The 121,896-nt window shown below is 43.2% G+C and overlaps 1 protein-coding gene across 2 annotated transcripts; it reads left to right on the top strand.

The window, feature by feature from the left end:
* The first annotated feature begins 301 nt into the window (after positions 1 to 301).
* cacng7b (calcium channel, voltage-dependent, gamma subunit 7b) lies at positions 302 to 65,195 on the top strand. 2 transcript variants are annotated; one of them, XM_060920506.1, is made up of 6 exons: positions 302 to 497; positions 8,957 to 9,043; positions 9,127 to 9,267; positions 45,311 to 45,456; positions 64,752 to 64,963; positions 65,114 to 65,195. In XM_060920506.1, the coding sequence occupies exons 1-6, from the start codon at positions 302 to 304 to the stop codon at positions 65,193 to 65,195; spliced, it is 864 nt and encodes a 287-aa protein (XP_060776489.1). The 2 variants fall into 2 exon arrangements, with proteins under 2 accessions (XP_060776489.1, XP_060776488.1); XM_060920505.1 differs by having other exon boundaries at positions 64,752 to 65,195.
* The last annotated feature ends 56,701 nt before the right edge of the window (positions 65,196 to 121,896 follow it).

Genomic DNA, 121,896 nt, shown 5'->3' with positions numbered 1-121,896 from the left:
GTACTGCGACAAAACAGGACAAACACCAAGGGGGGATGAATACTTTTTCAAGACACTGTAGATAGATTGGTTGATTGATCAGTTGATTGATTATTTGACTTTATTGATCCCAAGTTGGGAAATTGTGAATGTGCATTAATAGTACTAAAAACAAGAATTGTTTAAAGTTTAAAGCTTAAATAAAAAGCTTAAAGCTTACATTTAATATTTAAAGCTTAAATAAAATTTTGTGCTCATTTTGCTTAAAATTGATACCTCTTTCCCCTTTTCTTCATTCCTCTTCATATATGTGCATGTGTAGATGAGCTCATGCAGCAGCAGGGCTCTCACTCTGCTCTCCACCGTGTTTGGGGCGTGCGGACTGCTGTTGGTTGGGGTTGCCGTGGCAACCGATTATTGGCTGTTAATGGAGGAGGGCATCGTGCTGCAGCAGAACCAAACTATCGACGTCAAGATGGCACTGCATTCCGGCCTCTGGAGGGTGTGCTTCATAGCAGGTACACCAACATACACCCTGATTTATTCAAATCCTAAATTATGCATGCTGATTTCTATGTGCAGTGGAATACACAAAAGTGTGCATGTTTCTGGTAATGTAAAACAAATCAGATATTTTTTGTCTGTGTCCGAGTGAGAGGGATGACATTACTCTTTCTTGTCTCAAAAAATGTGACACGACCCAACTGTGGTCAATCGTGAGTGTTATATATGTGGAAAAGGGCAGTTGGTGCTTTCCTCCACATGTGTTCAGCTGCTCTGAGACATACAACCCCGATTCCAAAAAAAGTTGGGACAAAGTACAAATTGTAAATAAAAACGGAATGCAATTATGTGGAAGTTTCAAAATTCCATATTTTATTCAGAATAGAACATAGATGACATAGCAAATGTTTAAACTGAGAAAATGTATCATTTAAAGAGAAAAATTAGGTGATTTTAAATTTCATGACAACAACACATCTCAAAAAAGTTGGGACAAGGCCATATTTACCACTGTGAGACATCCCCTTTTCTCTTTACAACAGTCTGTAAACGTCTGGGGACTGAGGAGACAAGTTGCTCAAGTTTAGGGATAGGAATGTTAACCCATTCTTGTCTAATGTAGGATTCTAATTGCTCAACTGTCTTAGGTCTTTTTTGTCGTATCTTCCATTTTATGATCCGCCAAATGTTTTCTATGGGTGAAAGATCTGGACTGCAGGCTGGCCAGTTCAGTACCCGGACCCTTCTTCTGCACAGCCATGATGCTGTAATTGATGCAGTATGTGGTTTGGCATTGTCATGTTGGAAAATGCAAGGTCTTTCCTGAAAGAGACGTCGTCTGGATGGGAGCATATGTTGCTCTAGAACCTGGATATACCTTTCAGCATTGATGGTGTCTTTCCAGATGTGTAAGCTGCCCATGCCACATGCTCTATTGCAACCCCATACCATCAGAGATGCAGGCTTCTGAACTGAGCGCCGATAACAACTTGGGTCGTCCTTCTCCTCTTTAGTCCGAATGACACGGCGTCCCTGATTTCCATAAAGAACTTCAAATTTTGATGCGTCTGACCACAGAACAGTTTTCCACTTTGCCACAGTCCATTTTAAATGAGCCTTGGCCCAGAGAAGATGTCTGCGCTTCTGGATCATGTTTAGATACGGCTTCTTCTTTGAACTATGGAGTTTTAGCTGGCAACGGCGGATGACACGGTGAATTGTGTTCACAGATAATGTTCTCTGGAAATATTCCTGAGCCCATTTTGTGAGTTCCAATACAGAAGCATGCCTGTATGTGATGCAGTGCCGTCTAAGGGCCCGAAGATCACGGGCACCCAGTATGGTTTTCCGGCCTTGACCCTTACGCACAGAGATTCTTCCAGATTCTCTGAATCTTTTGATGATATTATGCACTGTAGATGATGATATGTTCAAACTCTTTGCAATTTTACAGTGTCGAACTCCTTTCTGATATTGCTCCACTATTTCTCGGCGCAGAATTAGGGGGATTGGTGATCCTCTTCCCATCTTTACTTCTGAGAGCCACTGCCACTCCAAGATGGTCTTTTTATACCCAGTCATGTTAATGACCTATTGCCAATTGACCTAATGAGTTGCAATTTGGTCCTCCAGCTGTTCCTTTTTTGTACCTTTAACTTTTCCAGCCTCTTATTGCCCCTGTCCCAACTTTTTTGAGATGTGTTGCTGTCATGAAATTTCAAATGAGGCAATATTTGACATGAAATTTCAAAATGTCTCACTTTCGACATTTGATATGTTGTCTATGTTCTATTGTGAATACAATATCAGTTTTTGAGATTTGTAAATTATTGCATTCCGTTTTTATTTACAATTTGTACTTTGTCCCAACTTTTTTGGAATCGGGGTTGTAGCATGAGCAGCAGTTTGAAAAGAAATGGAGGGTGTTTTGTCACACATGCATCATTTATGCCAACATAATGGCAATTAAGAGTAGAAAACTGTATGAATGTAAATTAAAAGTGTATTTTTGTTCATAAGGTGCTGTATGTATGAATCAAAAACTTTTCACAGTCTATAATTAAAGTTTGTTGCCAAAGGTGAAAGTGTTTGTGAATATAAAACCATCTTTGCCATTATAATATTAAGTCAACCTTTGAAGAAACTTAATTTTGATCATTTTTGACATAAAGTATACAATTGAGAAATCTCATTATTAAAACCTAAAAATGCAATTACCAACCTGACATACTCAAGTACACCATCTCCTTGACACAGTGGAGACACACCAATTAATAATGTTAATGCAGTTCCAGCAAAGAATACTTCCTTGATCTTTTTGGTTTAAGGTGGTAAACATAAATCAAATCTAGTTTTCTGGCTTAAGATGGTAATCTAAGAGTGTTTGATTGTATGTAGATAAGGATCATACTCTGTAACAGTGGCCAGTCCAACAGGTTTACCGGCATATCTGAGAGAAATAAAATAGCACCAGAGCAAAATACATACCACAAGCTGGCCTAGTGGTTAGCATGTCCACCTTTCAACTGGGAGATCGCCAGTTCTACTTGCGGTTAGGTCATACCACAGACCATCATAAAAATGGTATCTACTGCCATCTGGCAAGGCACGCTGCAAAACAGATGTGAGTGGGGAGTCAAACTCTTGCAGTTACCAGAGGACCAGCCCCCCACTATAACCCAAGCTGTATAATAGGCGAGAGACCGATGGCTTTTGCTGGGTTTCACGTAATGTCACATCCGCCTCATTAGTTATTCAAAACTTTAGCTGGTGGTCTACCAAAGTTCAGTTGACAAAGCGTTTGTATGGAGAAGGTGCATTGCTCGCATGAGAAATACCTTACGCTTGTTTTGTTTAAGGTTGTTCGAATCAATCAAACCGGGAAACTGAAAAGTTTCTTCAGGGTTCTCCATGAACTAATAAAAAAGGGTGAACAAACACAGGATTTCACAAAAAGACATAGAGAAACCTCTCATTTTAAACCTCTCATTGAAATCGAAGGGAGCCGAGTCGAAGCATGCTCGAGTTTGCAATGATCACTTCGTGAAAGGTTTGTATATCCCTATCAACTACAGTGGATATAAAAAGTGTACACACCCCGTTAAAATGATAGGTTTTTCTGATGTAAAAAAAGGAGACCACAATAAATAATTTCAGAACTTTTCCCACCTTTAATGTGGCCTATAACCTGTACAATTCAATTGGAAAACAAACAAATCTGTTAGGGGAGGAAAACATAAAAAAGTACAATAAGCTGGTTGCATAAGTGTGCATAGCCTTAAACTAATACTTTGCTGAAGCACCTTTTGATTTAATTACGGCATTCAGTCTTTTTGGGTTCACACCTACCATCAATTAAAATGGCTCTGATTAACCCCAAATAAAGTTCAGACATTTACTCAGTTGCATCCTCCAGCAAAAGCCAGGGTTCACAGAGAGCTTACAAAGCATCAGAGGGATCTCATTGTTGAAAGGTATCAGTCAGGAGAAGGATACAAAAACATTTCCACGGCATTAGATGCCAGCCAGAGCCCAGACCTAAATCCACATGGAGCACAGTGAAGACAATCATCAAGAAGAGGAGAAAATGTGGGATAACAGTGACATTACCGAGAACTGGACGTCCCTCCAAAATTAATGAAAAGACAAGATGAAAACTGGTCAGGGAGGCTGCCGAGAGGCCTACAGCAACACTGAAGGAGCTGCAGGAATTTCTGGCAAATTCTGGTTGTGTACTACGTGTACTACATGTGACAACAATCTCCCGTATTCTTCATATGTCTGGACTATGAGGTAGGGTCAAAGAAAAATATCCCGGCCCAGCTAAATTTTGGGAAAAAAAAAATGCATCAACTCTCCCAAAAGCATGTGGGAAAATGTGTTATGGTCTGATGAAACCAAGGTTGAACTTTTTGGCCACAATTCCAAAAGGCATGTTTGGCACAAAAACAACACTGCGCATCACCAAAAGAACATCATACCCACGGTGAAGCATGGTGGTGGCAGCATCATGTTTTGGGGTTGTTTTTCTTCAGCTGGAACAGGGGCTTTAGTCAAGGTGGAGGGAATTATGAACAGTTCTAAATACCAGTCAATTTTGGCCCAAAACCTTCAGATGTCTGTTAGAAAGCTGAAGATGAAGAGGAATTTCATCTTTCAGCATGACAATGACCCCAAAAAAGTTTTGGAATGGCCCAGCCAGAGCCCAGACCTAAATCCAATTGAAAATCTGTGGGGTGACCTGAAGAGGGCTGTGCACAAGAGATGCCCTCGCAATCTGTCAGATTTGGAGCGCTTTTGCAAGGAAGAGTGGGCAAATATTGCCAAGTCTAGATGTGGCAGGCTGATAGACTCCGACCCAGAAAGACTGAATGCTGTAATTAAATCAAAAGGTGCTTCAACAAAGTATTAGTTTAAGGCTGTGCACACTTATACAACCAGCTTATTGTACATTTTTTATTTTTTATGCTTTTTCCCCGAACACATTTGTTTGTTTTTCAATTGAATTGTACAGGTTATAGGTCACATTAAAGGTGGGAAAAGTTTTTAAATTATTTATCGTGGTCTCCCTTTTTTACATCAGAAAAAGTTATCATTTTAACGGTGTGTGTACACTTTTTATATCCACTGTATGTTGTTAGTGTTTCCCAAGTACTTTTCTTGCTGTGTTGTTATTTTATGGTACTTTTTTTTTTAGTCACGAAGCGCTAAAGCAGTGGGCGGCACGGTGGTGTAGTGGTTAGCACGGTCGCCTCACAGCAAGAAGGTTCCGGGTTCGAACCCAGCGGCTGGCAAGGGCCTTTCTGTGTGGAGTTTGCATATTCTCCCCGTGTCTGCATGGGTTTCCTCCAGGTGTTCTGGTTTCCCCCACAATCCAAAGACATGAAGTTAGGTTGATGTGGGGCAGCCTTGGACTGAGGTGCCCTTGAGCAAGGTACCTGCTCCCTGGGCGCTCTAGTGTGGCTGCCCACTGCTCTGAGTGTGTGCGTGTGTTCACTGCTTCAGATGGGTTAAATGCAGAGGATGAATTTCATTGTGCTTGAAGTGTGCATGTGACGAATAAAGGTTTCTTCTTCTTCTAAAGTCCCCAGCTATTTCTTTGTTTACTCCTCACTTGATGGCTGTCAGACTGAAAACAATGCATATTTCGCTTACTTAATCTTTCAGCAAGTGCACGCGATCAAAACAACCACGAATAATAAAGTCTATATGCATGAAGATCGCGACAAAATTCTTACCCAGCCATACAGTTACAATGCACGGTGATCACTTCTTCATCTTGTTTAACTAAGATCCAGGTCTTCAAAGGGGTTTCTGATGATCTTTGTGAATGATTTACCTGAGAGATAAGAGCCAACACTAGTGAGAATCAAGCGAACTGTTGTTTGTTTACACTTCAACTTGCAGCGCTTCGTTGTAAAGATGCGAATGAAAAGCTTTAAAAAAACATACACGGGTAAAAACAATACAGGATTCATTCGGCAGCACCTTTACCCTTTTCCCAGCCACATACAAAAAAGTTATAAGCCTCCATACTCTTCCACGCTTTCATCCAGGGGCGCAGATAGGATTTTTGAACTGGGGGGGACTGAGCTGTCAGCAAATGATTCCATTTTGTGTGTAATATATGTGTGTGTGTGTGTGTGTGTGTATATATATATATATATATATATATATATATATATATATATATATATATATACACACACTACCGTTCAAAAGTTTGGGGTCACTTTGAAATGTCCTTGTTTTTGAAAGAAAAGCACTGTTCTTTTCAATGAAGATCACTTTAAACTAATCAGAAGTCCACTCTATACATTGCTAATGTGGTAAATGACTATTCTAGCTGCAAATGTCTGGTTTTTGGTGCAATATTTCCATAGGTGTATAGAGGCCCATTTCCAGAACTCTCACTCCAGTGTTCTAATGGTACAATGTGTTTGCTCATTGCCTCAGAAGGCTAATGGAGGATTAGAAAACCCTTGTACAATCATGTTAGCACAGCTGAAAACAGTTGAGCTCTTTAGAGAAGCTATAAAACTGACCTTCCTTTGAGCAGATTGAGTTTCTGGAGCATCACATTTGTGGGGTCGATTAAATGCTCAAAATGGCCAGAAAAATGTCTTGACTATATTTTCTATTCACTTTACAACTTATGGTGGTAAATAAAAGTGTGACTTTTCATGGAAAACACAGAATTGTCTGGGTGACCCCAAACTTTTGAACGGTAGTGTGTATACATGTTATTTCACCTCCCTCACTGCCATCACCAGGAACTACCTGCAGGCCAGGACAATGATAACATTTTAACATAGCCGATGGAAATCCAAAGTTTACACATTATCATCACGCACAGAAACTGCAAAACTAGTTTTAAAACCGCTAAGTTCCAACTGTTAACCATAGCGAGAGGCTGGGCTACGTGTATGTGTGTAAAGTGTAAACCAGTGCATCCTGGCTTTCTAACTATGCCTGTGTGTTGCATGAGCGGCAGTCAGTCAACAACTCTTCGCAAAGTTTCCTTATGAAACAATATGCTCGCTGAAATTATGGCAGGGAACGCCAGATTAAACATTAAAACTGCCTTCTGAGCACTGTATCTACAGGCTACCACCGAAAGAAGGAGGCTACCAGAAAGGCATCTCTACTCCGTACGATTTTACTTTCACTACGACATTACTTTGAACAGACTATCAAAAAATTGCAAGGTGATATGATAAAGTAAGGCACAGTTTACTTACAGTCGTTGTTTTTTGAAAAAACGATGCAATCGTTTTTTGCCTTTTGGCACCCTTCATCATGCCGTGTTGGGGTCCTGAACTAGGAGGAGCTGTCCCCGATATACCTGTCAAATTTGTTGTGGGTAACCAAAGCAACCAAGCTCGAGCTCGCAACCTGTGCAGTCTGCGCAGTTGCAACTATGTATGTATTTCGAGGACCACAATGGAAATAAGTATTTTTACTTTTTGTGCTATCCTCCTCAATATTTATATTTGTTCACATGTTATGTATATGTTTCTATTGCGAAATAAATCAATAAAAAAAAAATGTACTGCTGTGCACCTCTGGTAATTAGTCTTTTGATTTTTCTGTGAGGTTTGCCTTATGCAAAGAAAGACAGCATAGACGTTTTTTCCTCCCTATAAGTGGGGGGGGACCGAACGAGGTGAATTTAAATCTGGGTGGGACGAATCCCCCCCGTCCCCCCCTCTATCTGCGCCCGTGCTTTCATCTGTTTTGCGGTGTAGAAAGACGTCTGTAACACCAGATAGTTCGAGATGTCAGGGAACTCGACTGAAGGGTAGTTTTTGAGATCAGATCACAAATCCTTCTTTCCCAGACTCTATTCCATTGCACATATAATCAGAGGATTGCTATCTAAAGTGAGCAGTGGCTTCTAGACGAGCATACTCTGATAAGTTATCGCTAGTTGTTTGCACTACGGCAGCCGTTTAGACCACCAACTATTTCACTTCCGGTAAAACCACTAAGAAAAGTCACGTGACTGAAACCCATCAATAGACGCGGAGATTGGCGCTGCCCAATGTGCCTTAAGGGCCTGATTAGTACTGGGACGGGAGATTGTCTGGGAAGACCATGGCATGGTGCAGGAAGGACTTTAGACATTTTAGAGCAAAATACTTCACAATAACCACAATTCTACCATTTCTTTTAACCCAAAGTCAATCCACCTGATCTAAAAATTACAAAGCATGACAGGATGGCAGTTGGGCTGAAGAGTCAGACCTGGCCTGATAAGCACACCATCCCACTAACAAGGCTTTACATAAGATAGAAGAAGGTGGGGAAAGAACAGAAAGAAAAAATAAACAACAATTGATTGCACAAAACCACATAGGCTAGGTTTAAACCCCTAAAACAGTGAGTGGCATGACTTTGTAAACAGTGTGAAACAGGGTGATTTGAACACATCAGTCACAGACTCAAGAAGAATGTGCCATAGCTCACACCATTAAGCCGAAGTCTATGAAAAAAACATTCACTAATGAGCACTTCCATTTACTTTAGATGGCTGTTCACATCCGCATATCTTCCCTCATCTCACCTGTTTCTAATGAGCTGCTAACAAATCTAGGGAGACTTACACCACCCAATTATCTACTCTTCATCCACCCCCTACTGGGGAAATCCATTCCTTTCACTAATGAGTGGTATGGTGGAATAACTGGTAGAATCAGTCCTCCGTAAATGTATTACTTTATGTCCATTAGATTGCTTTTCAGTGACTTTCAAACAGAAACGCACTGAGTTCATTACGGCAAACAAGCAAAACACATTCACACTAAATCTTGTTTGTTAATCAGGATTATACATATATATAATTATGCTTGGCAGGTTTGCTGTGTTCTATATGTGAAATGCTCCAATACTTTCCATGTTTCACGTCCTCTGACCTTCTCTTTGTCTCTGTCTCTTCATCCACTTATCCCATGGTGCTCTGTCTCCCTCTCAGGTTCAGAGAAAGGAAAATGCGTGGCCTCTGAGTATTTCACTGAGCCAGAGATAGAGATCACAACAGAAAACACGGCAAATATTCTCAGTGAGTACTTCGAGTTATTTGCAGATTGGGAGATTTCCTGTTCAAACTCAGACACACACTCACGTGTTTCGTCTCTTTCTCAGAAATGGTGCGGACAGCTACACCTTTCCCCATGGTGTCTTTGCTCTTTGTGTTCACTGCCTTCATCCTGAGCAACGTGGGCCATATTCGCCCGCAGCGCACCATCTTGGCATTTGTTTCCGGAATCTTCTTCATCCTGTCAGGTATTAATCACAGTTTCATTCATCTTTAACATTTCCTGTAATCTTAGCTAATTATATGACACTTGACACATAATCTGACTCCAGCTTTATTAATAAAATTCTTAAGGTTAAGGTATAAAACTACAAACTGTTATAGCCCCTGAAGTCAACTTATTTTTAGAAATAAGGTCTTACGATTAGCTGTAGGATCTGGCTAACAAAGAACATTTTTTAAGAGATTTCTGTCATTTTCTTCTGATTTGAGATGGGTGGGATGCTATTTGATATATGTGACATCAGTTCTACCAAAGTACCAGTAGCAGTAGGTATTTTAGATACATTTATTAGGCAGAATATTTGACAGTTATTCCATGAAATCGAGTCGTACACAAGCTGATAGCCGATGAGGCACGGAGTTTGTAGTATGATGAGATTGAGTGGAATAACTGTTTTATTCGATCCACATTCACTGGATTTTGAGAAACAGAGCATTGTTTTGTTTTTTTTTTGCAAATTCGATAAATACAAACTTTATACAAAACATCTGACAAAATAATGTCCACTTAGAATGTAAACAAACCGGTAAAATGACAGTAGCAATTTGTGAAAAATGCTATAATAATTTTTGCAAAATAGATACATTCTTACCATCAAATACAGTTATTCCATATTTTGCTGTTGTTGTCATTGTTTTGTATTTTGGGGGGGGTTGTTTGGGGGGGTTACCATTTTCCTCTTCTTTAGGGTTTTTTGGCATTTGGCAAACCAACTTAAAGTTGCATTACCGCCACCAACTGGGCTAGAGTATGGAACAGGAATTTTTGTTTGTTTGTTTGTTTGTTTGTTTGTTTTGGGGTTTTTTTGGGGGGAAGGAATATATTCTTTTAGCTATTTGTTATTTTAAATACTAGATAACAACGTGATATCTCTGACTTGATGTGCCCCGCCATTTTGTTTTTCTCTATTCACGGTATAGGAGCTGATATCCTAGTATTAGAGTAGCCATTCAGAGCATGCAATTGCTCATATTCAGTGACTGTGGATAGAATAATTTGTATTACAGTGGTGCTTGAAAGTTTGTGAACCCTTTAGAATTTTCTATATTTCTGCATAAATATGACCTAAAACATCATCAGATTTTCACGCAAGTCCTAAAAGTGGACAAAGAGAATCCAGTTAAACAAATGAGACAAAAATATTATACTTGGTCATTTATTTATTGAGGAAAATGATCCAATATTACATATCTGTGAGTGGCAAAAGTATGTGAACATTTTGCTTTCAGTATCTGGTGTGACCCCCTTGTGCAGCAATGACTGTAACTAAACATTTCTGGTAACTGTTGATCAGTCCTGCACACCGGCTTGGAGGAATTTTAGCCCATTCGTCGGTACAGAAAAGCTTCAACTCTGGGGTGTTGGCGGGTTTCCTCACATGAACTGCTCGCTTTAGGTCCTTCCACAAAATTTCCATTGTCTTAAGGTCAGGACTTTGACTTGGCCATTCCAAAACATTAACTATATTCTTCTTTAACCATTCTTTGGTAGAACGACTTGGGTGCTTAGGGTCATTGTCTTGCTGCATGACCCACCTTCTCTTGAGATTCAGTTCATGGACAGATGTCCTGATGTTTTCCTTTAGAATTTGCTGGTATAATTCAGAATTCATTGTCTAACAATGATGGCAAGCTGTCCTGGCCCAGATGCAGCAAAACAGGCCCAAACCATGATACTACCACCACCATGTTTCACAGATGGGATAAGGTTCTTATGCTGGAATGCAGTGCTTTCCTTTCTCCAAACATAATGCTTCTCATTTAAACCAAAAAGTTCTATTTTGGCCTCATTCATCCACAAAACATTTTTCCAATAGCCTTCTGGCTTGTCCACATGATCTTTAGCAAACTGCAGATGAGTAGCAATGTTCTTTTTGGAGAGCAGTGGCTTTCTCCTTGCAACCCTGCCATGCACACCATTGTTGTTCAGTGTTCTCCTGATGGTGGATTCATGAACATTAACATGAGCCAATGTGAGAGATGCCTTCAGTTGCTTAGAAGTTACCCTGGGGTCCTTTGTGACCTCACCAACTATTACATGCCTTACTCTTGGATGGATCTTTGTTGGTCAACCGCTCCTGGGGAGGGTAACAGTGGTCTTGAATTTCCTCCATTTGTACACAATCTGTCTGACTGTGGATTGGTGTCCCATTGATTGAAAATGATTGAAAACACCTGACTCTAATTTCCCCTTCAAATGAATTGCTAATCCTAGAGGTTCACATACTTTTGCCACTCACAGATATGTAATATTAGATCATTTTCCTCAATAAATAAATAACCAAGTATAATATTTTTGTCTCATTTGTTTAACTGGTTTCTCTTTATCTACTTTTAGGACTTGTGTGAAAATCTGATGATGTTTTAGGTCATATTTATGCAGAAATATAGAAAATTCTAAAGGGTTCACAAACTTTCAAGCACCACTGTATACTAGTTTTACATCACGTTTTAAAAACATTAATCTTTGTACAATAATCATGATCTGTAGAAAGGTAGGCAAACTGAATTTTTAGTCTAATTAACCTTTTAAAATATATATATATATATATATATATATATATATATATATATATATATATATATACACTCATTACTTACATGTGGGCGCACTGAAAAGCAACATTATAAAATGTAAAATGCAACAAATTTTATATGATCTTTCTAAGCTTCACTGGTAAAACTCACAACCCTAACATGTTAAGAAGCTAGTAGTAGGCAGTTAAAAGAGAGGGCACTAAAGCTCATTTTAATTTTATTAAATCAGGCATGCCCTGCGATGATCTGGCGACTTGTCCAGGGTGTACCCCGCCTCTTGCCCATAATCAGCTGGGATAGGCTCCAGCTTGCCCGCGACCCTGCAGACGATAAGCAGTTACGGATAATGGATGGATGGATGAATAAATTAGGCACAATATGTGCTATACTAAATGAGATGGAAGGGTGGGGGGTGGAAGGATTTGCACATAAACCACAATCATACCTGGTTATGCCACCTTCTGTGAGCAACATTTCCCTAGAAATATGTGCAAAATACAACATTACACAATGTTCATGACTCTTGTAAAACCAGAAGAATTGTGGAAGCTCCTCTCTGTCACTTTTGCTTGCTTTTCTCACACTAGCACTGTTCATTACTTGTTTATGTTGCTGAGACGACATCACTGTCAATCGGTTTGTGATCAACACACCCAATTAGTTCTGATAAGGCAGAAAATAGGAATTCTGTAGATTTTAGTTATAATTAAATTGTAGTTAGTGCAGTTCTTGTTACTTAGTATAATTGTTAGTATTCAGTGTTTTGGGAAAAGGCTCCGGATCCACCTTGACCAGAAAAAGGCAGTTACTTAATAAGATGAATGAATGAATAATTAAAGCAGCCTTGCAAAAACAGTCATCAACAGAAACAATTTTTTGATATGAAGTAAATGTGAAAGAAAAACTTAAGTAACTTAAGTAATTTTGTTACTTCCCACTCCTATTGGATCGGAGGATCCTATTATTAGTGGAGTTCCATGCACACAAAGCCTGCAGAGCAAAGCTCCATACTTCAGAGAATATGGTTACACAGCGACCTGATTTTTGATGGCTTTTGTGACCGTACAATATCTGTATGTACGTACACACAATGAACATGTACCACCACAGTGAACTCAATTGTAAGCTCAAGACAATGTACAGTATCTCATAAACACTTGACCACCAGACAACAAAATTTGTCTTTATTTGCATAAGATAGATGGGTTTTTATCCAACATTTATTTTTAATTTGCTTTTGAAAAATAACATGGGATTATTTACGAACATATTTTACAGAAAATATGGATGAAAAAATATTGCCGGTTTTTCATAGCAGGTGTACCTTGGCATTCTATTTTTTTTTTTTTACCTGAACGATTTCTTCTTCTGCACACTCGTGTAAACATAATTACTGTATAGTTCAATTGCAATTATGAGCATCTTTCCTTAGTTTTAGAAAATCTAAAACTACAGTGGATTGATACTGATTAGTTCTTCTGTCTGATAATATTGGATGGTAACTATATAGTAATGATGTGAAGTGAAAGTGCTGGTTCACTGCTGTCCACCAGCCACCCAGCAGAGTCACAATATTATAAATGTCGATGTTGTTTCTGGCGCATAGCATGTGGTGTCAAAGAAAGGAACAAATATGTATTTGTGACTGTGATGCATATCTTATTATTGGTCTCACTGTTACAAGACAATGCAGAGATTTAGTGATATAAAATACACAACACTACACAATTCAGTGGTTTGTATGCTATAATATTATTTTATTCAGGTTGATTTTTCCCCCTTGCAAATATTTTGCTCCTACACTCATCAGGAGCTCTGCTTTTAGGCACTGCCTCTCTCTCTCTCTCTCATATATATATATATATATATATATATATATATATATATATATATATATATATATATATATATATGTGTGTGTGTGTGTGTGTGTATGTATATATATATTTTATCCACATTCACTGGATATGAGCAATCACGTGCTCTGATTGGCTACTCTACTACTAGGATATCAGCTCATATACTGTGAGTAGAGAAAAACAAAATTGCGGAGCACATCAAATCAGATATATCACTTTGTTATCAAGTATTTAAAAGAAACAGAAATAGCTAAAGGAATATAATCCCCCCCCCCATCTCCTGTACCATACTCCAGCCCAGCCAGTGGCAGTAATGCACCTTTAAGTTGGTTTGCCACATGCCAAAAAAAACCCTGAAGAAGAAGAAAATGGTGGTGTGTGTTGCTGAGCCAACCGAGAAAAAATAAAAACTCTACTTGAAAACAAAACCCCCAAAAATACCAAAAAAAAAAAACAAAATATAGAATGAAAGTATTTGATGGGAAGAACTTATCTTTTTTATTTTTCAAGAATTATTATTATTATAGCATTTTTTACAAATTGCTACTGTCATTTCGCTAGTTTGTTTACATTCTAAGCGGAAATGATTTTGTCAGACATTTTGTATGATGTTTGTATTTATCAAATTTGCAAAAAATAAAATTTAAAATGCTCTGTTTCTCAAAATCCAGTGAATGTGGGTAAAATAAAACAATTATTCCACTCAATCTCATCATACAGTACATGGCTTAAAGCCAACTCGGTGTTATGCGCCTCATCAGCTATCAGCTCATGTACGACTTGATTTCGTGGAATAACGGTGTTTATATATATATATATATATATATATATATATATATATATATATATATATATGAGAGAGAGAGATGTAATATGGTTATCACAAAAAAGTATCGTTTTTATAAAGTTGTGTAAAATTAAGGATGCTTGTGCAACTATCTTGGATATTGCCATGCATCTTATTAGATTAAACCAACACTGAGGTACCTAGCAAACTAGGTATCATTTTGAAATGGGTCACATCAGTCTTGGGCAATCAGATTACAACTGGGCTGTGATGCATGTAATATATCTACTAGACTAGAAGCTACAGTGGATATAGAAGAAGAACATCAACAACTTTATTCATCATACGCTTGTGAAATTCCTCTCTGCATTTAACCAATCTGAAGCAGTGAACACACACATGCACACACACATGAGGAATGAGAACACACATATACCTAGAGCAGTGGGCAGCCATGCTAACAGCACCCGGGGAGCAGTTGGGAGTTAGGTGCCTCGCTCAAGGGCACCTCAGCCCAAGGCCGTCCCATATTAACCTAACCGCATTTCTTGCGGTTAGGTTAATTATAGGTTAATAAAAAGTGTACACACTCCGTTAAAATGATAGGTTTTTCTGATGTAAAAAAAATGAGACCGGATAAATAATTTCAAAATTTTTCCCACCTTTAATATGACCCATAACCTGTACAATTCAATTGAAAAACAAACAAATCTGTTCGGGGGGAAACATAAAAAATAAAAAACGTACAATAAGCTGGTTGCATAAGTGTACACACCCTTAAACTAATACTTTGTTGAAGCACCTTTTGATTTAATTACAACATTCAGTCTTTTTGGGTCGGCGTCTATCAGCTTGCCACAGCTAGACTTGGCAATATTTGCCCACTCTTCCTTGCAAAAGCACTCCAAATCTGTCAGATTGCGAGGGCATCTCTTGTGCACAGCCCTCTTCAGGTCACCCCACAGATTTTCAATTGGGTTTAGGTCTGGGCTCTGGCTGGGCCATTCCAAAACTTTAATTTTTTTTTTCTGGCGAAGCCATTCTTTTATTGATTTCGATGTATACTTGGGGTCATTGTCATGCTAAAAGATTAAATTCCTCTTCATCTTCAGCTTTCTAGCAGACACCTGAAGGTTTTGGGCCAAAATTGACTGGTATTCAGAACTGTTCAATAATTCCCTCCACCTTGACTAAAGCCCCTGTTCCAGCTGAAGAAAAACAACCCCAAAACATGATGCTGCCACCACCATGCTTCACCGTGGGTATGGGGTTCTTTTGTTGATGTGCAGTGCTGTTTTTGCACCAAACATACCTTTTAGAATTGTGGCCAAAAAATTCTACCTTGGTTTTATCAGACCATAACACATTTTCCCGCATGCTTTTGGGATAGTTGATGTAATTTATTTATTTATTTATTTAATTTTTGCAAAATTTAGCCGGGCCTGGATATTTTTCTTTATAAGAAAAGGCTTCCTTTCAAGCGACCCTAGCCCATAGTCCATATATGGAGAATATAGGAGATTGTTGTCACATGTAGTACACAACCAGCTTGCAAGAAATTCCTGCAGCTCCTTCAGTGTTGCTGTAGGCCTCTCGGCAGCCTCCCTGACCAGTTTTCATCTTGTCTTTTAATCAATTTTGGAGGGACGTCCAGTTCTCAGTAATGTCACTGTTGTCCCACATTTTCTCCACTTCTTGATGACTGTCTTCACTGTGCTCCATGGTATATCTAATGCTGTGGAAATGTTTTTGTACCCTTCTCCTGACTAATACCTTTCAACAATGAGATCCCCTTGATGCTTTGTAAGCTCTCTGTGAACCCTGACTTTTGCTGGAGGATGCAACTGAGTAAATGTCTGAACTTTATTTGGGGTTAATCAGAGTCATTTTAATTGATGGCAGGTGTGAACCCAAAAAGACTGAATGCTGTAATTAAATCAAAAGGTGCTTCAACAAAGTATTAGTTTAAGGGTGTGCACACTTATGCAACCAGCTTATTGTACATTTTTTTAAAAAATTTTATGTTTTTCCCCCTACCAGATTTGTTTGTTTTTCAATTGAATTGTACAGGTTATAGGTGACATTAAAGTTGGGAAAAGTTTTGAAATTATTTATTGTGGTCTCATTTTTTTACATCAGAAAAACCAATCATTTTAACAGGGTATGTACACTTTTTTTTTATATCCACTGTAGTTGAGAGGGATATACAAACCTTTCATGAAGTGATCACTGCAAACTTGAGCATGCTTCAACTCAGCCGTATGACCCTAGCCCATAACTACGTCATCGCTTGTTTACCACAATGCATTATGGGCGATACCTGGGGTCAGCTCCACCGTATTGTTTACTTTTGCCTTTGTTAAACACTGCGTTGTTCTGTGTAATTGGTTTTAACCATGCCTAAGGTGAATTGCTGTGTGCCTTACTGTGTCTCCACAACAAAGAGAGCACCTAATTTGAGCTTTTATCAGTTGCCAGTCAAGAAGAAGAGAAAAAAAGAAATGGATAAGTTTAATCCACAATGAAAACCTTTGAACTGAATCGAAATGGATAAGTGTTTGTAGCTTACATTTCTCTGGTGAGAAAAAGACGTACTGAAACTGTGACCCAGCAATATTTCCACGGTCTGTGGAACAGCCTTCGGTTATAGAAGATTATAACAATCGACACTGTTCATTGTCTGAACCTAGCGATATTCCAGAGCCTGTAAAACAAAGAAGCATTCTTCAGGCTTTGCCTCTCAATGTACCGAAACACTCAGCAGTTGAACAAGCCTGTCGGACCGATAAAACTCCCAAACCATGAAGGGTTCTCTATCGGGTATATATAATGTTCAGTGTACCTCATTAGTGGCATTTATTGAAGTAAATGCATTTATACTGAACATGGCATGGCAGATCAGCAGGTTTCCAATGTTTTTTTTTTTTTGTCATGTTTCCTGATATCAAGTTTTATTTAACTAATCACTCATTTATTACTTGGACCGTTATTCACCCACGAATCCCCCGCGAGAGCACTGCTCTGCGCCAATTCCCAATATTCAGATAGATTTGTTTTCTCGATAAAGTTTAGCTGGTGCAACATATCTCATCTCATCTCATCTCATTACCTCTAGCCGCTTTATCCTGTTCTACAGGGTCTCAGGCAAGCTGGAGCCTATCCCAGCTGACTACAGGTGAAAGGCGGGGTACACCCTGGACAAGTCACCAGGTCATCACAGGGCTGACACATAGACACAGACAACCATTCACACTCACATTCACATCTACGGTCAATTTAGAGTCACCAGTTAACCTAACCTGCATGTCTTTGGACTGTGGGGGAAACCGGAGCACCCGGAGGAAACCCACGCGGACACGGGGAGAACATGCAAACTCCACACAGAAAGGCCCTCGCCGGCCATGGGGCTCGAACCCGGACCTTCTTGCTGTGAGGCGACAGCACTAACCACTACACCACCATGCCGCCGGTGCAACATATGTCCTCAAAAATAAGACATTCTGAGATTTGATGTTGTTGTACAGTGTGGTAGACTCGGTCTAGACTCTTACCTTCTCACCAAGCTTGATTTGGATTGCGATTTTCCTGCTGTAAACCCTCGACATGTTATCCACCTCTTTAAATCATCAATTTCATTGTCTTCCACAACAGAGCACAGCAAAATCACTCCTCTCACATCGCTCTCATATAAAATTAATCTGACAGCTGTCATATCGCTGAAGTACTGACCCCAGCTATCCCCCACAATGCATTGCAGTAAACAAGTGATGGCGTAGTTATGCTTGGGGGCTATTGAGCAGGATTATGATGATTTTCAGAGCATCAAGTCTAAATTAACTATTCACTTGATTTTAGCAACAGGCCATGCGCTGGTACTAGCTGATTTTTCACACAAAAAAAAGCAAGCTTCAAAGTCAGAAGCAGACAAAATTCATACAACAATAAGTAGAGTAAATATACAATAAAAACATATAATAAGACATGCACTGGCACCCACAGATGCAACTGAGTGGGTGATGCATTTCTTTAATATTTCCTCATGCTCTCTCAAACTGTACAAAGAATTCTGTAAGAATGTGAACTGAAATACAATAAGAAGTAAATTAACAAAGCCTAATTTTAATATAGCTTTTACCTACAGTGGTGCTTGAAAGTTTGTGAACCCTTTAGAATTTTCTATATTTCTGCATAAATATGACCTAAAACATCATCAGATTTTCACACAAGTCCTAAAAGTAGATAAAGAGAACCCAGTTAAACAAATGAGACAAAAATATTATATTTGCTCATTTATTTATTGAGGAAAATAATCCAATATTACATATCTGTGAGTGGCAAAAGTATGTGAACCTCTAGGATTAGCAGTTAATTTGAAGGTGAAATTAGAGTCAGGTGTTTTCAATCAATTGGATGACAATCACATGTGAGTGGGCACCCTGTTTTATTTAAAGAACAGGGATCTATCAAAGTCTGATCTTCACAACACATGTTTGTAGAAGTGTATCATATGAACAAGGGAGATTTCTGAGGACTTCAGAAAAAGCGTTGTTGATGCTCATCAGTCTGGAAAAGGTTACGAAACCATCGCTAAAGAGTTTGGACTCCACCAATCCACAGTCAGACAGATTGTTACCCTCCCCAGGAGTGGTCGACCAACAAAGATCACTCCAAGAGCAAGGTGTGTAATAGTCGGCGAGGTCACAAAGGATCCCAGGGTAACTTCTAAGCAACTGAAGGCCCCTCTCACATTGGCTAATGTTAATGTTCGTGAGTCAACCATCAGGAGAATGCTGAACAACAATGGTGTGCATGGCAGGGTTGCAAGGAGAAAGCCACTGGTCTCCAAAAAGAACATTGCTGCTTGTCTGCAGTTTGCTAAAGATCACGTGGACAAGCCAGAAGGCTATTGGAAAAATGTTTTGTGGACGGATGAGACCAAAATAGAACTTTTTGGTTTAAATGAGAAGCGTTATGTTTGGAGAAAGGAAAACACTGCATTCCAACACAAGAACCTTATCCCATCTGGGAAACATGATGGTGGTAGCATCATGGTTTGGGCCTGTTTTGCTGCATCTGGGCCAGGATGGCTTGCCATCATTGATGGAACAATGAATTCTGAATTACACCAGTAAATTTTAAAGGAAAATGTCAGGACATCTGTCCATGAACTGAATCTCAAGAGAAGGTGGGTCATGCAGCAAGACAATGCCCCTAAGCACACAAGTCATTCTGCCAAAGAATGGTTAAAGGAGAATAATGTTTTGGAATGGCCAAGTCAAAGTCCTGACCTTAATCCAATCGAAATGTTGTGGAAGGACCTGAAGCGAGCAGTTCATGTGAGGAAACCCACCAACATCCCAGAGTTGAAGCTGTTCTGTACAGAGGAATGGGCTAAAATTCCTCCAAGCCGGTGTGCAGGACTGATCAACAGTTACCGGAAACGTTTAGTTGCAGTTATTGCTGCACAAGGGGGTCACACCAGATACTGAATGCAAAGGTTCACATACTTTTGCCACTCACAGATATGTAATATTGGATCATTTTCCTCAATAAATAAATGACCAAGTATAATATTTTTGTCTCATTTGTTTAACTGGATTCTCTTTGTCTACTTTTAGGACTTTTGTGAAAATCTGATGATGTTTTAGGTCATATTTATGCAGAAATATAGAAAATTCTAAAGGGTCACAAACTTTCAAGCACCACTGTAAGAAGCGATTCATAAGCCCTTTTTAAAACTTTGAATAATTTCCAAATATTTTACTAATTAATAAATGGAAGCTGAAACAAGCCTGAAAAAAATTTCAGTAGCAAAATGACATACACTATATGGCCAAAATATGTGGCCACCTGACCACCACACCTTATTGAACATCCCATTCCAGATACAGACTGATTCCCCACTTTGCTGTTATAATAATCTCTACTCTTCTGGGAAGACTTTCCACTAGATTTTGGAGCATGGCTTTGGGAATTTGTTCATTCAGACACTAGAGCAGGGGTGTCAAACCTGATCCATAAAGGGCCTTGTGGCTGCAGGTTTTCATTCCAGCCATGCAGCAGCACACCTGACTTGGCTCATTCAATCAACTGAACTGTCTTCACACAGTCAAATACTTGCAGCCACACCCACCCTTGATTAAAGGGTGGGTGTGTCAGTTGATTGAATAAGCCAAATCAGGGTGCTGCTGCATGGCTGGAATGAAAACCTGCAGCCACACGGCCCTTTATGGATCAGGTTTGACACCCCTGCACTAGAGCATTAGTGAGGTCAGGCACTGATGTTGGGTGAGGGGGTCTGGGGTGCAGTCAGTGTTCCAGTTCATCCCAACGGTGGTCAGCAGGGTTGAGATCAGTGCTCTGTGCAGAGTTCTTCCACTCTGACCTTGAAAAACCATGTCTTCATGGAGCTCCATTTGTGCACAGTGGCATTGTCATGCTGGAACAGGATTGGGCCTCTTAGTTCCAGTGAAGTAATGGAAATTGTAATGCTACAGCACACACAGACATCCTATATACGTAATTGTGTGATTCAACTTTGTGACAACAGTTTGAGGAAGACCCACATATTGGTGCAATGGTCAGGTGTCCACAAACTGCTTGGCCATATAGTGTAGGTATCTGGCCAATTAGCGCAAAAGGCTTTTCACACAATTCTTGTAAAAAAAAAAACTGAAGATGCCCGAGTGTCAAGCATTTGGGCGTAAAAATAAGCCCAATCATTGAAGCAGTGAACACACACACAATCACACACACACACACACACAAGCAAACAGTGAGGACACTCACTCCATCACTGGTCACTCTGTGGGTTGTTGTGTTTTGTTTTGTTTTTTCCCCTGAACAATTACAATTTTCCTTGTATTTTTATGTGACATGCTTTTGTTTGTTTATATTCACTGAGAAAAATTATCTTTTTAGATGGTAGGAATTGTGTTGCTGTGGCAACATGATTGTTTACTAGTATCTGTGTCAGTACTGCATATGCGTTATCCAGCCAAGTGAGATTTAAACTTAATAAAAGAGAAGTCTGTTGATTCACAGATTTTGTTGCCAGTAAAAATCACATGGTGACAGAAAATTTCTTATTGTTAGGGTTTTGCTGGGATTCGAACCTGGTTCGTTGGTGTGATAATCCAGCAAACCCCCACTAGGCCACCAGGGGGATGACTCAAATGCAGAGGCGTGAGGCGGAAGTAGAAAAAGAATCAAAAGGTTTATTTAAACTATATACACTATATACAGGGCAAAACAAAAGACAAAAAAAAACCAAAGAGTATAATCCAAAAGAAAAGCAAAGTGCAAAAATTCAAAAGCTAAGAAGATCAAAAAACACAGTACAAAGGAAACTGGAGATAAACATAACAGCACAAAGACTCCGTGACAAGAGGACTGAACTCAGGGGTATAAATACACAAACTAATTAAGGACACAGGTGAAGATAATTAGGACTAACACAAACACAAAACACAGGAACAGTGGCGGCCTCTAGAGGCCAAAATAAACACGACATGAAAAGGAAATAACAGCGGCCTCTAGAGGCCAAAACAGTCCTAGTCCTAACAGGACCCCCCCCTCTAGGAGCGTCTCCTGACGTTCCCAGGGCGATCCGGATGGGCCGAATGGAAGTCCCGACATAGTTCTTTATCAAGGACATCCCGAGCAGGAACCCAGCAGCGCTCCTCAGGACCATAGCCCTCCCAGTCCACCAGATATTGCAACCCGCCGCGGACCCGGCGGGAGTCAAGCAGGCGATTCACAGTGAACACAGTCTGCCCCTGGAAGATGCGGGGGGGTGGGGGGTTCCTAGGGGCAGGGGCATACGTAGACGTCAGTACGGGCCGTAACAGGGAAACATGGAAAGTGGGGTTGATCCTCAGAGTCCGGGGCAACTGGAGCCGGTAGGAGACAGGGTTCACCCTGCGCACCACCTTGAAGGGGCCAATGTAGCGAGGAGCAAGCTTGCGGTTCTCCACCCGCAGTGGAAGGTCCTTAGTGGACAGCCAAACACGCTGCCCAGGGCGGAAAGCGTGTGCAGGTCTTCTATGGCGGTTGGCCTGAGTCTGGTTGGTTCTGGAGGTCTGTATGAGGGTCTTCCTGACCTTGCTCCAGGTCTTGCGACACCGTCTCACATATTGGTTGACCGAGGGCACCCCCGCGTCCTCCTCCTGGTCCGGGAACAGAGGTGGCTGGAACCCGAATTGGCACTGGAATGGCGACAGCTTGGTGGCCGATGACTGCAGGGTGTTGTGGGCGTACTCCGCCCATGGCAGCCAGGTGCTCCACGATGTCGGGTTATCCATAGCCAGGCCTCGCAGGGTGGTTTCCAGGTCCTGGTTGAGCCTCTCCGTCTGACCATTGGACTGTGGGTGAAACCCAGAGGAGAGGCTGGCAGTGGCTCCGATGACCTTGCAGAACCCGTGCCACACTCGGGAGGAGAACTGGGGCCCTCGGTCTGAGACGATGTCCTGTGGAAGACCAAAGACTCGGAAGACATGATTAAACAAAAGTTTCGCAGTTTCAAGAGCAGAGGGGAGTTTGCACAGTGGTATGAAGCGGCAGGCCTTGGAGAATCTGTCAACTAAGACCAAAATGACCGTGTTACCTTGTGACTCAGGGAGACCCGTGATAAAGTCGACTGCCACGTGGGACCAGGGACGCCGGGGAATGGTCAGAGGATGCAGGAGACCCTGGGGACGCTGTCGTGGGTTCTTGGTTCTGGTGCAAACCTCACAGGACAGGACAAATGACCTTACTTCCTTCTCCATGTTAGGCCACCAGAAGCGTCTTTTCAGGAAGTCCAGGGTCCTCCGAGCTCCCGGGTGGGCGGTGAGAGGGGAAGAGTGACCCCACTGGAGAACCTTGGCCCGGGCTTGATGTGGGACGTACAAGAGGCCTGGTGGCCCCGTCCCAGGACCGGGGTCCTGGCGTTGGGCTCGTCGGACAGCCTCCTCAATACCCCAGCGGACAGGGGCCACAATCCGGGACACAGGGATAATAGGCCCGACTTCATTCTCCCTGTTAGTGGCAGAGAACAGTCTGGACAGTGCGTCAGGTTTGGTGTTCTTGGAGCCGGGGCGGTATGAGAGGGTGAAGTCAAACCGACTGAAAAACAGGGCCCACCTAGCCTGTCGAGGGTTCAGTCTCTTGGCTTGCTGGAGGTACTCCAGGTTCTTGTGGTCAGTCCAAACCAGGAATGGATGTTGTGCTCCCTCCAGCCAGTGCCTCCACTCCTCAAGGGCCAGTTTGACCGCTAGCAGTTCTCGATCCCCCACATCGTACCGGGACTCAGCAGGACTCAGGCGGTGGGAGAAGTAAGCGCAGGGGTGCAGCTTTCCTTCCGAACGTTGAGAGAGCACCGCGCCGACACCACTGTCCGAGGCGTCCACCTCCACGATGAATGGTTGGGAGGTGTCCGGGAGAACCAGAATGGGTGCCGTGCAGAAGCGGTCCTTGAGGTCTTTGAACGCCTTTTCTGCCTGAGGAGACCAGCCATAAGATCCACCTGTCCCTTTGGTGAGGTCTGACATGGGTGCTGCCACAGAACTGAAGTTCCTGATGAACTTGCGGTAGAAGTTAGCGAATCCTAAGAACCGCTGAACCTCCTTAACGGACTTGGGAGTAGGCCAATCCCGGACGGCCAGGGTCTTGGCAGGGTCCATTTGGAGTTGGCCTGTCCGTACAATAAATCCCAGAAAGGAGACCTCGGGAACATGAAATTCGCATTTCTGGGCCTTGGCGAACAGATTGTTCTGTAGCAGCCTCTGGAGAACCTGGCGGACATGGTGGCGGTGCTCCTGCACGGTCTTGGAAAAGATAAGGATGTCGTCGAGGTAGACAAAAACGTATAGGTTAATCATGTCCCTTAAGACGTCGTTGATTAGGGCCTGAAAAACAGCTGGTGCGTTGGTGAGTCCGAAGGGCATCACCTGGTATTCGTAGTGCCCAGACGGGGTGTTAAAGGCAGTCTTCCACTCGTCTCCCTGTCGGATACGGATGAGGTGGTATGCGTTCCGTAGGTCCAACTTGGTGAAGACGGTGGCGCCTTGGAGCAGGTCGAAAGCTGTGGACATCAGCGGAAGGGGATATCGGTTGCGCACAGTGATCTTATTCAGGCCCCTGTAATCAATACATGGTCGGAGCCCCCCATCCTTCTTGCCGACAAAGAAGAAGCCGGCTCCAGCAGGTGAAGTGGAGGGTCGAATAAACCCAGAGACCAGGGCATCTTTGAGGTATTCCTCCATGGCCTTGCGTTCTGGCTGAGAGAGTGAAAACAGTCTGCCACGAGGAGGGGTAGTCCCAGGGAGCAAGTCGATGGCACAGTCGTAGGCCCGGTGCGGAGGAAGAACGGCGGCCCTGCTCTTGCTGAATACCTCCTTGAGATCCCAGTACTCTGTGGGAACTTGAGATAACTCGGTGAGATCAGGGGGCTCGGCAGGAGACACAGGAGAGCTAGAGAGCAGACAAGAGGCATGGCATGCAGGGCCCCATTCCACAACCTGGCTTGTTACCCAGTCTATGCGAGGGTTGTGGCGAGTAAGCCAAGGAAGGCCTAGAATAACTGGGAACTCAGGTGAAGGAATCAGGTGCAGGGATATTTCTTCCTTGTGACCTTGAGACTGGAGGAAAACTGGAGAAGTAACTTGGGTGACTCTTCCATCACCTAACGCTTGGCCATCGAGGGCAGACACAGACAGTGGGACTTCAAGAGGTGCAGTCGGAATATTGATGCTTTGGGCGAAGTGAATATCCATAAAGTTCCCAGCCGCCCCTGAGTCTATCAAAGCTTGACAAGAGTGGACAGACTCACCCCAGGAGATGGAGACCGGGATGTAGATTCCTTGGCCAGGGAGTCCGGGAGAGAGGGTAGGCCCCGTCACAACCCTCCCTCGGCTGGACGGGGCGGTCCTTTTCCCAAGAGTTCGGGACATGATGCTCGGAAGTGACCAGGCTTGCCACAGTAGATGCAGCACTTGTCCCTCCTTCTGCGCTCCCTCTCAGATGCGGAGAGGCGAGTACGACCCACTTGCATGGGTTCTGGACAGTCACTGAAGGAGGTAGACGGTCTCCAGGTAGAGGTAGGGAGGCTGGGGGGGCTCAAGGCTTGGTGGCGTTCTCTCATCCTGTTGTCCAGACGAATAGCATGTGAGATGAGGGTTTCGAGGTCACTTGGGCATCCAATAGAGGCCAGACCGTCCTTGATGGGGTCAGACAGACCATGGTGGAAGGCTGACACCAGGGCAGTCTCGTTCCATCCACTTACTGCTGCGAGTGTTCGGAACGAGATGGCGTAATCTGCGACGCTTCCTCCTTGCCGGATGGACATGAGCTTTCGGGCTGCGTCGGTACTGATGTCTGCCTGATCGAAGACCCGAAGCATCTCTTCAGAAAACAGCTGGAAATCAAAGCACTCAGGTCCCTGTCTTTGCCAGATAGCAGTAGCCCAGGCTCGCGCCTTACCAGCTAATAAGGTGATCACAAAGGCAATCTTGCGGCGATCCGTAGTGTAGGTGGTAGGCTGAAGCTCAAAGGTGAGTTGACACTGGGTAAGGAACTCTCGGCACTCACTGTGCTTGCCGTCATACCTCTGTGGTGCAGGAAGGCTGGGTTCGCGAGGTGAAGAAGGCAGCATTGCAGGAGGCACTGGAGCAGGAGTGGGAGCTGGATCAGGAGCAGGAACTGGATCAGGAGCAGGAGATGCAGGCAGAGATGTCAGCTGTGCCAGGGTTTTCCCAATTTGCTGAAGCAGTTCCTCGTGGCGAGCGAGGGCCTCACGTTGGCTGGTGAGCGTACGTCCATGAGCGTCCATGGTCGCTCCGAAGCGTGTCAAAGCTGCCATAATTCCCTGAAGGTTGGCCGGGTAGACAGTTGAAGCAGCCTCTGCTGAGTCGGTCATGACGGAGTCTTTCTGTTAGGGTTTTGCTGGGATTCGAACCTGGTTCGTTGGTGTGATAATCCAGCAAACCCCCACTAGGCCACCAGGGGGATGACTCAAATGCAGAGGCGTGAGGCGGAAGTAGAAAAAGAATCAAAAGGTTTATTTAAACTATATACACTATATACAGGGCAAAACAAAAGACAAAAAAAAACCAAAGAGTATAATCCAAAAGAAAAGCAAAGTGCAAAAATTCAAAAGCTAAGAAGATCAAAAAACACAGTACAAAGGAAACTGGAGATAAACATAACAGCACAAAGACTCCGTGACAAGAGGACTGAACTCAGGGGTATAAATACACAAACTAATTAAGGACACAGGTGAAGATAATTAGGACTAACACAAACACAAAACACAGGAACAGTGGCGGCCTCTAGAGGCCAAAATAAACACGACATGAAAAGGAAATAACAGCGGCCTCTAGAGGCCAAAACAGTCCTAGTCCTAACACTTATTAGATTTTTTAGAATTAGAAGCCTTTATTTGTCCCATATGCATTACAAACCTGGAAGTAGACTGTAGCTGAACTGGTGTACTGTGTTCACTTGTTTGGACGGAGGATTGCTGATGAACATATGGGCAGAGTGGTGAAATACAATCGCTCGTATTCAATCGGAATCTTGGCAACTTCCATAAATTCATCAAACATCTTTAAAGGTAGACTGCTTTTCAGATTTTTCAAGTGTAGGTCATAAAAAGAATTTTCCCTGACACCCAATTATTCTTTGTAGCGGGTATTGAGTGTGGGTGGAGCACAGAGGACGGCAGGACAGCGTTTGGAGGCAGACAAGGTGATTTATTCTTACAACTTTTCAGTCTAAAAATCTTAGTTATTCGTTTGTTTATTCACACACACACTCGTCTGGTCCCGGGTTGCGCTCCCTCTCCTCTCTCTCTGCCTCCTTAAATAGGGAGCGGTTACTGGGAAAACACACACACAAACACAGGTTAATTATCCTCAGGTGTCGCGATTCTGCCACTCACCTTCCCCGGCTCCACCCTCCTGTCACAGACCGGCGCTTGACCACGCCCCCGCTGCCACATACCCCCACCGCCCGACTCAGGCCGGGCGCTCGTCCGGCCGGCAGCCGACTCCCCCCCCCCTCGACGGGAGAGGAAGTCCGCCACGACCATCTGCGCCCCCGGCCTGTGGACCACCTTGAAGTTGAAGGGTTGGAGTGCCAGATACCAACGGGTGATCCGCGCGTTGGCATCCTTCATGCGGTGGAGCCACTGGAGGGGCGCGTGGTCCGAACAGAGAGTGAAAGAGCGCCCCAGCAGGTAGTAACGGAGGGCGAGGACCGCCCACTTAATCGCCAGGCACTCTTTTTCAATGGTGCTGTAGCGCCCCTCACGCACCGACAGCTTCCGGCTGATATACAGGACCGGGCGGTCCTCCCCCTCCACCTGCTGGGACAAAACGGCCCCCAGCCCTCTGTCCGACGCATCGGTCTGCAACACAAAAGGGAGAGAGAAGTCAGGGGAGTGTAAAAGTGGCCCCCCACACAGTGCAGCCTTTACCTCAGAGAAAGCCCGCTGGCACTGCTCCGTCCACTGGACCGGATCTGGCGCCCCCTTTTTAGTGAGGTCAGTCAGCGGGCTGGTGACGTCCGAATAATTAGGTATAAACCTACGATAGTAGCCAGCCAGCCCCAGGAACTGCCTCACCCCCTTTTTGGTCTTGGGCCTCGGGCAGGCCGCAATCGCTGCCGTCTTATTAATTTGGGGACGCACCTGCCCGTTGCCCAAGTGGAAGCCCAGATACCGTACTTCCACCCGCCCAATCGCACACTTCTTCGGGTTGGCAGTGAGTCCCGCCCGCCTCAGCGACCTAAGGACGGCCCTCAGGTGTTGTAGGTGCCGCTGCCAATCATTACTATAAATGATGATATCATCTAGGTAAGCGGCGGCATAGGTGGCGTGGGGCCGGAGGACCCTGTCCATCAGCCGCTGAAATGTAGCGGGCGCCCCAAACAGCCCAAAAGGAAGTGTGACGAACTGGTGTAAGCCGAACGGTGTGGAAAAGGCCGTTTTTTCCCGGGATAATGGAGTCAAGGGGATCTGCCAATATCCCTTCGTCAAATCCAGTGTCGAGTAAAAGCGAGCCGTGCCTAGTCGATCGAGCAGCTCATCAAGACGAGGCATTGGGTACGCATCAAATTTAGACACCGCGTTGACTTTTCTATAGTCCACACAGAACCGGACCGAGCCGTCGGCCTTGGGAACCAAGACCACCGGGCTGCTCCAGTCACTGTGGGACTCCTCGACGATGCCCATTTCGAGCATGGCCTGAAGTTCTTCCCGAACCACCTTTTTTTTGTGTTCGGGTAATCTATAAGGACGGCTCCGCACTACCACCCCCGGGGGCGTCTCTATGTGGTGTTCTATGAGGTTAGTGCGACCGGGCAGGGGCGAGAACACATCCGAAAACTCGGCCTGCAACTGGGCGACCTCCGTGAGTTGGGTCGGGGAGAGGTGGTCTCCACAGGGGACCGGAGAGGTACGCGATGCCAATGACCCTTTTTGGACCTCCGGCCCCAGCTCCGCCTTCTCCGGAACTACCGACACCAACGCCACGGGGACCTCCTCGTTCCAAAGTTTCAGCAGATTGAGGTGGTAGATCTGTAGCGCCCCCTCCCTGTCCGTTCGTCTAACCTCATAGTCGACGTCCCCGACTCGCCGTGTGACCTCAAAGGGTCCTTGCCACTTGGCGATTAATTTGGAGCTCGACGTGGGCAACAGGACGAGTACCTTATCTCCCGGAGTGAACTCTCTAAGGCGCGTGCCCTTGTTGTACAGGCGGGTTTGCCGTTCCTGGGCCTGCCGCAAATTCTCCTGAGTTAGGTGGGTGAGCGTGTGGAGTTTTGCACGCAGATCCATAACGTACTGAATTTCGTTTTTGCTCTGTGAAGGTCCCTCCTCCCAATTTTCCCGCAGTACATCTAAGATGCCGCGCGGCTTACGCCCATATAATAATTCAAACGGGGAGAACCCCGTGGAGGCTTGGGGGACCTCTCGCACTGCAAACAACAAGGGTTCGAGCCACTTATCCCAGTTACGTGCGTCCTCACTTACGAATTTTTTGATAATATTCTTGAGGGTGCGGTTGAACCGTTCAACTAAACCGTCCGTCTGTGGGTGATAAACGCTGGTGCGGATCGGCTTAATACCCAGTAGCCCATACAGTTCGCTCAGTGTTCGTGACATAAACGAGGTGCCTTGGTCAGTCAGAATCTCTTTCGGGATTCCAACCCGGGAGATGACGTGGAAGAGGGCCTCCGCAATACTGCGTGCTGAGATATTGCGAAGAGGCACCGCTTCCGGGTATCGCGTTGCATAGTCCACCAGAACCAATATAAAGCGGTACCCTCGTGTTGACCGATCTAATGGCCCGACGAGATCCATCCCAATCCTTTCGAATGGGGTCTCGATTAATGGTAGGGGGCGCAAGGGCGCTTTTGGAATGGCCGCTGGATTTACTAACTGGCATTCGCGGCACGCCGTACACCACTTACGGACGTCGCCGCGAATCCCCGGCCAATAGAACCGGGCCATTATCCGGGCGAGTGTCTTATCCTGCCCGAGGTGTCCAGCCATGGGATTAAAGTGAGCCGCCTGAAATACCAATTCCCGGCGGCTCTTTGGAATTAGCAATTGGGTGACTCGCTCTTTCGTCTGAGTGTCCTGCGTCACTCGGTATAACCTATCCTTCAAAATGGCAAAATAGGGGAAGGACGGGGTGGCGCCCGGCGGGAGCGTCTGACCATCGATTACTCTCACTTGGTCAAACGCGTGTCGCAGAGTCTCGTCTCGCGATTGTTCCAGTGGGAAATCCGCGAGGGATTCCCCAATAGAAAGAGGAGGGGCCGGTGGCTCCTCACTCTGTCGCGGAGATGACGTAGACGGCTCTGCGACCGCAGCTCCAGCCAAAGCGACACCGGGACCCTCCCCTGTTAACCGGCAGGACCCACTCTTTATTAGGCGTGCCATTAAACCCCGAAATCCCGGCCAATCTGTTAGGACTAGGACTGTTTTGGCCTCTAGAGGCCGCTGTTATTTCCTTTTCATGTCGTGTTTATTTTGGCCTCTAGAGGCCGCCTCTGTTCCTGTGTCTTGTGTTTGTGTTAATTGCCTAATTATCTTCACCTGTGTCCTTAATTAGTTTGTCTATTTATACCCCTGAGTTCAGTCCTCTTGTCACGGAGTCTTTGTGCTGTTATGTTTATCTCCAGTTTCCTTTGTACTGTGTTTTTTGATCTTCTTAGCTTTTGAATTTTTGCACTTTGCTTTTCTTTTGGATTATACTCTTTGGTTTTTTTTTTGTCTTTTGTTTTGCCCTGTATATAGTGTATATAGTTTAAATAAACCTTTTGATTCTTTTTCTACTTCCGCCTCACGCCTCTGCATTTGAGTCATCCCCCTGGTGGCCTAGTGGGGGTTTGCTGGATTATCACACCAACGAACCAGGTTCGAATCCCAGCAAAACCCTAACAGAAAGACTCCGTCATGACCGACTCAGCAGAGGCTGCTTCAACTGTCTACCCGGCCAACCTTCAGGGAATTATGGCAGCTTTGACACGCTTCGGAGCGACCATGGACGCTCATGGACGTACGCTCACCAGCCAACGTGAGGCCCTCGCTCGCCACGAGGAACTGCTTCAGCAAATTGGGAAAACCCTGGCACAGCTGACATCTCTGCCTGCATCTCCTGCTCCTGATCCAGTTCCTGCTCCTGATCCAGCTCCCACTCCTGCTCCAGTGCCTCCTGCCATGCTGCCTTCCTCACCTCGCGAACCCAGCCTTCCTGCACCACAGAGGTATGACGGCAAGCACAGTGAGTGCCGAGAGTTCCTTACCCAGTGTCAACTCACCTTTGAGCTTCAGCCTACCACCTACACTACGGATCGCCGCAAGATTGCCTTTGTGATCACCTTATTAGCTGGTAAGGCGCGAGCCTGGGCTACTGCTATCTGGCAAAGACAGGGACCTGAGTGCTTTGATTTCCAGCTGTTTTCTGAAGAGATGCTTCGGGTCTTCGATCAGGCAGACATCAGTACCGACGCAGCCCGAAAGCTCATGTCCATCCGGCAAGGAGGAAGCGTCGCAGATTACGCCATCTCGTTCCGAACACTCGCAGCAGTAAGTGGATGGAACGAGACTGCCCTGGTGTCAGCCTTCCACCATGGTCTGTCTGACCCCATCAAGGACGGTCTGGCCTCTATTGGATGCCCAAGTGACCTCGAAACCCTCATCTCACATGCTATTCGTCTGGACAACAGGATGAGAGAACGCCACCAAGCCTTGAGCCCCCCCAGCCTCCCTACCTCTACCTGGAGACCGTCTACCTCCTTCAGTGACTGTCCAGAACCCATGCAAGTGGGTCGTACTCGCCTCTCCGCATCTGAGAGGGAGCGCAGAAGGAGGGACAAGTGCTGCATCTACTGTGGCAAGCCTGGTCACTTCCGAGCATCATGTCCCGAACTCTTGGGAAAAGGACCGCCCCGTCCAGCCGAGGGAGGGTTGTGACGGGGCCTACCCTCTCTCCCGGACTCCCTGGCCAAGGAATCTACATCCCGGTCTCCATCTCCTGGGGTGAGTCTGTCCACTCTTGTCAAGCTTTGATAGACTCAGGGGCGGCTGGGAACTTTATGGATATTCACTTCGCCCAAAGCATCAATATTCCGACTGCACCTCTTGAAGTCCCACTGTCTGTGTCTGCCCTCGATGGCCAAGCGTTAGGTGATGGAAGAGTCACCCAAGTTACTTCTCCAGTTTTCCTCCAGTCTCAAGGTCACAAGGAAGAAATATCCCTGCACCTGATTCCTTCACCTGAGTTCCCAGTTATTCTAGGCCTTCCTTGGCTTACTCGCCACAACCCTCGCATAGACTGGGTAACAAGCCAGGTTGTGGAATGGGGCCCTGCATGCCATGCCTCTTGTCTGCTCTCTAGCTCTCCTGTGTCTCCTGCCGAGCCCCCTGATCTCACCGAGTTATCTCAAGTTCCCACAGAGTACTGGGATCTCAAGGAGGTATTCAGCAAGAGCAGGGCCGCCGTTCTTCCTCCGCACCGGGCCTACGACTGTGCCATCGACTTGCTCCCTGGGACTACCCCTCCTCGTGGCAGACTGTTTTCACTCTCTCAGCCAGAACGCAAGGCCATGGAGGAATACCTCAAAGATGCCCTGGTCTCTGGGTTTATTCGACCCTCCACTTCACCTGCTGGAGCCGGCTTCTTCTTTGTCGGCAAGAAGGATGGGGGGCTCCGACCATGTATTGATTACAGGGGCCTGAATAAGATCACTGTGCGCAACCGATATCCCCTTCCGCTGATGTCCACAGCTTTCGACCTGCTCCAAGGCGCCACCGTCTTCACCAAGTTGGACCTACGGAACGCATACCACCTCATCCGTATCCGACAGGGAGACGAGTGGAAGACTGCCTTTAACACCCCGTCTGGGCACTACGAATACCAGGTGATGCCCTTCGGACTCACCAACGCACCAGCTGTTTTTCAGGCCCTAATCAACGACGTCTTAAGGGACATGATTAACCTATACGTTTTTGTCTACCTCGACGACATCCTTATCTTTTCCAAGACCGTGCAGGAGCACCGCCACCATGTCCGCCAGGTTCTCCAGAGGCTGCTACAGAACAATCTGTTCGCCAAGGCCCAGAAATGCGAATTTCATGTTCCCGAGGTCTCCTTTCTGGGATTTATTGTACGGACAGGCCAACTCCAAATGGACCCTGCCAAGACCCTGGCCGTCCGGGATTGGCCTACTCCCAAGTCCGTTAAGGAGGTTCAGCGGTTCTTAGGATTCGCTAACTTCTACCGCAAGTTCATCAGGAACTTCAGTTCTGTGGCAGCACCCATGTCAGACCTCACCAAAGGGACAGGTGGATCTTATGGCTGGTCTCCTCAGGCAGAAAAGGCGTTCAAAGACCTCAAGGACCGCTTCTGCACGGCACCCATTCTGGTTCTCCCGGACACCTCCCAACCATTCATCGTGGAGGTGGACGCCTCGGACAGTGGTGTCGGCGCGGTGCTCTCTCAACGTTCGGAAGGAAAGCTGCACCCCTGCGCTTACTTCTCCCACCGCCTGAGTCCTGCTGAGTCCCGGTACGATGTGGGGGATCGAGAACTGCTAGCGGTCAAACTGGCCCTTGAGGAGTGGAGGCACTGGCTGGAGGGAGCACAACATCCATTCCTGGTTTGGACTGACCACAAGAACCTGGAGTACCTCCAGCAAGCCAAGAGACTGAACCCTCGACAGGCTAGGTGGGCCCTGTTTTTCAGTCGGTTTGACTTCACCCTCTCATACCGCCCCGGCTCCAAGAACACCAAACCTGACGCACTGTCCAGACTGTTCTCTGCCACTAACAGGGAGAATGAAGTCGGGCCTATTATCCCTGTGTCCCGGATTGTGGCCCCTGTCCGCTGGGGTATTGAGGAGGCTGTCCGACGAGCCCAACGCCAGGACCCCGGTCCTGGGACGGGGCCACCAGGCCTCTTGTACGTCCCACATCAAGCCCGGGCCAAGGTTCTCCAGTGGGGTCACTCTTCCCCTCTCACCGCCCACCCGGGAGCTCGGAGGACCCTGGACTTCCTGAAAAGACGCTTCTGGTGGCCTAACATGGAGAAGGAAGTAAGGTCATTTGTCCTGTCCTGTGAGGTTTGCACCAGAACCAAGAACCCACGACAGCGTCCCCAGGGTCTCCTGCATCCTCTGACCATTCCCCGGCGTCCCTGGTCCCACGTGGCAGTCGACTTTATCACGGGTCTCCCTGAGTCACAAGGTAACACGGTCATTTTGGTCTTAGTTGACAGATTCTCCAAGGCCTGCCGCTTCATACCACTGTGCAAACTCCCCTCTGCTCTTGAAACTGCGAAACTTTTGTTTAATCATGTCTTCCGAGTCTTTGGTCTTCCACAGGACATCGTCTCAGACCGAGGGCCCCAGTTCTCCTCCCGAGTGTGGCACGGGTTCTGCAAGGTCATCGGAGCCACTGCCAGCCTCTCCTCTGGGTTTCACCCACAGTCCAATGGTCAGACGGAGAGGCTCAACCAGGACCTGGAAACCACCCTGCGAGGCCTGGCTATGGATAACCCGACATCGTGGAGCACCTGGCTGCCATGGGCGGAGTACGCCCACAACACCCTGCAGTCATCGGCCACCAAGCTGTCGCCATTCCAGTGCCAATTCGGGTTCCAGCCACCTCTGTTCCCGGACCAGGAGGAGGACGCGGGGGTGCCCTCGGTCAACCAATATGTGAGACGGTGTCGCAAGACCTGGAGCAAGGTCAGGAAGACCCTCATACAGACCTCCAGAACCAACCAGACTCAGGCCAACCGCCATAGAAGACCTGCACACGCTTTCCGCCCTGGGCAGCGTGTTTGGCTGTCCACTAAGGACCTTCCACTGCGGGTGGAGAACCGCAAGCTTGCTCCTCGCTACATTGGCCCCTTCAAGGTGGTGCGCAGGGTGAACCCTGTCTCCTACCGGCTCCAGTTGCCCCGGACTCTGAGGATCAACCCCACTTTCCATGTTTCCCTGTTACGGCCTGTACTGACGTCTACGTATGCCCCTGCCCCTAGGAACCCCCCACCCCCCCGCATCTTCCAGGGGCAGACTGTGTTCACTGTGAATCGCCTGCTTGACTCCCGCCGGGTCCGCGGCGGGTTGCAATATCTGGTGGACTGGGAGGGCTATGGTCCTGAGGAGCGCTGCTGGGTTCCTGCTCGGGATGTCCTTGATAAAGAACTATGTCGGGACTTCCATTCGGCCCATCCGGATCGCCCTGGGAACGTCAGGAGACGCTCCTAGAGGGGGGGGTCCTGTTAGGACTAGGACTGTTTTGGCCTCTAGAGGCCGCTGTTATTTCCTTTTCATGTCGTGTTTATTTTGGCCTCTAGAGGCCGCCTCTGTTCCTGTGTCTTGTGTTTGTGTTAATTGCCTAATTATCTTCACCTGTGTCCTTAATTAGTTTGTCTATTTATACCCCTGAGTTCAGTCCTCTTGTCACGGAGTCTTTGTGCTGTTATGTTTATCTCCAGTTTCCTTTGTACTGTGTTTTTTGATCTTCTTAGCTTTTGAATTTTTGCACTTTGCTTTTCTTTTGGATTATACTCTTTGGGTTTTTTTTTTGTCTTTTGTTTTGCCCTGTATATAGTGTATATAGTTTAAATAAACCTTTTGATTCTTTTTCTACTTCCGCCTCACGCCTCTGCATTTGAGTCATCCCCCTGGTGGCCTAGTGGGGGTTTGCTGGATTATCACACCAACGAACCAGGTTCGAATCCCAGCAAAACCCTAACACAATCAGTCCCCAAGATCAAAGAGTGGGTAAGGCGAGGATTAACCGCCGCCTTCACTATCGATTTCTCCCCTCTGAAATGTATGTGGACCGACACCAACGGGTAGCTGTGAATATCCCCGTGCACACACAACACCTTCACCCCTTGTGCTCCCCCCAATGCCTCGCCTTGCACCAGGCTTTGGCGGATTGAGGTCTGATTGCAACCTGAATCCACCAACGCCTGGTATGTAGCCCCTTGTACACTTACCGGTATGCGATACGCTCCGGCCCGATCGAGGGCAGCCTCTGGCGCGTCGGGGATCCGCACCACCGCCCCCACTTCCATCGCTGCACACTGTTGCTGCAGGTGGCCCGGATCCCCGCAGCGCCAGCAAACCGGCCCGGGCCTTCCCTCTGCAGCTGTGTTCTGGGGCTCACTCACCTGAGGGGGGGGAGAGACAGACACAGAAGGGAGAAACGGGAGGGCACCACGGGGGCGGCGGGCCGGCTGGGGTGGAGCCGGCCCCCGCCTCCGCGGTGGGGGAATGGGGCAAGGACGGGACACGGGAGGAGGGGGGGGAGAAAGAGAGAGAGAAGAGGAGAAAGAAGATGCTGTCGTCCGCTGTCCTGCTGCAGGAACAGCCGCCAGATGATCCTCCGCCAGTCCCACGGCCTGATCCAGCGACGCCGGGCGGTGGCACTGGACCCACTCCGCGGTTCCAGCTGGTAAGCGGGCGATGAACTGCTCCAGCGCCACCTGGTCGATGATTCCCTCGGCGTCGCGATCTTCGGCCCTCAGCCACCGCCAGCAGGCGTCCCGGAGCTGCTGGCCGAACGCGAACGGGCTGCCGACTTCCTCCATCCGCAGCGCGCGGAAGCGCTGGCGCTGCTGCTCCGGCGTGCGCCCCACGCGCTGGAGGACAGCCCGGCGAAGGTCGGCGTAGGCCAGCCTGCGATCGGCGGGGAGCTGTAGCGCGGCCAGCTGCGCCTCTCCCGTCAGGAGGGGAAGGAGGCGCGCCGCGCGCTGCTCCATCGGCCACCCCGAGGCTTCGGCGACCTGTTCGAACAATGTGATAAAAGCCTCGGGGTCGTCCTGCGGGCCCATCTTGGTCACGGTGAGGGGAGACGGGCCCGCAGCCGGGGCGCTGGTGGACCCCGCCGACGCGAGGAGACGCCGGAACGCCTCTCGATCTTCCTGCTGGGCCAGCACCAGGGCTTCGAAGCGGCGCTCCTGCTCCTTTCGGAGCGTGACAAGTGCCTGGTGCTGGCTCTGCTGAGCCGTGGCGAGGGCGTGGACCAAGTCCGTGAACGGGGAGGATTCCATGGGGCTGCTGTGTTGGTGCTCCACCTGTTCCCGGGTTTCGGCACCACTGTAGCGGGTATTGAGTGTGGGTGGAGCACAGAGGACGGCAGGACAGCGTTTGGAGGCAGACAAGGTGATTTATTCTTACAACTTTTCAGTCTAAAAATCTTAGTTATTCGTTTGTTTATTCACACACACACTCGTCTGGTCCCGGGTTGCGCTCCCTCTCCTCTCTCTCTGCCTCCTTAAATAGGGAGCGGTTACTGGGAAAACACACACACAAACACAGGTTAATTATCCTCAGGTGTCGCGATTCTGCCACTCACCTTCCCCGGCTCCACCCTCCTGTCACAGACCGGCGCTTGACCACGCCCCCGCTGCCACATTCTTGTTTAGTAGACCGAAAGCTACTGAATTCGAATCACAGACTTCCAATTTTACTAGTTTTTTTTTTTTTAATAGAAAAAAAAACTGTTTTTGGCTGCTTCATCATGACCCAATTCAAGATGCTACGTCATGCATCACGTGGTGGGCTTTCCCCGTTCACACAAGGCATTATGGGATAAAAATTTGAAACAGAAGAGAAAAATGTTGGACGCGAATGAAACGTGAAAGACCGACTACAGTAATGGAAAGTGAGAAGAAAAGACGTTGTGTTGCAAAGGAAAGGGAACACAGGACCAAACTAATAAATATCGGCGGTCAGTGAGCACCTCGGTGTGATCAGCTGTTCGTTTAGCGACAGAATGATGTACGGTAACTGTCAGTGCACGGTCAAGATAAACCTGTAGATGGCAGTAATGCAACACTGGATGCCAGCTGCTGTAAAACCCAAAAGAAGAAGAAGAAGGTTAACCTGCACATGCGCACTCAGACTTCCTCTGTCTGCCCGAAGTGAATGATTTCATGCACCTTATTTGCTCAAGAATCCCCTAAAATTGAATAACTTCCCAGCCACAGAATGGCCTGATATGTTGTGAGATATTGGAGAAATAAACATATATCACAATGACCAAATTTCAGAGGGAACTAAATTTCACTGATTTTATGAAATCGAAAGGCCGTCTAGCTTTAAACATGATCAGTAGGTATTTATAATAAAGATTAAATGTTCTTAGAACTGGGTGGCACAGTGGTGTAGTGGTTAGCACTGTTGCCTCACAGCAAGAAGGTCCTGGGTTCGAGCCCAGCGGCCGACAAGAGCCTTTCTGTGTGGAGTTTGCATGTTCTCCCCGTGTCTGCATGGGTTTCCTCTGGGTGCTCCGGTTTCCCCCACAGTCCAAAGATATGCAGGTTAGGCTAATTGGTGGCTCTAAATTGACCGTAGGTGTAAATGTGAGTGTGAATGGTTGTTTGTCTCTGTGTCAGCCCTGTGATAACTTGGCAACTTGTCCAGAGTGTACCCTGCCTCTCGCCCATAGTCAGCTGGGATAGGTTCCAGCTTGCCTGCGACCTATCAGGATAAGCGGCTACAAATAATGGATGGATGGGTGTTCTTAGAACTTGTACGAAAGGAATTTAGAGTTGTGCTAAATGACTTAAGATTTGTGTGAAAAGATGCTTGTTTGTGCTAAATCACTGTAAACCATAGTGTATCGGCATCGTACTGACAGGTTTTCCTTTTGTGTATAGTGCCCAGTATCCTGCAGATTTGATTTCACTCAATGTTGAATCCTATTCATCGTGCCATTATTACAGAACTGATGATAATTGGAAAGTTTTCTTTGACTGTACACTTGATTCTTATCTCAAAGGAATGTGTCTTTCTGTAAATCTCTTTAAATCAATTATCACTCTGTCAAGCAAAGTTTCAGATGAATTTTACCACATTTTTGAGACAATGCACTGTTTTATTTAACAGTATATGCCCACATTTTAATATATGATTGCCCCAAATTTAATCTAATAACATACCCACAAGTATTATCACATGTGATCATAAGTGGGAAATGAGCCATGATCTCTCTGGGTGCTTAGTGACAAAGTAGACCTTAAGGTTTTCTAATAGACTTTTCCTAAACATATATAGATGTTAAAAGAATAAAGTCTCTCTATATGATGCTATATTTTCAGTTCTAAATGGAGTGTGGCCATACCATCTGCATTTGATTAGAGTTGTCTTGTTCTATTTTAAACCCCCTGTCTTATCATTAAGATTCTCCATCTGCTTTTGTTTATTACTGTCTGGCACTCACACATTGGGCTCTGCTGGAATTACTCTACTTTGCTAATGATGTCTTCTCTAATCTCTAAAAGCTCATGTGTGGGTAGTGTAATAATTTACAATGCATAGAAGGTAAATCAAACATGAAAGCAATATTTCTATACTTTGATTGTATTGTTACAAAACTGGAGTGATGGAACAGGCGGAATACGGTTGCAGCTTTAGAAAACAGAGAGAGATTAATTACAAAAAAAAACAAAACAGCCTGCCTCATCCTGAATATTCCTAGTCTGGTGTATTATGTGTGTATTGCCTTAATGAGGCATTGAAACAATGAGTCATTTGGTCTGTTGTCATTGAAGCAGCACAGTGGTGTAGTGTAGTACTGTCGCCTCATGGCAAGAAGGTTCTGGGATTGAGTCCAGTGGCCAATGGGGGCCTTTCGGTGTGGAGTTTGCATGTCTGTGTGGGTTTCCTCCGGGTGCTCCGGTTTCCCCAACAGTCCAAAGACATGCCGTTAGGTTAACATGGGGCACCCATGGCTGAAGTGCCCTTGAGCGAGGCAACTAACCCCCAACTGCTCCCTCGGCGTTGCAGCATAGCTGTCCACTGCTCTGGGTATGTGTGTGCTTATTGCTCACTTGTGTGTGTGTGTGTGTGTGTGTGTGTGTGCATGCATCTGTTCACTGCTTCAGATGGGTTAAATGCAGAGGACAATTTCACTGTGCCTGAATGTGCATGTGAAAAATAAAGGCTTCTTCTTCTTCTCTTCTTATTATTATTTCATACTGCAATTTCTGTGCCTTGTATTTTTTTTCTTTAAAGATCTTCAAAATGACTCATTTCTTTAAAAAAGTAATCACATTTTCCTGGCCTTGCGCTTCATATCACATTATTATTATTACCTTTTAGTTTTCAGTTCCCTTTCAGGGCAGCTCTTTTTTTTCATGTTTTGTATTTTATACGTATCAATGGGTACTTATCAAGCTTATTGAGACATGTTGAATGTTTTTATTCATTTTTTCCCCATTTCTGCCTGCTTCATGGCAACATAAAATTATTTACTCAAACTGGAACTCACTGATAAACACAGACATGTGCGCACACACAGAGGGAGAGAGAGAGAGAGAGATGTGAACACAAAATGCGTTCATTATATGAAATCAGTATTGATGGTTGATATACAGTGGGGCAAAAAAGTATTTAGTCAGTCACCAATTGTGCAAGTTCTCCCACTTAAAAAGATGAGAGAGGCCTGTAATTTTCATCATAGGTATACCTCAACTATGAGAGACAAAATGAGAAAAAAAAATCCAGAAAATCACATTGTCTGATTTTTAAAGAATTTATTTGCAAATTATGGTGGAAAATAAGTATTTGGTCAATAACAAAAGTTCATCTCAATATTTTGTTATATACCCTTTGTTGGCAATGACAGAGGTCAAACGTTTTCTGTAAGTCTTCACAAGGTTTTCACACACTGTTGCTGGTATTTTGGCCCATTCCTCCATGCAGATCTCCTCTAGAGCAGTGATGTTTTGGGGCTGTCACTGGGAAACACGGACTTTCAACTCCCTCCAAAGATTTTCTATGGGGTTGAGATCTGGAGACTGGCTTGGCCACTCCAGGGCCTTGAAATGCTTCTTATGAAGCCACTCCTTCGTTGCCCGGGTGGTGTGTTTGGGATCATTGTCATGCTGAAAGACCCAGCCACATTTCATCTTCAATGCCCTTGCTGATGGAAGGAGGTTTTCACTCAAAATCTCACGATACATGGCCCCATTCATTCTTTCCTTTACACAGATCAGTCGTCCTGGTCCCTTTGCAGAAAAACAGCCCCAGAGCATGATGTTTCCACCCCCATGCTTCACAGTAGGTATGGTGTTCTTTGGATGCAACTCAGCATTCTTTCTCCTCCAAACATGACAAGTTGAGTTTTTACCAAAAAGTTCTATTTTGGTTTCATCTGACCATATGACATTCTCCCAATCCTCTTCTGGATCATCCAAATGCTCTCTAGCAAACTTCAGACGGGCCTGGACATGTACTGGCTTAAGCAGGGGGACATGTCTGGCACTGCAGGATTTGAGTCCCTGGTGGCGTAGTGTGTTACTGATGGTAGCCTTTGTTACTTTGGTCTCAGCTCTCTGCAGGTCATTCACTATGTCCCCCCATGTGGTTCAGGGATTTTTGCTCACCGTTCTTGTGATCATTTTGACCCCACGGGGTGAGATCTTGCGTGGAGCCCCAGATCAAGGGAGATTATCAGTGGTCTTGTATGTCTTCCATTTTCTAATAATTGCTCCCACAGTTGATTTCTTCACACCAAGCTGCTTACCTATTGCAGATTCAGTCTTCCCAGCCTGGTGCAGGTCTACAATTTTGTTTCTGGTGTCCTTTGACAGCTCTTTGGTCTTGGCCATAGTGGAGTTTGGAGTGTGACTGTTTGAGGTTGTGGACAGGTGTCTTTTATACTGATAATGAGTTCAAACAGGTGCCATTAATACAGGTAACGAGTGGAGGACAGAGGAGCCTCTTAAAGAAGAAGTTACAGGTCTGTGAGAGACAGAAATCTTGCTTGTTTGTAGGTGACCAAATACTTATTTTACCGAGGAATTTACCAATTAATTCATTAAAAATCCTACAATGTGATTTCCTGGATTCTTTCCCCCCATTCTGTCTCTCATAGTTGAAGTGTACCTATGATGAAAATTACAGGCCTCTCTCATCTTTTTAAGTGGGAGAACTTGCACAATTGGTGGCTGACTAAATACTTTTTTGCCCCACTGTATCTGTATTATTGTCTGAAAAAGTTTGATTTCTCTTTAACCCATTCATGTTAAGCTTCATACTCATAGTGAATATCTCTGATTTGAATAAAGAATGGCCTGGAGTCCAAGAGAGCAAAATTATCTTTTATCTGACTGTGTTCAGATCAGGAAAGTCAGATTTAAGATAACATTATGCACAGTTTACATAAAAAATATTTAGTTTCTCATCAAAATGTGATTTTATTGTTTATATTAAATTTTATTTGTTTCTAATTACATCCCCATTCCCAAAAACAGAAATTTCTCCGGATTCTCTGAATCTTTTAATGAAATTATGTACCATAGATGATGTGATCCCCAAATTCTTTGCAATTTTACATTGAGGAACGTTATTCTTAAATTGTTGCACTGTTTGCCCATGCAGTCTTTCACAGAGCGGTGAACCCCGCCCCATCTTTACTTTTGAGAGACTCTGCCTCTCTGGGATGCTCATGTTACTTACCTGTTGCCAATTAACCAAATTAGTCGAGGACCTGGCTTAGACATGTATGCACATAATTTAGGAGAGGATAACTCAACTGTTAAAGGCTAATTTAACCTCAAGGAATAACTTGGGATGTGTGCCTCGCCATCCAGGGTGAACAGCCTGAAAAATTAACAATCCGAGATGGTATTACAGTATTATTATTGTGTTACTCTTCATGTTCCTGACCCTGGTTTATGTGACACATAAACAGTAATAATGTGATGTTAAAAGTTGTATTGGTGGCTTTTAAACATTTACTGTAGCCTCTCAAGATATTGCTGCCTACTAAAGTAATAAGTTTTGTTTTGTATTTTTCACTTTAACCTAACGTTCCATTGATCATAATAGTATGACTGAAAATACAATTTCTTCATATTAATCAAACGCTTGCTTTCTTATACTCTCCTAAATTATGTGCATAGGTCTCCCAATTCCATGATTTCATGTTTGAGGTAGGGTTATTCTGGTTTTCTCATGTTTTCTGTGAAACTCCAATTTTGGCCAATTTTTTGGTGTTTTTTCTTTTTGTTTTGTTTTGTTTTGTTTTGTTTTTTTAGTCTAGTCAAGTCAACTTTATTGTCAAATATGCTATACATGCTCAACATACAGCACAGATGAAATTTCAGTCCTCTCTGACCCACAGTGCAAACAGGCAATGCAATAAATAAAAATAAAAATAGAATAATTGAAAAAAAACAAACAAACAATATAACCAGTATAAACACTCTAGATAGGAACTAGACATAGACTAAACACTCAGACAAACAATATAACCAGTATAAATAAACAGTATAAACACTAGATAAGAAGAACTAGACATAGACTAAACACTCAAACAATATAAACAGTGTAAACACTAGACAAGAACTAGACAAAGACTAAACACTCAACAGACAATATAAACAGTATAAACACTTTTTACCTTGCCCTTAACCATAGCTTGTTCCTGTTTCCTTTAATCATGAAAAAGATGTCACTAATGGATTCCCCATACCCAAAAACCCATAAAATGAGGTATTGCACATACTTCTGTGAAGAGTGGTTAAAAAATTGATATTTTCAATATGGCTACCGGCATCTTGGATTGGTAATTTTCGGCCTGTTCGCCCTGGATAGCGATTTTGGCACACATCCCAAGTTGTTCCTTGGGTTCAAGTTAGACTATAACAGTTGAGTTATCCTCTCCTAAATTATGTGCATACATATCTAACCCAGGTCCTCCACTAAATTACTTGTGATATGTTCCGCCAGGTCTTTTTTTTTTTTTGTAGCATTGCACAACTTTGTTACCCTATCACAATTTTTTTGAAATGTGTTGCTTGCATTAAATTCAAATTCCGCATATATTTTTCAAAAAACAATAAAATGTTTCAGTTTCAACATTTGATATGTGGTCTTCACATTCTGTTTTTATTTACATCTGACACAGTGAGTACTTTTTGTTTTTGGAAACAGGGTTGTACTAGTTTGAATTAAATAGAGTGAGTGTGATCAATTCATGTGGTGGTAACATGATCCCATTACATTATAAAATCTCTAAAAGAAAGTAACTATAAATAACTATAGTATTAAAAAGAAAGAAATAACTATGGTATTAAAAATCAATTTAATTAAATTCAAAAATAAATTGTCGAATGAGAACAAATTGTGTTAATATAACTCTAATCATCCATGTGGATTTGTTCACATTTGAATTATGTAAAATTAATGAGGTTTTTTTTTTCTCAGTGTTCAAGGCAAAATGCTGAGATTCCCAGGCAACACAAATGTTTAAAACATCAAACATTTTCATTTCCGTGTTACATTACATAGGAAATATGACTACATTTATTATTTTACTTGGATAAGTTATATCATAGTGATTTCCCTTATAAATATTATTAACTGTGGTCTTGGGGCCTGAATCCTGACCATTGTTCACATACCAAAATAACTTTTTATGTGAGTAACTAACTAGTTTTGTCGGTTAATTAGTATGCAGAGCATAGTGCTGTTGACTTCTCTGGAGCTTTAACCTTGAATCTAAACAGGAAAGGTTTTCTTTAATCTGGGCACAATCTGTTCCCTCTGCTCTCCAGCTTCCACTGACACTGTATGGGAAGAAAACAGTGTCAGCCATGACAGTTGGTGTTAGAAGGAGGAGCATGTGGCTTAACAGGGCATTCTGAACTGTGTGTGTGTGTGTGTGTGTGTGTGTGTGTGTGTGTGTGTGTGTGTGTGTGTGAGAGAGAGAGAGCGTACAGAATATATTTAGATATTTAGATGTATTAGGGAGGACTTCCTAAATTTGTGCATAATTTGTGTGTAATTTTGTATTTTGGACAATGTATGCTTAATCTATTTACTTCTAGTATGTTCTTCAAAGACATTTTTTTTGTGGGGAAAAAAAAGAAATATTAAGAAAGTAATCCAATTCATTAATGTATATTGCACCTGCTATTTTATTCCAGGTGATTTCTATAGAACTGTTGATGATTAGTTATGACAAGGGCTTAAATAAATTAGCCCCAACAGACATTAAATCTAGGGCACAATTCAGAAAGCGTGATCAGTTGACACAACACAACATTCAATAACACAAATCTATAGTCTGGACTATGGGTGGTAGAAAAGGGCAACTGTTGCCCTTTTCTACCACCCACAGTTTACTATGACCTGGATGATTGAGAATCTTCACAGATAGTCTGGACTAGAAAGAAATCAGCCCCAGCCTTTACTTCATAGGTGTCTTTTTTCATATGATCACTGGTGGTGCTCTTGTTTTTGCTCCACCAAAGTAAAAATAAATCCACTTAAAGCCATTTCTCTCTCTCTCTCTCTCTCTCTCAGGTCTGAGTCTAGTGGTGGGATTGGTGCTCTATATCTCCAGTATAAACGATGAGGTGATGAACAGGCCTAGAGAACCGGAACACTTCTTTAACTATCACTATGGCTGGTCCTTTGCATTTGCTGCCAGCTCCTTCCTTCTCAAAGAGGTCAGACACTTCCAAATGATCTGTTTATTACCAAACACATCTTTGTGTCAATCGGTTTGGACCAGTTACAAATGTATTGTGGGTATAGGAGATGTTTAAGACTTACAGCTCCTTAGACAATTCTGTTGACCACTTACCTGGACCAACAAATAATGTCAACATATGCTGCTGTTGATCTTACCATGTGAATTCAATGAGCACAGGTGTTCAGCATTTCAAGCAGATTGAGTTCCTTCTTGGTGGTGTATTATGAATGCAGACACTATGAAAAAACAGTCAGTGATTACTTCAGTGAGAGTGGGTTCAGCTCGAGGGCCTGTTTGGAAATGAAGGTTGTGATTAGATCTTAATAACACTTGTGTTTCACTAGTGCACCGGGTTTACATGAGGAAAGGAAAGGAAAGGAAAGGAAAGGAAAGGAAAGGAAAGGAAAGGAAAAGCATTGGTAGATAGTTAGGTTTATTGCCATTTTAGCATCTGAGACGATGTTATGGCAAGAAGGTGTCTTGAAAATGCCAGTGAATGATAAGAGAATAAATAAATAAAATTATGTAGGTAAGTAAACTGATTGATAAGATGTAGTGAATACACAGGTGATTTCCATATTATGTATAGAGGATCAAAATAAATAGTTCCTTAGATAAATAAATGGCTCAAAGAAGTGTTTCTAATGCACAGAACATAACATAAAAATAATAAATAATTACACTGTCTTGCAAAAGTATCCCCCCGGTGTTTGTTCTGTTTTGTCGCATTACAAGCTGGTATTAAAATGGATTTTGGGGGGGTTAGCACCATTTGATTTACACAACATGCCTACCACTTTAAAGGTGAAAATTGTTGTTTAATTGTGACACAAACAATAAGATGAGAAACCAGAAATATGGAGTGTGCATAGGTATTCACCCCCAAAAGTCAATACTTTGTAAAGCCACCGTTTGCGGCAATTACAGCTCCAAGTCTCTTGGGGTATGTCTCTATTAGCTTAGCATATCTAGCCACTGGGATTTTTGCCCATTCCTCAAGGCAAAACTGCTCCAGCCCCTTCAAGTTAGATGGATTGCATTGGTGTACAGCAATCTTCAAGTTATGCCACAGATTCTCAATTGGATTGAGGTCTGGGCTTTGACTAGGCCATTCCAAGACATTTAAATGTTTCCCTTTAAACCACTCCAGTGTAGCTTTAGCAGTATGTTTAGGGTCATTGTCCTGCTGGAACATGAACCTTCGTCCCAGTCTCAAACCTCTGGCCAACTCAAACAGGTTTTCCTCCAGAATTGACCTGTATTTAGTGCCATCCATCTTTCCTTCAGTCTTGACCAGCTTTCCTGTCCCTGCAGATGAAAAATATCCCCACAGCATGATGCTGCCCCCACCATGCTTCAATGTATGTTGAATGGTGTTCTCAGGGTGATGGGTTTGTACCACACATGGCATTTCCCATGATGGCCAGAAAGATCAATTTTTGTCTCATTTGACCAGAGAATCTTCTTCCATGTGTTTGGGGAGTCTGCCACATGCTATTGGGCAAACTCCAAATGTGATTTCTTAAGTAATTACTTTTTTCTGGCTACTCTTCCATAAAGCCCCACTCTGTGTTGTGTACGGCTTAAAGTGGTCCAATGGACAGATACTCCCATCTCCACTGTGGATCTTTGCAGCTCCTTCAGTGTTATCTTTGGTGTCTTTTTTGCATCTCTGATGAATGCCCTCCTTGCCTGGTCTGTGAGTTTTGGTGGGTGGCCTTCTCTTGTCAGGTTTGTAGTGGTGACATATTCTTTCCATTTTGCTATAATTGATTTAATGGTGGTCCGTGGGATATTCAAAGTTTGGGATATTTTTTATGACCCAACCCTGATCTATACTTCTCCACAACTTTGTCTCTGACATGTTTGGAGCGCTCCTTGGTTTTCATGTTACTTGCTTAGTAGTGTTGCAAAGTCAGGGTCCTTCCAGAACAGGTTGATTTATACAGACATCATGTGACAGATCATTTGACACTTTGATTGCACACAGGTGGATCTTAATCAACTAATTATGTGACTTATGAAGTGAATTGTTTGGACCAGCTCTTATTTAGGTGTTTCATATGAAAGAGGGTGAATACCTATGCACACTCCAGATTTCTGGTTTTTCGTCTTAATTATTGTTTGTGTCACAATAAAACAACAATTTGCACCTTTAAAGTGGTAGGCATGTTGTATAAATTAAATGGTGTTAACCCCCCAAAAATCCATTTTAATTCCAGTTTGTAATGCAACAAAACAGGGCAAACACCAAGGGGGATGAATACTTTTGCAAGACACTGTATACATGATCAGTGAGAAGAGATGGTAGGGGATTTAAGTTACATGTTAGAATATGTTACATTTGGCTTATTTAAGAAAATAAAGTTACACAAATCACTAGATGACTATATATACCGTATATAAGATGTTTCAAGTGCACATACGATAAATTCTCAAACCTTTGGTGATGGCACCTTGTTGAATACATCGGTCAACGTGCTTTGGAAGTACCTGATTTACTCTGAATGGCCCAGTGGAGAGTTGAGTGGACACATGTGATATATACTAGGGTTGGGCGGTATTACGGTAAGAAGGTATCCCGAGGTATCCAAAAGTACCAACGGTATCGGTCTCATTACCGTCATTTTAAAAAAATATATAATATCTAAATAAATATGGAGTACATGAGGTCATAATATAAAATAATAAATTGAAGATCATCCCGAATAACTGTGTGATCGTATTTTCACTAATTCTATCAATTTCCTAAAGAAGTTTTCATCGCGTGCAGGGTTGTTTATGTCGTTACCATGGCAACCCTGCGTGACATTTTGGAGTCTGACAGAAAGCTTCGCAAGAGACTGAGACCGGGGGTGTCATGGCTCAGATGGCTAAGGCACCGTACCATAAATCCGGGGACCCGGGTAAGATTCCGACCCGAGGTTATTTCCCGGTCCCGTCTCTCTCTCCCCCGCTCATTTCCTGTCTCTCTATACTGTCCTATCTAAAAAAAAAAGAGACTGAGACCGCGGTTGAAAGATGGCAAGTCAAGATAACGAGTTAGTGGCAAAAAAAAATACAACATCGGCAGTGTGGCAGTATTTTGGTTTCAAACCAAACGAAAAATCTAATATGTCCCCTAAGGCACACCATAGCCTGGGGTACTCCACTTCCACGAGATCTCTCCAATGAGTTGTGTTTTGAGTAGGTTACATGAGTAACAACAAGGTAAAATAATATAACGTATGACATTTGGGATGTGGGTAATAAACGTGTGAAATGTCATCTACTGAAGAAACGGAAGAAAACATCGTAGCGTAAACTGTTAGGTTTCTGGTGGGAATTAGCAATGCGCTTGCTATCTTTGTTGGGTGTGTTAAACCGTATGGATTTAAGTGGAATAATTGTAAGGAGTTATGTGATCAAGACAACGTTTTAAGCAAGGTAAGGCCATTTGATTATTAATTTCCCCGCCATGGCATGACGTGGGCCCATATGATTTTGCCTTGTGCAGCTATCACGCATTTGAATTAGGTTCGCCTCATTTGCGCTGAAGAATATGGTTTATCGCGCAGTCTAAACGGACTTGGGTGTTGGTTGATTCTTTTTCTTTTCTTTTTTTATTTCCCATGCTTGAAAGGGTATGATGCTGCTCATCGTGTACTTTTTTTTGATGGAGCAGGTGAAATAGTGCTGCAAATGGCGTTTCAACGCAGACGTGTAAACGACAGTTGAATGCTATTTTCAAGATGAAGGAAGAGTTGCGTGATGCTTTGAAATCTCTCTTAATCCATTCATCGATGCACAAAATTCGCTTTGCTGCTTAATCCATACCACAATGCACACAATTCGCTATGCTGCTTTTAAATAGTACATTTGAGGCATAGGCGCACGTTACACAGTAGGCCGAAACAAAATATTATTTTTTTCTCGGTAATACCGTATACCCCGGGAAAACACAGAGACGGTTTAAAGGTATCAAAATTTGGATACCGCCCAACCCTAATATATACGTATGCTTTCACTGTGTTCTGTCAAAATGATGTAATTCACTCCCCGCGTCTCCTCAGTGACATAGACTTGGCCCTAGCGGAAGTCTTCAGCAAGGAGTGTTGATTGCAAGGTCCCGTACAATCGAAACTCTCAGGTGAGTCAGGGAAGGGATTCCCCGCAGAGGCTGCGCAGTGTGTTAGTGCGAGCATGTAGCCTATGGAAAATGAATAGTGTGTTGAATTAGCACTAATCCCATGTTGTGGAAAATCGAAAATGTTTTCTTGGGCCCTCTAGGGTGTCACCAATCCATGTGCAAAGTATGCATCTCATGTCTGAGGATTGTTGCAGGTAGACATTTGGGTGAGTCTCTGCTTTCTTATGAAGGCCCAAGTTCCTGATGAATTAGGTCAAATTCCATGGAGGGATGGAGCAGAAATGTGTCCGAGTCAAGTTGTTCAGATTAGTGTTCAGGTTTTCCAGGTGGGGCTTTATTCTGACTTGAAAGGACTGATGAACTTAGGTCTGGTCTCATATGACTGTAGGTGTTGGAGGACCACAGCAAAGGCTGGGTTATTTTGGTTTGCCTAAAGCTTTGATGCATATTGGAGGGCTAGTTTCAGGCGCCTGTCCTGGAGTGATGGTTCATTCACTTCTGTGTATAGGCTCTGTACAGTAAAGATCGTGAAGGCTCCCAGGGCTAGCCTTAGTCGTTGATGATGGATAGTATCCAGCATTTGTATGTATGACTTCCTGACGGGCCCATAAACTATGCTCCCATAGTCCAGTCGAGATTTAATAAGCACAGTACCGGTTCACCCAATATGCACACTACGCACGTTGCGTAGGGCCCCGCAAACTCATAGAGGCCCCGTGGGAAAAAAAAAAGCGACGACGTGACCGTCCGTCTGCTCGCGCACGTCAGATTCCCAGTGCATGTGCATCAACCTAGCAAGATGAAGCAGAGTTATCCCTCGGGGGGTGAAAAAAGGAAAAAGAAACTGTATGAAAATGAACAGCAGGAACAGCGGTCAGGTAACTCTCCTCTCCGGGTGGGAGAGTGGGAGGGACGGGGCTCGTTGGTGTTTGACCTACATAACAGGGCAGTGATCCCCGGACAGTCTCCATGTGCGTCTTGCTGGCTTCTACAATTTAAGTGTTATATCAATCGTTCTGAGTGTAGTTACAACTGCACTTATACAAAATGGAAAGTAATGGATAAATATTTACTAAGATTGAATTTTGTTTGCTTGGATAGCCCACAGGCAAATATACATGCAGATATATTAGTGAATAAATAAAACTCGTGAAATATGACAATGGTGCTAAATAGGCTAAATAATAATCTAAATCACCTACATTTTAAGGTGGCACGGTGGTGTAGTGGTTAGCGCTGTCGCCTCACAGCAAGAAGGTCCGGGTTCGAGCCCCGTGGCCGATGAGGGCCTTTCTGTGCGGAGTTTGCATGTTGTCCGCGTGGGTTTCCTCCGGGTGCTCCGGTTTCCCCCACAGTCCAAAGACATGCAGGTTAGGTTAACTGGTGACTCTAAATTGACCGTGAGTGTGAATGGTTGTCTGTGTCTATGTGTCAGCCCTGTGATGACCTGGCGACTTGTCCAGGGTGTATCCTGCCTTTCGCCCGTAGCCAGCTGGGATAGGCTCCAGCTTGCCTGCGACCCTGTAGAACAGGATAAAGCGGCTAGAGATAATGAGAATGGGACCTACATTTTAAGTACAGTATCTGAAGGTAAAACAAGTGCAGCCAATTTGATGGAGCTGAATTAATAGTAGCCTTATCTATATTTTCCAGGTGCGATGCTTAAGTTTCTAACAAGCAGCACAGAGTCCAGCCAGTCAGCCAGTTAGACCAACAGGTGGTGAAGCACTGGGTGTCAGGTGCGACTGTTGAACATTTTGGGGTTCAGTTAAGAGGGCCCCTTAGCAGAATTTTGCCTAGGGCCCATGGAGGTCTGAACCAGCTCTGAATAAGCACACAGTAATACTGAGCACTTTGCACCCCATTTTTGTTTTGGCCAGACCTTTACATCAATTGCATTGAGACATCTGGTTCTCAGAGATGTCATGCGTACAATGATTGTCATAATGTTATCGAAGGTGATTCCCAGGAATTTAATCTCTTTGACCACTTTTTAATAGGGTCTCTGTCCATGGAAAGCTTAGAGGTATGATGAAGGGACTGCAGGAGACAAAAGTGTGTGTAGACAGTTTTAGTTTTGGAGAATTTAAATCCATTTTTGACAGACCATATACTGATCTTGTTTATGCATAATTGTAGCTCTCTTTCAGTTGTGTTCATGCTATTCCCTCTATAGCTGATGCAGAGGTCATCCACATGAAAGCTGCAGAAGATACCTGCTCTAATAGCACTTGTTGTGCTGTTTATTTTGATACTGAAAAGAACTAAAGACAGGATGCTTCCTTGGTGGACTCCAAGTTCTTGTCATTGTGCTTTTGAAAGAGTGGTTCCCACTTGGACTTGGAACTGTCTTTTAGCCAGGAACCTAGAAATAAAAATAGGCAGGTGACCTCTGAGGCCCATTTGGAATAAGTCTTTTAGAATACACTGCAAAAAATTGAAAACTGAATTTGAGGAGAAAATTACTTAATACTAGTGAAATCATTTTGCTGCATGGACAGATATTTTTACTTGATAAGACATCTTAGAATAAGTTGGTTGCAATCTAGAACTAAGTTTAATAATCTCAGAATTGGTGTCTTGTATTCTTCTAATAGGAAATGCTAGATTGCTTCAACTACTTTCAAGATATTTTCACTTGCTAAGATATCATTTTTTGCAGTGTACCATATCTCCAAGCTGTGTCATACACCTTTGCTAGGTTGAAGAAGATGGCAACTACATGTTCTTTTCTGATAAAACCATCATGTATATAGAACTTGAAATGAATGTTGCGATCAGGAGTGCTCTTTCCTCATTTGAAGCCACATTGGTATTATATTCAGGTGGTTCTCAGATTCAGGTATCCAGATTGTATGGTCCTTTCCAGGTTTGCGGATGGATAGAATAGTTGCTTCTTGCCAGGATCTTGCTATGTTTCCTGATTTCCAGATGTTATTGAAAGATTGCAGAAGGAGAGGCAGAATGCTGGAGGGTAAGTGTTTTAGGAATTGGTAATGTATTTTACTTGGGCCCACTGCTGTGTCATGGAAATTCCTTAGGGAGTGTTGGACCTCTTCTATTGTGCAAGGTTGGTTGTATGGTTCTATGTTGTCTGAGAGGATGTTGAGCTGTTTTCATTCTTCTTGCATCTGCATAGTTTGGAATTTGGGATGACAGTTCTCAATGGAGGGTGGCATGGTGGTGTAGTGGTTAGCACTGTCGCCTCACAGCAAGAAGGTTCTGGGTTCAAGCCCATTGGCCAAGGGGGGCCTTTCTGTGTGGAGTTTCCATGTTCTCCCTGTATCTGTGTGGGTTTCCTCCGGGTGCTCCGGTTTCCCCCACAGTCCAAAGACATGCAGGTTAGACTAATTGGTGTCTCTAAATTGACTGTAGGTGTGAGTGTGAATAGTTGTTTGTCTCTATGTGTCAGCCCTGCGATGATCTGGCAACTTGTCCAGGGTGTATCCTGCCTCTCACCCATAGTCAGCTAGGATAGGCTCCAGCTTGCCTGCAACCCTGCACAGGATAAGTGGTTATGGATAATGGATGGATGAAGTTCTCAATGGAAGAGTTCTTCTCAAATGTTTTTGCTAGCTGGTTTACTTTTTTTTTTTAATTTGTAGTTAGTAGGCTGCCCTGATGTTTGAAATGTTGAATTTGTGATCCAGTACCTTTACTATTCTTCGTTTTAATCTGATCCCATACCTCCTCTGTGAGGGTGTTAGATGTGATGTTAGATACAAAACTTCTACAACCCTGTCTCTTTGTTTGGTTAATGGTTCTACATGCTTGGGCACAACAATTTTTCAGTTTGATGAGGTTTTCTGTTGTTGGGTGTTGATTGAACAGTCTCTCTGCTATTTTCCGTACTTTGATAGCCTTTTTACAGTTATCATCAAACCATGGGTTAGATCTGTGATATGGCTTTTGCTGAAGTCTTTAGGATGCTTTTGTCTGCAATTTCTACTAGAATTTCAGTAAGATTCTGAATGGGATCCTGCTTTGGATGAGGCTTGTGACTAAATTTCTTTGATACAGAGGGTTTGGAAGGAACTCCAGTTTGCTTTTTTTTTTTTTAATTGCAACCTTGGGGTTCTTGGTTGCATGTCTGTTTTAGTAGAGGTTATTATTATGGGGAAGTGGTCACTTCTGCAGAGGTTATTCCAGACCTGCCAGGAAAAGTCAGGTAGTGGTCCAGCTTCACGTATAGTTAGGCCAATTGCAGAGTAGGTTCTGTGTCCCAGGAGTAGGTAACCATAAAAGTCATCATTCCAGAAGCAGAGGGCATTTTTTTTTTCTGATGAGTTTCTCTAGTATCTTCTGTTTCGCATTATAGCAGTTCGCTCCCCATATGGGTTGTGTCCTTTGAAATCACCCATAAGTATGAATGGGGGTGGAAGCTGGGTGGCAAGCTTGTTTAAATCTTGAAGAGTCACGGGCGTGTTTGGTGATAAATAAAGAGAACATAAGTTTATTGTTTTATGGAGTGTTAGACAGATTGGCACTGCTTGTAGGTTGGTGTCTACAGTGGTGCTTGAAAGTTTGTGAACCCATAAATATGACCTAAAACATCATCAGATTTTCACACAAGTCCTAAAAGTAGATAAAGAGAACCCAGTTCAACAAATGAGACAAAAATATTTATACTTGGTCATTTATTTATTGAGGAAAATGATCTAATATTACATATCTGTGAGTGGCAAAAGTATAATAACCTTTGCTTTCAGCATCTGGTGTGACCCCTTTGTGCAGCAATAATTGCAACTAAACATTTCTGGTAACTGTTGATCAGTCCTGCACACCGGCTTGGAGGAATTTTAGCCCATTCCTCTGTACAGAACAGCTTCAACTCTGGGATATTGGTGGGTTTCCTCACACGAACTGCTCGCTTCAGGTCCTTCCACAACATTTCGATTGGATTAAGGTCAGGACTTTGACTTGGCCATTCCAAAACTTTATTCTTCTTTAACCATTCTTTGGTAGAACGACTTGTGTTCTTAGGGTCATTGTCTTGCTACATGACCCACCTTCTCTTGAGATTCAGTCCATGGACAGATGTCCTGACATTTTCCTTTAGAATTCGCTGGTATAATTCAGAATTCATTGTTCCATCAATGATGGCAAACTGTCCTGGCCCAGATGCAGCAAAACAGGCCCAAACCATGATACTACTGTGACCTCAAACCTAGTGTGATGTACTATCTCAAACTCCTATGTTACCAAAAGCAAGAGTAAGGCACACAGGAAACCGATAAATGCCGATACAGTACAAATATTTATTTTATTGCAATATGATATAAAAGTAACCAATCTCTACAACGAGATGGAAAGAAGGGATTCACAATTTATTAATTTAATAGTTAAAAGCTGCAGAGATAAATATTCTTCTCACAGAAGAGACAGTACAATAGGAAATGTGTGCAATAGGCTCTGATGATATATTTGGCAGGACACCCACAACTTGGCTTAAAGTACACAGGAAAGAGTGTAAGCAACTAACAGGATGATCACTAGGAGTTCTGCCTCACCAATTCAGTTCACACCAATATAAAAAAAAGGATTCAAATCAAAAGATATAAAACACACATACACACACACACACATATACATTGGATGGCGTAAACCAGTTCAAACTGTATGCAAAGTATCACCTCAAACCATAAGCACAGCAATCAAAGGTGAGGAGGCTCCCTAATGACCAGTACTAGACTCACGTACCCTAATGTAACATAAAGCTTAAATAATGGGCCTACCGGCCTAAGCGCAGAGACAAGCCCCAACAGATACACGAAAGCTATAAAAACCTACTGTCAACTAAGCCGCTACAACTCGGCCATAGACTCATATGAACAAGATGTATGAGCTCCCGTGTGGAATATGTTCTGTCTAAATGGACCCAGATGGATTATGCATAATAGAGATGGACACTCAGTATAAAAAAATATCAGAAAAGATTCAACTAAAAGAAATGAAACAAAACCAAGCAAAACAAAACAGTAACTACTAACGCTACTGGCACCGCTGTTCCTGAAACAGATATAGCCACAATAAGTATACAACAGCCACGCGCTATAAATGCACCATAGCATGGGCTTTCCAAAGTTTATACCTGTTCCACTATAGTGTGGCGTTAAAGGAATACTCCAGAGTGAAATGCTTTCTAGGTCTATTTTCGCATTATTGGGAGTGCATACGTTGAGTTGCTACCACAATCACGTCAATTGGATGTGTTTTGAGAAAATAATTTTTTTGCGATTTCAACCGGAAAGTGCTAACACAGCAGTGCGCGGGGCATGTCTTTTTGCCGATACAAAACGCTAGTTTTAAAACCATTGCAAAGCTCAAAACAACATGACAGTTCTGTGGAAGTGAGTAGAGGGTTCCTACAAACAAAACGAAGTGTCCCTGGCTCTGCAAGTGCACGGATAGAGTGTGTAGAAGAGTAAATACAAAGCCAGTGACCTTACCTGAATTTGGTCTTCTCCAGACGCCATCTTCATGGGACAGTCCGTAAAAGTCGAGTGCCGAGTGCAGAGCCCATCCCGCTGGAAATGCACAATGTTGCACGTGCACTTGCAGAGCCAGGGACACTTCGTTTTGTTTGTAGGAACCCTCTACTCACTTCCACAGAACTGTCATGTTGTTTTGAGCTTTGCAATGGTTTTAAAACTAGCGTTTTGTATCGGCAAAAAGACATGCCCCACGCACCTCTGTGTTAGCGCTTTCCAGTTGAAATCGCAAAAAACTAATTTTCTCAAAACACATCCAATTGATGTGATTGTGGTAGCAACTCAATGCACTCCCAATAATGCGAAAATAGACCTAGAAAGCATTTCACTCTGGAGTATTCCTTTAACGTTACACAGCTCAACTAGGGCTTCCTACCCAAGACACTGCAACACAATCCCCCGTCGGTGCAACTTGCACCTGTAACAGTGGTTCAGCAGTAGAGATCATTAAGGCTAGCACAGACTTATGATTAAGGTTCATACAAACAACTAAAACCATTCATACCTGGCAATAGCAACAGTACAAAGGCACCACCAGGGAAGGCCCATGTCTGGTTGCGTCTCTGGTTCCTCGCAGTTACGCGCTACATCTGCCTGCAGGCTTAAGACAGACAGACTCGCCTTAGGGTTGGCACAGGTTTAACCGCCTCACGCGACTTAACTTGAGAGAATTATGATGTGGCGTTGCTGAAGTCAATAAATGCAACTAGTAGCACGGCGAGTACTCCAGCACAGGTGCTGCTGTTTGTTGCTGACGAACAGTAATGAGACCAAATGATACTTTGCCTTACGGCATGAGACTTTATACTCCCACGAGTGACTATTATCAAAGTAAAAGCCCCCTTTCCCCAACGTAGCCAACTACTGGCTACACTACCACCACCATGTTTCACAGATAGGATAAGGTTCTTATGCTGGAATACAGTGTTTTCCTTTCTCCAAACATAATGCTTCTCATTTAAACCAAAACGTTCTATTTTGGTCTCATCCATCCACAAAACATTTTTCCAATAGCCTTCTGGCTTGTCCACATGATCTTTAGCAAACTGCAGACAAGCAGCAATGTTCTTTTTGGAGAGCAGTGGCTTTCTCCTTGCAACCCTGCCATGCACACCATTGTTGTTCAGTGTTCTCCTGATGGTGGACTCATGAACATTAACATTAGCCAATGTGAGAGAGGCCTTCAGTTGCTTAGAAGTTACCCTGGGGCCCTTTATGACCTCGCCGACTATTACACGCCTTGCTCTTGGAGTGATCTTTGTTGATCGACCACTCCTGGGGAGGGTAACAATGGTCTTGAATTTCCTCCATTTGTACACAATCTGTCTGACTGTGGATTGGTGGAGTCCAAACTCTTTAGAGAAGGTTTTGTAACCTTTTCCAGCCTGATGAGCATCAACAATGCTTTTTCTGAGGTCCTCAGAAATCTCCTTTGTTTGTGCCATGGTACACTTCCACAAACGTGTTGTGAAGATCAGACTTTGATAGATCCCTGTTCTTTAAATAAAACAGTGTGCCCACTCACACCTGATTGTCATCCCATTGATTGAAAACACCTGACTCTAATTTCCCCTTCAAATTAACTGCTAATCCTAGAGGTTCACATACTTTTGCCACTCACAGATATGTAATATTGGATAAATAAATGACCAAGTATAATATTTTTGTCTCATTTGTTGAACTGGGTTCTCTTTATCTACTTTTAGGACTTGTGTGAAAATCTGATGATGTTTTAGGTCATATTTCTGCAGAAATATAGACAATTCTAAAGGGTTCACAAACATTCAAGCACCACTGTATAACACAAAGGCTATGAATTATGTCATTACATACTAGAACGGCTGAGCTAACGGATGGGCATTGGGTGTTTGAGTCATATGCATTGTATATTATAAATTATTTTCAGGGATTTGGGGCTGTTGAATGAGAGTTAGGTCTCTTGAAGGCAGAAAGCAAGGGGATTGAAGATGGTGGCTAAACACTGCATTTCAGTGAGGTTGGCTTGGAAACCACAGCAGTTTCACTAGATAAAAAAGCTGTTCTTCATCAGGTGGGTAAGATAGGTACACATCCCTTATGCTTGCCCTTGGGAGATAGGCTTCAACCACGAAAATCCTTTATATCCTTAATCCTCTATATCCTTTGGCTTTCTGCTCTTCTGTGATCTGATGTCTTGGTACATTTTTGGGAGGTACTATGGTACTGGGTGGAGGGGGGGGTTCTACTCTTTTGATGGCTGGTTATGTTCTACTGGCATGCTTAAATTATGATATATAAAGGTCTGGCTTTGTTAGGACTAGGACTGTTTTGGCCTCTAGAGGCCGCTGTTATTTCCTTTTCATGTCGTGTTTATTTTGGCCTCTAGAGGCCGCCACTGTTCCTGTGTTTTGTGTTTGTGTTAATTGCCTAATTATCTTCACCTGTGTCCTTAATTAGTTTGTCTATTTATACCCCTGAGTTCAGTCCTCTTGTCACGGAGTCTTTGTGCTGTTATGTTTATCTCCAGTTTCCTTTGTACTGTGTTTTTTGATCTTCTTAGCTTTTGTATTTTTGCACTTTGCTTTTCTTTTGGATTATACTCTTTGGTTTTTTTTTTGTCTTTTGTTTTGCCCTGTATATAGTGTATATAGTTTAAATAAACCTTTTGATTCTTTTTCTACTTCCGCCTCACGCCTCTGCATTTGAGTCATCCCCCTGGTGGCCTAGTGGGGGTTTGCTGGATTATCACACCAACGAACCAGGTTCGAATCCCAGCAAAACCCTAACAGAAAGACTCCGTCATGACCGACTCAGCAGAGGCTGCTTCAACTGTCTACCCGGCCAACCTTCAGGGAATTATGGCAGCTTTGACACGCTTCGGAGCGACCATGGACGCTCATGGACGTACGCTCACCAGCCAACGTGAGGCCCTCGCTCGCCACGAGGAACTGCTTCAGCAAATTGGGAAAACCCTGGCACAGCTGACATCTCTGCCTGCATCTCCTGCTCCTGATCCAGTTCCTGCTCCTGATCCAGCTCCCACTCCTGCTCCAGTGCCTCCTGCAATGCTGCCTTCTTCACCTCGCGAACCCAGCCTTCCTGCACCACAGAGGTATGACGGCAAGCACAGTGAGTGCCGAGAGTTCCTTACCCAGTGTCAACTCACCTTTGAGCTTCAGCCTACCACCTCATCCGTATCCGACAGGGAGACGAGTGGAAGACTGCCTTTAACACCCCGTCTGGGCACTACGAATACCAGGTGATGCCCTTCGGACTCACCAACGCACCAGCTGTTTTTCAGGCCCTAATCAACGACGTCTTAAGGGACATGATTAACCTATACGTTTTTGTCTACCTCGACGACATCCTTATCTTTTCCAAGACCGTGCAGGAGCACCGCCACCATGTCCGCCAGGTTCTCCAGAGGCTGCTACAGAACAATCTGTTCGCCAAGGCCCAGAAATGCGAATTTCATGTTCCCGAGGTCTCCTTTCTGGGATTTATTGTACGGACAGGCCAACTCCAAATGGACCCTGCCAAGACCCTGGCCGTCCGGGATTGGCCTACTCCCAAGTCCGTTAAGGAGGTTCAGCGGTTCTTAGGATTCGCTAACTTCTACCGCAAGTTCATCAGGAACTTCAGTTCTGTGGCAGCACCCATGTCTGACCTCACCAAAGGGACAGGTGGATCTTATGGCTGGTCTCCTCAGGCAGAAAAGGCGTTCAAAGACCTCAAGGACCGCTTCTGCACGGCACCCATTCTGGTTCTCCCGGACACCTCCCAACCATTCATCGTGGAGGTGGACGCCTCGGACAGTGGTGTCGGCGCGGTGCTCTCTCAACGTTCGGAAGGAAAGCTGCACCCCTGCGCTTACTTCTCCCACCGCCTGAGTCCTGCTGAGTTCCGGTACGATGTGGGGGATCGAGAACTGCTAGCGGTCAAACTGGCCCTTGAGGAGTGGAGGCACTGGCTGGAGGGAGCACAACATCCATTCCTGGTTTGGACTGACCACAAGAATCTGGAGTACCTCCAGCAAGCCAAGAGACTGAACCCTCGACAGGCTAGGTGGGCCCTGTTTTTCAGTCGGTTTGACTTCACCCTCTCATACCGCCCCGGCTCCAAGAACACCAAACCTGACGCACTGTCCAGACTGTTCTCTGCCACTAACAGGGAGAATGAAGTCGGGCCTATTATCCCTGTGTCCCGGATTGTGGCCCCTGTCCGCTGGGGTATTGAGGAGGCTGTCCGACGAGCCCAACGCCAGGACCCCGGTCCTGGGACGGGGCCACCAGGCCTCTTGTACGTCCCACATCAAGCCCGGGCCAAGGTTCTCCAGTGGGGTCACTCTTCCCCTCTCACCGCCCACCCGGGAGCTCGGAGGACCCTGGACTTCCTGAAAAGACGCTTCTGGTGGCCTAACATGGAGAAGGAAGTAAGGTCATTTGTCCTGTCCTGTGAGGTTTGCACCAGAACCAAGAACCCACGACAGCGTCCCCAGGGTCTCCTGCATCCTCTGACCATTCCCCGGCGTCCCTGGTCCCACGTGGCAGTCGACTTTATCACAGGTCTCCCTGAGTCACAAGGTAACACGGTCATTTTGGTCTTAGTTGACAGATTCTCCAAGGCCTGCCACTTCATACCACTGTGCAAACTCCCCTCTGCTCTTGAAACTGCGAAACTTTTGTTTAATCATGTCTTCCGAGTCTTTGGTCTTCCACAGGACATCGTCTCAGACCGAGGGCCCCAGTTCTCCTCCCGAGTGTGGCACGGGTTCTGCAAGGTCATCGGAGCCACTGCCAGCCTCTCCTCTGGGTTTCACCCACAGTCCAATGGTCAGACGGAGAGGCTCAACCAGGACCTGGAAACCACCCTGCGAGGCCTGGCTATGGATAACCCGACATCGTGGAGCACCTGGCTGCCATGGGCGGAGTATGCCCACAACACCCTGCAGTCATCGGCCACCAAGCTGTCGCCATTCCAGTGCCAATTCGGGTTCCAGCCACCTCTGTTCCCGGACCAGGAGGAGGACGCGGGGGTGCCCTCGGTCAACCAATATGTGAGACGGTGTCGCAAGACCTGGAGCAAGGTCAGGAAGACCCTCATACAGACCTCCAGAACCAACCAGACTCAGGCCAACCGCCATAGAAGACCTGCACACGCTTTCCGCCCTGGGCAGCGTGTTTGGCTGTCCACTAAGGACCTTCCACTGCGGGTGGAGAACCGCAAGCTTGCTCCTCGCTACATTGGCCCCTTCAAGGTGGTGCGCAGGGTGAACCCTGTCTCCTACCGGCTCCAGTTGCCCCGGACTCTGAGGATCAACCCCACTTTCCATGTTTCCCTGTTACGGCCCGTACTGACATCTACGTATGCCCCTGCCCCTAGGAACCCCCCACCCCCCCGCATCTTCCAGGGGCAGACTGTGTTCACTGTGAATCGCCTGCTTGACTCCCGCCGGGTCCGCGGCGGGTTGCAATATCTGGTGGACTGGGAGGGCTATGGTCCTGAGGAGCGCTGCTGGGTTCCTGCTCGGGATGTCCTTGATAAAGAACTATGTCGGGACTTCCATTCGGCCCATCCGGATCGCCCTGGGAACGTCAGGAGACGCTCCTAGAGGGGGGGGTCCTGTTAGGACTAGGACTGTTTTGGCCTCTAGAGGCCGCTGTTATTTCCTTTTCATGTCGTGTTTATTTTGGCCTCTAGAGGCCGCCACTGTTCCTGTGTTTTGTGTTTGTGTTAATTGCCTAATTATCTTCACCTGTGTCCTTAATTAGTTTGTCTATTTATACCCCTGAGTTCAGTCCTCTTGTCACGGAGTCTTTGTGCTGTTATGTTTATCTCCAGTTTCCTTTGTACTGTGTTTTTTGATCTTCTTAGCTTTTGTATTTTTGCACTTTGCTTTTCTTTTGGATTATACTCTTTGGTTTTTTTTTTGTCTTTTGTTTTGCCCTGTATATAGTGTATATAGTTTAAATAAACCTTTTGATTCTTTTTCTACTTCCGCCTCACGCCTCTGCATTTGAGTCATCCCCCTGGTGGCCTAGTGGGGGTTTGCTGGATTATCACACCAACGAACCAGGTTCGAATCCCAGCAAAACCCTAACAGGCTTGCCGTGGTCTGGCTTTGTGTATTCACCGTCTCTTTTTCAGTTAAGAATCATGAGTTTTTGTTGCTGATGATTAATTGAGGGTTATCTTTGTTCATCCAGGTCAAATCTGTGTGGCAGTCGATGGTTTGCGTCATGGATTTGACGATAGAAGCAAATGACCGCTCAAATCTGTAGCTCTTAAAGCTCTTCAAAAGTTTATGTGCATCTGGGTAGTTTATTTTCTTGGCACATTTAATCCTTTGGATTTCTTTTTCTTTAATCCAAATGGGATAGTCTTTGGATGACTCAACATAATCACCTAGGCAATTTCTGCATTTTGAGGGCCTTGAACAGGTCTGCTCATGTCCTTCCTAACCATAGTTTCAGCAGGTTGGCTTGTTTTTGCATCCTACAGAGCCAAGGCTGAATTTTTCATAATTGAAACATCTCAGGGGGTTAAGGATGAAAGTATAAACAGGCACACTCAAGTAGCCTATTTGGATTCGTTCTGGGGGATGATATTGATTGAATGTTAGGATGTCAGCGCTAGTTTTAACTGTTCTGTTCTTTTATTCTTGCTCGATTGACCCTCTTCCAAAGTCTTCTGGGAACAGTAAAGGTATGGTCAGTGTTTCTGACAGGTGTTGACTAGGGCTGAACGATATATCGTTATCGTATCTATATCTAGATATGAACATTCAAGATATTAATATCGAAAAAGCAACGATATAGACGATATAGATTTCCCCTCCCCGTGCTCGCCCTGCATGTACAGCTCTGGCAGTCACAACAAACATCATTTTTACGATTGCCCTTGAATGCACCGCTAAGGCCAGCCAACCACAAACCTTATTTCATGCTTGCTGTGGATCGACAGCTGAAGCCAACCAATGACAAACATATGAAGGCGGGAGTGAGGGAGACGGAGATCGACGCACGCGCGCACACACTACAAACACAGCAGGGAAATTAAAAAGAAAGAAAGAAAGAGTGCGGAAGATAATGCGGCCGGTGGCAGTGCAGAATCTGACTTGGTGCCAAAACATAAATCATCCTCCATTATTTGGAGATATTTTGGATTCGAAAAGGACGTTGTTAACCAGAGTGAGGTGTTGTGCAGGTCGTGCTTAGCAAAAATTGCGATGAAGCAAGGTAGCACAACAAACATGTTTCACCACCTGAAACAACACCATCGCGTGCTGCACGAAGAGTGTATGACAATGAGAGAAACACCGGGGACTTCTCAGTCATCCCAAAATAAGCCAAAGCAAAGTTTGATTGCTGATGTGTTCAGTAGCGTTACACTGTACGAGTCGACGTCCACCAGACATAAAGAAATTACAGACGCTATAACATACCACATTGCAAAAGACATGGTACCTGTGTACACAGTCTCAAAAGAGGGCTTTAAAAAAAATGGTTCAGACGCTGGACAAGCGTTATAAAATACCATCCCAAACACATTTTAATCAAGTGGCCATTCCGAAACTCTATAATGAGTGTAAAATGAATGTTGAATCCGAGCTCCGTGAAATCGATCATTTCACCACAACCACGGACCTGTTGTTAAAGCAGAGCTGCAGTAAAATGTTTGATTTGTAATTTATTTATTTGTAATTTATGTTAATGTTGATGACTGGCAGTGAGTTCTTAAAAATAAAACTGCATTTTCCACATTTTTTTTGTATTATGATGTTTTTATTTTTCTGAAAAATGCTTGGTTTTCACCGAACCTGTAGTCATATCGTATCATATCGAGATATCTGGCATGAATATCGAGATATGAAATTTTGTCCATATCGTTCAGCCCTGGTGTTGACCCAGCATAGCCTTTGACAAGCCAATTGGTTAGATTGGGCTCTTCCAACCACCCATGTAGGAGCCAGCATACTCTTGGACCTGTGGTAGCCACAGCAGATCACATTCCTCAAGTACCAGAATCTCTTCCCCTACTGACACAGATCGCAAGTCACAGCCCACAAGTTGTCCCATTTGTCACCTCTTACGATCAGCAAGGGAATATTAGGGACCTATTCTACCTTGGGTCCCCATGGGGAAGAAAGGAAAGGAAAGGAAAGGAAAGGAAAGGGGGGTTGATTTTGAGGCATGAGGCTGTCAGTCAGCCATTGTGCGTGTGTGTGTGTGTGTGTGTGTGTGTGTGTGCGCGCGTTCGCATGCTGCTAGAGTAAGGATTTAGCAAAACTGTAGTTCTGGCTGAAACTATTTTTTATGCTTGAATCAGCAGGGTCTCCTCACTACTATGATATCATGGTTGCTTAGGGAGCTGTGTGTGTGTGTGTGTGTGTGTGTGTGAACAGACAAAAGGGTTTATTTGAAGAGCTATTTTCAAGTGACAAATTGCTAAAGCATTAAATAAGTGCAATGTCTTAAGCATTTCAATACAGTTCCATCACTCATCCACTGAAGGAATAATGGGACAAATAAGGGCTATATTTTTTTTTATGCTACACTTTTTGTACATATTTAAATGGCATGTTGTGTGCCACATGAAATTAAAGGTGTAGTGATGTGCAGTCTGTTTCAGTCATATCAATTTCATACACTCCACCCATCTCTCTATCAGGGTGCTGGCGTGATGTCTGTGTATCTCTTCATGAAGCGTTACACTGAAGAGGAGATGTATCGGCCTCACCCAGCGCTCTACCGCCCCCGTCTGTCTGAGAGCAGTGACTACAGTGGTCAGTTCCTGCAGCCTGACACCTGGCCACCTCACCAGCGTGCTCGCAGTGCCTCTGAGCTCTCCAGTGATGTCTCCATTCAGCTAGCACAGACCCAGCAGCCTCCAGCCAAACTCATCACCCAGCACAGTGTGTCAGCCCAAAGCGCCACCGCTGCCTCCAGCCCCGAGTCTGCAGCTGCATTCCAGCTTCAGTCACCCTCACACTTTAGCCACAACCACCCTCTCCATCCTACAGAGTCCCAGAGCCTGCCCCTGTCCATGCCACCACCTGCCGTCCCACCCCCTCATTACCACACACACATGCGCATGAGCGCTTCGCCATGTTAGAGGCGTTTCCATCCACCTGTATTTTTACAAATTTTGAATTTAAGCATAAATAGAAATAAAACACTGATTCGCATTTAATTTTGCTGATTTTTTGAAAAAGTTGCTTAACATTTGTGAAACATTTGGATGGAAACAGACCTAAAGAGAGACAGAGAGAGAGGATAGAGTGAGATTATCTACAGTGTGCTATGGTTTGAGAGAGTATAAAAGAGAAAACCTGATCTTGAGAGGAGTGTGAGATAAGCTTGGGTAAGAGTTACGTATTTTAAACAAAGATAAAACATGAACATTGTAATGGAATAGTAAACATTGCATTACATGGTGTTATACAGGGAAATTTATTGCACAATGTACAATGCAAACACTTCCATTATAACACACATTGTTGTATACTTACATATGTAGTGCACAAAGACAGTGAATATTGCCTTCAGTTCTACTAGTGATATTGAAAATGTATTATTTTCATCACTCTCTCAAAGTATTCTCTCAGTATTAGTGTTATCATGAAGAAATATTTAAGCTTACTTGTTGCCAGGGAAAATGTGTAAAATAGGTATATTATTTCTACTTTGAATATGAGATACTCCAGACTGATGATTTTTATGATGTAAATAATATGTGTAATTTTAACTGGTATGGGAAAATATTAAGACGTGCACAGATGAGAGGGGATATGTTATATGTATTGAAAATTAAACTGACTGAAAAACAACATTGCTTAAAGTCCCAGTAAGGGCTTTTTGAGTATTTGTTCTTTTGCTAGCTTTTCAAGGTGCAGTGTGTACCCCTTTACCATTTTAGTGCAGCTTTGTAGTTTAAGCCATTCAAATGGATTTAATCATTTTTGTCACTTAACATAGGAAGCTCATTCTAATGCGTCAGTATTTGTGCATTTTAACTTAAAATCCTACTTGAAACTTTACAAGTAGGGTTATACTGCAAGTGTGGTGTTGCTTATTGTGTGAAAGAGATCCAGTACTGATTATAACATTTGTGGGAGTGATGGTGGTTATCATTAGAATAAAACCACTATGTTGATTCTGCATAATTGTTATTTATTTGTAATGTGCCATGACACAAGTGTGTTTATTTAGCAACGATAGCCTAGCTACAGGAATGACTGCTGACTAGCATGTTACTATTGAGATTATATATTTTTTATAATTAATTATGTTATAACTAATGTCATCATGTCATACATTCACCTATGCATTAATACAGCAATAACTTTTAAAGCAGCAGTATGTAACCTTTGGGAATTTAGGGATGTGAAGACACTTGGTGAAAATGTCAATAGCTGCTCACCCAGCACAAAGGTCAAATGATTACACCTTCAAGGCACATTCAAATATTCAAGACCTTAAATTAAATGCCTTCTGAAGATGTAATCATTTGATTCAGTTATCATAATTTACTCAGTCATACATTAACTATTATCACAGTAAAGATCTTATTATGCACATCAGTGTGACTGTCACAGTTACCAAGCAAGAAGTGAAAGAAAGTCAGTCCAACAGCTCAGTCCAGTTAAGCTAAGCAGTAATAACACATTGTAACTGCAGCAGAGTGTAAAGGAGAAAGAAGATAGCACCCAAACCCTAAATAATACTCCTATACTAAAGATAACTATATAACACAGTGAAAACTACAACAAAAGAAGCAAGAAATCAAAAAGGTCCACAGATGTCCCTTCACCCTCACTGGAAAGAGCAACAAAGCAAGAGAGCCAAAAGTAGTAGCCAGTTAACATTAGCAAGCTAGTTTTAAAAAAATAAAAATAAAAAAATAACTATGCAGAGAATATATACTGGAAAACTCATAACTAGGTGCGAAGGCCCAAACTACAGAGAGCACAACAAAAGCTGTTCAACAACTAGCCAACTGATCTTCACTAATCAGCTAAAACAATGCTCCAAATTTCAATACAAGGGTAAGTTGTCTGGCTTTCATTTCAATAGCTAGCTTGTTAATGAGGAAACAACCAAAATATGTTCAGTGGTGCAGGGTATTTGGGGGTATCTGTCATGTTCAAACTTCTGTGACAATAGCTGTGATTTTTCTGACAATTATTTACAAGGTATTTTGCAGGAATGTCAAAACATGAACTGAGTGTATTTTCTCCACTCATCCGATAACATATCTATAGGAAAAGAGAAATAGATATACAAGAGTCGTAACACTTGGGTAAAACAACGTAGATTTTTGTCAACACTTTGTGGCATCACGAGAATGTACTGGCAAGTGAATTTGTTGCTCAGTACATGGCAGGTATGTAAGAGGGTTTTTTTTTTAAACTTTACTATACACTCAAGTGATTCTTACAAAAACAATACTAAAACAGTAAATATAGATATATGTAATTAGTTTATTGGAAAGCAATCTAATATTAAAACTCATCCTTCATAACCAGTCCATACCATCTTAGTTGGCCATTTGGCTAACTGCATTGCAAATCTGCACATTTGCCAAATCCACACTGATTCCAGGTTTAATAGTACATCTGGAGCCTCAGATACAGAGAACTGCTGATCGAGTGAAGTAGAAGGACACTTTGGTTCTCAGCCAATGAACAGTATATACAGTTATACAGTAGTTGCTTCATCCATCCATTATCTGTAACCGCTTATCCTGTGTGCAGGGTCGAGGGCAAGCTGGAGTCTATCCCAGCTGACTGTAGGCGAGAGGCACAGTACACCCTGGACAAGTCACCAGATCATTGCAAGGCTGATACATACAGACAAACAGCCATTCACACTCACATTCACACCTACGGTCAATTTAGAGTCACCAGTTAGCCTAACCTGCATGTCTTTGGACTGTGGGGGAAACCGGAGCACCCAGAGGAAACCCACACAGAGATGGGAAAAACATGCAAACTCCACACAGAAAGGCCACCATCGGCCACTGGGCTCAAACCCAGAACCTTCTTGATGTGAGGCAACAGTGCTAACCACTGCACCACCATGCCACCCTACAGTAGTTGCTTCCTGCTGCTTTAAGCAGTTATACCTATCTACAGTGGACATAAAAAGTCTAAACACACCTGTTAAAATTTGCAAGTTTTTGTGATGTAAAAAAATTAAACAAGATAAATCCTGTGAGGGGGCGGCACGGTGGTGTAGTGGTTAGCGCTGTCGCCTCACAGTAAGAAGGTCCTGGGTTCGAGCCCCAGGGCTGGCGAGGGCCCTTCTGTGCGGAGTTTGCATGTTCTCCCCGTGCCTGCGTGGGTTTCCTCCGGGTGCTCTGGTTTCCCCCACAGTCCAAAGACATGCAGGTTAGGTTAACTGGTAACTCTAAATTGACCGTGAATGTGAGTGTGAATGGTTGTCTGTGTCTATGTGTCAGCCCTGTGATGACCTGGTGACTTGTCCAGGGTGTGCCCCGCCTTTCGCCCATAGTCAGCTGGGATAGGCTCCAGCTTGCCTGCGACCCTGTAGAAGGATAAAGCGGCTAGAGATAACGAGATGAGATGAGAAATCCTGTGAGATCCTTTTGATTTTTAATATTACAGTGCCTTACAAAAGTATTCATCTCCATTGGTGTTTGTCCTGTTTTGTCAGATTGCAAGCTGGAATTAAAATGGATTTTTGGGGGGTTAGCACCATTTCATTTACACAACATGCCTACCACTTTAAAGGCACACTTTTTTTTATTGTGACACAAACAATAATTAAGATGAAAAAACAGAAATCTGGAGTGTGCATAAGTATACCCCCCCCCCAAAAGAAAAGTCAATACTTTATAGAACCACCTTTTGCTACAATTACAGCTGCAAGTCTCTTGAGGTATGTATCTATGTGCTTAGCACATCTAGCTACTGGGATTTTGCCCATTCCTCAAGGCAAAACTGCTCCAACTCCTTCAAGTTAGATGGGTTGTGTTGGTGTACAGCAATCTTCAAGTTATGCCACAGATTCTCAATTGGATTGAGGTCTGGGCTTTGACTAGGCCATTCCAAGACATTTAAATGTTTCCCTTTAAACCACTCCAGTGTAGCTTTAGCAGTATGTTTAGGGTCATTGTCCTGCTGGAACGTGAACCTTTGTCCCAGTCTCAAACCTCTGGCTGACTCAAACAGGTTTTCCTCCAGAATTGACCTGTATTTAGTGCCATCCATCTTTCCTTCAGTCCTGACCAGCTTTCCTGTCCCTGCAGATGAAAAACATCCCCACAGCATGATGCTGCCACCACCATGCTTCATTGTAAGAATGGTGTTCTCAGGGTGTTAGGTTTGTGCCACACATGGCATTTCCCATGATGGCCAAAAAGTTCAATTTTTGTCTCATTTGATCAGAGAATCTTCTTCCATGTGTTTGGGGAGTCTGCCACATGCTCTTGGGCAAACTCCAAATGTGATTTTTTTAAGCAATGACTTTTTTTCTGGCCACTCTTCCATAAAGCCCCACTCTGTGGAGTGTATGGCTTAAAGTGGTCCTATGGACAGAGACTCCCATCTCCACTGTGGATCTTTGCAGCTCTCTTAGTGTTATCATTGGTGTCTTTGTTGCATCTCTGATTAATGCCCTCCTTGCCCGGTCTGTGAGTTTTGGTGGGCGGCCTTCTCTTGTCAGGTTTGTAGTGGTGCTATATTCTTTCCATTTTGCTATAATGGATTTAATGGTGCTCCTTGGGATATTCAAAGTTTGGGATATTTTTTATGACCCAACCCTGATCTATACTTCTCCACAACTTTGTCTCTGGCCTGTTTGGAGTGCTCCTTGGTTTTCATGTTGCTTGCTTAGTAGTGTAGCAGAGTCAGGGTCCTTCCAGAACAGGTTGATTTATACAGACATCATGTGACAGATCATGTGACACTTTGATTGCACACAGGTGGATCTTAATCAACTAATTATGTGACTTATGAAGTGAATTGTTTGGACCAGCTCTTATTTAGGGGTTTCATATGAAAGGGGTGAATACCTATGCACACTCCAGATTTCTGTTTTTTCATCTTAATTATTGTTTGTTTTACAATAAAAAACCAATGTGCACCTTTAAAGTGGTAGGCATGTTGTGTAAATCAAATGGTGCTAACCCCCCCCCCCAAAAAAAAATCCATTTTAATTCCAACTTGTAATGTATCAAAACAGGACAAACACCAAGGGTGATGAATACTTTTGCAAAGCACTGTGTATATTAGATATATACTGTAGGCCTGACATAATGACAGCTGTGCTACTATTGAGTACAACAGCATGGCCTCAAGTGTGATGTTGCTTTTATACAACACTTCTTTAAACAAGCAATTAATATCATGTAAGTGACATTTTGAGCACAGTATGGCCAAATGTTCTGTTTATTTTTGATTCATTAGATGCCAAACACATTTTGTAGAATATTGGCTAGCTTGATAGCTAGCTTACACTGATTAATACGTTCCCATTAAAGGTGCTTCTGGTAAAATTGGTGTCCCTTCTTCCTTTTCATCTTCATCTGATGAGCTTTTATATTTTAAACCAAAAGTCATATTTATGAAAATATCATTTGCCATGTCTGCTGACGATGTCACTAATACTACCACAGTAACTGATTCGAACTAGGAAGTAGAATTTTATATGCAGGACAAAGATGAGCAGAGTGATACATACAGTGAAATGTCCCAGTGCCATTACCGTATGTGAAATATCAGCACTCTTGGAATGCCGCTCGACCAATAAAATTAGTCTACAGGAAGGAACTGTTCCTATGTAGGTGGCACAGTGGTGTAGTGCAGAGATTCTCAAACTGTGGTACGCGGGCTTCATTCTAGTGGTACGCCAAAGAATCACTTAATTAAATATAAATTTTTAAAAAAAGTGAAATACTATCCATAATATCCGAATGGATGAAAATATCTTATCAACCGATGACAAGAAAATGAAAGGAGATACAAATTAAGTTAATAATTTAAAAAAAAGTTTGCAAGTGCTTCTGGGTAGCCATACGTAGCGTACGTACGCATTCCCGCCGGTTCCGCTGACAGACGGTTATCCGCCATTGGTAGACCAGGCTGTGGTGGGAAAAGGTGGAAAAGGCTTTGCTAATTATGATGAGTACAACAAAATTACTGTCGTGGCTTAAATCCGCAAATGGGAGCGTGGATCAGGAGAGAGGGAGAACTGAAGAGGACGTGTGTGAGCCGAGCGCAGATGCTAACGACAGTGGCAAAACCAGCCCCAGAACTGCTAGCAAACGGCAGAAACCAGTGAGGAGGAAGTATGACGAAAAATACATAAAACTGGGATTCATTTGGAGCGGGACAGAGGAGCTGCCCAGGCCGCAGTGTGTTGTATGCGGGGACGTTCTGAGCAATGAGTCCATGAAACCGTCGCATCTCAAACGGCATCTTACAACCAAACACACAGCACTAAAGGACAAACCAATTGATTTTTTTTTTTACGAAAACGTGATGAACTGAAGCAGTCCAAGTCCACCATTCTGTCCTATGGTACACTCGTAGCCAAAGCACAGGAAGCTTCATATCGTGCCAGCCTCCTGATCGCCAGAGCCGGTAAGCCGCACACAATCGGGGAACTGCTGTGTTTACCATTAGCCAAAGAGATGACACGTATCATGTGTGGAGAGAAAGCTGCCAGAGAGTTAAACTTGGTGCCGCTTTCAAATGACACCGTGTCAAGGAGAATAAATGACATGGCTGACGATGTTAAAAAGACACTGATTGAGCGCATTAAGAACAGTAGATATTTTGCCATACAGCTTGATTTATTTTAGTACAATGTTTATTTCACTTTTATGTGCAATTAATTTTATTTGATTCATTATTTAAGGACAGTGTTTTATTTTCCTATATTTAAACACAGTGTTACTGTTCAAAGTACTGTGTGTAATGTTACAGTGGCCAACAATATTAAATATACTTGTTAAATAAAACCTCCACCTTGTTTTTAATGAATACTTAGACCTACTACGCTACTGTATTTTAATGTTGGTCATTATGGTGGTACTTGGAGAGCCAAGTATTTTCTGAGGTGGTACTTGGTGAAAAAAGTTTGAGAACCACTGGTGTAGTGGGTTCTGAGAAGAAGGTTCTGTGTTCGAGCCCAGTGGCTGAAAGGGGTCTTTCTGTGTAGAGTTTGCATGTTCTCCCCGTGTCTGTGTGGGTTTCCTCCAGGTTCTCTGGTTTCCCCTACAGTCCAAAGACATGTGGTTAGGTTAACATGGGGCAGCCTTGGCCTGAGGTTGGACTGAAGTGCCCTTGAGCAAGGCACCTAACCCACAACTGCTCCCCGGGTGCTATAGCATAGCTGCTCACTGCTCTGGATATGTGTGTGTGCTTATTGCTCACTTGTGTATGCATGTGTCTGTTCACTGCTTCAAATGTGTTAAATGCAGAGGAGACATTTCACTGTGTGCTGAAGTTTGTGCTTGAGTGTACCAGTACATGTGACAACTAAAGGCTTCTTCTTCTTCTTCTGTACCCTAAGTATCATATAGTACCAGTCAGAAGTTTGTGTACACCTTCAATTCAGCATTTTTTTCTTTATTTTACTTAATTAATGACACTTCTTATCTTAAAGTAATGATGGATGTCATTTCTCTTTACTTAGTTGAGTGGTTCTTGACATAATATGGATTACTACAATTGTAGAATAGGGCTATTTACTGTCTCATCTCATCTCATTATCTCTAGCCGTTTTATCCTTCTACAGGGTCGCAGGCAAACTGGAGCCCATCCCAGCTGACTACAGGCGAAAGGCGGGGTACACCCTGGACAAGTCACCAGGTCATCACAGGGCTGACACATAGACACAGACAACCATTCACACTCACATTCACACCTACGGTCAATTTAGAGTCACCAGTTAACCTAACCTGCATGTCTTTGGACTGTGGGGGAAAACGGAGCACCCGGAGGAAACCCACGCGGACACGGGGAGAACATGCAAACTCCGCACAGAAAGGCCCTCATCGGCCACGGGGCTCGAACCCGGACCTTCTTGCTGTGAGGCGACAGCGCTAACCACTACACCACCGTGCCACCTACTATTTACTGTTTGATCTCAAACACATTAAGAAGACAAGAAATTGCATTAATTAACTTTTGACAAGGCACACCTGTTAATTGAAAAGCATTCCAGGTGACTACCTCATGAAGCTGGTTAAGATAATGACAATAGTGTGCAAAGTGTCATCAAGGTAAACACTGGATACTTTGAAGAATCTAATACATAAAACATATTTTGTTTTTTAGCACTTTTTTGTTTACCACATACTGTAATTCCCTATATGTTCCATTTGTTATTTCATAGTTTTGATGTCTTCAGTATTGTTCTACAATGTAGAAAATAGTCAAAAATACAGAAAAACCTATCAATGAGTAGGTGTGTCCAAACTTTTGACTGCTACTGTACATCTGTCATCAAAGAAGTGATTTTGATTAATCCTAAATAAACATCAGCCAGTTCTGTCAGATTTTTTTTTGACATCCTTTGGTTTCATCTGACTGCTGAAACCATGGTCCACAAAGAGCTTACAAAGCTTATACAGGATCTTACTGTCAATAGATACTGATCAGGAGATGTGTACGAACAATTTTAAACCATTAGATGTATCATGTAACACTGTGAAGGCCATTATCAACAAGTGGAGAAAATGAGGCACTACAGTGACGTTACCAAGAACAGGACGTCCCTCCAAACCTTTCCCCAGAGTTTATTTTGCAATTGAGTCATCAACTTATGCCTGTAAGCTCACATGTGTAGATATAAAAAGCCCTCTTTACATCACACTCATCTTCTGGTCATTCTCCTCTGGTTTTAGAACCACCATTACAGATAACCTACATTCTAGCTGTATTTGTATATGGGCATGCTGAAAGAAGGCTTATAATACATAGGGCCAAATTACTCAATTCTGATTGGTCAATCAAGGAGGGCTTTTTTTCCTTAACACAGGGCCATATTTCTGAAATGCTTTTGGCTAGTTCATTGCTTGGTTATGGTTACAAAAGTTAAATTTATAACGATGAATGGTATTTGTAATTCCTTTCAGATCAAGCATAGAGTTTTCTTGCATTTAGCAATCAGCTTTTGTAAAGAAGTTCCAATAAAATTTTGTAAACCACTTTCAAAATCCTTGTGTCGTGCCGCCGTGTCATGATGAAAGACCTTAGAAATCGATTCAAATATGCAAGATAGTCTTGCGCCCTGATTGGTTCAGAAAACGTGAATGACAAATGTTGTGAACTTGAATGGCTTCCAAAGTATGAAATGGGCCCTCTATATTATAAACAAGTAATTGTATGGTTCCTCATAAAATTAAGGATCAATTTCACTCATGATTTCAAAGTTTTGAAATTGCAGCGACTCGGGCAATTTTCAAAACTTCAAAATCACTGGTGAAATTAATCCTTAATTTTACTCGGCCCCATACGATTACCTATACTAATCAATACCAAAGTGTTATATCTCATTTAAGGTTAAAAATGTTGAAACTATAATGTATTTTAGTATAAATGTGCAGGTGATTATAGAAAATCGCGTACTCTGATTGGTCGAGAAATTTGGACTATTTCTCAATAATCACCTCGAGCGACTCAGCAAAATGGCAGCAAATCACTTTGTCACCATGAGTGAGGAAGAATTACACATTATGAAAGAAAATGCTGTTCCTAAAAGCACTAAAGATGCTATGAAGTTTGATCTAAAACTATTCAAAGGTAAGGTGGAATTGTGATTTATTTTATCTATTTCAAAACAAAGTATTTTATGTGACTCGACATAGATAAGTGCCAATTTTATTAGTTTACTTTTTTTTTTAATAGAACAGTTAGTGAATTTCGGGCCACGTGACCCCAAATTCTCTGCTATTTTTTCCTGCGTCACCATGACCCAATTCAAGATATTACATCATGGTGGGCTTTCCCGGTTCACGCAAGGTATTGTGGGATACAAATTTGAAACAGGAGAGAAAAATGGAGGACGTGAGTGTGCAAATGAAATTTGAAAGACCGACTATAGTAACGGAAAGTGAGAAGAAAAGATGTTATGTTGCAAAGGAAAGGAAACACAGGACCAAACTAATAAATATCGGTGGTCAGCGAACGCCTCGGTGTGATCAGCTGTTCGTTTAATGACAGAGTGATGTAACTGTCAGTGCACAGTCAAGGTAAACCTGTAGATGGCAGTAATGCAACACTGTGGATGCCAGCTGCCATAAAAGCCAAAAGAAGAAGGAAAAGAAGAAGGTAAACCTGCACATGCGCACATGGACTTGCTCTGTCTGCTTGACTGTGTGAAGCGAGAAATTTCATGCACATTATTTGCTAGGGAATCGCCTCAAATTAAATCATTTCCCAGCCACAGAATAACCTGGGTTTTTTTTAGATATTGTAGAAATAAACATATATCATAATGACCAAATTTCAGAGGGAACTAAATTTTGCCGATTTTATGAACTTGAAAGGCTGTCTAGCTTTAATCATAAATATTTGAACAAAAGCACAATTTCCGTAACTTTGCCTCTGTAAACGAATAATATAATAATATCGCCCAGAGGTAACATATATAGAGAAAAACATGTATAGAGAAAAACCACCTCTGTAAACCACCACAATGGATTTAAAATGACGCAATCAAGACTTCCATCTTTAATTTAATGAGTTTAACAAAAAATATTGCATTAACTGTTTAGAAATTACAACCTTTTTTTACACAGTCCCTCCATTTTTACAAGCTCATAAGTAATTGGACTGATAAGCAGTTTCATGGCCAAGGGAGTATTCCAGATAGTTTGCTCACTCAGATGATGGAAACTCCTGGGGGGTTTTTTTCATTCCAGAAAGAGAGGTAACCCAGACTCTAGGTCAGTCAGTTTCTAGGTCACAGTATTCTGTGAACCTAACCTGCTCACTGGAAGGTTTTCTTGAACAAACCCCGAGTTTTTCACTATCTCCTCCCTGCTGCTGAGCCCGAAGCAGCTGTCGGGATGAATTAATTCGCATAGCCTTACACTGGGAGAGAATTTTGAGACCCCTGATTCAATGTGCTAAAATCATTTGAGTCTAAAATATCATAAAGTTTCAATTTACTGTTGTCTAATGATTAATCTAGAATACATTGAAATTGTATAATATTTTAAATGCATGCAAACTTTAAAAAACACTTCAACCAATTTGTTTTCAAATTTTAAAAAGTATTAAAAAAAGAACAATTCATTTACATTACAATTTTTTGTCTTGTGCTTGCCCTAGAGACAGTCCACGCACCCCCATGGTCCAGGTCCCATGACCTTTTTCAAGTACACCGTGCTGCAGCCTGGAGAACAAGGCAGGACATGTGTAGCCCCACCCAAGTGTTATGGTTAGGGAAAAGCTTACGTGTATTGCCACACCCCTTTATGGACACCTTGTTCTCTGGGCTGCAGCTGGGACGCTCTCAGCATTTTTCTTGCCAGTTGCAATGGTGAACTGTAGCATCAGAGCTCCAGAGCCATGTAGAGAGAGTCGCATCAATGGGGGTCCAAAATGCTTGTCACGTGATTCATGTAGACTTCAGATAGTTCCAGGACATTCTTGGCAGGTAACTTGAATGCATAAATACACAGAGATAGAACTGTTATTTTTGGTAGTTATTAGTCAATAAATGCATTGATTTACGATATTTATATAGCACAATGACATGTGCATGTAGTAACATGAATATCCATCCCTCTGTCCATCCATTATCCACAACCACTTATCCTGTGCAGGGTCACAGGCAAGCTGGAGCCTATCCCATCTGACTATGGGTGAAAGACACAGTACATCCTGGACAAGTCGCCAGATCATCATAGGGCTGACACACAGACAAACAACATTCACACCTACGGTCAATTTAGAGCCACCAATTAGCCTAACCTACATGTCTTTGAACTGTAGCATCTGGAGGAAACCCACACAAATATGGGGAGAACATGCAAACTCCACAAAGAAAGGCCCCCGTTGGCCACTGGGCTCGAACCTAGAATCTTCTTGCTGTGAGGCAACAGTGCTAACCACTACACCACTGTGCCACCCAGTAGCATCAATATGTTTTAAAAAAGTAAAATTTGGTACAATTTGCAGATGAGTGTAAACAGCTAGTGTTTCTGTTATAACCCAACCCTGTTCTGGGTTGCAGGGTGGTGTAGTGGTTAGCACGGTTGCCTCACAGCAAGAAGGTTCTGGGTTCGAACTCAGTGACCAGCAAGGGCCTTTCTATGTGGAGTTTGCATGTTCTCCCTGTGTCTGCGTGGGTTTCCTCTGGGTGCTCCGGTTTCCCCCAAAATTCAAAGACATTTCAGGTTAGGTTAATATAGGATGGCCTTGGGCTGAGGTGCCCTTGAGCAAGGCACCTAACTCCCAACTGCTCCCTGGGCACTGTTAGCATGGCTGCCCACTGCTCTGGGTATGTGTGTGTGCTCATGTGTGTGTTCACTGCTTCAGATGGGTTAAATGCAGAGAGGAAATTTCACAAGTGTGTGATGAATAAAGTTGTGCTTTCTTTTCTTTTCTTTTCTTTTCTTTTCTTTTCCAAAGGCCACGGAAGCAGATAGGACCCAATGTGCAGCTATGGGAAATGAGAGGAAGCGTACCTGAGGAGTTGATTTGTGAGGCAGGCAGGTGACAGGTGCAGCAGCACAGTCCAAAGCCAATTTACTGATTTCCCGGAAGATGGCATGAAGTCCCAAAAAACAGCAAGCAAAGTTGTAATGAACATGTAAACAAAGTCCAAAGCCAAAGTCACAATGAGAGGTCCCAAAAACGGCAGGCAAAAATAATAATCAAAAAACGTAAACAAACTCAAGGAAGAGAGTGTGAGCATAAATGAGAACGTGAGCATGAGCAAGACAAAACTTACAGTGAGTATTTATCCACACTGCGTGAATCTCCTCAGTGTGTTGATATGAGGTGGCTGATAACAAACACGTAGCAGGTGTGCTAACGCAGCACAGGGAGAACGGGGGAAAATGCAGAGTTGGGCACAAAGGCACAGATCAGGATCTGGAAGATCATGATAGTACCCCCCCCCCCCCCCCATGGACACCTCTGGACATCCCAGACAGGGCTCCTGGATTCTTGTGATGGAAATCCCTGATGAGCGCAGGGTCAAGCATAAACCGTGCTGGCACCCAACACCTCTCCTCTGGGCCATAGCAGAGAGTTGACCAGATACTGTAGTCCCTGACCTCTTCGACGGACCTTTAGTAGTTTCTTAACTGTGTAGGCCTCCCCTCCATCAATGATCCTGGGAGGGGGAGGGGTCTTGGAAGGAGGGGAGAAGAGGCTGGAAACCAGGGGTCTCAGTTGTGAGACATGAAAAGATGAATGGAGCCACCACATAGACCTGGGTAATGCCAACCAAACAGTCATGGGATTACTGACCTTAGAAATGGGGAAGGGTCCAACAAACTTGGGGGCCAGATTGTGTGAGGAGACCCTGAGAGGGAGATTGGCTGTGAACAACATGACCTTTTGTCCTGGGCAGTAAACAGGAGCCGGTCTGCAATGACGATCTGCCATCCTTTTGTATGTGCAATTGGCATGCAAAAGGTGACGTCTGGCATGCGCCCAAATTCTGCAGCAGTGCTGGACAAAAGCTTGGGCTGAAGAACAGATGCCTCCTCCTCCTGCTCAGGGAAAAGAGGGGGCTGGTAACTGAGACAACACTGGAAGGGAGTCAGCCTGGTAGATGATGAGGGAAGGCTGTTGTGGGCATATTCGATCCAAGGGAGCACTGGCTCCAGGAAGATGAATCGCCGGAAGTTAGGCACCATAAAGCGACCTCCAGTTTTTGATTGGTGCACTCTGTCTGCCCATTAGTCTGGGGGTGGTAACCCGAGGAGAGGCTTGGAGTGGCCCCAATAAGCTAGCAGAATTCTTTCCAGAAATGAGTGGAGAACTGGGGGCCTCAGTCGGATACGATGTCCGTAGGCAAACCATGAATCTGAAATGCATGGTAGATCAACAGGCCCACCATTTCTTTGGCAGAAGGCAGCTTAGGGAGGGGAACAAAGTGGGCTGCCTTAGAGAAGCAATCAACAATCATCATGATGGAGGTATTGCCCTTGGAGCAGGGGAGGCCAGTGATAAAATCCATGGCAACATGGGACCAAGGACAGTGTGGTACAGGTAGGGGCCTTAATAGTCCAGCAGCCGGTTGGTTGCTAGTCTTGTTTCTGGAGTAGATGTCATAAGCTGCCACAAAGGTCCTAACATCTTGCTGCATGGTTAGCCATCAGAAACTGCCTAAGGTCCGGGCTGCTGCAGGATGACAGGCTAGGAGGGAGCTGTACCCCCACTGCAGTACTTGGGAGTGCACGCAAGGGGGCACATTCAAACAGTAGGGTGGACAATTGCCTGGTCCTGGATCACTGGACAGGGCGTTTTGAACAGTGGTTTCTATGTCAAGTTGGGCAGCGGCCATGAGGCAACGAACAGGGAGGATGGGCTCAGTGGTGTCTTGCTGAGAGTCCAGAGAAAACTGCCTGGAAAGAGCATCAGGCTTGACATTCTTAGAACCAGGTCTGAAGGAGAGCACAAAGTTGAAGCAGGAGAAAAACAGAGACCACTTGGCTTGGCATGCATTGAGACATTTAGCAGTCCTAAGGTACTCGAGATTCTTATGGTCTGTCTAAATGATAAATGGAATCTCAGTCCCCTCTGACTAATGCCTCTATTCTTCTAGGGCCAGCTTGATAGCTAGCAATTCACAATCCCCAATGCCATAGTTGCATTTGGCTGGAGTCATGCAATGAGAAAAGAATGTGCAGGGGTGTACCTTGTTGTCCTTAGCTGACCTCTGAGACAGAACAGCCCCGACACCAGTGTCAGAGGCATCCACTTCGAGAATGAAATGAATGGCGGGGTCTGGGATGATGAGGACTGGGGCGGTGGTGAATCTGCTCTTAAGAGAAGAGAAGCCTTTCTCAGCATGGTTGGTCCAAGAGAAGGGGTGCTTGGAGGACATGAGTTCAGTCAGAGGGGCGGCAATGGTGCTATAATTCTTGATGAACCTTTGGTAAAAATTAACAAACCCCAAAAAGCATTGCAGTTCCTTACGGGAAGAGGGAAAAGGCCACTCAAGGACTGCCTTGACCTTGTCGGGGTCCATTTAGACCACCCCAGGGGATATCACAAAGCCCAAGAAGGACATGGTGTGCTTATGAAACTTGCACTTTTCTGCTTTGGCAAAGAGTTGGTTTTCTAAGAGTCATTGCAGGACCTGTCTGACATGGGACTGATGGACCTCCAATGTGGGGGAGAAGATGAGGATATCATCGAGGTAAACGAAAATGAACTGGTTAATGAAGGATGTCATTGTTCAGGGCTTGAAAGACAGAGGGGGTGTTAGTGAGCCCAAAGGGAAGAACGAAATACCCATAATGGCCCATAGGAGTATTAAATGCTGTCTTCCACTCATCTCCTTCTCTTATTCGTACTAGGTGATAAGTGTTGCGGAGGTCTAGCTTGGTAAAAAACTGTGCCTCCTGAAGTAATTCGAAGGCAGTGGGCATGAGTGGGAGGGGATAGTGATTCCTGACAGTGATAGCATTAAGCCCCCAATAGTCAATATAGGGCCTGAGGGACTTGTCTTTCTTTTCCACAAAGAAAGTGTTTACTGACAGAGCCCCCCCCCCCCCCCCCCCCCCAGGAGCTCCCTCTAGGAGCTGGAGTTTTTCAAGGATGCCCCCACCTCATGGTGCTGGTTTGTGTGGATGTAGGGCATGGAATTCTTGCCTGAGGAGAGGGTCTAGAATGGCATTTCTCAACCTTTTTTCAGTCATGGCACCCTTCAGAAGTATGCAAATTCTCAAGGCACCCCCATATAAAATATATGCAGTCACGCTGACCATACACTGACCCCAGCAGTGACGTTGTGACATAGGAAAGGGGGCCTTGAGACAAATTTTGATGATGCATGAGGCGGCGATGATGTGCATTAGTGTAAATATCATTTTTTGGAATTTTAATTAATTTTATTTATTTCAATGTTAGAATATATAATTTTTTGACGGCACCCCTAACAAAGCCAGATGGCACCCCAGGGTGCCGCAGCACCCCAGTTGAGAAAGGCTGGTCTAGAATGTCTCTGGCAGAAACCCAGCTTTGTTCTTCTAACCATAACCTTCCCAATCTACCAGGTATTCGACTTGCCCTCTTCTGTGTCTGGAGTCGAGGATCTTATTTACCTGGTAGATGGGTTTCCCCTCTAGAAGGTGTTCAGGGTGTTCTTGGACTGGTGTGTTTTCAGCAAGAGGGCCCAAGATAGCTGGTTTCAGGTGGGAGACATGAAATGTGGGAGACAATCTGCTATGAGGAGGGAGTTCTAAGCAGTAGGAAACCTCGTTAATATGATGCAATACCTTGAATGGCCCAATGTAACATGGCTGGAGCTTTCCGCAGGTGTTGGGCTCTCTAAGATTTCTCATGGCCTCCCATACTCTGTTGCCCAGGGAAAAGTCTGGATTCTCATCTCTGTGTTTGTCTGCATATTTTTTATACTTAGCATTGACTGCTTTGAGATGGTGAACCTCCTACCATATTGTTTAGCTGTGTGCGAACTAATCGTCCACAGCCTGTACTTGGCTTGGCACATTGTCCCAGGGGAACAAGGATGGTTGATAGCCAAGTATGCACTGAAATGGTGTTAACTGTGTTGCGGAGTGTTAAGGGAGTTTTGTGCATACTTGGCCCATGGGAGAAAGCGTGCCCAGTCCCCCTGGTTGCACATGCAGAAGATTCCCAGGAAGCAGCCGATTTCCTGGTTGGCTCTCTCAACCTGGCCATTGGATTGAGGGTGGTAGCCTGATGTAAGGCTCACTGTTACCCCTAACCTCTCCATAAAGCAGGTCCAGAAGCGAGAGATGAATTGTGAGCTCTGGTCACTGACTATATCCTCTGGGATACCATAGTACCTAAACACATACTGGAAGAGGAGTTCTGCTGTCTGAGACGCCGTTGGGATGCCCGGTAAGGAGATGAGCTTAAGAGCCTTCAAGAAGCGGTCAATGATTACCAAAATGGTAGTGTTCTCCTCTGAGGGTGGGAGGTCTGTGATGAAGTCAATGGCTATATGGGACCAGGGTCTCTGAGGAATGGGGAGGGGGCACAATTTGCCAGCAGGAGAAGTTCTAGGAACTTTAGCCTGAGCACACGTAGAACAAGATGCAATGAACTGGTTAACTTCAATAAGCATGTTTTCCCACCAATACTTATTCATTAACATAACATTTGATGGGTGTGATGACTGCCAGGATGACCGGTGGCAGGTGATGAGTGGGCCCATGTGATTAGTCAACCTTGAAACTGCTTGGGCACATAGAGTAGACCAGGTGGGAGGTTATTTGGAGGAATGTGGTTGAGAGTTCCTTATCTCTTGGTCCAGGTCCCAGGTGATGGACTGTATGAAACATTGAGATGGAAGAATGGGGTGGTTTTCTGAATCTTGGTGCATGGAACCAAAACTGCGAGATAGAGCCTCAGCCTTGGTGTTCTTGGAACTGGGGTGGAATGAAATGGTAAAGTTGAACCTCGTGAAGAACAGTGCCCACCTGGCCTGACAAGGGTTTAGCCTCTTGGCTTTCTTGAGGTATTCCAGATTCTTGTGGTCTATGAGAATAATAATAAAAGAGTGAGTGGACCCTTCGAGCCAATGCCACCACTCTTCGAGAGCTAGCTTGATGGCAAGCAGTTCCCTGTTGCAGACGTTGTAGTTCCTCTCTGCAGAAGAAAGGGTTTTTTTTAAAAGAACACTATAGGATGTCGTCTCTGTTTCTCACCAAACTGCTGGGACAGAATTGCCCCTACTCCTATGTCAGATGCATCCTCTTCTACTGTAAAAGGTTTAGTGGGATCTGGATGCTGAAGGACCAGAGCAGAGGCAAAGGCCTGCTTGAAATGTTGAAATGCTTCATTGGCCTTGGGGTTCCACTGGAAGTACTTTGGTGCCTTCTTCAGTAAAGTCATTAAGGGGGATAGCTACAGTACTGAAGTCCCTGATGAACCAATGATAGAAATTCGCAAACCCCAAAAAATGCTGAAGGTCTCTTACAGAGGTAGGTGTGGGCCAGGACATAACTCCAGAGAGCTTGGAGGAGCCCATGCTAACTCCCTCAGTGCTTATAATATATCCTAGGAAGGAGATTCGAACCTGATGAAACTTGCATTTCTCAGCTTTGACTTAGAGGTGATTTTCTAGCAGGCATTTCAGGATGGTCCTGACATGTTTCTTATGACTCTCTTCATCTGGGGAGTAGATCAGGATATCATCAGTGTACGTGATGACATATCTACCTAGTATGTCCCGTAGCACATAATTGATTAAGCATTGGAATGCGCTAGATGCCGAAGAAAGACCATACGGCATCACCCATTACTCACAATGGCCGGTGGTCATGCTAAAGGCAGTCTTGCATTCATCACCCTTTTTAATCCTGATCAAGTTGTATGCACTGCGTAGATCAACCTTGGAAAAGATCTTAACTGATCTAAGTTGTTCTAGTGCCACAGGAACTAGAGGAAGGTGATAAGGGTATTAGATACCTGGTTCAAACCTCTGTAATCAATACATGATTGAAGTCCGCCGCCTCATTTCTCCACGAAAAAGAAACCTGCAGAAGCAGGAGATTTGGACAGGCAGATGTATCCTTGCTTAAGGGTCTCTTGAATGTACTCCTCCATGGTGGTGTGTTCCTTCTGGGACAGGGGATAGATATGCCCCCATGGTGGTGACATGCCTGGCAGTAGGTCAATAGCGCACTCATGGGGCCAATGTGGTGGTAGCCCACATGCCTTTCCCTTGCTAAAAACCTCCTGCAAGTCCATGTAACACTCTGGGATGCTGTCCAGGGAGTCAGGTTGAGGACTCTCCACGGTTGTGAATGAAAGATTGACTTGGAGACGAGACATACAGTTCTGAAAACAAGTTGGAGACCATTGGAGAATTTATTTGTTCTGCCATGAAATCAAGGGATCATAAAGCTGCAGTCATGGATAGCGAAAAATAAGACTGTGACTATTAGTGACATAGAGAGAGAGATATGTTCAGAATGTGGTGGCACGGTGGTGTAGAGGTTAGCACTGTCGCCAAGGTACTGGGTTCAAGCCCAGTGGCCGATGAGGGCCTTTCTGTGTGGAGTTTGCATGTTCTCCCCGTGTCTACGTGGGTTTCCTCCGGGTGCTCCGGTTTCCCCCACAGTCCAAAGACATGCAGGTCAGGCTAATTGGTGGCTCTAAATTGACCCTAGGTATGAATGTGAGTGCGAATGGTTGTCTGTGTCTATGTGTCAGCCCTGCGATGACTTGGCGACTTGTCCAGGGTGTGCCCCGCCTCTCGCCCATAGTCAGCTGGGATAGGATCCAGCTTGCCTGCGACCCTGTAGGACAGGATAAGCAGCTACTGATAATGGATGGATGGATGTTCAGAATGTAGAATGCCCACATGGATGTGAATCGGTGTGGTCTGCAAAGTGATGAAACCATCTCCTATTGGTCCTCTGTCGATGGTCCTAATGCTGAGTGCGCTCTGCAGGGGGACCGTGGGCAGCTTGAATTTCTGCATGATAGATCAGCTGATAAAGTTCCCTTCCACCCCTGAATCAATAAAAGCACACAGGACATGTGTGGAGTCTGTCAGCTTCAATAATACAGAGACTTTAAAAGACTTGGAATTAAATTTTCTCACCAGAATCACAGTGCGTGTAGAACCTTCTGCTAGAGCTGTACAGGACAAACGAATGGAACAGTGGTTGAGCTGATGTTCAGAGCTCCTGCAGTAGAAGCACAGACCCTCCATTTTCCTTCTATTGCACTCAGCGTGGGATAGCCGGGTGCGTGAGACCTCCATGGGTGAGCTGTCATTGGAAGTTGTGATAGGCTTAGCGCTTTCCTGAATGGACAGGTGGTGTGCCAACAGATGATCGAGTTGAATGGCTAAATCAATAAGAGAGTCCAGTATGAGTTGTTCATCCTGGCAAGCTAGTTCACTAAGAATTGCGGGACGTAGACCCTGGCGAAAAATGGTTTTCAAGGCAGGTTTGTTCCATCCACTGGCTGCTGCTAATGTTCTGAAGCCGAGAGCATATTCAGACACACTTTGGGAACCTTGTGAAATGGTGAGCAGACTTTCACCAATTTCAATACCCTCTGGTTCATGGTCAAAAACTCTCTTAAACATAGAGAAGAATTGCTCATAAGAAGTGACCTGCTCATGGTCCTTGTTTCACCCTGCACTTGCCCAGTGTAGCACTTTGCCAGTGAGGAAAGAAAGGAATTTAGCGATCTTATGTTTATTGGAGAGGTTAGGCATGGTAACGAAATACATGGAGCATTGAAGCAAGAAACCTTTACAGTTGAGAGCGTCTCTGGCAAATTTCTTGGGTGCAGGAAGTTGTAGCACAGGGCTAGGAAGAGACTCAGGGCACAGTAGGAGGGCCTGCAACATCATGGTTGCTAGTTGCGTCATACGGGTATTGAGATCCGCTAGCATCTGTTGATGTTCTCCCAGTAAGCATCCCTGAGCATTCAGAGCAGTCCGCTTCACCTCTTCTGCTACATCCATGGTGGCGAAGTATCCTGTCAGAATGCAGGCACTTATGGATGTAAATGCAGAGGAGAGCGGGGAAGCAGAGTGTCGATGATGCCAAAACGAAAGAATAGAAGCGAGGTCAGGAAGCAAGCAAGGGCTGGGTGATTGGTAAACAACATAGTATAGATGAGACAAAGAGCGTAAATGAAATAAGGCTAGCAAAGGTCAGAAAATCGAGAGGCAGATAGAGAAATGCAAGGCTTGGTATGGACTAGATGAAACATCATGATACTTTGCATTGGAATGGTGTGAGAGAGAGACTTAAGTAGTGGAAGAGCTAATTGGGGAGATGACTGTCAGCTGTGATTAATACTCCAGTGACAGAGGGTGCTGTGGATCCTGGGGATTGTAGTTCTGAGTGTCCATGTTTGTAGTTTGTGTTTTCGGCAAGTTTACTGCCACTCGCCCACGACAGAGTAAGCAGAGGTATTGTAATCAGTGCGGTTTGTTTGTTTGTTTGTGTGTCTGACTGTTAACAAACTAGCATCTAGATGGTTGCACCGATTGACTTTAAATTTTCAGGGTAGGTGGGCAATGGTTCATAGATTATCTGATTAAATTTTGGGGGTAATCAGATCAAGGTGAAGGTCAAGGTCAAGGTCAACCTTTCAGTCAAAATAACCTATTTTCCATTATAATTCAAAAACGGTTGCCAATAGACAAATGTTTACTATTATGAGCATATAGGAACTCCCATATGGCCTTTCATTTGGCACCATGATCTTTGACCTTGAAAGGTCAAACTCAAGGTCAAGTATTTTCAGAGGGCTATAACTTGAAAACGGTTGATGGTAGACAGATAATTAGCATTATCAACTTATAGGACGTGCCATATGGGCTTTCATTTGGCACCATGACCTTTGACCTTGAATGACTTTGAAATGTCAAATTCAAGGTCATGGACTAAAACCTGACAGCTGATGATTCAGAAATATTACTATTATCAGCATATTATAATTTTAAATATTCCAAAAATATTATAATAACTAAAAATCTAACCACAGAATGGGTATCTGTAAAGAAATGTTTATTATTACATGAACTGAAAAACAGAGCAATAAATCTAGTAATGTAATCTAATGTCACATTAGATTAAAGCAAGTCTTATGTAATTGGAGCAGGCCAAAATCTTTATTAGTCTAATCTGTTCTCTTAACGTTCCCTAAATCTACAAACTTAGTGGGGAATAATTCACTAACAAGCTTTAATGCACATACTAATTTGATTCAGATGTGCTGATAATATTCAACCTGATTCGTTAAAAGCTTTACCCTTTAAGAGTGCATCAAAAAGACTGTTCTGCTGCATTACAGGAATTTAGCAGATGCTCTTATCCAGAGCAACAAACCCAGAGAAGCAGTTGCCTTGCTCAAGGGCACTTCCTGCTGGTCCAGGGAATCAAACCAGCAACCTTTTGGTCCCAAAGCTGCTTCTCTAGCCATTAGGCCATAGCCTCCCCTGCCCTGCTAGTATTCACTGCTAGTGCACTGCTCGCATTCACTGCTAACTTCTGGGATCTATTGAGAGGCTCCACGGGCTGCCAGTGCTGTATAAAAAATAAAAAAAAAGGTCCATTGGAGTGAACGGAGTTGATGTGACTCTCTCTACACGACTCTAAGGAGCGCCATTCATCATGCATAGTTACACTAAACTCAGAGTGAACATACTCAGAGTTGATTAAACAAATTCAGATCAGCTGTTGCAGAACCGAAAACAGATTTTTCCTATCTCAGGGTTCATCAACTCAGAGTTTAGGGTTAGGCTGAGAGTTTGTTAAACCTGCTTTCTGCTTTGTGGAATATACACCCACCCCCCCTTGTGGTCTGTTTCTTCATTATTGCATGACAAATTATGGAGAGAAAAGGTCTGGAGTTGATTCCAAGTGTTGAATTTGCATCTATTTAGTTTTCCACATAAATGTATCTGTTTGTGAATTCAAATTTATACAAAAAGGGGGTGGGCGACACAGTGGTGTAGTGGTTAGCACTGTTGCCTCACAGCAAGAAGGTTCTGGGTTCAAGCCCAGTGGCTGATTGGGGCCTTTCTAGTGGAGTTTGCTTGTTCTGCGTGGGTTTCTTCCAGGTGCTTCAGTTTTCCCCCCACAGTCCAAAGACATGCAGGTTAGGCTAATTGGTGGCTCTAAATTGACTGTAGGTGTGAATGGTTGTTTGTCTCTATGTGTCAGCCCTGCAATGATTTAGCAACTTGTCCAGGATGTACCCTGCCTCTTGCCCATAGTCAGCTGGGATAGGCTCCAACTTGCCTGTGACCTTGTACAGGATAAGTGGTGATGGATGGCTTTAGTTGGTTTTGTTTCCCAAAGTATAAACAAACTAGTAACCTAATATACTGTGACCTTGACCAGGCAGTTACTAAAGATGAATGTAAGAACAATGTAAATGCGTCAAGCAGTACTGCACATACTCATGCCTGGAGCAAAGTAAAAACTCTCCATTTACACATCTTTTTTTCCTGCACCCTCTGGGATCGTAGTCCTAAGTCATATATCTAGTCTGAAAAAAAAATGTTCAGGGACAGTGTAATAAAATGTAAATTCTGGTTCCATGTTGTAGGCAATGTGATGCTGGAAGCATCTCTGCTGTGATGCAGATTGCCTTTGTCATTAATAAATGCCTAATTGTTTTGCCATTGCTTGTGGTTGTGTTTCAGTAGAACACTGAATCTCTGCTGGGAAATGTTGATCCCAAATGATTATTGACTACAAAGCATTTACTTGGGCTTTTATTATTATAAACACAGATACATTTTTGGCTGCAAAATGTCTTCATTTGTTCACCAAAATTGCACTCTAATTAGTTTGACTGCACAAACAAACATACTATTGTTATCCATCAGACCACTTTTTTCACCACGCTTCTTCCCTCACACTTTTCAAGATGTTGACCCCAAACCAACTTCAAGTCATTTGTCCTGTTCCCAAATAATGTGCTTGTATACAGTTTTTTGTTTTTGAAAAGACACACTTGTTCTCTCAGTTTCCCATTGTTTATTTTTTTCCCCATTGAATTGCATGGAGTATAGAAATACTCCCCCATAGAAATACATGGGGCTTTGGAATCAAAGTTGTCCTGTTCAGTCACGCTTCATCAGAGAGCCACCAGGCTTCATTACAGGGCTCAGAACAACTCATGCATCACATACACCCATCCATCATGAGCCATATTGATAGTACTGTTCTGTGTTCACAGCAGTGTTGTAGTCGAGTCACTAAACCTCAAGTCCGAGTCCAGTCTCGAGTCCCCAGTGTTCAAGTATGAGTCAAGTCCAAATCATTAAAGAAAGTTTTGAGTCGAGTCCACTATTGATTCGAGTCGAGGCTGAGAACAAGATTCCAACTGCACAATTTGATGGTGGCTGTTTCTGCCTTTATATGAAACCGTCTCTACGACTGTGTTGAATTAACATTACTGCTTGAATCCCCCATTTTAGTTAATAGGCTACAGATAAAAAGCTTGTTCATCACTCAGCAAGCCCCACCCACTATCAACAGGGCAAATAACATGAGAGGGTTAACACTAGCTAGTTGATCGGTCAGCAAGCCCTGCTATCAACAGAGCAATGAGCATAGCGTGTCACTTCGTTCTCTGGGTGGAGTCTTACCAAATGATGATTGAAGTTCGAGGTTGTGCCCGTCGTCTCCTCAATAGTTCTTCTACATATGGAACAGCAGTGGATTTTTTCCCACTGCGCAAGTCTATATAAGCAAAGCAGACAATCCTAGGGGTATTCTTTCCAGGCATTTTAACACCATTAATATTAGTTTGTTCCTGAACATGACATATGAACCGGTGAATGTGCATTCTCTTGCACGAAATTAGTATAAAAATTAATGTAAATATAAATATTGTATGCCAAATTATTATGACATGTTACAAAAAATAAAGAAAAAATCAGAGTCCTCATTTCCAATTTACGAGTCCGAATGCAGTTAATGCACAAGTCTGAGTCCAAGTCCGAGTCATCAGTGCTCAAGTCCAAGTCAAGTCACGAGTCCTTAAAATTAGGGCATGAGTCAGATTTGAGTCTGAGTCCTGGACTAGAGCACTACAAATCTGGTTCACAGAGGTGGTAAATTATGGTACTGGGAAATCACACTGAAGCAAACTCTTACTCAATTAAAAGTTGAAGTATCCAACCAAATTATACTCATGTGAAAGTCAAAGGTTTGCTACTTTAAATGTACAACAACTCAAGTATTTTCCACCCCTGTGTGTTTATGATTTCTTGACTGCCACTGGCCTAATCGCATACAGTGCAGTCCTGATCAAATGCATCCAATAAAGTTCATCAACATCTGAGTTCTGCAGCAGCTAGAGGCGCAAACAGGTGGCATGCAACATACGCCTTGCATAGGAGAGCTACACGAAGGGGGGCAGCAAAATAATGGTGCAAAATATCCATATACAAGATATGAAAATGTGTCTTTTGTCAATTGTCTTTGTTTAGACATTTAAAATAGCTACATGCTGTATTATAGACATATTTTTGAAGTTACAGCCAGGTCTAGTCTGGAAAAGGCAGGCTACTTATTCATTACAGCTGCAGTCCAGTGACAGTATCAATGATGATAGTTCAAATGTTGTCATAAAAATTTCTAGAGCATGAGGTTTTGTGGCTCCCTGTGATCTAAGCTGTAAATTTGTCATGACATAGAGGAGCTGAGATGGAGAAAGTGCAAAAGAAACTTTCAGGGGTGCAGAATGGGAAAAGAAAGAGGGAAAAGGAAAAACTTCTGATGGAATGAGAGAAAAATTGTCTATGTGGATGAAAGACTGAAAGAAAGTAGAACATAAAGCATCATTTCGGTGAAAATCTTTAGAGGGGAAACTTGAAGTTGACATTTTATAGTTATAATTAGCTAAACTAGACTAGCTAATGTTAGATAACACTAAGTAGGCTAACATAGTTTTATAAGACATGGGAAAAGACCAGATAACATCAGCCTATTGCCTCAGTACATTGAAAATGAATGTTGTTAGCTGGTGTTAAAATATAGATTTTCGTTTAACCTGATGGCCAAATCCCAATTTTTTTATCAGGACATGTTTTTCTGCCTTCACCTCAAATCATTGATAGCTAAGTTATACCACAAGCCAGCTTTCCTCAGCTGTGAAGTTGAAGTTCAGAATATCTTGTTCAGTTCCCCTAAATAACTCTGGCTAGCAGCGGTATTTACCCATGGGTTTTGTTGTGTTTATGCCACTTAGTTGCTAACTTATGCTACTAATATGGTGCTATAGACAATCAACCTGTTTATCAGCGAACAGTCCTAAAAGTCCTAAAAGTAGATAAAGAGAACCCAGTTAAACAAATGAGACAAAAATATTATTCTTGGTCATTTATTTATTGAGGAAAATGATCCAATATTACATATCTGTGAGTGACAACCTTTGCTTTCAGTATCTGGTGTGACCCCGTTGTGCAACAATAACTGCAACTAAACATTTCCGGTAACTGTTGATCAGTCCTGCACACCAGCTTGGAGGAATTTTAGCCCATTCCTCCGTACAGAACAGCTTCAACTCTGGGATGTTGGTGGGTTTCCTCACATGAACTACTCGCTTCAGGTCCTTCCACAACATTTCGATTGGATTAAGGTCAGGACTTTGACTTGGCCATTCCAAAACATTAACTTTATTCTTCTTTAACCATTCTTTGATAGAACGACTTGTGCGCTTAGGGCCGTTGTCTTGCTGCATGACCCACCTTCTCTTGAGATTCAGTTCATAGACAGATGTCCTGACATTTTCCTTTAAAATTCACTGGTGTTATTCAGAATTCATTGTTCCATCAATGATGGCAAGCCATCCTGGCCCAGATGCAGCAAAACAGGTCCAAACCATGATACTACCACCACCATGTTTCACAGATGGGATAAGGTTCTTATGCTGGAATGCAGTGTTTTCCTTTCTCCAAACATAACGCTTCTCATTTAAACCAAAAAGTTATATTTTGGTCTCATCCATCCACAAAACATTTTTCCAATAGCCTTCTGGCTTGTCCACATGATCTTTAGCAAACTGCAGATGAGCAGCAATGTTCTTTTTGGAGAGTGGTGGCTTTCTCCTTGCAACCCTGCCATGCACACCATTGTTGTTCAGTGTTCTCCTCATGGTGGACTCATGAACATTAACATTAGCCAATGTGAGAGAGGCCTTCAGTTGCTTAGAAGTTACCCTGGGGTCCTTTGTGACCTCGCCGACTATTACACGCCTTGCTCTTGGAGGGATCTTTGTTGGTCGACCACTCCTGGGGAGGGTAACAATGGTCTTGAATTTCATCCCTTTGTACACAATCTGTCTGACTGTGGATTGGTGGAGTCCAAACTCTTTAGAGATGGTTTTGTAACCTTTTCCAACCTGATGAGCATCAACAACGCTTTTTCTGAGGTCCTCAGAAATCTCCTTTGTTCATGCCATGATACACTTCCACAAACGTGTGCTATGAAGCTCAGACTTTGATAGATCCCTGTTCTTTAAATAAAACAGTGTGCCCACTCACACCTGATTGTCATCCCATTGATTGAAAACACCTGACTCTAATTTCCTCTTCAAATTAACTGCTAATCCTAGAGGTTCACATACTTTTGCCACTCACAGATATGTAATATTGGATCATTTTCTTCAATAAATAAATCACCAAGTATAATATTTTTGTCTCATTTGTTTAACTGGTTTCTCTTTATCTACTTTTAGGACTTGTGTGAAAATCTGATGTTGTTTTAGGTCATATTTATGCAGAAATATAGAACATTCTAAAGGGTTCATAAGCTTTCAAGCACCACTGTATATCCCTCATGCTGTTCTGACAATACTGACATTTGATGATGGGGCGCCGATGTTGATGTTTCATACCCCTCCAGAAATGGGTGGTTCTGCCTCTGGTGATGGATAAAATTGAGTCATTTTTAGTGACCTTTTAGAGATGTGTGATTAAAGCAGACTATGATGTTGCTTGTTATTTGCATATGTATATACAGTGGTGCTTGAAAGTTTGTGAACCCTTTAGAATTTTCTATATTTCTGCATAAATATGACCTAAAACATCATCAGATTTTCAGACAAGTCCTAAAAGTAGATAAAGAGAACCCAGTTAAACAAATGAAACAAAAATATTATACTTGGTCATTTATTTATTGAGGAAAATGATCCAATATTACATATCTGTGAGTGGCAAAAGTATGTGAACCTCTAGGATTAGCAGTTAATTTGAAGAGGAAATTAGAGTCAGGTGTTTTCAATCAATGGGATGACAATCAGGTGTGAGTGGGCACCCTGTTTTATTTAAAAAAACAGGGATCTATCAAAGTCTCATCTTCACAACACATGTTTGTGGAAGGGTATCATGACACGACCAAAGGAGATTTCTGAGGACCTCAGAAAAAGCATTGTTGATGCTCATCAGGCTGGAAAAGGTTACAAAACCGTCTCTAAAGAGTTTGGACTCCATCAATCCACAGTCAGACAGATTGTGTACAAATGGAGGAAATTCAAGACCAGTGTTACCCTCCCCAGGAGTGATTGACCAACAAAGATCACTCCAAGAGCAAGGCGTGTAATAGTCGGCGAGGTCACAAAGGACCCCAGGGTAACTTCTAAGCAACCGAAGGCCTCTCTCACATTGGCTAATGTTAATGTTCATGAGTCCACCATCAGGAGAACACTGAGCAACAATGGTGTGCATGCCAGGGTTGCAAGGAGAAAGCCACTGCTCTCCAAAAAGAACATTGCTGCTCATCTGCAGTCTTCTAAAGATCACATGGACAAGCCAGAAAGCTATTGAAAAAATGTTTTGTGATGGATGAAACCAAAATAGAACTTTTTGGTTGAAATGAGAAGCATTATATTTGGAGAAAGGAAAACACTGCATTCCAGCATAAGAACCTTATCCCATCTGTGAAACATGGTGGTGGTAGTATCATGGTTTGGGCCTGTTTTGCTGCATCTGGGCCAGGATGGCTTGCCATCATTGATGGAACAATGAATTCTGAATTATACCAGTGAATTCTAAAGGAAAATGTCAGGACATCTGTCCATGAACTGAATCTCAAGAGAAGGTGGGTCACGCAGCAAGACAACGGCCCTAAGCACACAAGTCGTTTTACCAAAGAATGGTTAAAGAAGAATAAAGTTAATGTTTTGGAATGGCCAAGTCAAGGTCCTGACCTTAATCCAATCGCAATGTTGTGGAAGGACCTGAAGCAAGCAGTTCATGTGAGGAAACCCACCAACATCCCAGAGTTGAAGCCATTCTGTATGGAGGAATGGGCTAAATTCCTCCAAGCTGGTGTGCAGGACTGATCAACAGTTACTGGAAATGCTTCAGGAGTCATCTTTTACTTTTCTAGTGCGGTTACTTATTTGCATATGTTGTTTTTATTCTTATTTATTTATTTATTTATTTATTTATTTATATGCTGAGCTGATGACCCCTTTAACATTTCACTACATGTAAAATGTATGTGACAAATAAAAGCACTTGACTTGACTTGACTTGACTTAGTTGCCGTTATTGTTGCACAAGGGGGTCACACCAGATACTGAAAGCAAAGGTTCACATACTTTTGCCACTCACAGATATGTAATATTGGATCATTTTTCTGAATAAATAAATGACCAAGTATAATATTTTTGTCTCATTTGTTTAACTGGGTTCTCTTTATCTACTTTTAGGACTTGTGTGAAAATCTGATGATGTTTTAGGTCATATTTATGCAGAAATATAGAAAATTCTAAAGGGTTCACAAACTTTCAAGCACCACTGTACCTGAGGTATGGAGTACACTCTCTATTGAGGAGATGAACATCAGGACAGTTTCCTCCCACAGTCCAAAGACATGTGGATTAGGTCAACTGGCTACTCTAAAATGCCCATAGGTGTGAATGTGAGTATGAATGGCTGTCGGTCTCTCTGTGTTAGACCCCTGATTGACTGGAAACCTGTCCAGGGGGTACCCTGCCTCTCATCCAATGTTACCTAGAATTGGATCCAGCTCACCAGTGACCTACAATGGATCAGCAGTATATAAAATGAATGAATGAATGAATGAATGAATGAATGAATTAATGAATTAATGAAAATCAAGATCAAGAGATTTTCTTGCAATGCATACTTTAATGGAAGTTAAGCAAAGACACCACTAATACAATAATATAAATGTAGAAAAGTTTACTGTGGACTGCAATGCAAGCATGTAGCACGCTGCTGGTTTTACAGTTATTGCTTTTGGTGTAGCTTTTGCAGTGGTGTAGCTCCAGACCCGGTTTTGGGTGTTGGTTTCCCCAGGCCACCATGGGTGATGTGTGTTCTACTTGCTTTGGACCACAGTGTGTTTGCTGCTCTCATCAACTTCAGGGTTTACCAGCGCTTTGTGTAGCAATGTTTCTGTGCTCACTTTGTGCACACGTGGCGTTTCAAGCGCTATTGCCCAGAGACATCACGGTGGCTGTGCAGGCAGTGTGAGACATACAGTACCTTTGGACTGGAGTTACATCACCTCTAACTGGAGTTACATTTCTCCCCCCAATTTATTTTGTAATTGTAACACACCTTGGGTGTGAGAAAGACTATGTAAATTATTATTATTATTATTATTATTATTATTATTATTATTATTATTATAGAGAACAATGCTATTTATTTTGTCTGAAAGTGGAGTAAAATTTGTATTGTTTGTATCTATAAATAGCTGTCAGCTGTTAAAAATAAACTTAGAATGTTTCTGAAAAATATAATGTTGAATGTTTCTGTAAAAATATAATGAATTTGGGGACAGAATAGTAGACAGTCCAAAAATGATCAGTGAATTAAATGAAAAAATTTAAAAGATTTTTTTTTTAATTGGTCCATAACTTTGACAGGATACTTTCAGTCTTATAGCAACTGTAAGCTCATTTTTATGCAACACTTAATTTAAATATTAAGCCGGTACTGGGATTTGTTTGGGCATAAATATTATTATGGTATATTCATGTGGAAAATTTGTTTTGGCGTTATGGTACATTATGTTGTTTATGTTACTCCACCACTTCAAAAAAAGGTAATGTTGTATGTAGCGCCCTCTGGCGACTATATTCTCTACTGCAATTCTCAAGGTTTTGACTGTCGCTGTCCATTGTCCTGTAACACAACACTGACTTTGGACAAACACACACACACACACACACACACAATATACCAGTCCAGTATATCTGATGGATCAGAAAGTGCTAGAGACAACTGTGTTTGTTAGATGCATGCAGTGTTTACACTTTAGTGATATGTCAGAGCATGAAATTGATGTTAACTGTGAGTCAAAACAGGAGCTGGATGGATCATTTATTTTCCCTTGGAACTGGCTAGCATAAAACAGCATATGGTGTGTGGATGTAAGCATCATATTTCCACTTGCAAATGTGAATATATTTGCACCTGATCCTGGCACAGTGATAACAGGAGGTGTGCAGAAAGAGAGAAAGAAAAAAAAGAGAGAGAGAGACCTTTGTGCCTCATGCAGAAACCTTCATGTGGTTTGTAATTAAGCAGAGCAAATTCACTTCTCTCTCTCTCTCTCTCTCTCTCTCTCTCTCTCTCTCTCTCTCTCTCTCTGTGTGTGTGTGTGTGTGTGTGTGTGTGTGTGTGTGTGTGTGTGTGTGTGTGTGTGTGTGTGTGTGCACGCGCATGCACATCGGATGCAGCGTATAGTGCAGTATAGGGGATGGGTTGAACCACTGCAGTCCTTTATTACAATGCACAGCACTGCGCTATGACCTAAGAGAGAGAGAGAGAGAGAGAGAGAGAGAGAGAGAGAGAGAGAGTGTTGGGGAGGGGTGTCTGTGTTTGTGACTATGTGTGCTTTTTATACACTGGGGTTGCTACATTAAAACACCAAAACGTTATTATCTAGGCTGCAGTTTACTATTGCCCAAGGCCAGCAGGCAGGTCAATTGATCGACGTGTGTGTGTGTGTGTGTGTGTGTGTGTGTGTGTGTGTGTGTGTGTGTGTGTGTGTGTGTGTGTGTGTGTGTTGTGTGTGTGAAAGGTTGAGTGGAGCTCTCTATTCACCAGCACCATTTCTGCATGAAAGAGCTGTCACTCTGCATTAGCCAGTCCCTGCTCTTAACTCTCTTCTCCCTGTGTGTGTGTGTGTGTGTGTGTGTGTGTGTGTGTGTGTGTGTGTGTGTGTGTGTGTGAGATTCTTTGAAGGTCATAGTTCATTGCCCAACACCACTGCAGTCTCTCCATATGTGACTTCAGCCATTTGACAGCGTGTATAATGAGCAGCGAGAGCAAGTCTCAAGCTTTCTCTCCTTGAAATGATGGCAGGATGACATTGTTGCCTCTTAACCTCACCTTCCTCCTCTCTTCCTCTCCTCCTCCTCCTCCTCCTCCTCCTCCTCCCAACCTTCTGTCAGTCTGGACATAAGACATCCTTTTACTTTTTACAAAAAAAGAAGACTTCAAATAGCCTTACTTAGCAATGAAGGGAAAATGTTCCTGCTAGATCTGCTCAGGCATTCTTGAGACATCTGTCGCATTAAACTCAACAACCCTCCTCCCCCATCTCTCTCTCTCTCTCTCTCTCTCTCTCTCTCTCTCTCTCTGCGGAATTTGACTTCCTGACACATCACTGCCATCATAAAGAAAGAGAAAGAGACAAATCTTGTCCACTTTTTTCAGCTGCGTTCCTTAATTTAGCTAGTGGTCACTTCAGATAGGGACAATGAATGAGGATGATATTCAAAACATTCTCTCTCTCTCTCTCTCTCTCTCTCTCTGGTCCATTCTAATAGATGACTGAGTAGTGAGTTGTAAATGCGCATGTGAGTGTGTCACTGTGAATCACATGCAGGATGCAGGACAAGTGAAGGAACGAGAGGTAGTTGCATTGCGCGTGCGCATGCGCCAGTGTCTTTCTCGTCGTTTAAGGGTTGTGATGCGACAAGTTGCTTACGTCTCTCTCTCTCTCTCTCTCTCTCTCTCTCTCTCTCTCTGTGCGGGCGGGGTGTACGCAGTCGCTCTGAGGACACACACACACACACACGTTCAGTGCGTGCGCGTGGACACCAAAAAAAAAGCCCTGTTCCAGTGACGCCAGGTCGCGCGCGCGCTCAGTGTCTCCTCCACAGAAGGTTGCTAGTTCTAATGCAAGTAAACTTCCTTCATCATTAGTGCCGCCTTTGTTGTTTTTGTTTCGTTTTCTTTTGGGATCGTACGGTCTTGCGTTATTTATTTACTTCCCTCGAGCCGTCATTCTCCTTCTATCTGTCAGTCTTCTCTGTTTCACAGAGCGACGTTCTTCGAAAGGGGGTAAGAGCCTATAACACTCTCCTAGTTGTAATTCTTTCAGGATGATCGGGATGTGCTTCTTGACATAGTTTTCTTTTCTTTCGCATGCATGCCCATCCGAGAGTGTCGAAACGCACCGTGCAGTAGGTTATATCCCATCCATCACATGCAAACTGCAAGCTTGCAGACTGTCACTCAGCGTGCACTGTGCAAAAATGCACTGAGACATGAATGGGCGAGATGTGTGTGTGTGTGTGTGTGTGTGTGTGTGTGTGTGTGTGTGTGTGTGTGTGTGTGTGTGTGTAAATGGTTTGCACGTGAATCCACATCCAGCATCACTAATGCAGTGCACCTCGATTAGTTTGTTTTCTCCAATTAACCAGTGTGCTCACAGAAGGAGAGGATGTGTTTTAGCTCCATGCTCTGCTCAGAGCGCGCGCGTGTTGTGTTCTTTCTTTCTTTCTTTCTTTCTTTCTTTCTTTCTTTCTTCTTTCTTTCTTTCTTTCTTTCTTTCTCCCCTCAGTGTGCGGTGCTCTCTGATAGTAAAGAACACGCACTGCGGCTCGTCCAGCAGCCGCTTCCCGCAAAAACACAGCGGCCCACAAGCTCTGCATGTCCATCCCTTCATCACTTCATCATGACGTCAGCTTGGACCGTGCGCTTTTGGTGCGTCACGTGACCCAAGGAGCACCACATCAGCCTGTCAAGGCCTTCTACATCCATGCATGCATCCATTATCCATAACCGCTCATCCTGTCCAGGGTCGCGGGCAAGCTGGAGCCTATCCCCAGCTGACTAGGGGTGAGAGGCGGGGTACACCCTGGACAAGTCGCCAGGTCATCACACAACTGACACATAGAGACAAACAACCATTCACACTCACATTCACATCTACGGTCATTTTAGAGCCACCAGTTAACCTAATCTGCAGACTGTAGAGGAAACCCATGCAGACACAGGGAGAACATGCAAACTCCACACAGAAAGGCCCTCGTCAGCCACTGGGCTCGAACCCATAACCTTGCTGTGAGGCGACAGTGCTAACCACTACACCACCGTGCCACCCGACGTTAAAGAATCTAAATATTTAAATAATCAGAAAAGAAATGAACATGAGATGCTGAAGCACACTACTACCCTGCAAACTCACTGCAGCCTGATATTATGGTATGCAGTGTTTAAAATGTCTGCTTAGACATCAATAAATAAATTTAGTAGCCTCGTTAGGGTTGTAATAGGTTACAATCAGAATCAGAATCAGGTTTATTGGCCAAGTATGTTGACACACACAAGGAATTTGGTTCCGGCAGTTGGTGTCTCTGTCGTGATCCAGAAAAAGAAAGAAATGTATATATGTATATGGTATGTACATTATAGACAATACAGACAATATATACGAGCTACATCCAGGACATGGAGAACTAAAACTGTGACATAAATGTCGATATGTCACTCGTGAGGAAATCAATTAATTGTTTTGATACATTTTAGTACTTTTTGTTTGTGAATGTGTTGATATAATAAGAAAATCACATGCTGGCTTGAAGATATGAAGTTTATCTTCTTGTGTTGAAAAACTCGCATTTTTCATATGAAATACATCACGGATCTGAGTGACATATTTAAATAATATTGGGTGGTGTTGAGTGGTATATCAAATATATTCCATTCAGTCTACGGTTCGTTCAATATCATGCTAGCTGAATGGAATATATCCGATATACTACGAAAAAAAGCCAGCCAATATTATTATTATTATTATTATTATTATTATTACACATATACATTCCTTTTGAGTTTTCAACGCATCTTTCTCTTTCAAAATTCTCTCAAAATCTTCCGTATTTAACGAAGCTATCGTGGAAGTTTTACATCTCCAATGTGTGACATCATGTTGTCTTGACAACCATGCAATATTGTAAACCATATTCAACGCTCATTCTCCATTGGGTAGAATGATGTAATACATGTAGGATAAGCGATATGATAACAATATTGCATGCTATCAAATCAAATGAATGAAACCTGCTAGAAGCGAATAGAACACAGGTTTTTGTTCCATGGAAAAAGTGTCCTGTATGTATAATAATTCCCAGTATTTCACTCCGATGACATCACTCCCAATGTTTTCCTGCTGACTGGATGCGCGTTGTCAAAATGGCAAACCGGTTCAAAATTAAAATTCTTTTGATTAACTTGCATATTTTCTTTGTGGATGTGTCCATATAATATAAAGAACATTACACAGTGGTGTGAAGATATGACGTTTATCTTCTTCTGTTGAAAATATTTTCACTCATTTGCTTCGCTCACTCATGAATATATTCACCACTCAAAGATAGACTTCATATCTTCAGGCAACCGTGTAATATCGTCTGTATGCAATCTACAATATCAACAGTATACAGACAATATGCAGGTTATTTCCAGACGAGACACAATATACAAAAATATACACATATTACAGGCAGTGTACACAGAGTGCAGTGTGGTTGTGCAAATAAGACTATATGATACAAGAAGAACAAGTGGCACAATAGTATATGGCAAAGACGGTTCAGGTCAGCAATTTATGAGGGTGATGGCATGGGGAAAGAAGCTGATCCTGTGATGCAAAGAACAGCTCCTGTGATGCAGCTCTCCATATATGCAAAGAACTCTGGGTACCAAGTTCTAGTGGCATAAAGTTATGGATGTGGAAAGTGCATCTGTATCTTAGATTTCATACAAAAGCCCACTTGATTTCTTTACACTCACTCACTCACTCACTCACTCACTCAGTCACATTTTTCACACATTTTTATTTAATTCTTGATATTTGGAATAACACTTGACATGGTGACGGTTCTTAGGTTAACACTCAGACATTTGCACACTCCTGCTGTTGTTTCCCTTTCACATTTTTTTTCCCACGTCACATTTTGCCAGTTTCTCACGTTGTTAAATGTGCAACTTACTTATGCTTGAGTCAAGCTGCTCTGTGATATTGATCTGAAGAGTCCAATCACCAGGCCCTCTTCTGGCAGATTATGTTCTACACAGTCCCCTTAATCAGCCCAAGCATTATTATTATCCATCCATTATTCATAATCACTTATCCTGTGCAGGGTCGCAGGCAAGCTGGAGCCTATCCCAGCTGGCTATGAGTGAGAGGCAGGGTACACCCTGGACCAGATCATCACAGGGCTGACACATAGAGACAAACAACCATTCACACTCACATTCACACCTACGGTCAATTTAGAGCCACCAGTTAACCTAACCTGCATGTCTTTGGACTGTGGGGGAAACCGGAACACCCGGAGGAAACCCAGACAGACACGGGGAGAACATGCAAACTCCGCACAGAAAGGCCCTCGCCGGCCGCTAGGCTTGAACCCAGAACCTTCTTGCTGTGAGGTGACAGTGCTAACCACTACACCACTGTGCTGCCTATTATTATTATTATTATTATTATTATTATTATTATTATAAGCCTTGGGATGAGAGCTTGGCGTGAGATCAGCTCTTTTCTTCTAGAACAAATTTCAACCTAAAGCACTCTGAGCAGGAGGTGTTGTTGTGCCTCAGGTGACAGTGACAGCTCTCCATGTATGCAAAGATCTCTGTGGGTACCACATTCTAGTGGCATTTCGGTATTTAGTCTTCTTGTCATCCCTGGTTGAGATGGCACAGTCTGTGTGTTTGAGTCTCCTCCTGATAGTCCTCCTGTCAGAGCATAGAAGCTCTACTGCAGTGCACAACACTGTACTCTGATCAATGGCATGTAAGGGTTGGGTTGACAAGGAAACGCTCACAGCTCCAGGATCATGTCTGTTCGCAGCTTCTAACCTGACGTCCTGGACATGACCAAACTTTTCTCGAAAGAAATTGTAGGTAGATTATTATGCATGTCGGGGACAGGAAATATCCCCAGCTTACATACATAATTCCAGGTTTGGTCCTGTGGCGTAAATGTGAGAGAAGGGTTTGCATTTTGGTTTAAAATCCCAAAAACACTTCCAGTGAAAAATGATCGTTATTAAATCCTCATAAATGATGAATTGTGTGCCTGCCATTGCTATTTTTGATACAGTCTTATCCTCATGTACATGTCCTGTGGTTGACATTTCTAATTTGTTTGCTATCAGATGAACTGGTGCCATAACAGTGATGCGTTAACAGAATATGACAGATATGACAGAGTACGATCGCAAGTCCAAGATGATTTCTAATGATCCGTTAATGTATGCAGTGAATGAAAAGGGGGGGGGATCCTTAATCAGCCCAATGATTAAAATACAGAGTTAGTCAAAATTATGTTAATACTTAAATGGTAGAAACCATTTATTCACAAAACATACACCATATGTGCAAGATGATTTACAGGACGGTCATAACCTGTTCGCCATCATGTTCAGCACACAAAAACCAGTGAGTAACTACCATTTAAAGCCCGGACACACATTTTGTGGGGAATAGATGACACCACAGTCCGTATTCTGTCCTTGAGGTCATTGGTATCATGAACTTTCCTGCTATACACTTGCTCCTTCACCATAGGGCGTCAACTCAGGGGAGTGTGGAGGCCACGTCAATGGTTCACTGTGACCTATCCATCGACCTGGAAATGTGTGGTCGAGATAAGCATGAATAGTACGGCCAAAATGCAGCGGTGCGCCATCCTGTTGGAAATACCCCATCAATCGGATCTGTTGTGGAAGTTCATCAATGGCGTACTGCTGCACCATCTGTAAGTAGACGTCTGACGTCACTGTTGGGGTGTCAAAAAAGTAGGGCCCAATTACGCCAGCAGCGGTCATGGCGCACCACACATTCAGGAGAAAAATAATCCATTAGTGTTAATATAATTTTGACTAACCCTGTAAGGCTGGGGGTGAGAGCATGGACCAAGGTCATGATAGTCATGAATGTTTTTTTTTCTTCTTTTGTACGAGCATTATTGTGTGAGATCAGAAATGTGTGCTGTATTGGCTTCAGTGGTAATATCTCACGAAATCCTATTGCATCAATTAGTGTTTCTCAACATGGGGTCTGGGGACATGAAGCAAAGTCAAAGCTAACAGTACATTATTTTTAATCAGTATTTTGTTTCAAATATAACCCATAATTATCAAATGTATTACATTGATTATTAATGTCTTACAGTGATTAACTCATTTGACCATAATTATAAATGGGTTTAATGCAAACATTAGGAACTCAAATATGGTAAACTTGGACAATGGAAAATACAGGAATAAAAAGCTCTATGGCTCAAATAAATAAGAAAGAAGATTCTGGGTTCAAACCCTGTGGCTGATTGGGGCCTTTCTGTGTAGAGTTTGCATGTTCTCCTCGTGCCTGCATGGGTTTCCTTTGGGTGCTCCGGTTTCCTCCCACAGTGCAAAGACATGTGGATGAGCTCCACTGGCTACTCTAAATTGCCCATAGGTATGAATGTGGCTGTTCATCTTTATGTTAGCCCTGCGATGGTTTGGTGACCTGCCCACGGTGTTACCCCACCTCTCTCTTGAAGTCAGATGGATTTGATTCCAGCTTCCCTCACGACCCTCACAGCTAAGCAACATACAGCACTGTGCAAAAGTCTTAGGCACCCTATGGTTTTTTTAATACAAACTTTGTTATAGATTTCTATTTTATGACTTCTACATTATTGAGTCAGTACAAAAACATTTTAGAGTCCAAACGTTCGTTTTCCAGCACAAAATTAAATGTTACAGACAGTGGCGGCTCCAGAGATTTTTCCTTAGGGTGGCAAAGGAGGGGCATAGGTTCCAGGAGAGGGGCATAGGTTGTCGATGCAGCAGTTTATACAAATCATAGAAATCATTTTTACTTATGCTCAAGAAAGACTCACAATCAAGTCATCTTGTCAAATATGTATTGAGCTTTTGTACCATCAAGAAAAACGGATTCAACCATCTAAACCATCTTTTCTGAAAGTATATTCCCAAGCAATGAATGGAACTATTCTGCCCTAGCGATGTATCAAAAAATAGACAGATAGCAAACGGTTTAGATTGTGGATCTTTACTGAAGACTTCAAACTTATACAGATGTGTTCATCCTCGATTTCCGTAAAACTAATAGAAACAAATTAAGTATATCACTAAACTGAATAGGGGCGGCACGGTGGTGTAGTGGTTAGCGCTGTCGCCTCACAGCAAGAAGGTCCGGGTTCGAGCCCCGTGGCCGGCGAGGGCCTTTCTGTGCGGAGTTTGCATGTTCTCCCCGTGTCCGCGTGGGTTTCCTCCGGGTGCTCTGGTTTCCCCCACAGTCCAAAGACATGCAGGTTAGGTTAACTGGTGACTCTAAATTGACCGTAGGTGTGAATGTGAGTGTGAATGGTTGTCTGTGTCTATGTGTCAGCCCTGTGATGACCTGGCGACTTGTCCAGGGTGTACCCCGCCTTTCGCCCGTAGTCAGCTGGGATAGGCTCCAGCTTGCCTGTGACCCTGCAGAACAGGATAAAGCGGCTAGAGATAATGAGATGAGACTAAACTGAATAGCATACAGGCGAAAACGCGAGCTAGGCTGACCTAGCTGAGTAATGCTAACACAAGTTGTTTACTTTCGAAAGCCTATCACTTTACAAAACTATTAGCTTTCATTTCGTTGCCTAGCATACACAGAAAGTAAAACATAACTTACAGGTATAGCTACTACTGGAACCTAGCGAGACAGCACTCCATAGATCCAACCAATGACTGTATAGCCTACTGCATCCAACAAAAAACTAACGTTTTAGAAAAACTAACGTCTCTGATTGTAATAAAAATATTGATAATAAAGATAGCTGGGCTAAAATAATAATTGAGTACCAAAATGCATTTAACATAGAAAGGACAAGACTATTCTATCAGGTGAAAACAATTTGACAAACCTCTTTTGCTCCAGCACGTTGCCTCATCAGAAGTCAAGCATTCAGAAGAATCATAACAGAAGAACGTCTCTCTCTGAGTGAAACCATTTCAAAATTCCGGGGGTGGGGTGTAAAATAACGTAAATAACGGTAGGTAGAGATGAGATGAGGTCTTAGTATCTCTGTAGATAGATAATTGAATTTCAAAAATGTGTTTTAATAAATAATTCTTTTTAAAATAGGGGGGCAACCGTGGTGGCAAGACATATTTTTACAGTGGCAACTGCCACCTTTTGCCACCCCTTAAAACCGCGCCTGGTTACAGAAAAAAAAAAGTTTGTGTCTGAGCAGCATATTACATAAGAGAGCACTTTTCAGATTAAAAAAGAAAACATAATGAAGGCTACTGGGTTTTGGTGCAAAATTAAGAAGCAAGTGTGACAGTCAAAGTGTCCAGAAGAACTGTGGCTGGTTCTGTAAGATCTCATCTCATCTCATTATCTCTAGCCGCTTTATCCTTCTACAGGGTCGCAGGCAAGCTGGAGCCTATCCCAGCTGACTACAGGCGAAAGGCGGGGTACACCCTGGACAAGTCGCCAGGTCATCACAGGGCTGACACATAGACACAGACAACCATTCACACTCACATTCACACCTACGGTCAATTTAGAGTCACCAGTTAACCTAACCTGCATGTCTTTGGACTGTGGGGGAAACCGGAGCACCCAGAGGAAACCCACACGGACACAACATGCAAACTCCACACAGAAAGGCCCTCGCCAGCCACGGGGCTCGAACCCGGACCTTCTTGCTGTGAGGCGGCAGCGCTAACCACTACACCACCGTGCCACCCTGGTTCTGTAAGATGCTCAGTAAAGCCTACAGCTCATTTCCTTATCAAACTGCGCTCAGTGGACCTGAGACTACTATTTTTTAAAAAGTAAAGCATCGTCTCACACCAAATATTGACTGTGTTTCATTTATTATGGCTTACTCTTTATAGTATTTTTTTAATGTTGAAACATTTCATTTCATTATTCTGTAAGGCATTTTTTGGTCGACAGCATTTCTTTACATGTGCCTAAGACTTTTGCATAGTACTGTAGATCATGGATGGATGAATGGATTATATGCAAAGGAGGTCCATGGTGTTTACTTTACCTTTAAAAGGATCTTTGGCTTAACAACATTTGAGAACCCTCTGATCTAGAGTTTCCTATGACAGGGACTTAATAGCACATGCATGCCTCAATTTAATCTTGCTTGTTTTCTTGCCATCTCTCTCTCTCTCTCTCTCTCTCTCTGTCTCACTTTGATTTGTTCAGTGTGTCTCTGTCTTTCTGTCTACCCCTCGGATTTAGTTCCCAATCTGTGAAATAGAGATCAATGCTTTTAATGTGGACAGCTGTTTCTTTGCCATGCTTCCCATAAAAAAGCTCATCTACTAATTTATTATTAAGCAAGGAAATAAGCACAGTTATTTATGATGACTCAGCTTTTGTGTGTGTGTGTGTGTGTGTGTGTGTGTGTGTGTGTGTGTGTGTGTGTGAAACTACTAGTATATAGCAGAGGTCAGTTAAAGAGAGAGATATGAGTTATGACTTCCTTTCTCATACATACATATACACATGAGCACACTTGCATACACGAGTTAGCCAAGCAGCTCTGATAATTAACTCTACCACAGACCACGGTGTCTACAGGGATTGAGCTTCTCCCAGAATGAGATTTCTCTGTCTTAAATGAATTCACACACACACACACACACACACACACACACACACACACACACACACACACACACACTTCAGAAATGGTAACCAAGACATCCTTGTAGAACACAAGCCATCTGGTACTGAGGTTACATTTCAGGCACACAAGCAGTCAGCATTGCTCTGTTCATGTTTTCTGTATACATGTAAGCTCTGGAAGCGTACACTATATTCACCAGATATCTATTATTATTCTATCCACATTCACTGGATATGAGCAATCGTGCACTCTGATTGGCTATTCTACTACTAGGCTATCAGCTCATATACCGTGAGTAGAGGAAAAAAAATGGCAACGTGTGTTGCTGAACCAACCAAGGATGAAATAAAAACTCTACTCAAAAACAAAACCCCCAAAAAATACAAAAAAACAACAAAACGTGGAATGAAAGCATTTGATGGTAAGAACGTATCTTTTTTTTTTCAAGAATTATTATTGGGCGGCATGGTGGTGTAGTGGTTAGCGCTGTCACCTCACAGCAAGAAGGTCCGGGTTCGAGCCCCAGGGCCGGCAAGGGCCTTTCTGTGCGGAGTTTGCATGTTCTCCCCGTGTCCGCGTGGGTTTCCTCCGGGTGCTCCGGTTTCCCCCACAGTCCAAAGACATGCAGGTTAGGTTAACTGGTGACTCTAAATTGACCGTAGGTGTGAATGTGAGTGTGAATGGTTGTCTATGTCTATGTGTCAGCCCTGTAATGACCTGGCGACTTGTCCAGGGTGTACCCCGCCTTTCGCCCGTAGTCAGCTGAGATAGGCTCCAGCTTGCCTGCGACCCTGTAGAACAGGATAAAGCGGCTACAGATAATGAGATGAGATGAGATTATTAGGCGGCATGGTGGTGTAGTGGTTAGCGCTGTCACCTCACAGCAAGAAGGTCCGGGTTCGAGCCCCATGGCCGGCGAGGGCCTTTCTGTGCGGAGTTTGCATGTTGTCCGCGTGGGTTTCCTCCGGGTGCTCCGGTTTCCCCCACAGTCCAAAGACATGCAGGTTAGGTTAACTGGTGACTCTAAATTGACCGTAGGTGTGAATGTGAGTGTGAATGGTTGTCTGTGTCTATGTATCAGCCCTGTGATGACCTGGCGACTTGTCCAGGGTGTACCCCGCCTTTCGCCCGTAGTCAGCTGGGATAGGCTCCAGCTTGCCTGCGACCCTGTAGAAGGATAAAGCGGCTAGAGATAATGAGATGAGATGAGATCTTTAAGCATTCAAATTTGTTGATTTTTTTTAGACTGGTTCAAAAGCTCAAAGAAAAATTAAATTTGAATATTTTACTACATTTGTATGCAATTTGTCACGTGTCCACTAAGCGGAAATTATTTTGTCGGATGTTTTGTATCAAGTTTTTATTTATCGAATTTGCAAAAAAAAAATTAAAATGCTCTGTTTTTCAAACTCTAGTGAATGTACATAGAATAAAACAGTTATTCCACTCAATCTTATCATACATGGCTTATAGGCAACTCGGTGCTACGCGCCTCGTCAGCTACCAGCTCATGTACGAGTCAATTTCGTGGAATAACTGTTAAATATTATTTCACACACTGTTAATGAATGTGCATGACCAGATGTGACAGATGTATCAAATCTGATATGATATGACATGATATGATTGATTGATCATGTCTTAATGCTGTACGTTTTCCATCCAGCAAAAATAAGCATTGCTAAAATGTATGCCTGAGAAAGTTTCCATTTTCAGTTGACTAAAACATTCAACATTATAAAAGTACAAAACTGAAACATAATAATGATACAGTGCTTGCGTGATACATTCAAACTCTTAGCAGCATATAATGAAACAAAGGCTGTGCGTTAAAATGTAATGAAATGAAACATGGCTCATTAAACATTAGCTCAGACCAACATCTCACAAAATGAGCTCAAACTACTATAGCCATGACAGTTCAGAAATTGGAAATGGAAATGCGTTTTTCTACTTTTCTTTAACCCGGATTGAATTAGTCAGGGAATGTAGTCGACTGAGACAGTGTACTGTGTGTGTCTTCGTCTGTGTGATGTCGTGACAGATGCATTGGTATTAGTGCTGGTTCATGGTATTAGAGTCCCATGTACCATATTAGAGCTAGTATTAGCTCATGGGAAAAAAACTACCCATAACCTCATGTGAGGCAAGATAAAGAAAAATCTACTTGATCAGAGTGTAGAGCATGGCTTTGAATAAGTTTAAATGTTTTTCTTAGCCCTCATGTAATATAAGCAGTATTTTATGATGAATAGTCTACATTATATCCCTCATAAAAAAATTCCCGTGCAGGGATTGGCCAAGGATTGCTCATGTGACATAAAATAGTTCCACCACTGATTAGCAATGTATCTCGTGACATTAAAAAAAAATGGATATGGTGTGAGACAGTCATGGTATATCCTGAATATACCATGAACTGATGTCACAATTTCAAGCTATATAGCCGACTCGAGTCACAGCCGTGGCTCCGCGAGCATTTCCCTGTGTAAATCTACATATCATGATCATGTCTAGCGAGGCAAGCGATAGCATGGTACATTGCACATGCGCAGGTCGAAGGTCGCACCGATGTAAACAACATACATGGCTGCCTCCAGTGAATTTATGCCGAGATTCAATATTAACACTTTTAGTTTGGAATTTTTTGATGAGGAATATAAATCAAATATACCATGTACTGAGAAGTTCTGGTAATTATGGATTCTCTTCGGTGACTGGCATAGTACTATTTTCTTCAGGGCACAGCCCCAAAGTCACTTCAGAGAATCCATAATTTCAACTGGAGTCTCTCAGTGCATGGTATGTTTGATTATTATTCTATCCACATTCCCTGGATATGAGCAATCGCATGCTCTGGTTGGCTACTCTACTACTAGGCTATCAGCTCATATACCATGAGTAGAGAAAAACAAAATGGAAGAGCGCATCAAGTCAGATGTATCACTTTGTTACCAAGTATTTAAAAGAAACAGAAATAGCTAAAATAATACAGGTGGTTTTTTTTCTTTTTTTTTTGCCCCCATCTCTCCTATTCCACACTCCAGTCCAGTCGGTGGTGGTAATGCACCTTTAAAGGTAGACTGCCTTTCAGATTTTTCAAGTGTAGGTCGTACTTAAATCCCCAACTGCTCCCTGGGCGTTGTAGCGCAGCTGCCCACTGCTCTGGGTATGTGTGTGTGCTCACTGCTCACTTGTTTGTGTGGTGGCACTAAATTCTGCGCTATTTTTTCCTGCTTCACCATGACGCAATTCAAGATAGTACGTCATGCATCACGTGGTGGGCTTTCCCCGTTCACGCAAGGCATCATGGGATACAAATTTGAAACAGAGGAAAATGGAGGACATGAATGAAAGTGAATGATTGACTACAGTAACGGAAAGTGAGAAGAAAAGACGTTATGTTGCGAAGGAAAGGAAATGCAGGACCAAACTAATAGATATCAGCAGTCAGCGAGCACCTCGGTGTGATCAGCTGTTCGTTTAGCGACAGAATGATGGAACTGTCAGTGCACAGTCAAGGTAAACTTGTAGATGGCAGTAATGCAACACTGTGGATGCCAGCTACTGTAAAACTCAAAAGAAGAAGAAGATAAACCTGCGCATGCGCACACAGACTTCCTCTGTCTGCTTGACTGCGCGAAGCGAGCGATTTTATGCACATTATTTGCTCGGGAATCCCCACAAATTAAATAACTTCCTAGCCACAGAATGGCCTAATGTTTTGTGAGATATTACAAAAATAAACATATATCACAATGACCAAGTGGCTATAGATAATGAGATGAGATGAGATGAGATGAGATGAGATGAGATGAGATGAGATGAGATGAGATGAGATGAAAGGCCGTCTAGCTTTAAGTTGGTTTGGCAACCGCCAAAAAAAATCCTAAAGAAGAAGAAAATGGTGAAGCGTGCTGCTGAACCAACTGAGGATGAAATAAAAATTGTACTTGAAAACAAAACCCCAAAAAATACAAAAAAAAGCAACAGAATATGAAATAAAAGTATTTTATAATAAGAATATATCTTTTTTAATTTTTCAATAATATAAAAAACATCGGGCAGCACGGTGGTGTAGTGGTTAGCGCTGTCGCCTCACAGCAAGAAGGTCCGGGTTCGAGCCCCATGGCCAGCGAGGGCCTTTCTGTGCGGAGTTTGCATGTTCTCCCCGTGTCCGCGTGGGTTTCCTCCGGGTGCTCCGGTTTCCCCCACAGTCCAAAGACATGCAGGTTAGGTTAACTGGTGACTCTAAATTGACCGTAGGTGTGAATGTGAGTGTGAATGGTTGTCTGTGTCTATGTGTCAGCCCTGTGATGACCTGGCGACTTGTCCAGGGTGTACCCCGCCTTTCGCCCGTAGTCAGCTGGGATAGGCTCCAGCTTGCCTGCGACCCTGTAGAACAGGATAAAGCAGCTGGAGATAATGAGATGAGATGAGATGAGATGAGATGAGATGAGATGAGATGATACGAAAGGCCATATGTTTTCACCCCTACATGGTATGCATGGCTACTGAATGTGGTACAGGTCCAAGGAGGGGCTTGTGTTCTTGTAAAGGAATATTAAAGATGCTAGATATAATATTTGGGAATTTTGTTGCCCATTCTATTGGAAATATGACATTGCAAGTTATTCACATAAGAGCATTTTGTAACATGGGTTGTGTCATGTCATTCTACACTGCATGGATTAAAAACATCAAATTAGTGTGTCTGTCACAGTTACTGAGTACGACATGAAACTCCTTTGGCTTCTATCTCGAACACTAATGCCAGAGGTGGATAAAGTACCCAACTTCATCACTTAAGTCAAAGTGCAGATCCAACTGGTCAAATGTTACTCCAATACAAATGAAAGTTCTCATCTCATCTCATTATCTCTAGCCGCTTTATCCTGTTCTACAGGGTCGCAGGCAAGCTGGAGCCTATCCCAGCTGACTACGGGCGAAAGGCGGGGTACACCCTGGACAAGTCGCCGGGTCATCACAGGGCTGACACATAGACACAGGCAACCATTCACACTCACATTCACACCTACGGTCAATTTAGAGCCACCAGTTAACCTAACCTGCATGTCTTTGGACTGTGGGGGAAACCGGAGCACCCGGAGGAAACCCACGCGGACACGGGGAGAACATGCAAACTCCGCACAGAAAGGCCCTCGCCAGCCACGGGGCTCGAACCCGGACATTCTTGCTGTGAGGCGACAGCGCTAACCACTACACCACCATGCCGCCCCAAATGAAAGTTGTACAGTCAAATTTTTACTTAAGTTAATGCACCGAAGTACTTGCTTTTAAAAATACTTAAGTATTAAAAGTACATTTTCTGTCAACGCATTGTTGTATTGTTGTTACAACGCTTACAGTACCGAATGCCTCTGAAACAACTGTCTGGATTTACTGACTCGCTTGTAGAACCTGTAGAATAAACACCTGGTAGAACGTTACAAAATGAAACACAGCTGAATTGAAAAAGTGTCAGTCATTTTCTTTTTCTTTTTCTTTTTTTTTTTAAATTGTAACACTCCTCCCCACCCCCACAAAGCAGCATGGTAGTGTTCTGACCCAGCTCTGGCAATGTGTGCACACATGCATGTGTATATTAATCAGGAAGACAGTGGAATAGCTCTAAATGCAGCTTGCTCAGAAAATAAAAATGACAATCTAACCTGTTTAAAACCCAGATCCACACCTCAAGCTTAATAACTGCCCAATAGCAACACTGCTTTAAGCAAGACAAAGAAATGTAAGACCATCATCTGACATCAAAACAAAAAAAATTCCAAAAATTTGTTGCGACTGACTAGTACAATATTGTCCATCTCACATGTCTCATATGTGTGTGTGTGTGTGTGTGTGTGTGTGTGTGTGTGTGTGTGTGTGTGCGCACGCGTAAGTGTATGTATTCATGCACATATGAATCTACCTGTGGAATCATGGTGGTTTAATGTTACGCTAGCTAGTCAGTGAAGCTCCACCTGCCATGCGAGCAAACTCTTTTCAAACTCAAAATCATATTGGGTAGCTAATGTTACTAGAAAAGAGAGATTTTTACATTTTGTTTATTTGGCAAGATTATGCTAAAACATTTCAGAAAGCACTTCAGATAAGTTAACGTTATTCATGTTAGCGTAACTCCATTTTTACATGCTAACTAACAGTGTCCAAGTTAACTAGCTATGTGTAAACATTAGCCGTGGACAAGGCTATGGCAATTTGGCGGGCAAATCCAAAGAAAGTCATTTGACTAACCAGACTGCATAGCTATTGCAACGTTATCGCTAGCTCTAAAAGCACAGACAGCTTCACTGCAAGCTTTCTCTTGGAATAAAACATTTACATACCTCAATATGCTTCCACAGGTTGGACAGCGAGTTTTTGGAGGCCGTGATGTGGTTCATTTTAAGCAAACAAAACAAACATTTAAAACAAAACAAATCTTTATTCCTTTCAGAAAACTGAAACATGGGTTCTAGGTAAAGCCATGGGTGCATGCATTCCCTAGAAGAACTGCCTCCTTCCATTCTGCCATCAACTGATAGTGTTCAAATAATGCTGCTGAGAAATCATTGATCTTGATTTTATATAGTCGATGGATGTGACCTGATCCTAGTGATTACTGACAGGCTGTCTCAGTGTCACCTGCGAAAAAACCAATCACATTTTAGAAAGGAAAAGAAAAAAACATCCACTTTCAAAGCTGCTTTATAGTAACGAGTAATGAGGACCTTGATAGAAATGTAGTGGAGTGAAAAGTACGATATTTGTCTTTCAAATGTAGTGAAGTTAAAGTCATAAGTTGCCAAAAAGAAATACTCAAGTAAAGTACAGATACTCAAAAAGCGTACTTGAGTACAGTACTCGATTAAATGTACTTCGTTACTGTCCACCTCTGACTAATGCTATCTGGTTAACTTGCTAACAGTGACTCTTACTGTGTTTGTGAAGCTCGGTAACCATCTCAAATTAGCTATATAACAAAAGCATAAGGCTTCAAGCACACTTGAGTTGTCTAATATGCTCTGTGTGTCTTGAGACAGAGAGTCACAAGCTTTGTTGTACAGGAAAGGCTTCTCTCCTGTGTGTCTTTGGCCATACTTATTCCAGGCACAATGATGTAGAACGTATCTGAGCTGGCATATGATGAAATTCCCCACTAATTCGAGCCTGACAGCCATGTGAAATACTGCGAATCACTATTATAGGATTCACTGGGTGATTTACAGCACCTCAGAACGTATGTTTGGGTTTTGTTTGTCTTTATGTTTTTTTTTTCATTTTTTTCTATTTACACACAGTGGGCTGTATTGAGAGTCTGCAACTTAAGAAAGCAACTTAAATCTTATATTTACATCAGTATTTCTGCAGGGACAGTTACTCATATTCAGAGTCAAGCTACACGTGTTTAAGTCCATTTTCTGGGTTACCTACTTAGATAATGCAAGTCATCTGTGTGTGGTTAAATCCTGCAAGGTTGTCAAATCTTTCTTGAGTATAGGTGTTTATAGACCACCTCGTTTAAACACAAACACTTGCCATTAAGCAGGGGAAAAAAATAAATAGAAAGCAAGATACAGCTTAAAATTGTGAAAATTGTAATTATTTCCAGATAAAAAAAAAGAACTATTACAATGACATGAATGAAAATATGGCAAACATAGGGAAAAATATCCATCCATCCATTATCTGCAACCACTTATCCTGTCCAGGGTCGCGGGCAAATTGGAGCCTATCCCAGCTGACTATGGCCGAGAGGCAGAGTACACCCTGGACAAGTCTCCAGATCATCACAGGACTGACACACAGAGACAAACAACCATTCACACTCACATTCACACCTATGGTCAATTTAGAGCCACCAGTTAACCTAACCTGCATGTCTTTGGACTGTGGGGGAAACTGGAGCACCCGGAGGAAACCCACGCAGACACGTGGAGAACATGCAAACTCCACACAGAAAGGCCCTCGTCAGCCACTGGGCTCGAACCCAGAACTGTCTTGCTGTGAAGCGACAGTACTAACCATTATACCACCGTGCTGCCAGGGAAAAATATGTTGGGTTTTTTTTTGCGGCCCAGTTTCCATCAAATCCTGCGCTCTGATTGGCTGGTGAGCGGGTCCGTATCCTACGATATGGACCCCAGTTACAGACCCCGGTTACAGACCTTTGGCGACTCGCTCGTTCACAAAAATAACAAACATAATAGCAATTTTTGTCAACATTTATCTTTTTTTTTTATAAGATTTATTTATAAGATTATCAAAAATCTGATAAAATTTTGCCAGCATTTCTCAGGAGAATAGCATTAATTTTACAGCATGGATAGCAACAACGACAGTGTTCATAGCAAAAGCGAGTTTTACTACCCTGAGGAAGAAGAAATAAAAGAAAATATTTCAGGAGAAAGCTAAAAACCTGTAATTGTTGCTAACACCGAGCAAAAACATGGCTGAATCCTGAATGACTCAATTTTGTATAAATAGGGGACTACATAGGCGCCAAAATGTAGTTTTTTTCCTGCCATGGAAGTGCACTTGTACACCGAGGAGGAAGCCATTTGCATTACAGCCGTGAATGAGGATTCAAAATAGCATTAATTTTACATCATGGATAGTGATAATGACAGTGTTCACAGTGAAAGCGAGTTTTACTACTCTGATGAAGACAAAATAAAAGAAAACATTTCAGGAGAAAGCTAAAAACCTGTAACTTGCTAACGCCGAGCAAAAACATGGCTGAATCCTGAATGACTCCTATTTGTATAAATAGGGGACTACATAGGCGGGAAAATGTAGTTTTTTTTCCTGCCATGGAAGTGCACTTGTATACCAAGGAGGAAGCAATTTGCATTACAGTCGTGAATGAGGATTCAAAATGGCAGCGCAGTTTGCCTCGGCTCAGTTTTCCCTTTCGGGCGCTCTCGTTTTCTGTTAGAATTTGGTAAAGAAAAAAATAAATACATTATTTACCAGCTGAAGGTTGGTCCGTATGGTGAAATACTGTGACCTCGGCCTTGAATACTGACCTCGGCCCAGAGGGCCTCGGTCAGTACTTTCAAGACCTTGGTCACGGTATTTCACGATACGAACCTCCCAGCTGGTAAATAACATATATATATATTTGCCTCGAATGGCAATACATAGTTGTTTTGAGTGTGTTTATACCCCAATTCATTTCATGCAATTAATTGTCTTGCACACATTTCTCATGCAACTCCTATAAATAGCACTCAAAATAGTACATAGTCACACATTTGAGGTCTGAATACCAATGTGCACAATACTGAGGGCAGCCATGGCCTGAAGATTTGAGAAGCACCCTTGGGCCCAAAGGGTAGTTGGTTTGATTCCTGGATTCAGCAAGAAAAATGTGAGGGGAGTTGAGTGAATGAACAGCACTTACCTCTCCCTCTGTATCATGGCTGAAGTGCCTTTGAGCAAGGCACCTAACCCCCAACTGCTACCCAGGCGCTGTAGCACAGCTGCCCACTGCTCTGGATATGTGTGTGTGCTCATTGCTCACGTGTGTGTGTGTGTGTGTGTGTGTGTGTGTGTATGCGTGTGTTCACTATTCAGATGGGTTGAATGCAGAGGAGGAATTTCACTGTGCTTGAGTGTAAATGTGACAAATAAAGTCTTCTTCTTACAGTGGTGCTTGAAAGTTTGTGAACCCTTTAGAATTTTCTACATTTCGGCATAAATATGACGTAAAACATCATCAGATTTTCACACAAGTCCTAAAAGTCGATAAAGAGAACCCAGTTAAACAAATGAGACAAAAATATTATACTTGGTCATTTACAGTTAGGTCCATATATATTTGGACACTGACACAAATTTTGTTTTTTTACCTGTTTACTGAAACATATTCAACTTATAGTTATATAATGGACATGGACATAAAGTCCAGACTTTCAGCTTTCATTTGAGGGTATCCACATTAAAATTGGATTAAGGGTTTAGGAGTTTCAGCTCCTTAACATGTGCCACCCTGTTTTTAAAGGGACCAAAAGTAACTGGACAATTGACTCAAAGGCTATTTCATGGGCAGGTGTGGGCAATTCCTTCATTATGTCGTTCTCAATTAAGCAGATAAAAGGCCTGGAGTTGATTTGAGGTGTGGTGCTTGCATTTGGAAGATTTTGCTGTGAAGAAAACATGTGGTCAAAGGAGCTCTCCATGCAGGTGAAACAAGCCATCCTTAAGCTACGAAAACAGGGGAAAAAAAACATCCGAGAAATTGCTAAAATATTAGGAGTGGCAAAATCTACAGTTTGGGACATCCTGAGAAAGAAAGAAAGCACTGGTGAACTCATCAATGCAAAAAGACCTGGACGCTCACAGAAGACAACAGTGGTGGATGATCACAGAATAATTTCTATGGTGAAGAGAAACCCCTTCACAACAGCCAACCAAGTGAACAACACTCTCCAGGAGGTAGGTGTATCAATATCCAAATCTACCATAAAGAGAAGACTGCATGAAAGTAAATACAGAGGGTTCACTGCATGGTGCAAGCCACTCATAAGCCTCAAGAATAAAAAGGCTAGATTGGACTTTGCTAAAAAACATCTAAAAAAACCAGCACAGTTCTGGAAGAACATTCTTTGGACAGATGAAACCAAGATCAACCTCTACCAGAATGATGGAAAGAAAAAAGTATGGCGAAGCTCATGATCCAAAGCATACAGTACCACATTATCTGTAAAACACGGCGGAGGCAGTGTGATGGCTTGGGCATGCATGGCTGCCAGTGGCACTGGGTCACTAGTGTTTATTGATGATGTGACACAGGACAGAAGCAGCCGGATGAATTCTGAGGTATTCAGAGACATACTGTGTGCTCAAATCCAGCCAAACTGATTGGTCGGCGTTTCATAATACAGATGGACAATGACCCAAAACATAAAGCCAAAGCAACCCAGGAGTTTATTAAAGCAAAGAAGTGGAATATTCTTGAATGGCCAAGTCAGTCACCTGATCTCAACCCAATTGAGCATGCATTTCACTTGTTAAAGACTAAACTTCAGACAGAAAGGCCCACAAACAAACAGCAACTGAAAACCGCTGCAGTAAAGGCCTGGCAGAGCATTAAAAAGGAGGAACCACAGCGTCTGGTGATGTCCATGAGTTCAAGACTTCAGGCAGTCATTGCCAACAAAGGGTTTTCAACCAAGTATTAGAAATGAACATTTTATTTACAATTATTTAATTTGTCCAATTACTTTTGAGCCCCTGAAATGAAGGGATTGTGTTTAAAAAATGCTTTAGTTCCTCACATGTTTATGCAATCATTTTGTTCAACCCACTGAATTAAAGCTGAAAGGCTGAACTTCAACTGCATCTGAATTGTTTTGTTCAAAATTCATCGTGGTAATGTACAGAACCAAAATTAGAAAAATGTTGCCTCTGTCCAAATATTTATGGACCTAACTGTATTTATTGAGGAAAATGATCCAATATTACATATCTGTGAGTGGCAAAAGTATGTGAACCTTTGCTTTCAGTATCTGGTGTGACCCCCTTGTGCAGCAATAACTGCAACTAAACGTTTCCGGTAACTGTTGATCAATCCTGCACACCGGCTTGGAGGAATTTTAGCCCATTCCTCCATACAGAACAGCTTCAACTCTGGAATGTTGGTGGGTTTCCTCACATGAACTGCTCGCTTCAGGTCCTTCCACAACATTTCGATTGGATAAAGGTCAGGACTTTGACTTGCCCATTCCAAAACATTAACTTTATTCTTCTTTAAGCATTCTTTGGTAGAACGACTTGTGCGCTTAGGGTTGTTGTCTTGCTGCATGACCCACCTTGTCTTGAGATTGCAGTTCATCAACAGATGTCCTGACATTTTCCTTTAGAATTTGCTGGTTTAATTCAGAATTCATTGTTCCATCAATGATGGCAAGTCGTCCTGGCTCAGATGCAGCAAAACAGGCCCAAACCATGATACTACCACCACCATGTTTCACAGATGGGATAAGGTTCTTATGCTGGAATGCACTGTTTTCCTTTCTCCAAACATAACACTTCTCATTGAAACCAAAAGTTCTATTTTGGTCTCATCCGTCTACAAAACATTTTCCAATAGCCTTCTGGCTTGTCCACGTGATCTTTAGCAAACTGCAGATGAGCAGCAATGTTCTTTTTGTTGAGCAGTGGCTTTCTCCTTGCAACCCTGCCATGCACACCATTGTTGTTCAGTGTTCTCCTGGTGGTGGACTCATGAACATTAACATTAGCCAATGTGAGAGAGGCCTTCAGTTGCTTAGAAGTTACCCTGGGGTCCTTTGTGACCTCACTGACTATTACATGCCTTGCTCTTGGAGTGATCTTTGTTGGTCGACCACTCCTGGGGAGGGTAACAATGGTCTTGAATTTTTTCCCTTTGTACACAATCTGTCTGACTGTGGATTGGTGGAGTCCAAACTCTTTAGAGACGGTTTTATAACCTTTTCCAGCCTGATGAGCATCAACAACACTTTTTCTGAGGTCCTCAGAAATCTCCTTTGTTCATGCCATGATACACTTCCACAAACATGTGTTGTGAAGCTCAGACTTTGATAGATCCCTGTTCTTTAAATAAAACAGGGTGCCCACTCACACCTGATTGTCATCCCATTGATTGAAAACACCTGACTCTAATTTCACCTTCAAATTAACTGCTAATCCTAGAGGTTCACATACTTTTGCCACCCACAGATATGTAATATTGGATCATTTTCCTCAATAAATAAATGACCAAGTATAATATTTTTGTCTCATTTGTTTAACTGGGTTCTCTTTATCTACTTTTAGGACTTGTGTGAAAATCTGATGATGTTTTACGTCATATTTATGCTGAAATATAGAACATTCTAAAGGGTTCACAAACTTTCAAGTACCACTGTAATGTACACTATGCACGTTAATATGGGCCTTTAGCTTTAACAGCTATTATATTTTGTTATCCAACTCTGTGGATTCATCAGAATTTTTGTTTAGGGACTAATATGTGATTCATGGGTAAACGAAAGTAAACCATAATAAGGCACAACACCATATTGTACAGTGCCATATTTTTATTAAGCAAATAATTTAAACCATCATTTTTCTTTCGAGAATAAAATTGAATGTTTATATTAATTTGTGTAACAGTGTGGCAACAACCTCAACTAAATGTAGCTACTGTTTTGCCTTGCACAACATTTACGATACTATATTGTGGCCAATGACTCCATATAAACCTCAGGTCAATGATATTTTCAGGCTCTACTTCACATTGTTCTTATGTCTTTCTGCTGAATTAGCTGAAACTGACGTGTTTTACAGCTGGGATGAGGGTTTGGTGGATATACAGTGTCTTTGCAGCAAATATAATTAATCAGACAATAATTTACCAAATTGCTTAATTAATTAATTTATTATTTATTTCCTTCCTGGTCTGGTGCAGTCCTTTATGCATTATATAGTATGAGCCTACAGTAAGGGTCTGATTGATACAATTTTGTTGCTATTTTGCCATTTGGAACAACATTTAAATTTGATGTTAATGCTTGGAAAATATGAAGTGTGAGGTTTTGGGTTTATATATATATATAAAAATTTATATATATATATGCAGTGTTCAAAATGTAATGCTTAAAGCTTGAAATTAGAAAAGCCCACAATACTTAGTCCAAGTAGTTATAATTTCAAGTCTTCTTGGGTATGCAGTATACATTCAAATTTTGGAGAATATTTTTGTTTGACATATTTGCTTGACCTGGCAAACATTCATTTCATACATACTCCATCCATCCATCCATCCATCCATCCATTAGCCGTAGCCGCTTATCCTGTGCAGGGTCGTGGGCAAGCTGGAGCCTATCCCAGCTGACTATGGGCGAGAAGCGGGGTACACCCTGGACAAGTCGCCAGATCATTGCAAGGCTTCCTACATACTCTAAATGAGAATTAGATCACAGCTCTTGCAGCAACTACTTTCACTGTAATATTGGCTTATGGCCATTTGTTCTTCAGTCTCTGAGCCGCTGTTGCTGAGAAGCTGTAGAGATGCTTTTACTATCCTGCTTCACTGTAGGGATGGCACTGGGTGAGAGACACCCAGTGAAAGGTCTGTACCAAATATAACTTCTGGCAGTGTGTGTGTGTGTGTGTGTGTGTGTGTGTGTGTGTGTTTAAGTTATATTTAATCTCTCATCTGACTGCAACATTTTTTTTTTGCCAGGTTTTGTGATGTAAAATTATGTGTCAAACAGAAAACTTTAAATCCACTGTTCGCTTTAAAACCTAAAGCTCTTAACTTATTCTTTAGTTATTCTTCTTAAAACATGTTTTATTTAAAACTACTGAGAAAACTAAAAGGAAAAGTACGTCGATTAAGAGAGTGGAATATAGGTCCCGACCCACTGGTGGGAGTTGAAGAGGTTAAATATCTTCCTTATTGCCACTTTTCATTAAACGCCTGTTTTATCAGGTCTTCTGGAAAGCGAGGTTCCTGATATTTCCCTATTTCCTGTTCTCATTTGCATCCCCTGCTGTAAATCACATCCTCCGCTTATGACTGTGCACGCTTATCGAAGAAATCAAAGAAGACATTGATCTTTTAAACCTGTTCTTGTAAAGAATTTTGATTTGCACGTAGTGAGCTTAATATTGATAATAAACCAGTTTATTCAATAGCCTTGCCTGACCAAAATACCAAAATACTGTCCAATTCGACAGAAAAAACTGCAGATAACTGGATTCAACTAAGTAAATGTACAGTTAAACCATTCGCTTTCTGCATCAGTATGTAAATACTGTATATAATCACCATTGTTAGTGCTAATATTGGTTTTTATATAGCTAAACACAAAATGTATTTTTTTCCCCCAGTTTAGGCAGCACGGGTGCATCCTGGTGTGAGAGACAGAAAGAGAGAGAAAAGGGGATTATTCCAAATTGCACTTGATCAGCGTAATTCTACCCACATTGTCATTCCCTTGAGTACACAGGAAGCAGCTGCAGCAGAAAGGTTGCAGGTACAACCCCAAATCAGAAAAAGTTGGGATGGTATGTTGAAATTGAAATTAGAAGTAAAAATAATGATTTGTAAATAATCTTTGATCATTATGGCACTCAAAACAGTACAACAGCGCATTATTTGATGTTTTACCTCATGAATTTTATTGTTTGTTTGTTTTTTTAAACATATAATTTTGATTCTTGCAACACATTTCAGAAAAAGTTGGGAAGGTAAAGCATTTACCACTTTATA

This window comes from Neoarius graeffei, chromosome 5 (assembly GCF_027579695.1).
Source record: "Neoarius graeffei isolate fNeoGra1 chromosome 5, fNeoGra1.pri, whole genome shotgun sequence".
In the NCBI taxonomy this organism is placed as follows: Eukaryota; Metazoa; Chordata; class Actinopteri; order Siluriformes; family Ariidae; genus Neoarius; species Neoarius graeffei.
Note: the sequence above shows the minus strand (reverse complement) of the source record. Positions and strands in the feature narration are given on the sequence as shown.

Coding starts and splice junctions, on each gene's coding strand:
- cacng7b (XM_060920505.1), top strand. CDS start 302: ATGAGCTCATGCAGCAGCAGGGCTCTCACTCTGCTCTCCACCGTGTTT. Junction 9,268..45,310: donor AATCTTCTTCATCCTGTCAG/GTATTAATCACA, acceptor TCTCTCTCTCAG/GTCTGAGTCTAGTGGTGGGA. Junction 45,457..64,751: donor GCTCCTTCCTTCTCAAAGAG/GTCAGACACTTC, acceptor TCTCTCTATCAG/GGTGCTGGCGTGATGTCTGT.